Here is a 144,179-nt window from a genome sequence, read left to right on the forward strand (position 1 = left end):
TTACCCAGTAAGATATCAGATACTTTGTTGCCTTGCAAGTAGCCCCAGGTGACCCTTTGAGTTCATCTGCAGCTGGTGGTCCAGAAAGGTGTTGAACTGCAGCTCATGGGTGCTAACGTCAACTGCTTGGTTAAACGTAGTGTGATAACATGCAGAATGGCTTTGGTGATATACATTGGAGGAAACATTTCAATCTTCCACTGTCCTGTAAGGGCTGTGCTGTTGATGTGTGAAAGCTATGTTATAATTCTGTTATTGATGTACTGTATATCACAAAATAAATAAATGTCATTAGAAAATATTTTTTTTATAAATTCATTATATTTCATGGTAAGCAGATCACTCTAGTCACAGCAGTAGTTATGTTCATGGTTTTTATTAATCATAAAACACATGAATTTAATTCTACATTGTCTAAACAGTACAAAACGTAAAAAATATAAATACAGTTTCAGTTAAAATACATTGTAAGAGGCAGCAATAATCTGTTAATTCTTAAAACAGCTCATGTTACATATTCATTTAGCAAATGCTCTTATCCAAAGTGACCTACAGTTAATGCATACATTAACTAACAAAAAGTTAGGATCTCCAAAACTCAGTAGTAGTACAGCACATTCTACTCAGTTAATTAGTTAGCACAACAGTATGTCACCAGAATGTCCTTCTTTTACAAGGAATAAATCACAGTCAAGTAAAGTGCGTGTGCAGAAAAAATATATTTCCTACTTCTGTAAGAAAAATATTAAACGTTCAATTTAGTTTGTGCACTTCATTTCAGTAGTGACATATCTGGCAGGTCACATCCATTACCTTCCCGGTAGATATTTGTGCACTTGTCATTTCTTCCTCTTCTTTGCAAACATTTCAAGGTTCACAAGATACAGTGGCGCCACTCACCGGTGACAATATAATCGAATCAGTTTGTCGTGTGACGGTCTCTTCAAGGGTCGTTTCGTTTGCACAAGGCTCCTGATGTTCTGACGACAAAGAGGGCAAGTTCCAAATTCTTGCATCACTCTGGTGGAACACTGGAGACACAGGCATTTGTGGCCACACTGGAGACGGATACAGGCATCCTGGCTCAGACACACCGCACAGTCCTCCATGTTCTCGCAGTCCTCCATGTTCTCGCAGTCCTCCATGTTCTCGCAGTCCTCCATGTTCTCGCAGTCCTCCATGTTCTCGCAGTCTGCAATGAAAACAGTCACACTCAGGAACATGTCAAGTGACGTGGGCTTGGTATGGTTTGAAAGCTGAGCTGTTTAGTGGGGTGGGTGTCTGTAAGGTGTCTGTTAGCACTGGGAAAGCATTTCATGTATTTATTTTAATAACAGTTAATATATAATAGCATGTGATTAGGATGACTTGTGTTAATTGGATGTTTTATGCCCTGTAATGGAAGTCGTTGATGTGTGACATTATTGCAAAATGTCTAAAGTGTCTACAACAATCTACTTGTTTCCGATATTTCAGATCTTTTTAAACAAGATTGCTTTGATTGTTTTGTTGAGTTATTGGGATGCTTACCTGATGTCAGTGTTTTGGCTACACATGGTGAAATTCTTTTGTCATGGCCATCATCACGAATCCGGTTCACATTCACAAGGTTGTATGCATTGGACAAAGTTTGTCTCTGGCAAGTATGACAGGAGGTATTCCATTGAGGAGCAGGACAGGACTTTCGTTTCCAAAAAAAGCATTTCTTTTCGGAACCTAAAAGAGACAAACAGATGTGTCATTAGTCACTAACAGTTGGTCATCATTTAACAAATTGGTCAGATCCATAAGGCAGATTCTGTTGTTCATTCATACATGTGACACACATGCTACATTGATTTCTGAACTTACGTAGTAAGACCACAGTGCAGGTCTGCCCATATACATCAATCATGAACCACAGGGGCCGACTGAGGTCCACTCCCTCCAGCAGTCTTTGTTTTTGGCCATTGGCTGTTCTGAAATATACGTTACCACCACGGGAAACCCAGAACTCGAGCTCTGAGCCTGCCAGACAGCAAATCTCTGGCACAGGAGCAGCCCAGTGTCCAGGGGTGTCCGTGAGGTCTGGAATAGCCAGAGAAGGCAGGGATCTGCCCATTGGAGGCATAGTAGTGAAGCCTACACGCATGGCCCCTTGCCAGTTCAGAACACACCGCTCCACTCGCAGGATCACTCTCTCTTGGATTCGTACTGGGCGGCTGCTGAACACCAGCCCGTATCTGAAGGTGGTTGCAGTCCTGTCTGCCCTCCTGGCCCCCTGGTGCAAACTCACCAACTGCTCCCTTAGGCCTCCTTGTGAAAGGTCAAGGGACCTAGGCAACAGGGTCCACAGACATGTGTCGGCACAGACTCTAAAGGAGACGTACACAAAGAAACAAGGGTTCATCAAACGATAGCTGTTGTTGACAGACATGAAGATAACACAGATAAACCTGCAGAGAGATGATAAAGGTGACTGAGAATGAAACAGAAACCTATAATATGCCTTCCAGTGGAGTGGATCGGCACAATGCTCATTCAGCTAAATGTTACTTGAAAAATACAACATTAAATGTATGTTACTAGTCAACTGGCGCAGTGTAAGACGTTTTAGTTTTGCATTGACATTGTCACCAGGAAAACTCAGTTATGTTGATAGATAAGTACCAGAGAGTAACCCTGTTAACATTTGTCTTAAACCTGTTGCACAAGCTAAATGTTTCATTCACCTGAACTGAACATGTACTGATTACTCTCTGAACAAGACAATAATTTAGATAGCAGTTACCTTGTTAGGGGTAAAGTGGTCCACATAGTTAAGCCATGCATTTGTTAGGTCTTCATGAAAATGTAACATTAGGTTTTCCCTGTATAACAAGGACATCACAGCTGTCATCAGTAATCAGTAAGAAAACCTTCTTACCCAGGCTTCTGTTGATCTTCTTCATCCTCCCCTCAAACATGTTCCTTGGAGAGTTCTTTGTCATGTAATGCATCGCATGTACACCTACAGTAGGTTGGCTCGTTTTAAGGTAGAGGGGGATATATTTGCTGGCTTTATACTCCTCTGCACATGCTTGTATTGTGTACACCAAACATGTATCATCACAAGGGGAAAAAAGAGGGGTTGGGCTTAGGGGAGGGACAGCGCTCTGGAAAAGTACCTACATTTTAATGGAAGACAAATTCTTCACTGCTGGTTGTTGTTTGTTTTTTTTTGGTCTGGTGCCATCAGTTAACTCTTATTGACCCTGTTGTGTCAGTCCTGGGGCTATTTGGATTTGTTTTATCTATCATCATTTTACATTTTATCATTTAGAAATGTTGGAAAACAAAAAAAAAGGCTTTAGTTGAACTACTGATTTTATGGAATATCATACAGTACATGGTTTCACTTTCGTTTTACATCAATCAGATTTAAGTTCAAATTTCAGTTCTGTATAATACAACATTTCTCAATGGGTCATACAGCAATAAGGAATTCCCCAATGTCAACTAAATAAACATGTAGGACGGGTTATGCCTTAAATGCAAATGACTGGCATTGGTTTCAAGCTACATAACAGGCATTATGTGAGGTGCCTTCTGAAAGTCGTCAAACCACTTCACTTTTTTTAAATGATGTTGCATTACATTTAGGTTGATCTTATTGACTCCCTGTTGTGAAGCAGTATGGTCACTGCCTTGCACAACAGCTTTGTCATTGCAGCAAGAAGTTTGAATCATATTATTATTTCAGCTTTTTATTTTGTATTAATATAAAATGTGTTTCCACTTTGATTGTATCGGATATTGTGCGTAGATTAGTGAAACACAGCTCAATAAAATGAAGGCCTATAATAACATGTGGAAAAAGAACAGTGGAGTTAATACTTAACACATAAATAAACATTTACAATGGTAATAAGTGAAGAACATGGTCTATTCTCTAATGGGACTTATCACTGAGTTGACTCCATTGCAAAATAGGCTAATGGAATCAACTATCTGTCAACTGTATCTAATTGAATAACTGTGTTTTTCTGATTACTCAAAAATGTAGAATGTTAAAACAAAAATATTTTTGGATTTTATGTTTGTATCCCAAAAATGAAGATAGTTCAAAAAATATATTGTCATTCTTTTAACAATGATCTACGCGGAAGAAGATGAGATGAGAGATCCCAAAAATTTTAATAAATTAAACCAATGTTTTTCACACATTTGTCAATGGGGCAACTCATGTAGATAATGCCTATAATAAGTGTGAGGGCTGCCACAAGACAAAATAATGCCTTTCTTGAAGCAGTAGGGGGGCACATTAGGAGCCACTCTCACAGCCACAGGTCTCGCAATGAAGAAAACAGCAATTTACCATGGTGAGTTGTGAATAACCTATTGATCAACTAATTATATTGAGTCCTTATAGTACAATGTTATTTATAGAGCAGCATCCTGCAGTCGTTTTTAAAACCCTCTTGAACACAGCCATTGACCCATATAGGAATAAAGGTGAATATGGTGCCCTCTGCTGGAGGTTGTTGTATCAGCAGTAACAGCATCACATGACTGAAAACAGTCCATGTACTTCCCAAAACACACGTCACCTTTCTTGGAAAGTTACTGGACAGATCTACAGTATAATGAAGAGAAAGGAGTAAACAATAAAGGAAGCTAAAAAGTCACATGTCAGGTCTTCCCATCTTAGAAGCAAAAAAATTGCTGTTTTCTTGCAATGAAGAAAACAGCAATTTACCATGGTGAGTTGTGAATAACCTATTGATCAACTAATTATATTGAGTCCTTATAATACAATGTTATTTATAGAGCAGCATCCTGCAGTCTTTTAAACCCTCTTGAACACAACCATTGACCCATTTAGGAATAAAGGTGAATATAGTGCCCTCTGCTGGAGGTTGTTGTATCAGCAGTAACAGCATCACATGATTGAAAACAGTCCATGTACTTCCCAAAACCCACGTCACCTTTCTCGGAAAGTTACTGGACAGATCTACAGTATAATGAAGAGAAAGGAGTAACAAAAAAGGAGCTAAAATTCACATGTCAGGTCTTCCCATCTTAGAAGCGTTAGGACGACTTCATAGTCAGGGTTACAAATCAATGTGCAGTTCAGGCTGTAACACAACAACCTTCACAATATTCACTACATTTTTGTTTATGAAGAGGAAACACATTAACAGTTATTAATAGTTATTTACCAACCAAATGTATGTGATTCTACCTGGTCCTGTCACCGACATTTTAAACAACCAACTGTAACCAAACTGCTTGTCACACACCTCATACTTTTTTAGTTTGTATGGTAAATTGTGACCATGTTCAAGCAGATCAAAATCCGAATGTATCATGGGTCATTTGAGACTGACTGATTAATCTGCATATCATAGAGCCCTTATTTTTGATGCATTTTTATTTGTAGAAAGGTAGCCTGCAGTTGTGGCCAGTGACGTTGTTCAGAAAAAAAACGTGAATTTGAATGCCCTCTGCTGGAGGCTGGGCCATCAGAAGGATCAGCATCATGGTGACAGGAAATAGACCATTTACATCCAAAATCACGCCACCTTTCATGGAAAGTTACTGAACAGATCTATAGTCAAGAGAAAAGATTAACAAGAAAAGCCAATATATAGTATTTTTACTTAACTTAAAAGGGAAGATCCAAGATGCCTTAGGATAATTTAGGGATTACAATACAGAAACTCACAAACCCTTATATTTGTGAGTTTGGGAGAATTAAAATATCTGAAATCTCCTTGCATGGTAAATAAATTCATTATCATTTGTAGATCAGTCAGTCAGGCTAAATCCCAAATGGAGCCTTGCTGCCTCCACTCCACCCTCAGCCCTTCTTTAGCACATTCTTGCGTGACTCAGCTATTTGCATGAGTGTCCCAAAGCTGAGGAAATGAAAATGATCGAAGGTGTAGGGGCTAATTAGTCACTCTAGTAGCCCCATTCAGTAAATATCCAACAATACAGCCTGTACAAGTGACGTTTGGTGCACCATGGTGGTGCAATTTCACAGAAAACAATCGATAGGCGTGGCTTCATTATGGACACGTGTATTTCTGATCTCGAGACTTGACACATATGCGAAACATATATACAAATATTTTTTCATGAAATGTTTGTGTTAATTAGTTTAATGTAGTTTTATTTCCTCTTAAACAATGGGAGGGATTTGTAAATTAGAATTTCATGCTTATTTTATTAATTCAAAGTGGATTAAAAGTGGACTGTGAATTGTATCACTGAAAGTTTGTGTCCCAAAGTTTGTGTACTTCCTAAACGGTTAGTCACTCTTAGGACGTTACCCTTGGACTTTTGTCTTCTGTTACCCTTGGACTTTTGTCTTCTGTTACCCTTGGACTTTTGTCTTCTGTTACCCTTGGACTTTTGTCTTCTGTTACCCTTGGACTTTTGTCTTCTGTTACCCTTGGACTTTTGTCTTCTGTTACCCTTGGTCTTTTGTCTTCTGTTACCCTTGGACTTTTGTCTTCTGTTACCCTTGGACTTTTGTCTTCTGTTACCCTTGGACTTTTGTCTTCTGTTACCCTTGGAGCTTTGATCATGGTCATGATTGGGATTCATGGTGAGTCAGTCATGTTTGCCCCATGACACATATATTTTATATTCTCTCAGGCTCTTGTGTTAGTCCTTGTGTTAAACGATTCAAAATAATTTGTATTGGAAAACAGCAAGAGAAAAACAATATAAAGGTTTATAGGGGACATACATTGTTCTGCTGAGATAAGAAAACTTCTGATAACATGGAAGTGCAGTGATTAATCTTATGTTAAAAGTAGTGTCACATTAATTGCTATGACTTTTGAGCCATTATTCTGATTATTGATCCAACTCACTGGGATATCCAAAAACCTGCTTATTATTTTGTACCCTTTTCATAATATATGTGTTTTTATTTATATCTAACTCCTGGAGAATGCTCATTGGTCCTAATTTTCCTTCAGATTCACAGCCTTCTGGGTTTTTATCCTTGAATGGTTCACAGGTGGAGGCCTATGGTAAAGTGTCCTGTTCTGGTCATTTCTTTAATCTCTGTCAACTGGGAGCTTCCACAGCACACAAGGGTTAAATACTTCTGTAATAAACATATTCCAGGTAATTCTACCTTTCTAATAAATGTTTCTCAACATAAAACATGTCAACATCCAATAATTGAATTTTAAAAGTGTTTTAAAATTAAAAATGAAACAGAACAAAATGCTAATGTATCATTTGTAATTCAGAAGTATTTGATTTAAATTTGTCAGGGTTCTGAATACCTTTGCAAGACACTGCATCTCTTGATCTTAAACACTTGATCTTGACAAAACAAAATAAACATTGTTTTATCTATTTGTCCTCTTTGGACTTCTGTCACATTCACAAAAAAATATATTGCTGTTGTCTTGTTCATCTTGGAGCAGGGGGCACGTAACTTGTTTCAGGAAAAAAAAAGGTGAATTTGGCCGCCCTCTTCTGGAAGATTTGTCATCAGTCAAGTTCAGCATCATGTGACAGGAAACAGACCAATGCGTCACTGTTCCTTGTGAAACTAACCGAACATTTTGATAGAAAAAAAAAAGGTTTACAAGAATAGTGGGGTACAAGTCTCATTGGATTCTCTGCTCCTACCCATTATAATCAGGATTACAAAACTTGCTTTGAATCCTTCGACTGCTATCAATCTGGCCTGACAAGAGCAAACATCACCAGTGATATAAATGGTTAAGCATTTCTTATAATAATAAAATTGATACATCAGTCTGTATGTTACATTTATGTAATAAATATACTGTATGGTTTTACATTTGGATGCACATTTGGATTGGATCAAAAGAATTTATGTTTTCAATACTAAATAATTACTGAAATAGTGTTTTATTTTTGTTCCTCTGACTTCCTCAGACATGTCTACCGACCAATCCCAGTCAAAATTAGGTTTGGATGTGAAAAAAGGTTGTTTGTCTTCAAGGTTGTTTGTCTTCAAAACCAAAGGTGGGTCTTTCCACATGGAAGGATATTACAGCTAGATCATGGAGACTTATTTTTCCCTTTAAAAACATTACCATGAAGACAAAGAAAAACCTAAATGGAATAATGGTATCTGGGACATCAAAGGAATTCAGATGGATATAGAACAATGACATGATGTATCATATTTATAAACTTACATCAAAAGACACATAGCAATGATTCATTGAACAATATTATATATATATAACATATTTAACTACTATTCACAAATAGTAATGATAATATTGAGCTATTAAAATGTGACACATTTGATTCATTACAATATGCATGTCTTTCTTGTATTAGCCTTGATTAAACCAAGCTGTGAACTAAAATATAAGTGTAAACCTGTGTGTCTAAACGGCCTCTGCTGTTAGCCATGGCAAGTCATCAAAAAGCAACTTGTTCCCCACTCCACCTGTTCAAAACACTATTAATCTGCTGCCTTCCAATAGAAGGCTTGGCTTTGACCTGGGAGCGAATAGAACACATGAGAGCTCTGAGACCTGGACCAATCCAAGGCAGCATTCTAATGTGGCCTATCTTTATCAAGGAGCTACTCCACTTCAACATACTTCTTATTTAGGACCCCCGAGGAGGAGAGCAAGAAGGAGATATTTGTCTTAGAGGAGCAACTGTGAACATTGTTTCTCAAGTGACACCTGATGCTGAGTTTGGAATTACCATGTACATTACAATGGCACAAAGCAGGTGAAGAAAGAGTGAAGAGGTTTTATGCTGGCACCTGCCCTTTGCTATCACCAGGTAGAGAGACACCTTTGCAGATATCAGTGACCTGGAGTAATCTGGTCCTCACTCAGAGGACATTGGCATCAGCGTCATAGCTCTTCATTTGAACACCAATCGACTGGATTATGAATATAGGAACCCAATCAACAAACCCATATTCTCAGTCTTTGTGAAAAGGGCGACCGTGAGCGTTTGTGGGCCGCAGCGGGGTCTTTTTATGACTGGACATTGTTTGGTGAGTGGGTGAAATCTGGTGGTGGAGGCACTTCCCATGGATCCCAACATACCGGGGTCTTTCCTGTTCAACAACAGCCTGAACCAGTTCTCATCCGACCTAAAAGCACCTGTGTGTCAGTACTCAGTGCCCAACTCTTTCTATAAGCTTAACCCCGGCCTGAACAGCCAGCTGCAGGCAGCGGGCACACCCCACGGCATCAGTGACATTCTCAGCCGGTCCATGATGGGCGCTACCGGCCCCCACTAACCTGCTCTCAGGGATACTCCACCATGGGGGGGCTTCGGCACAGTGGCTGCCCCAGGGGTCTACTACAACCGTGCCGACTACAACCCCTCTCTGGGTGGCTTCACCAAGCCTGGCACCGAGTGCCATATTAAGGGTGGCAGTGGCAGCTGCTGGGCTGAGAGCGGGTACGAGTGGAGAGGAGGGAGGCAGCAGTGCAATAACAGTGAGTCTCAGTCAGTTTCAGATCACACGCCACTCACCAAATGACTGAGGCATGGTTCATCCGTGATATGTATAGAATTGTATTATTTGTCAGTTAATTATCCTGGTCAATCAAATGAATATATTTTATTGGTACGTGAAGACATTTTATTTAAAAAAATGTTTTACATTTAAACATTTGTCTCATTGCAATTTATAAAATACATTTCTTGGCTAAAGTAGAAAATATTTTTCTGTTGTATTGAGGGTAGGTTTTTGAAATACTCAATTTTCATTTTTGTATTAATGTTATTCCATGAGTCATTATTTAATCACAGGTTATCATGAACCATTCCAGTAAAGATAACATGTAGTGTCAGTAAAGATAACATGTACATTTAGTTTTGCTTATTCATTCACTTGTATATACAATAATTAGAATGTGCAGTTAATACATTTATAATAAGTGTCACATTAAAATATATGTAATATGGGAAACATTTATTAAGAAATGGATTGTCTCTGCTATCTGATTATGACAGTACAAATACATAAAATGCAGGACAAGGCTGGAGTCCTAAAATGTGTTTGTTAAGTAATTTTGAATATTTCAATATTACTGCTTAGCAGTTATACAATTAGGTTAGGTAATGTAAACGTATAGACAAACAAAATAACTGTAATTATTGATATAGGTTTTTTAATATTCATATATAAATGTATTTTATTTCCAGACAGTGGGCATCTAGGGGATTTGTCAGGGAGGAAGAAACACACCAGACCTACATTCAGTGGACATCAGATATTTGTACTAGAAAAAACCTTTGAACAGACCAAGTACTTGGCCGGGCCAGAGAGAGCTAGACTGGCTTACTCCCTGGGCATGACAGAGTCACAAGTCAAGGTAAAACAAAAGCAACCATACACATAAATACACTGACTCTACACTTCATCTGAATGAATGTTGTAGAACAATGTCTGAATTACAGTGATGTATAACTGAATTCATTTCCATTGTGAAATATGTTACAGCAATGTATAAGGACATGTACGGGGGTGGAGATAAGAAATCCCATTAAGTAAAACATTTATTTAATCAGGTGTGGTTCCAGAACCGCCGCACCAAGTGGAGGAAGAAGACTGCTTCTGAGCCCAGCTCCACCCAGGCCCTACGTGGCGAGCAGGGAGAAGAGGCGTCGGAGAACGAGGTGGAGGATGAGGAGTACAACAAGCCCCTGGATCCCGACTCAGATGATGAGAAGATACGACTGCTGCTGCGCAAACACCACCGAGCGTTCTCCGTACTACGCCTCGGTCCGCACCACGTCTGAGACCGCGCGCGCGCGCTCACACGCATGAAAACACACACGTACAAACATACACAACAAATCCTTAAACAAATCCTTTTGTAGTACAGACCAGGTATGTAATATTCAAGCATGTAAAACAAATGGCACATTTGTTTAAGGAGGAAAAAAAGGGGGCAATGTTTCACATAACGTGAGGCCTTAACATGCTTTCTTTGTAATTATATGATACAACAGAAAATAAAACATTTTGTGAGTTCAAATTTCAATTTAGCTCATTATTGTGTTTCAAAGTGGAAAAGGGTTAACTGTTATGTGAGGAGTCGGTCATGGTTATCCTCAGCTACACTTTTTTGATAGTTGCATCAAATGTGAAAGGAAATTGTATTTCTCATATGTACAAACACTAAAACTAAACACTAAAACAGGTGATGTGGAAAGCATGGACAGTGCAGTTTACAGTACCAGATTTACCTTTACAGAATAAATACTTTAGGTCAAATAATTTATTATGGTTTACATAATTCATTTGCTTCTTGTAATCCTAATGTTCTATGTTGATTTTAATTTGTTTACAGTCATTTGTTCTATGGTAACTTTGGTGGCAGTGCTGTTTTTAAATCTTAAAATAAGTATTTATATTTTCTTTTGAATAATGTCTTGGCTGTCATGCACACATGCAAGCTTTCATGTGAATCCCAATTAGGTAGCATAAGGACATTTTAAATTGATGATGCAATTTGAAAATGTACAATAAATTAATGACAATTATTTATTGAATATAATGTTACAATGCTTGTGTCATACTTTGTTTTTTTTTTTGTAAATGTTGTCGTATAAAAGACAAGATTCCCAAAACAAAATAATCCTGGAATGTATCAGACTTTAAAAAAAAGTAATCCTGGGGTCATTGAAAGTGACTAAGAGTTAAGAAGGATGAGTGGTAGACAAATACAACCATACAGTAGAATTCAAATTCTAGTCCCTATGTGATCTATGTTTGTTGTTATCGGGGTTAAATGCCAGTCCTGACTTGTAGTTCACAGAGTGCTGTGGCTGGACTGTTTGGTTCAGAACAAGACAAAGACACCAGGCCCATCAAGCCCCATCCATTCATCCATCCATCACAAAATCAATGCAACTATTATATTTCATTTACAATCCCCCAGCAGCTTGAGTGCTGTTTTTCAGTAGGTCAGATGGTAAGGGAGTGTGCTCTGCAGGAAGGAAATTCTTCTCATTAACAAGATGCACATTAGGTCAAATCAAAGCACAGCCAACATCACTGTTAGGGAATGTTAAGCACAGATCACCATGTGGACTACAATCTCTGAGAATTATCCTACCATGAATACATGCATGGCTATGCATTTCACAACCAGAAATGTTATATTAATCTTAAAAAAAAACATTTACTGGGTTTGTGTTTAAATAAGTTAAATAGCAAGTGGGGGGGGGGGGGGCAGTAAGATATGAGCAAAGGAAAAAAACAACTAAAAGTGTCACATTATCCCCTCCCCCCAACCAGAGAAGGACCCCTCCCTCCCTCTTTCTCCAAATCCCACAATCCTCCCAAAACACCCCCCACCTCTGTATAGGATTAACATTTGTCTTCTAAAATGCAATAATGGTGGGGATCAGATCCAGAGAAACTCACAATTTGTGTTGGCTTTTTCTTTCTGGAGCCTTAAAGGGTATTGATTGAAATATCCGGGCCAATTCCATCTGACATAGCCAGTCCATTCCACCTTCAGAGGGCAAGTTTAATTCCCCATCAATTTCATTATACGTAAACAGAATCACTTCTCTCTCCAACCAACGAGTTATGTTTCACGATGGGATTAATTCTAAAACCATAGAATATGATTAAATAACTTGGTATAAGTAAAAGGGTTTAAGGGCCAGATGGACAAATGAAAACTTTTCAACATAAATCCTCTACAGTTCCCACCAGTGATCTTTAAACAAATATGTTGGCCTGTTACAAAGGGACATTGCAATTGATTTCCAAAGAAAACTTTAAAAATTGAAAATGAATATCTTGGTTTGATTAGTATTCACACACCTGAGAAAATGCATGCTAGAAACAAACCAGGTTTCAAAAACAATTTCAAACAAATTACTGTGCTCGGAAAGTAGCATTTACAGAACTTTGTTCATAGTTTTGATTTCTTCACAAGTATTCAAGAATGTGGAAAATAGTCAAGCTAAAGAGATACCCTTGAATGAGTAGGTGCTTCCAAGGCTTTGACTGGTGCTATACAGAGGGTACTATACAAATTAAAGGAAACATCTGAATAAAGTGGAGGAACATCAATGCAAATACTTTGATAGAGGTGCACAGCATGATACAATTAAGCAAGTAACATCCAATCAAACTCTGCGGCATGTATAGATATGCTGAGCAGGCCCAGTTGACCTTGATTTTGGATCAAGATAGCAAGAGGAAAGGATCTAATAGACCTAGAAATAGGGCTCATTATTGGGTCTCTTCCAGGATGACAATGCCCTCATTGGCTGGGCACGAGGGATTACTGAATGGTTTGATGAGTATTCAAATCATGTAAATCAGATGCCATGGCCTTCACAGTCACCAGATCTCAACCCAGTTGAACACCTATGGTAGAGATTGGACCGACGTGTTGGGTTGCTGACCCAAGATAAGACTTAAGGCTCTCCATCTGAATGTACGTCCTGTAAAGTTCACACCAGTCACATGATCAACCATCTAAAATGTCACCTTGCAAATCTTCCCACCTGGAAAACTGCCTAACCAGATCTATCCTATTAACCAGGGAAATCAGCGCATCACACTCTAATCATTTGTCACACCTCTCCCAAACAAAAATGCAACTTCTCTCTTCTGATCCATGCAGCCAGGTTTAATGTAAGAACTGCGTTGATGGTTTGTTTGATTTACTTTGTAAAACTATGAGCTAGATGTGGCAAAGTTCACAGTGATAGACTGTGGTATGTATTTGTTTCAGAACTTTGCACAGCAACATTCCTGAGGTAGGCTGATATGTTTGCAGTGGATACCAACAGAAATACTGGAGATGGCTCAGATAAGGTGCAACCCTTGTCAGGAGATGACAAATTTGGTTACTAAATATTTATTTTATTTTTTCATAGTGATTAACTAAACATTTCAGGAAGCAAATGCTTGCTAAACTATGAAGTAGTTACTCATGTTTTTGATTCAAATAATCACTGTATTGTTTAATATTGTTTTAAATGCAAAAGTGGTAGGATGATAACATTTTTAATGCGAGATGAAAAGCAGAGATTCATCTTGATTTGACTTATTAAAGATTCTATTCATGCAATAATGCAGGAGGATTCAATGACATTCAGGACCATAAAATGCTACTTCTATGGAACTATTGGACCAATCTTCTTAACATTTTGTATGCTGAATCAATGTGCCCATGTCTTTCAAAATGTACAGCACAAAAAATACTGGATTGCTTCTCACTGGTATTCTCCACACTGTCTGTGTTAAAATATTTCTTGCACAAGCTATACTGTGCACACGTACCAAGATATCAGCTTGCTAGCTGCACATTTGCAACAACTTTGCTGCTCGCAAATCGTCTTGACTTTTCTCTTTGGGAGTATAATCTTGCTTGTATGAGCCAAAAATAAATAAAGTAACACAATTCAGTGATCAACATTTATTCACATATGTCAACTAGAGTAATTACAAGAATGTAGTGTTTTTTGGTGACCTACCAGAAAACCTGACAAACAACATTAGTTCACTCAATCTAAAAATACTTCTGCCCCCAGTTTCAAAATCCAAAGCTAAAACGTTCCCTGGTGCAAGAAAATTATGTTGACCACACCATTAATCAACTACTACAAGGATATTATTGACAAGTGGGCCTTGCACTTTCCACACAAGCACCAATACATATTATTGATTTGAACACAATTAAGCCCATTTTTGTAGTTCCAAATTAAAAGGATAATCTACACATTTGAATTAATGAATCCTTGTCATATCAGTATAAATCTTTTTTTACATAAAAGCAGATTGAGTTCAATTTTCAAGAAACCATACATTTTAAATGTTTACGGTCAATACATTTTCAGCTTTGGGATAGTGTTTAGTGTGCAGACAAGATAGCCAACACTAATCAAATAAAACAAGAGATAATAAAATAACTACAACTAAAATAACATATAGGCTTCAAGTTTAAAATGTTGTGACCTTTGTGTTTGTGTATAAGCATGTGTGTGGATGTGCTTATGTGTGCACGCCCTTGTGACTGGGTATGAGACATCCATGTCAGATACATTCATATTATATAAAAGGGGGGTAAAGTGAACACAATATTGTTGATTATGGCAAAACTAATAGCAGTAACAAACTGACAAGCAGTTGATGCATTATGAAACAATGGAAGAGAGCCCACATGCATAACAAAAGAAGAATATCATAAACAAGATACAGACCTATTAGCGCATTCATAAATTATTTCCAAAAAAAAAAAAGCACAGCAAGCATTTATGAAACTCGGAGCTACTTAAAATGACTCAGCCATACTTTGTGGAATAAAGATAACAACACATCTGTTTGTCACAGGCAATAAATAAATGCCAGCTTTCATGTTTTCTTAAATAAAGGAGTAAGAAATATCAAAATACATCAGTAACTGATCGGGCCAAGGTTGGTGTTTTTCTGAGGTGATATTGACTGTTGTTGAACATACATTTTTTTTCACATTTAACGGACTGTTAAAAGAAGCTGAAATAGGCATTAGCGACCAATGTCTTCTCTGGTGTCCGACTGATTAAAATAAACGTACAGTTTTACCATGTTTGCACAATGCATAGGCCAACCCCATAATGTCAATATACAACCCAGCAGAGATTTTACCCAGCAGACTGTGGTTTCAGGTAGGCAGAACTCAGTGATCATCAGCATTCATGTAGCTAGATGTTATATTTTAGAGTCTGAGAGAATCCAAGGCAGAAGTCCGATGGGAAGGGGCCACATTTCCATATTTCATACTGACCTGTTGGGTGCCTATCACGAATCTGTCCTCACCACTGGTCTTTTTTTAATATTTTATTGATTTAAGCTGAGTTATAACAACAGCACTGCAACAGAAGGTGGTTAGGAAAAATGAGCTCAACATGGCATTATGGGGAAAAAATCAAGCATTTTGTTGATTCAAGTCGATTTTTCAAATATGACCTGGGATAGATAGTATGTATGTAATGCTGAACCGTACATTATTAACAGATGACTATACAAGATAATGCAGAGAGAAATGTGTATTATGCTACGGTTTTATTCTGACAGTGCATTCAATTACTGTAGCAGCATTGGATTGTGTTTCTACATGTTTGCTTTTGGCATGCTTATACTGTATTTATAGTTGACAGCTAAACCGTTACAGTAAGAAATAAATAGGTAGTAAATGACAAAAATACAACTTAATAGCATGCATGCATATTCCATTTAGGAATGTCAGATGGAATGAAGGTCAATACTTCTTCGTAAACCCTTGACAATTGAAAACCATTTGATAAGCTGAAGTAAGAGTATTTTCTTTGCATGGTGTCTGTGTGTCCACCATAACATAACAATGGCCTAAGCATTTGTAGTCCAAGTTGGATGAAGTATATTTTCTTGAAGTTCATACTATTCCATCTAGCAATCCGCTACGGTTTCATCCTCACTGTCATCAGTTCATCACTGAACAAAGCCCTCTCAGAAAATACCTGTGCATCTTGGTGCACATTTTAGGGTCAGACATTTTAAGATAAATGGCCAAGCGCAGGCCAGAGCAAATCGTCCAGAGAGAAAATCCATAATGCTGATGATCAAATCTGTGGTGATGTCACCCAAGCCAAGGCAATCAATAACTTGGAGTAAGAGGAGCAGAATTGGTGAGAAACTTGGTTAGGTGGAAAATGACACGTTCCAGACTGGGTCCTATGGCCAGCCATGAACGGCTGTTTCTTCAGTGGTACAGACAGCGTAGTGGTTATGGTGTGTTATGGCGACCGCAGTGGGATTTACCTAAATGAAAAAGGGGAAAATGTCAATACTCTCTTTATCATCCACAAGGAACATCAGTAAATTATTGATAAATTATTTAAATCTGTAAATCAATTTTAAAAGATTGGATTCCTAAAAACCAGAAAAGGAACCAGGCAAGTCTAGATCAGCTGGCCCGCGATTAGAGGTTATGAATGATGTTGCCCTCACTTCATTTGTGAATCACATTGATACAATAACTATCAATATAGGCGACGATAACTGACTTTTTCGTCAAGTGAAAAGACAAGAGAATCATGGAAACTTACCCCAAAAAGCATGCACTGATGCGTACTTAAAAAATGCACCGGAAACAGTTGCAATATAATCGTGAACAGTTTTATTTTAGGCTTCCTATAACGTAGTTACACATACACATACACATACACATACACATACACATACACATACACATACACATACACATACACATACACATATATATATGGGACCTGAACAATAATCGCAGCTGAGAGAAACGCATTGTAATTGCTTTGGGATGCTGTCCCTCCCACTGAAAAGCTAATTGACAGCCTTAAGCCATTATGATTCATTAATCACTGTTGATTCCTCCTGATGAGAAATCATCAAAAAGGAGAGAACCGTCCCATGAAAAAGTCATAAAAGGGAGCAAAACAAAATCCAAGCCGTAAAAATGCCAATACACCACCGTTTACAATGAATGACTGTCTGGTCGGTGATCTGTCTGGTAATGAATGAACAGAGGGCCAACATTAGGCTTGGCGTAGCTGCAGTGAAAGAGGAGAGGATTCTAAAGACATAGATCAGCAGAGCTGCTGGTGGCCCAGCTACATTATTCACAAAAGGACCTAGTTTGTCCAGAGACACTTCGTCTTAGTTCACAAGCTCATACCACTACACTGGGCAAGCCATGGCTCACCTGGGAATAGGGGACGGGGAGCTGGACAAGATTACCACTTGTAATTGCTCTTTCTGACTCCCCCACTGAATCTGCTCAAATACAGCTAAAGAAATATATACTACACATTCACTGGCACATACACTACTTTCAAGAGTTTGCGGTTAATTAGACATTTCCTATTTTTTTTGAATGAAAAGCAATTCTGTTGCCCGTTAAAATAACATACCATTTATCAGAAATACAGGGTTGACATTGTTCATGTCGTAAATGACTATTGTAGCTGGAAACGGCAGATGTTTAATGGAATATCTACACAGGCGTACAGAGGCCCATTATCAGCTACCATCAGTCCTGTGTTCCAATGCCACATTGTGTTTGCTAATCCAAGTTTATCATTTTAAAAGGCTATTTGATCATTAGAAAACCCTTTTTCAATTATGTAAGAACAGCTGGAACTGTTGTGCTTATTGAAGAAGCAAAACTGCCCTTTAGACTAACTGAACATCTGGAGCGTCAGCAATTGTGGGTTTGATTACAGGCTCAAAATGGCCAGAAACAAATAACTTTCTTCTGAAACTCATCAGTCTATTCTTATTCTGATTAATTAAGGCTATTCCATGCAAGAAAGTGACAAGAAACTGAGTATTCTGTCTATAACGTGGCCAGCGCAGTCACCGGATCTCAACCCTACTGAGTTGTTGAGGGAGCAGCTTGCCCGTATGGTACGCACGAAGTGCCCATCGAGCCAATCCAACTTGTAGGAGGAAGCATGGGGTGAAATCTCTTCAGATTACCTCAACAAATTGACAACGAGAAAGTCAAGTCTGCAAGGCTGTAATTGATGTAAATGGAGGATTCTTTGACAAAAGAAAGTCTCAAGGACAAGTATTATTTCAATAAAAAAATCATAATGACAGTATCCCTATTCATTTCGATACAGTTAATTTCATATATGTTTTCATGGAGAACAAGGACATTTTTTGAATGGTAGTGTACACCCTTACCATTCAGAGGGATCCTTGTCAATGGCCATTTGTCTTCAGTGCAAAAGACAAGAACACAGGCTGGGGGAAAAAATGAATATAAAATGGTTCATGTAGGCCTATTTATTAAGGGCCATTTGTATTTAGGCCATTTAGCACACAGTCTTACTTCATGCGACAGTAGTGAGAACATACATTTTCATACTTGAAAATATTGCATTATCGAGAAACGGTTGTACCTTGTGGTCTCCCATGCAGACATTAGGGCCCAGTGCGTTGTAAACCACTCTGCTTTCTCCATCATTGCTCTGAAATCAATCACAATAATTGAATAGGCCTTTAAAACCTGTCTCAACGATTAGCAGGATCTAGTAGTCAGTAAGGGAGGAAGGCACAGTGTGTCCAGGGGCCTCACCCTGTGGATGACGTCTTTAGCCGTGTGGGACATCAGGATACGGTCACACCAGGAGGGGCAGCGAGTGTTCATGTACTGGGTGGGTTTAGTGTAGTCCTCACTGTAGGGGTAACTGACAGACAGACCCACATTAGGGCGGAATCAGCAGGGGTAGCAGGGAATTACACATTTTCAGGGGAGGATTTTATACAGGTGACACTCCTCAGACATAGAGTTTAGCAGCATTTTGACCAACAAACTAATCAGTACCACTCAGAAATAATATAATCTGCACTACACCTTGTCTGTTTTTTTTAGTATAGTTGGAGGGTGGGTTAAAGCAAAACATTTAAATCATGCAAGATCAGGTAAACACACTAAACAGGAAGCCACAGCTCACACGTCATTTTAATAAGCTATTTATTTCAGTTGTACTGTAGCGTCTTCTTTATATCATTTATTAGGATACAGCCTTGTTCAACATAACCTCACACAGAATTTTAAAACAAATTTATACAGGATCCCAATACATTTGCACTAAGATACCATTTAAAAACTACAGGGAAGAACTTAGTAGTAAGTTAGACACCAAAGTAGATGTGTCATTGTGTGAGTAATTAATTAATGCGCAATAATAAAAGAACAGGCAGAATACAATTTCAAATGAAACAACTGTCTTGTCAAATCAAAAGAAGCGATTACGTGGTTATAAATTAGACAGATTGACATTTTTACTTTAAAGATTAATGAGAACCAGTCATTTCACTTTGCACTGGTAATCATTATTTTTTCTGAAATAATAAAAGGAAAAAAAGGGCACTATAGAGAAAGGGGGCACGTGCTCTGCACACGTTGAGCCCTACGGTCCACTAGTGATGATGTGGGTTTTTATTACCCACAATTCCTAATTATCCATCGGCAACTGACTCGACTACATGAAAACAGTGAAATTCTGGAGCTCGCACCCGATCCTACACCCGCAAATACAGAAAAATATTGCAGTAAAGGTACATTTCACATGTGCATGGCCACATCGTTTTTTTCCCCAGATGAGCAAAACTGTTCTCTCCCGACACGAAATGTGCACAAATATAATTGCCATGTTGTCTAAATCACTATGTAAGCATGTCTGAGATAAATTACAATACCAGGCAAGTACTGGCTTAGCTCACAGCATAAATGATAATAGAAAAACAGATCTCCTCCAAAAAAGCTAAATATCTATAGCCTACGCAGCCCGATAGAAGAACCAAAAACAATAGATCACAAAGCTTGTTTTGGGACTGGGTAGAAAGAGTTAGCTTTGCCTTAAAATACATGAGTAATAGCCTACGTAGAGAACCAAGCATTGGAGGCAAGTAGTGCTGTTTTTAGATCAAGTGCTTCACACTGAGTGATAGAGTGGCGCGTGCTGGCAGCTGTTCTTACTCCAAGAGGTACTATTGCCTAGTTCTCTCAAAAGTAACAGATCAATACAAATGAAATTGTTAGGCCTAGCAATGTTAAGTAACATTAAACCTGCCTGCAACCCACCCACGCACCAATCTAAAAATATTATAAGACTTAACGCTGGTTTTGCAACCAAAGGTGTCCCAACAAAATATTATTGTGATGGGATTAAATCCGGGTGGGAGAACAAGTATTTGATTTTGCAGGTTTTCCTACTTACAAAGCATGTAGAGGTCTGTAATTGTTATCATTGGTACACTTCAACTGTGAGAGACGGAATCTAAAACAAAAATCTTAAGTATTTCATCACCTACCAACCAGTAAGAATTCCGGCTCTCACAGACCTCTTAGTTTTTCTTTAAGAAGCCCTCCTGTTCTCCACTCATTACCTGTATTAACTGCACCTGTTTGGACTCATTACCTGTATAAAAGACACCTGTCCACACACTCAAACAGACTCCAACCTCTCCACAATGGCCAAGACCAGAGAGCTGTGTAAGGACATTAGGGATGAAATTGTAGACCTGCACAAGGCTGGGATGGGCTACAGAACGATAGGCAAGCAGCTTGGTGAGAAGGCAACAACTGTTGGCGCAATTATTAGAAAATGGAAGAAGTTCAAGATGATGGCCAATCTCGCTCGGTCTGGGGCTCCATGCAAGATCTCACCTCGTGGGGCATCAATGATCATGAGGAAGGTGAGGGATCGGCCCAGAACTACACAGCAGGACCTGGTCAATGACTTGAAGAGAGCTGGGACCACAGTCTCAAACCATTAGTAACACACTACGCCGTCATGGATTAAAATCCTGCAGCGCACACAAGGTCCCCCTGCTCAAGCCAGCGCATGTCCAGGCTCGTCTGAAGTTTGCCAATGATCATCTGGATGATCCAGAGGAGGAATGGGAGAAGGTCATGTGGTCTGATGAGACAAAAATAGAGCTTTTTGGTCTAAACTCCACTCACCATGTTTGGAGGAAGAAGAAGGATGAGTACAACCCCAAGAACACCATCCCAACCGTGAAGCATGGAGGTGGAAACATCATTCTTGGGGGGATGCTTTTTCTGCAAAGGGGACAGGACGACCGCACCGTATTGAGGCGAGGATGGATGGGGCCATGTATCACGAGATCTTGGCCAACAACCTCCTTCCCTCAGTAAGAGCATTGAAGATGGGTCGTGGCTGGGTCTTCCAGCATGACAACGACCCGAAACACACAGCCAGGGTAACTAAGGAGTGGCTCCGTAAGAAGCATCTCAAGGTCCTGGAGTGACCTAGCCAGTCTCCAGACTTGAACCCAATAGAAAATCTTTGGAGGGAGCTGAAAGTCCGTATTGAAAAAATTACAGACTTCTACATGATTCGTAGGTGGGAAAACCTGCAAAATCGGCAGTGTATCAAATACTTGTACTCCCCACTGTACTTAAGTAGTTTCTTTTTCTATATATTTACCAACATAAAACCATAATGTTATTGATTTTTAGTTTCAGAGTTTTAAAATCAAATAAACAAAACATAATTACAATGCACCATTTGGAAATCAGTAATATGAGAGAAGTTTTCAGTAGTCTGAATACTTTGCAAGGCACTGTATATTCCATTATTTTTCCTGTTAAAATGAGTGTATTTCTCAATAGACAAACAAGATGAAGCCATTGTTGCGCAGCCATAACCAACATCAGTATTTGAACCAAGGGCCCATCCAAAGGATTTAAGCGACTGATGATGCGGGACAATGAATTAAAAAGGCAACCACAACCAATTGGGTGCAATTTGAGAATTTTATAACATTTTGTAAGAAATCTAGATTTTTATAAGAGATTTTTCTCCAGGAGGAGTGGCCATGGGGTCTGCAGAAGCCTGGCCCTGGGATGTTTACAGTCTAAGTATTGTAGCTGCCTACCAAGCTCATCAAATACATGCAGGTGCATCGAGACTTACCTGGGCGGAAACAGGATTTCCTCCTCTGTAATGACATCATGAAAGGCTGTGATCTCCTTGTCATACTTCAAAAGCTGAGGGATGTCAAAGGATTAAGGTTTACAGGATGTCCTAAAATTCAATCTGCAAAAGTACAAACAATAAACGTCTGCATAATGCGAATATTAGGTTTCACTTAGAATTACGGTATCTCTGTGGATTCAATTTATTGATATTAGTTATCGTCTGTGGTCCATTCTGTTTACAACATGTTGCCAAGGTGGTAATGACTGCTGTCATGGCAGCAAGTGGTAGTTGGAGATTAATATGGGTGGGGTGTAAATCAGTTGGTATGTACATTAGATAATGTTCTCACCGCTCTGCCATTGTCCTCTCTGAACACTGCCTGGTGCAGGTAGGCAAACATCTTGGTCTCAATATGGAGAAGAACCTTGTGATGTGAAGGACAGTACAGTAACCATGTGAATCAACACAACAGGGCGACAGTACAATGGAAGTGGTGGCCGGGGGAGGCTCACCTTGTGCTCATTGTCCTTCTCCTCACAGATTATTTTCTCCACATCATTACTGCAGTCCTTCATCACGGTCTGCACCTCTGCTGAAGTAGACAAATTCTGACACACACACAAAGAGAGAGAGAGAGGTTGCCAAAAAGAAAATCAGCTGGCCATTGGATTTGCATGCCATTTTTGAGGATGTAGGTCATGTAATACCTGGACCAGGCTAAGTGTGTCCAGACGGAAGTTGAAATCCCCAAACAGGAAGAAGGGAAGTGGGGTGTAGCTGCTGTCTGTTATCCTGGAAGAAAATGTAAGTGTCATGAGTAAAACTATTTAGATAATAAATGTCTATTGTATGACTAAATAAAATAGTAATATAGACACAGATTTAGTTGAAATTGCAAACTGTCTGGCAGTCAGCTATTTTGTATCTAAAGGTGGGCTCAGGGGAAAAGTCACATACTATATACAGAGACATCCAGCATTATTGGCACCCTCTGCAGATTAAATATTACCATTGTTTATCAGCTTGCCAAAAATCTTAGAGATGCATCCCACTGTATCAAATGGTGAGTGGGGTAAGTTGTGATAAATGGTCACTAACCTGTTTATGACATATCTGAGGGCCTTCTGGCGATTGGCCGAGTAGATGGAAGGGCTGGCATTACAGGCGATGAGGTTGGAGGCATCATGGAAAAGGTGTACGTTGATTAGGTCAAGACCCCTGCAGAAATCACACAGGCACGCACGCAAAGATGGGCAAATATTGCAGTGTACAATTAATAAACACCCCACACAGTCCACCCTTACAACCAGGAAATAGCAGCCATGTCTTCCCCATTTATCTGAAAACGTCGTGAATCAAACATTTGAACTGCCTTCTAAGCACCAACACTTCTAACTTAAGGCACTCCATGAGTGTGGAGAATGTTAGTCTAAGGCAGTTTTACCTAATAATGTTATCTAATAAGCCTGTGGTGTCCCAAGGACTAGCTGGTCTTGAGAACACATTTGATAACTGCAGGTTTTTCAGTTTATTTTAGAGACAATACGCAAGTTTCTACAGTACAGCTATCTATACAAACACTGACAATGTCTGGCTTTTCCCAGTCAAGCAAAATCTACAAACAACCAATGAAGTGTCCAAAGGTTTGCACCAGTAATAAAATCAAATGCTCCATTATAGACTTCCAATACTGAAATATAGGTTTCCAATACTGAAGTTGATGAATAAATATATAGTGCATCAGCATAATCAAGTACTGACATAAAATGGGTCTGTACAATTGTTTCTTGGCAGAGATGATAAACATGCCTTATATATATTTAAATAAAAAAAAAAAAACATCTTAGGAAAAAAATTTGACCACTCATAATTTTTCTTAAATCAGCATCACTACATGTATGGCAGCCATTCCATTCCAGTGTCTGTTAAATTCCAACACAGAGACCCCTCATTTTACTTAATGAGGTACGGATTCTGTGATTACCTGAACCAAATCAAATTTAAAGAGGAAAAGTACTGTATAAAAACCACTGCTGTGGTCATCACTATCCTCTTGCAATAATACCATCTGGATGGCAAAAACAGTGCAATTAGTACCTCAAAGGTAATTAGAATTTAAAAAAGAATATTCAGCATGACAAAATAGTTGAAAAGAAAAGCTTTGAGTGAGGAAATGAAGGGTTCAATTCTGGCTTTACTGGCAGAGGGATATAGTGAGTGTCATGTTGCTTCCATCCTGAAAATTTCAAAGACAGCGGTTCAAAAGAACAAGGTCAAGCAACAGACAATGGGGACAACAAAGATACAGACTGGCAGAGGGCAAAAACGACTGTCCACTGACCAAGATGAACGTCAACTAATTCAAATGTCACTCAACAACTGTAGAATGACATCACGTTACCTACAAAAAGAATGGCAAACAGCAGCTCAGGTAATGTGCACGGCGAGGACGGTCCGAAACAGGCTCCTAGGGGCAGGGCTGAAGTTGTGTAAAGCTAGAAAAAAAGCCCTTAATCAATGAGAAGCAAAGAAGAGCCAGGCTGAAGTTTGCAAAAGACCATAAGGATTGGACCGTAGAGGAATGGAGTATGGTCATCTTCTCTGACGAGTCAAATTTTCAGCTTTGCCCAACACCTGGTCATCTAATGGTTAGACGGAGACGTGGAGAGGCCTACAAGCCACAGTGTCTCGCACCCACTGTGAAATTTGGTGGAGGATCGGTGATGATTTGGGGATGCTTCGGCAAGATTGGAATCGGGCAGATTTGTCTGTGTGAAGGACGCATGAATCAAGGCAAGTACAAGGTTATCCAGGAAGAACACCAGCTTCCTTCTGCTCTGACAATGTCCCCAAACTCTGAAAACTGTTTTTTCCAGCAGGACAATGCTCCATGCCAATCAAGGTGTGGATGGAGGACCACCAGATAAAGACCCTGTCATGGCCAGCCCAACCTCCAGACCTGAACCCCATTGAAAACCTCTGGAATTTGATCAAGAGGAAGATGGATGGTCATAAGCCATCAAATAAAGCCAAGCAACTTGAATTTTATTTGCCAGGAGTGGCATAAAGTCAACCACCAATAATTTTGCAGTAGTCTCTTAATTTTTTTTCAGAGCTGTGTATATATTGATACTTTGATCTTTATGTTCTTCAACTAAGCAATTTGTAAATTTGATCATGTTTTCTAAAAGAAGCATCAAGGATAGTAATTCTGCCATCATGCAATTGTAGACTTTTAAAATGCAAATGACAGTTTCCCAGAGTTACGAATATCGTTTATATAAAAATAAAGGACCTAAAATCATCAAATGTTGAACTCCTTTCATTTTGACCTTTTACACCCATCTTCACCAATAATAATAGCCTGGAATATATTGCTGAGGTAATAAGGAAATATCATTTACAACCAATATAGTGGCTATAAAAGTACAGTTCCCAGGTCAGAAACCGAATTGATATGTTCAAAATGCTCGGGAAGAGACACAGGGAATGGACACAGTGCCAGTTTTCTTGGCACTGGAGGGCATTTATTAACAAAAAGTGGCAGAGCGAAGTTCAACGAAACATGTTTAGAACCCGTGGACTGGGTACTGCATTCAGATGTATAGTATTTTCTCTTCTTCCACAGCTACCCAGTGCTGCTTTTCTGGGGTCCTTTCATCCTTCCCCTGATGAGGCCTGATTAGGGGCATATGTGCCTCGTCAAGGGGTGGCAGCAGAGCTGCGTTTAAGAACCCCATTTTGCAGCCCCAGGCCAGTTGGTTCTCCCTGAGAAGTTGGCCCGATGCTGATACAAGAGAGGGTGCTTTCAAATCACAGTAGTGGCAGCACCTGAATGGTTTCCCAGAATTTAGGAATGATGCCAGATGTTAGATAAAAAGATAGACATCTGAAATGAAGTGGTAAAACAATGACAACAGTATTTATTTCAGTATTGAGTCAAGTGTCTTCACAGATTTGCCCAAAACCCTCACAAACATAAACAACCTAGAGGGGACATTTTGCCAGTCCCCAGAAGTTTAACATGCTAATATCAGCTCAGGTGTTAGGTTTAGAGTAAAAGTTACAATTTGTATTGATTCAGAATCAGGGTTATGGGTTATTATTTGGGTTTAGGACTTCATATGGAACATACTGTGTTCCCTCAAGACCAAAAATGTGTGTGAAATTCAGTGATGTCTGTTATGAAAACCTTACTTATTAGTGAGTGAACTCGAGGTAATGCTAGTCCACAAACAAACACATTTGTCTTCTGCGCAAAGCCTTCACTCCTTTTCTGCTGCTGCCACCTGAAAACAATTAATGTGCATCCAACAGGCAGGTTGTGTTGACTCACAGGGTGACCTTGTAGCTCTCTGGCCATGGACGGTGGTAGTGACACGGGAGAGCAAACACTGACCATTGTGTAGTGGAAACAGAGTGTTTACTGAGTTTCAGCTTTAACGGCAACAGCATTGTGCAACAGGGTGAAACAGTTGGATCAGCCGGTCTGCGGGTCCCTGTCGAATAGTGAGTAGACATTGAGTATAGTAGGCAATGGACTAGATTACGTACTGGTTGTGAATGATCCAACGGGTCCTCATGAAGCCCTTCCTAGACCATTTGAACTGAAAAACACAACATACACAGAAAGTTAAAACAGATGAATGTATTGTGCACCAAATGTTCACCAAATAGCACAATCTAGATAACTCTTCAGGGCCATGACGGTAATTATAGATTTTTTCAAACAGTGTATTTTGTCCTTGTCAGGTAGATCACAATCCACTCACATCAGGCCAGAAATTCTTGACAAATTTTTCTTTCTCCACTGTGGTTACCCCATCCAGGGAGCCCACATACTTGTGTCCAGACACTGCTTTAAAATCCTTAACTGTGAAGGGAGAGGCATGGAAGGGTGAAAGAGTGAGAAAACATGCAAACACCAATCAATAAAGTGATGTTAAGCTCATCACAGCAGCATACGTGATCAGAGGATCCATAATCAGGCCATTAGGCTGTTTGGTCGCTGTGCACCAATCTGACTGTAAACAGAGAACACAGCAGGCTAGGGATGTTTATGGCTCTTCCATAAGCCTTTTCTGAAGAGCTTCTTCATGCCTAACGTGACTGGACTATGCAACAAGAACATAACTCATCCCATTTTAAATTCAGATTCCCTGTTATGTCTAGCCAAAAGAGGTTTCCTACACAGTGTTCAAAAGAGCATCAGACTTATTGGACATATAAAGACAGGAATCTCTTGCCTCCTCCTGAACTTATTTGCACCAAATTATAACCACATTATAATTGCGATGTATTACTAAGGGCCAAGTTTGCACACCAGGACTGATACACGTTCTGAAATTATCGCTACGTGCTGGGCCTGAATGGAGGTGATCTATCATCTGGTGATAACAATGTGTCATTCATCTTTTGTTATTTAAAGTCAATAATGATTTCATACAGATATGATTGTAATGTTCTTACCATTAAAATCATATTGGTAGATGTTTTTCAATGACTTGTGGATGAAGTACATGCTTCCAAGGGCCTGTAAGAGCAAATAAAAAAAGCTTGTTTAGAGACTGGCAGTTTTCTGCTGTGATGACATACTGTAGTAGAGAGATCATCAATCTGTCTGATATTCCAATATGGCACCTATCAAGAAATATGTACCTAGCACATACATCCCTTTAAGTTAGCTTCCTAATGACTTAAATAAACTACTTAACATGAGTCATCAAACATGAACTGACTCCATAGTAATTACCTAATTACCACCACATTCTCCATTAGTTCTTGCCTCCTTCCACACACAGCCACACACCCAACTAGTCTCTTGAACCTTTCACCATTCTATACATTTAGCTCAACTGTTCTCCATAGAAACACATAGCCTTTCTGCAATAGCATGTACAGTAACCAAGCAAATGCACATACAGAGACAGACACACACAAACACACTTTAGCACCCAATCTTCCCTGACGTGGCCTGACAATTTTTAATGTACTAACTGCCTGCTCCACTGATCCGATTAATCATGCCCTATGAGATCAATAAAGACGGAAAATTAAAACAATTTAAAAAGTATTAAGCAGTAGGACTCGCTGTCTCTTACAGCTTTGGTTGCAACTAGGGAACAAAGACAGATCTGGTGACACCAAGAGGGTCTCTGGCCTGATGGACTGCTCTACACCCCCGCCCCCCAACCCCGTGACCAGGCATGAGAGATCTCTCCCTGAAGAGACCATTCATCATCACTGGCAGAGCAATACTCATTTAATGGGACAGACGTGCCCCTACTAAGACCAGCACAGGTGACTGGCGATTAGGGACAGACCTGTCGAAATCGAGGGAAGACAGTTAGCTGGGGGTTGAAGGTGAAGGGGTATGAAATACGTCTGGCTTAAATTTTACTTTGGTTTTCCTTGTATTTTTCTTTATTATTAGCTCAGTTCAGAAGAAAATAACATGGCGGGTTTCAAAAGAGTTAAACTTATAAACGCTGTTTAATGTCTAAATAGAATAAACATATCAATAGCATTGGTTCACTTTAGGATTCCTAAAAAAAAATTTAAAATTAAAATGTATGACTAAAGCCTGCTGCGGCTATTCACAAAAGCCTTAATGTCACATCCAGAGAAACCCTCTACTCCACATACTCTGCCAAGCACCGATAGTCATCAATCAGGTTTGTGCACAGTTTAATAAAAAAGCTATTGACTTACAAGTGATTATTTATCAAAACACAATTTGTACAGGGAATGCATGCGGGGGCCCCCCACCCCACACACACACACATATATACGCTCAGAACACAGAGACCCTCATACCCTCCTCCTCCCTAGCCTCTCACGGCCAGGGAGCTGATGATCCACAGCCGAGGGAAAACAAATTGAAAATCAATGCAGGTGGCACACACGAAATGAGAATAAGGCAACAGGGGCTGCAGCTTTTTTAGGGCAGAGTAGGGGAGGGTGCAGACGCCACAGCAAAAGGGAAACATGGGCCCAGCTGTCTGCCACTACCCTCAGCCCTTATTTATTGTTTACAAATGGGCTGGATCAATAGTTTTAATCTAGAGTTAAATTTATTGACTTTGGCCTGTCTCCCCACACCTGGCCATTGACTTTCCCCTCTACTTCACACACCTCGGAGTGTAGACAGATCCATTGACCCCCATGGTCAGGCCATCAGTGTTGGGGTCTCACCTGGGTGGGGTTCGGGTTAATACGGTGCCACTCCCCCCATGAAGGGGAGGGACCCTCCCTAGCAGAGTAGTGGGCGCTATGCACAAACATAGGCCGTATACACTGGGCACAGCATGCAATTCCCTTTAAATCCCAATATGTATCAATGTAGTGTGGTATACATCGAATCAATAAAACAGAGAAATCACAGGGTTTAACGCAAAGCATGCGTCATCTGGGCAAATACATTTGCATTCATTCACATGCCATTGTAACGTTTAAAAACTGAAATGGCACGGACCGGCTGGTCATTAAGTTTGTTGTTGTGCTTAAATGATATTTGCCTGCCAACTTGCCTGGAATGGAACCCTAATTCTCACACTTTAAATGACTAATAAAGCAAACATAAAAATAAACATTGAAATGTGTCAAAATGAATAAACATCTCAACAACAAGCAGGAGGAAAACCATGTTCCCTCCACTGCGGCATCCAGACGTGCTTGTGCTACCTGGATCTCCTCAGCAGATGACAGAGCTTTGCACAACTTAGTGCTTTTGCAAGCGGTGAGCACTTGTGCAATACAGGATCTTATGATGTGTGTCATATTAAAAGACATCGGCCAACACTGTTGCGGTTTGCAGCGCAACTGTAGCATTACAGTATAAGCAGTAATTTAACATTTTACAATATATTAATATAGCACATGCTCTTATCCGGACTGACTTAGTCATTGCATACATCTTAAGACAGCTATGTGGAACACACACACCTCAGTAGTAGTAAGCACATAATACTCAATGAAGTATCTGCCAGAAAGTCATTGCTAGGGAAACAAAAGTAGATTTTGGCGGGTTTCTGGTGTAGCAGGTAAAACGTCACATTGACATGATGCAGAAAGCAATACAATGCAAAGCGTGTAGTGGAGCTGAAGTCTAAGACAGCTCAGAACAAGCAAAATTGGAAAAAGCATTTTCCAGTACAGAATCTACTGGAGGAGTCTGAAGATGGATCTTGCAATATGACAAGTGTAAAGATTGAAACAGTGTCCATGACCCAGACAGTCCCCTGACAGCTAAATAAGTAATTGCCACACAGACACACAGCCTTGTATGCTGTAGTTACACAGAGTTAGCTGAGGGCCTAGAGGATTGATGGAGATGTAAGACATGGGGAGAGCCAAGAGGAAGTTTATTAACTACAGGTTACAATCGTATTCCGGGTTCTCTGAGCGCATGAGTGAGGTACTTCACTATGGGATACACCCCTAACATTTTTGTCAAAAGCTTTTATTACACTATGCCCTCCATGATTGGCTAGACATGTGCATGGAAGGAGGGACATCCTTCCGATTCCATTTTTAATAACTGGTCTGTATACTGAAATCTTCAAAAGTTTTCCTAACACCCACAAATTAAGGAGAATTAAGGGCCAAAGGAGGTTCAGGGAAATGCACTGTGAAATATATATTTTTAGGAATTAGTACCCTCCAGAAATATTACACCCACTTGGTAAAGATACGTACATGTGAAGATGTAACCTTAAAACACAAAGAAAAGTGGCATCCTTAACATTAAGAAAAATAAACAGAAAATCTAAAATGTTCCTCACAAAATCAGAGCTATCCCCACTAATGCTGTAACATTAGTAGGAAAAAACAAATGTCAGCAGGAGCTGCAACACAGAAACAATCCAATAGCAGCAGCAGGCAAGCTCTGTCACAGTGTGCATGATAAGAGAAAGAGAGTACATCTGGTAAACTCATGGCTTGTTATTAAGTCTCGTCGTTGTTCCTGCACCAAACTGAGAGGACCTAACTGGTATACACCAGGTTCGGCTTACGGAAAAAACTAAACTTAAACTGTGCGTTTTTCACTATTAGCCAAACTTGTTCGGTTCAAGTAGTCTACACTGTCTCCAACATTCAGGGATGAAAATCCTAAATATTTTATGGAATTGATTACATCATTTCAGAAAGAAAAGTGTGTTGGTAACAAGCCCAGCCCTTGCAAGCCATTAAGAGTCATTATTTCTTTTATCAGTCCTGCTAACTACCCAGACATATGATGTAGAACTTCATATTTGACTGAATTACATTTTACATTTTTTATTTAAAAAAACAGACTCAATCAATACTTTTAAGGTGACTGCTTGCATAAGTAATCAACCCCTAGACATAAAAGGAGTACTTCACCCTTGGGGGACCTTAGGCGGTGTGTATCATATCTGAGAGACTTCAGAGCAGTGGGATTTGTTCCAAAATAAATTTTTGCACACCACAAAGCCCACTGTATTATGTTAGTGTGGAATACAGGGCAGGGGAGAAATTAATAAGATTTGGTTTCATTTTGCAGAATCCATGTTGTGCCGATCACACTTAAAACATTTTTAGTCCCGGTTTTTCCATCATTCATAGAGCCATCTAATATATCTTTGAGCGATGTCCTGCAGATAAAATATCAGCAGACATTTTGAGAAAAGTGCAAGGTGTTTACTTTTTTCTTCTTCTTTCTAAAACACTACAAATCTTAATCCATTACTTCTTGTTCTGCTATGGTCTCTCCCGTCCACTCTGCAGAATATTTTAAACAAGATCTTGTGATAGCTTAACAATAAGCAACACAATGGCGTTTGCATGAATTGAAGGATTCATTTTTGTAAGTAATCTTTCATCATGATATTGAACCATACATGTTGGAAAGAGAGTAGGCAACTGTAGAATGGATTTGAAAGACATGTAGCTGGATATTACTGGTATTTTCCTGCCTGGTAAAAAACAGAATGCATTTACTAATAGTAGTTGGACCACAGTTTGCTAGGTTAAGAAGCAAACTATTGAGATCTGTGGCTTGTAATCTACTTAAAAATGTATAGCCTACTGTTTTTACATATTGGAAGTTACTGTTGTCTGGGTCAACACTGGAGGGTTTATACACAAAATGTAACATCAACTTTGATGGTTCACAGGGGAAGGCAAAGGGGAAGACAAAGGGGAAGTTAACGGTGTCCACATTAGCGCAATCTGTGTAATCATCTGTGTAATCTGGGAGCTTCCACAGCACATGGGTTGAATATTTTTGCAAGCAGGTATTTCAGTTTCCCAACATTTAACCAAAATCACCTTACAATTATTGCTTTTGAGTGTCATGTTTTAATATAAAAAAATTTTTTTATATAAAAGAAACAGAATGTAATCCAATTACAATAGTGATATGGGGTAATCTGAAAATTGTTTTACTGATTACAATTTTGGACAGGTAATTTACAACTTTAACAATATATTTAGAAAGTAGCTTAACTCCCAATCGGACAGTATTACAATACACAACAATGAAATGAAATTATTTTATTGGTAAACCAGAGTCCTAAAAAATAAATAAAATGAACATACATAAAACTATCCTTGGGTTGTTATTATTTGATGAACACTAACAAAAGTTTGTCTAAAAATTGTATCCCTTGTTTTTTTTCCCCCCTCACACATCTCAGGTCAGATAAGTAGTTAGGCATTAATTTGGACAAAATAAATTGAATGAACCCAACAGAACAGCCTGAATTGTTTTTTGCGCGTATGTGCAAATCATTGTCACACAAGGCAATAACACAGGAATATTAGTTGCCTTAGATTTGACACTACTTCATATGTCTATTTGGCATATTTACCACATAACCCCTTTGTTTCTCAGTCTAAAAATATCCAATAAGGGTTTAGATAGTTCCAATGTGGCGCAGGGCCCCACCGTGTGGTCACAGAGACACACTACGGTCTGAACAAATCATAGGAGATTTGGTCTTCTAAAGACTAAGACAATTGCAACCCTTGTAAGGTTGCATCACCATCATTTGTTCAGTGTTGGGAATTATATTGATGTCAGAAACTGAGCAAAATTAACCTAGAGACCTGGTATAGTGGTTTCAGATCATCTAAGTGTTCTGCTTTAGTCAGCTGATCAACGAAATCTTGTAGTACTCACTGTGAAGCTGTCTACATTCTTAAAGTGGTTGTCCACATAGACGCAGACCCTGTCAAAGTCTCTCATCTCCTCACTGGACTCAATGTTCCTGAAGACCAAAGGAGGATAGGCTAAACAACTCAAAATGTTATATACTGAAGTGTCTCTCACACAAAATACTTGTATTTAGATTATGTTTATCGGTGCAATATGACAAGTGTTCAGCGACGGTAGCATTTGGGGATACTTGTGAAAGTGGACATTGATTGGCACTGTATTGTCCTACCAGAAGAAGTTCTCTGCATGGCCCATATTGTCCATGTAGTCCTTTCCTCCAACCTCCTGGAAGTGTAGGGCGACGAAGCGTGGTTTATGAATTCGGACCGTCTGTGATTAGACAGAGACATCAGGCAGGACATTAATCTATCACAACTGTGTGCCGTAGTGGTTTAAAATATGAGAAACTGAATTCTAACAGTGTTATAATGAAAGTTTACAACAGGTAATCATATAACAGAAGTGATGTTTATTCACTTTTCTGAGAAATCAGCGCACATCCATGGTCTAATCCACCAAACCATAGCAATTAATACACTTCATCACCTCTGTAAAAAAGCATGTGGGTATCATCTCCCGATGCTTCTAGCCAAGCATTTTGCAACAACTGACATTTATACAAAGTTGGCAATGCATAACAGAGAAAAAAACCAAGCCACGGAGTCAAAGGGATTGTCTGTAGAGCTCCAAGGCAGGATTGTTCCGAGGCATAAATCTGGGTTAGGGTATAAAAACATTTCTACCTCACTCAACACAGTGGCTTCCATCATTCTTAAATGGAAGAAGTTTGGAAGCACCAACGCCAGTGCTTAATTTGAGCCGGATCCTGCCGGAACAAGATCCAGCACCTCTCAGATTTTCCTCAGTTTGTTTCAGCACCTACATTTCACAGATCCAGTCTGCTGCGCATTACTTTTTCCATCTCTGTGCTCGCTTTGCACTGTAAACATTCTACTAAAAGCGTTCAGAGTTCATAAAGTTGTCTTTTCCTGCAGCCTCGTGTAGCCTCAGCACTGCCTGACAAGATTGGGCAAGTTTTTACTTTTTGTTTTCCGCTGTTTGTGCTACCGATGTGCTGTAGCCTATTCACGTCGATTTGCCAAATGGATCCATGTCTGTCGTGGGCCCAATGTGATTTATACATTTATAAATGTTCGCCTGGCCAGACTGAGCCACCGAGGGAAAAGGGCCATGGTCAAGGAGATGAACACATCCCGGATGGCCACTTTGACAGATTTCCAGCATTCCTGAGTGACCATGAGAACCTGCCAGAACGACAACCATCTCTGCAGCACACCACCAATCAGGCATTTATGGTAGAGTGGCCAGACAGAAGCCACTACGCAGCACAAAGCAAATGACAGCCCACTTGGAGTTTGCCAAAAGGCACCTGAAGACCTCTGGACCTCTGGACAAGATTCTCTGGACTGATGAAACCAAGAATGAACTATTTGGCCTTAATGCCAAGTGTCACATCTAGAGAGCCCAAACTTGATGCCGATCAAACATCTCTCAAAAAGACATGAAAATGGCTGTGCAGCAATGTTCTTCATCCAACCAGACAGAGCTTGAGAGCATCTGCAGAGAAGAATGAAAGAAACTCCACAAATACAGGTGTGCAAAGTTTGCAGCATCACATCTCAGAAAAAAAAAAATCTGTTTATAAAGCAAGCTAGGGAAATATTTTTTTGTGGATCCATTTGATAGAGGACACAAGAAGGATCCCAAACTCACCCCAAATAATTCACGGAGCCAGTCACTCTCAATCTCAGCCACCTGTAGGTTTAAGAAAAAAATAGTTTTTACTTGCGATTCCAAACACCAAAAAGAATAAACAGAATGGTATATCAGGTTGGTTTACCAGGTGGTAAAGCCCATGTGTTCCAATCGACCTTCCAACACAACTTTCATATTCACTGACCAAAGGGCATATTAAATAATATATTAGCACTTGCTAGGGGAGGAATAAAACATGTATGCGGTATAAAAGCAAATAACATGACATAGTTGTAACAAATGTTTTGATCGAACAGAGAAAAGGCTAATGCAGATAAAACACTTATGCTTTACCTATGAAATTATAACACAAAATATCCCAATGGTAAAGGCTTGAACATGTTAATTTCTGCAATTAGATCAAATTGCAAATGATTACCTAAAGATAATAAAATTAGATTAGCATTGTATTCAGACAACGGCCATCCCCAGAAGTGTTCAAAACAATGCATTCAGAATCAAACTATAATTTGTAACATTATTAGCAATCAATGATGACTTTGTACAATGTATTTATGTGACCAATTATCCATACTGTGGGTTTTGGCATGTTCCTGAGTGCCAGGCTAGAATAGACTATGCAGTCTTCTCCAGAGCCAGCCAGAACGATGTCATCCTGCATGAAGTTCCTGCACAGCATTGAATTTGCATAGTGAATTTGCATGGCTGAAAAACTGCTGCTGCCCACCACGTACATTCACTTAATCTAACAGGAGATATCCATTATAAAGATGTCTGACACACCTGTATAATACGATAGTACCGTATTTTCCCAATGAACATCATCCACAAAAAAAAAAACATATGCTGAGACATCAATATTTCGCAACAACCTTTATTGGGGGATGGTTCATTAAAGTGCTGTATTTTACTTTCACCAGTCACTGAACAAAATGTAATAGGGAAAAATAAGAAAAAAAAGCTAAAAGGACCCACAGGGAAGTGAAAGTAACAGCCTAATGAAAATATCACTATTAAAAGTATTCTATAATTTGTCTTGTCCAATACTCATGTTCAAGAAAACGAGCGGAGAAGACAAAGAAACACATCAAAAAACATATTAAACAGTAACAGACATCTCAACATCAACTGTTCAGAGGAGACAGTGAATCAGGCCTTCATGGTCAAATTGCTGCAAAAAAATAAAATAAAACACTACTGAAGGACACCGATAAGAAGAAAATACTTGCTTGGTCCAAGAAACACGAGAAATTGATATTAGACTGGTAGAAATCTGTCCTTTGGTCTGATGAGTCCAAATATGAGATTTTTGGTTCCAACCACCATTTCTATGGGGTTGTTTAAGTTACACTACATTTTCCTTGACATAAAGAAGACTCAAGAAGCAATTGTTTCGTAAATGTATTACGTTTCTGTGCAGTGGCATGCATATCGCTCAATTGTGACCAAAATAACCGGTTGGTCATCTGCTGGCGGGAGAATAATACATGCCTCCATTCATAGACCAACTGTTTCCATCTCCTCTTAATCTGTTTATTTTTCTATGTAATATAAATCCCCAGGCGATGATGGATAGGCACTAAACAATCAGAGGTATTCTTTTGGGTCTCCGACTAGAAAAGTTACCTTTGAGGGATGGAACACAAAAGCTATAAACCTAGAAAGTACAGCACAAACTACAAAAGCCAATATAGTAGCTGTGATCGGTTTACTCAAGCATTGCGTTGTGTAACAAAATGTATGTTTTTCCCATGGCCTTTTATTGTTCCTGGCACAAGACCTAGTAAGACCTAACATTGGGCCAGTACAAAAAGACAGCACTGCCCAGTGCTTAATTTCCCCATTTAAATTCATAGTATAACCTTTGTCACTCTCCCCGCTTCAAATTTCACTTGTTCGTTCATTAAAATGTGTAGGTACCACTTATTTTCCTCCGTTGGTGTGGTAGAGGACTAGTCTCAAGTTTTTGACCAATAATATTCAATGGCTCGTCTGTTTTGACCAAGAGCTGGACCCAAACATGGCATCGTACGAGGCAAAGCAAATGGGCTGCTGATAACCTTGCGGCTGCACCAATGAACATCTGCCTGCTTCGAATGAACATGGTGGCGTGTAGACACATTCAAAAACGAATTACACCCGCCTACCAAGTTGTGAAGGAGAAACCATTCACAGACTATGGTCATGACATAACCCATGAATATGGGTAGAGAAATCATATGGACATGGTTTGTCGACAGTAAGTGTCATGTTAACAACACCTGCCTAGGCGCTTACTAGCAGTGACACACAAGAAGCATGCGAACCAACTAGTGGGACTGCCCCACCTGTTGGATTGAATGTGTATTGCACATTATTTATGTAACCATAAATATAACTAAATAATTTTATTATCAAGCTTTTGTCACATCAAATTCAAGTATCGTCACAAAGATGATAATGATATTAAAGGTAATATTTTGATATATATTGATTAAAAAAGTAATGTACATTGCATTATATGTAAACAGCAATTGCTTCGATCAGCTCTCATGTCTCACATGCAAAACGCTGGTGTGAAATCGATATAGTGATTATTTTGTTCTTAAATTCAGTTCGGGACAGTAAGTCAGTCTGGGCCAGTAGATTTCAGACCAAGTGGGCCAGTAGGGTCAGTGAGAAATATAGTTAGCATTGGACCCTGCTTTACATGTTGCTTACACAAAAACACTAGGGCAACTCTAAAGGATTTACAGTCTTCCACAGCTAAACGGAGGTAAACTGTGCATAATGCAACAGTATTTTTGTGAAGCCAGCAGCTTCACAAAATTGGCCTTTCTAGCAGAGTGCCAAAAAGAAAGCCATTGTTGAAAATAAAAAAATCGAATCAATCAAATATTGCCTATAATTTGCCAAAAGGCACATGGAAGAAAAGTACAAAGAAATCAAAAATTGAATTGAGAAACAATGTCCAAGAATGTAGACTTGACTGGTAAGCTACTCTAAGAGTTCCTGGTGCTTAGTTGAGGAAAACCGACCAGTAGCCAGATCAGATTCAGTCACCATCAGTTTCAGCCGTTTTCTGAACATTCTATCCCTTCCAGTATTTCAGCGGATTTACTAAATTATAATTGGTTCAAAGATGGTAAATCGCCAGTGTTGTCTAGGCCCATTGCTTTGGCAACTTCACACAATAACCAGTGAGTTGTTATTGTGCAGCAAAATTACTTAAAATGACATTCAATTGCATGCTGGCTATAGTACTGACCAGTAATGAAATATCCAGTAAAAAATATTATGCTGTCCTGTATGCACCATTGTATTTGTTGTTGTCACACAACAGGTTTTAGGTCAACTGTAGCTATTGAAAATGGATATGAATATGAATTGCCAACACATTAAATTTGAGTCTGTGCAGGGCCTTTCCTGACCCAAATCTGATTTAGATCCGTAACCCAGATCCTTGCCAGTACTGATCTGGCGCGGATATTTTTGCTATCCGAGTTGGCTTCAAATTAAACTATATCAAATCCTTGGTTTACACAGTTGCCGAGGCAGCACATTTGTTTAGTTTTAGCCTAACAAGTTGCCCTTCACCCTTTTGTAACAATAACGTTAAACACGTCCTTATTGCAATCTCAAAACGCTCTTTGATCTGAATCGGAAACTGTAGTTGGTTGACGGCCTAGCTACATTTTTCTTTCGGCGAATGAGTGGAGTACGCAAACACCTGAAGAGTCAAGCCGCAACAACTAGGAGTAAATACGGAGTGCGGATAACTATAGACAGAGGACTTTCAGTCGTATAGGCCCATCAAAGTGAAAACAATCACTTGAAAACAATCGTGGCGCAGAAACTGAAACAAAAAAGTTGCTTCAAAGTCTTGTTCCACATATCTATTGAGAAGAACGAATTTAGGAAACATTAAGCACGGCTGTCACGATTAACTTGAACAGTCTAAGGATCTAACGCACGATGTTGAAAACAACTCATTTTATTACGCCTACATCGGTAAGTGTTGCGTGCGTGAAACCAATCTCTATGAGTTTGACTTGTCTCCATTCGAATCTAGATATTATATTGTTGCAATATTACAGCCAAATCATTTTGTTTGTGAGTGTTCTCTTACAGGTTGAACGACTGAACTATAGGATACACGTTCATCTTGGAAAATTTGATTCACCATTCAAAGTGATAGGGTATAACTAGGTGAAATGTGTACTTACATTGTCGAATAATGATCCAACATTGGCGGTGACAAGTAGGACGTCTATGTACGTTTCCATAATGGTTAAATTCCAGAAATAGCGGGAAGATCTATTTTGTCTTGACGATGGTAAAAATATATAGGTGCAAAAAGTTGCAAATCCCTTAGCCTACTTATACATAACGTGTTATAGATAATAAATCGACAACAACCTACACGGAAGAGCTCGGTCGAATTTCATTTTATATTTAATTTATGCTATTCTAAATTTGCCCGCTTTTTTGTGGATGTCGTATCTCCAGCCGTCTAGACTCTATCCTTGAGCAAGAGTTATCTTCCATTTCTGCAAAGAACTATCTGCGCAACAGGCAGAAGAGGATTTATATCTCTACCCATGGTCATTTGAATTTGGTTCAATTTAAACCTGGAATACTGGCTCTGCTGCCAGCGCCAGAACAGTTCCTCCAACCACGCGCGACCTAATCAAGCTGTTGTTGTCAATGTTGTGTCATGAACCCCGGTGGCCCGCCCACGGCTCTCACGAGGACCTAAGGGTTCACAAACCGATCTGCAGAGGTTGGTGAGTTTTTATTGTTACTCACAGTGTTTGATTTGAGTTTGTCCATCAGAGGGAGGAAATTCGCAAACTTATAGTCAGGAGTGTATGCTATTATGATGCATTAGCCACATACGACATATCCAAAGGTACCTTATTGATATTTTAAACCGGTTACCAATGCAATTAGAACAGTAAAAAATAAAATGTCATCCTATCAGCATGCAATGTTCGAATAACCCGGAATATAATGTTTGATATACTATACCACAGCTTGCAGCCAATCACAATTGAGGACTCAAACTACCTTATTAATAATATAGAACAAACAGCATGATAAATTAGGTTGGCACTGACCGCATTTGAAAACTGGTACAGAATACTGTTCATTAAGCCAAGTATAATTAGTTAAGGCTTAACCTGTTTAGTGTTAATTCTTGGCTTATGTGTCCCTTCTAAACTTATAATGATCCCCATAAATAAATAACTTATTCAACCCTATTACCATTATCATCTTCACAAATAATGTATTTAACCCCATCAACCACTTGCAACAATAATTTTGAGACTGAATTAAACAGAAATGGCTTGAATGTGTAGTGAAGCATGCATCAATAAAACACCAGTGAAAAGCATCAGGCAACCATCAAAGTATTGAAATAAGGTACAAAATAAGATTCAAGTGTTTTACTTATGTCATAATCTGACGATCTCCAGAATGTCAACTTCATGGTTTTAATTTGGAAATCCTTGTGGGCTCCAGCGGTCACTAGTCAATTAGTCAAGTGTGCTTTCTTCTATATTAATGAGAGGTGTGGAAAATAATGGTGTGTGCAACCACATAGTAGTGTATTCTACATCAATTCAACGTGCCAAGTTTCATGTCTTCATTCTTGGGTTTTTATTGGTCAACATTGGCCACATTTGATCTAAATGTCTATACCCCAGATAATTTACTATAAAGGGATGAAAAACCCAAAGAAGATTTTTAGGAAGACGGGGGCCAGGGATTTAAACTAGGCTTGCACTGCAGCCAAGCAGGGAACCACTCTGAAAGCAGCTGCAATCTGTCCCACTCAGGCCCAATGGAAGAAGCTGCCAATGTACCATGGTATGGAAAAATAGTTGCCTAAAAACATGACTGCTAACTGTGGTCACTTTCTATTTGTCAAAAGGATTCCCACAGTGGACGAGGTTTCATGAAAATATGAATAGATTTAGCAGCTACGGAAAAGGCATATCTTTCACATCATGGCCTAGTCGCCGGATTGTCATGTTATAAATAAAACAATTCAAAGCACGCATTGCTGCTTAAACCGGCTAGCATGATGTGTTTGTGGCAGAAAGGCCCATCATTACACAGATCAGACAGTAGATACAGAGCCGATAACGATGGAAGGCAGTAAATTAATGATGCTGATGATGATGAAGGTTAGAGTTGCCGAGGTTGGATTATACTGCATTTCAAAAGGGCTTGTTTGCATTACCAGAGAATACAATTCTAGATAGACTTATTTTAGTTGATAGCCCAAGATAGACTTATTTTAGTTTGCATGATCATTTCCACAGCGTCTGAATTAACATTGGCGTGTTCGAGACGTGACACGCAGGATTGTGGCCACAGGGAAAATCAAGTGATATGCGTGTGCACTGCACGGAAACGTATTACAGTTCCGACGCAATTGTCTTCACACTTGCAAAACTCCGGGAGGGGGGGCGTCCACCTCAGGAGGTGTCTCAAACTAACGATATCTGCATGTTTACACAACAAAATAACTTAGCACCTTGAGTATTCTTCAGTGTGTCTCAGAAAGGAGAGTAATGTTAACAAGCCCGAAGACTGTCAGTCACTGTGAACGTATATTGTCCATGTCAAATTTTTAACAAGCTTTCACATTCCATGGAGAAATGAACAGAAACAAAAAAATCCAAAACTCAACTCCTGCTGTATATTTTACACATGTCAATACAATGCCTAAAATAAGGCTTTTTCCATCATAAAAACAAACACTTAAAAAGTATTAGAAACATGTTGAGAATAAGCCACATTCAGAACAAACTCTACAGTACCTCTCTGATAGCACTGCTACATCCTCTGTTTGTTCTTATAATACTACAATAATAATATTAATAATAAGAAAACAAAACAAACATTTAAATAAAAATAACAAACTACAATGAAGGACATAAATCCATAAGTTACTCAAAAGACAATTTTGCCATCATCATGGAAGACAACATATTATCTTAGTTATAACACATGGTTACTGAAGAGGCCAGTCCATTGTCAAATCATTATAAACACAAGGAAGAGAAAAGGCCCAGAATGAGCTGTAACAACGAGAACTTGATATGCCAAGCTGAGGCAGTGACTGAGGAAGCCAAGTGATATATTCCTGACACGAGGGTTGGAGTATTCCTGGTCAAAATGGCCATTAGGGTGCAGAAGAATGTCCATTCTGTGGTCCCCAAGTGGGTCTCTGATTATCACAACTTCCCTGCATTTAACTTCAAGAACGACTGCGGTCCTCTTGGGTGCCAACTAGCATTTTGCTGTATAACTTTTGTTGCTCCTCTTTGAAGGTATCTTTTACCTTTCCTCGCTTTAAACCTCCATCCCTACAAAGCAACAAAGACAATTCACAAATCCAATACAGTTTTCTATGAGGCTCATAAGTGGATTTAAAAAGTCTACACACCCCTGTTAAAATGACAGGTTTTTGTGATGTAAAATAATGAGACAAAGATAAATTGAGAACTTTTAATGAGACCAATAATGTGAACAATTCAATTAAAAACCTTATAATAACTGGGTTGCATAAGTGTGTACACCCTCATAACTGGGGATGTGGCTGTGTTCAGAATGAACCAATCACATTCAAACTCATGTTAAATAGAAGTCATTACACACCTGCCATCATTTAAAGTGACTCTGCTTGATCACAAATAAAGTTCAGCTGTTCTAGTAGGATTTTCCTGACATTTTCTTAGTTGCATCTCAGCGCAAAAGCCATGTTCAACAGAGAGATATCAGTCAGGAGAAGGGTACAAAATAATTTCCAAAGCAGAAAGAAGATATACCATTGAACACAGTGAAGACAGTCATCATCAAGTGGAAAAAATATGGCACAGAGACATTACTAAGAACTGGACGTCCCTCCAAAATTGATGAAAAGATGAGAAGAAAACTGGACAGGGAGGCTTCCAAGAGGCCTACAGCAACATTAAAGGAACTGCAGGAATTTCTGGCAAGTACTGGCTGTGTTCTATGGGGTAGGATGGCGAGACGGAAGCCTTTTCTTACAAAGAAAAACATCCAAGCCCGGCTGAAGTTTGCAAAAACAAACATCAAGTCCCCCAAATGTGTTATGGTCTGATGAAACCAAGGTTGAACATTTTGGCCATAATTCCAAAAGGTATGTTTGGCGCAAAAACAACACTGCACATCACCCAAAGAACACGATACCCACAGTGAAGCATGGTGATGGCAGCATCATGCTTTTCTTCAGCTGGAACAGGGGCCTTAGTCAGGGTGGAGCGAATTATGAACAGTTCCAAATAATTTTGCAAAGAAGAGAGGGCAAATATTGGCACGTCAAGATGTGCCATGCTAATAGACTCCAACCCAAAAAGACTGAGTGCTGTAATAAAACCAAAAGGTGCTTCAACAAAGTATTAGTTTAAAGGTGTGCACATGTATGCAACCAGGTTATTGTGAGTTTTTTATTTTTCCCCCTCAAAGATTTTCAATTGAATTGTTCACTTTATAGGTCACATTAAATGTGGAAAAAGGTCTGACATGATTTATCTTTGTCTCATTTCACATCACAAGAACCTGGCATTTTAACAGGGGTGTGTAGACTTTTTATATCCATTGTTCATCTATGTGTTCTGAGAGGTTTGCAAGGCATTACTCACCAAAGCAGGTCCACCAGCCCTCCTTGTCTTGCAATAGCTGCCTTGACCCGATTGGCAAACTGGACTGCATCCTCCCCTTCCTGTTCAGAAACAAAGACAAAGATCATAGATAAAGACCCGATTGACAAAAAAATGTACCTGGTCACCTGGGCCCAGTTTTTCATAAGTTATCCATCTAGATTTCACCTAGATCCAACACAAACACATAGAAACAGAATTAATAAAAAAACACTTACTATTGACTTCAATGGGAATTCCTGTTATTGTCAGTGTATTTCTACTTATGTATTTAATCTTAGTAGAAATAGGTTCGTTATCTTAAACTGGACCCTGAGCATCAGACATCCTAGAAATGGTATCCCAGTAGACTATTACATGATTATATTACCAACTGTAATCCTATAAATGGGCCAAAAGGGCATCTAGCATAGTTTCAAAAGAGCATGTATTATAGTTTTAAAAACATCACAGTAGATTTCACAGGACCTTCATCAGACGACTGAGAAGAATCTCTAAATATGGAGTGCTCTGATTTTGTTTGGTGCCATGTGGCCTTGATCTCGTAACAGATGGCTGCTCCAAGTCCTCGTTTTCCCTTCAAGCAGCAAGTGGAAAATTTGGTCAAAGGCCAAGACACCTCTTAAGACCCGTTGGGTCCAAGCCAACTGACTTCCTATTTTCTTCTATTTAGAGAAATAAAAACATCCCAACTGGGAAGGTTTTGCCCGCTGGGAAGGTTTTGCAGAGATAGCCACAGTCCAAAAGGAGCTAAAATAATGATACGATATCTTATTGCTGAAAGTTACAGATAAGGATAGGGATATACAATTACTTTGAAGGAATTACACATACAGTTGTGCTCATAAGTTTGCATACCATGGCTGAAATTTTGGAACTGATTTTGAAAATGACTGATGCAAAAATAATGTAACGATAGTGATCATATGAAGCCATTTATTATCACATATTTGTTTGGCTCCTTTTTAAATCATAATTGTAACAGAAATCACCCAAATGGCCCTGATCAAAAGTATACATACCCTTGAATGTTTGGCCTTGTTACAGACACTCAATGGTAATAAAGGTCAATTTCCCACACTTGTGGCTTTTTATTTTGCAATTAGTGTCTGTGTATAAATAGCCAGTTTTTTAGCTCTCACGTAGATGCACTGAGCTGGCTAGATACTGAGCCATGGGGAGCAGAAAAGAACTGTCAAAAGAGTAACAACGTAATGGAACTTTATTAAAATAAGGATATAAAAAGATATCCAAAGCCTTGCAAATGCCAGTCAGTACTGTTCAATCACTTATTATGAAGTGGAAAATTTGGGGAACTCTTGATAGCAAGCCAAGGTCAGGTAGGCCAAGACAGATTTCAGCCAAAACTGCCAGAAGACTCGTTCGGGATGCAAAAAAAAAAAAACAACCCACAGGTAACCTCAGGAGAAATACAGGCTGCTCTGGAAAAAGCCGGTGTGGTTATTTCAAGGGGGGGTGAGCTCTAAACGCACAGGGAATCTTTTGAAAATGGATGGCAAGATGAATGCAGAATGTTATCAGAAAATACTGGCAGACAATTTGCATTCTTCTGCACAAAAGCTGTGCATGGGACATTCTTGGACTTTCCAGCATGACAATGACCCTAAGCACAATGTCAAGTTGACACTCCAGTGGTTACAGCAGAAAAAGGTGAAGTTTCTGGAGTGGCCATCACATTCTCCTGACCTTAATATCATCGAGCCACTCTGGGGAGATTTCAAACGTGCGGTTCATGCAAGACGACCACAGACTGCATGACCTGGAGGCATTTTGCAAAGACAAATGGGCAGCTATAACACCTGCAAGAATTTGGGGCCTCATAAACAACTATTACAAAAGACTGCATGCTCTCATTGATGCTAAAGGGAGCAATACACAGTATTAAGAACTAGGGTATGCAGACTTTTGAACAGGTGTCAGTGCATGTTGTTCTTTGTTGCCATGTTTTGTTTTATGATTGTGCCATTCTGTTATGACCTACAGCATCCCCAAAAGATTGATTGAGACCTATCCAAACAGACTTACTAATGACTTACTACTATAGTCCAAGCAAAGGGGTGTGCACACATACGCAACAAAGGGATTGTATTAGTTTAAGGGATTTCTTTTTTTCCCGAGATATTCTGGATTTCTTTCACATAAATATTGTTGATTACAATATCTCATAAAAGTAAATAAAAAAATAAATATATTATTATTATTCCTCTTGTTTTCAGCCTATGCATATTCAGTAATTCAGTAATGGTCTTTAAACATATAATTGTATTAATTGTAGGTCTGTAGACTGACAAGACTACTTGGATTAATTCTGTTGTTATGATGTTTAAAATTAGTTTTAGGATTGTTTTGGTTTAGTTGCAATGCAACAACCCAGGTGATTATAAACTGGACAGGGCCACATGTTAAATGGCAGAACAGGCCCTGCTGTCAGGAGGATGGCTGCAGGGTAAAACCATTCACAGAACTACATCCTACTAAACCAGGCTATTACACTAGTTGAACTGGTTATAAGATTTTGTACAACAACAGTGCATTTCATAGACTTCTTTAGGAAAATTCTGGACTTGCTGTGCTATTGTGCTGCTATTGGTGCACCTAGTATTAAATATTGACAGAATTAATTTGACTGGGGCTAGAGTGTGCTAGTAAACATGTAATCTCCCACAAATGATAACTGTTTTGTGAAGATTGGTCAAGACGTGTGTTTACAGGGGGAGGGTTGTGACCTTGCAAAGTTAGTAGTTTCAATAACTTGTTATAACGGCACAATCAGGCCAACCAATGTAAAATAACTATTGATTCTCTTTGACAAGACACATCAGGCACTGATAATTTGTCAAATTAGACCAGTGGTGTCTGACATTGTGCGTGACAAATGAAGACCAATCCACATTCCTCCCCCGGTTTTACTGTGGGGGACAGAAATGCACCAGAGACAGTGAATTTCTCCAAAGGCTGAGGTTTGTGTGTTGAATCAATGTCACAGCTGTCCTCAAGGTTTTTAAGTGATGTTTCTGACATTAATTGATTTTTGCCCAGACTAACCTCTCTGCTCATGGGGGGAAGGTACCACACACTGCACACAATGGCCCAACTACTCATCATCCTCAGCAGGTAGCTGACCATCCCAAACTGGCTGCTGTTCCAGAAGGCATCTCCAAAGCGAGGGTCATACTGTCACAGCCATAGAGAAACGGACATGTGATTAATACTGTGACAAAGAGGGGAAACGCATACAAACACAGCAAAACACACACAGAGAGCTTCTCTCACCTTGATGGCCACAGGGTAGACTGTGGAGCCAATCTCAAAGCTGCCCTTTTTAAACATCATTACTGAAGTGTTGTTAATACAAGTGCCTAGGGGGTAAAAAAAAATATATAATAAAAAAAAAAGGCACAAAAGTTGACAACTGGGGTTATAGGAAATACTGTAAAATTAGATTTACATAGTAAAGTTCCTTGGTATTTCATTAAATTAATAGAACATTTCCAACAGAAGCATTTCATCATGAAATTCGATTACATTTACAAAACAACATTGTTCACTGCATATGTTAGTACTCCAGCATATTGTTTCCTGCAGGTTTAGTTGTGGTTCTATTTATAACTCATTTTCTCAAGTAAACCAAAAACCTCTTACCTTCAGGGAAAATTAGAATAGGTAGTTTAGTTTTATCTTCTACATGATCACTCAATCTGCAATGAAGGACAATTAGAAAGTTTACAGGGTATTTATACATACCACAGGGCTATCTACATATATACACAGACAAAAAAGTCTGTATTGTGTTAATCAAAGCATCATGGTCATAGTATACATTAAATCGAATTTTTTATTATCCATTCAAGTTCTTTACAGTGTCTCTGCTGGGGTTTTGATGGTAGAAAGGGAGAGCTGTGCTCCAAAGGCCTCAAAAGGAGGTTGTTGGTTGGTGCAATTTTGCTCAGAAATAGTGAGCTTTGATTGGTCTTAAAGACCCATCGAAGCAACCAGGAAAAGCCCAGCCCTCTTCATTATCAACGCATTATCCTGACAACATCTAACCACTTCCCCAGTCACTAAAGTCTGGAGGACGTTGACTTTGGTATCAGCTAGACTACAGCTAAAAAGCAGTGAAGTATAGATGTGCATTACTACCTTTTGGCCACCAGATGTCGGTCTTTGACTTCAGAGCGTTCAAACCAAATGTGTGGACAGGCTTTCACCATAGACTTCTGGATAACACCCATCAAACCACCATGGATCTGCCCAACCTGGAAGACAAGCAGACATACAGGTGTGGTTCAAACAAACTTGGATGATTCAAAATTCAATAATGTCACAAACTCAATAACAATCACACATAATTGCCTATCTTTAGTCTTTTTGTGTTACGGTATTAGCACACCAGTCATTTTCTAAATATGCCTCTGTTAAGTCTTAATGGTCGACAGCAGTGCTCTAGTAGGAAGCTTTGCTTCAGACCGCTGTGCCATTTACCATAGGTCTTACCATTGCATAGCAGCCATCGCTGGCTAGGATAATGACATCAATAGGTGAGGTATGGTTGGCCACACAGATTCCACCATTCTTGGGCTTGTTCTCACTGGAAGGATGGAGAGGAGGGGCCAGAATGAGTGTCAGGGGAAAAGTGATTCTAACAACCCAGTAAATAAGGAAAAATGTTTCCTCGCATGCTACCCCTCCCTTATAAACATGTACTAATTGGGAGGAGGTTAATGACGTTGGAGTTCAAAGCCTGACCCCCTGTGCTTGCTGGACTGGAGTAAGTGCCCAGATTTCAAGGAGATAGTGTTGCTGTTGTGTTAACAAAAGACAGAGCAAATCTGACAGAACTTTGGTATTTTTAGCCCCACCCAGACTAGAGTTACATGCTTTAACAGGCCTAGCAATGCATACACATAGTTTCCTTCAGGGTTAATAGAGAGCAAGATGTCACATTCAAACTTTAAAAACATTTACCCTGGGGACCAATTTCAAAGCCTAAAACTAGCCTGCTGTTCATGATTCATCTTCATTAAGAAAAAAGGATATCTTGAAAAGAGCCAATGGAAAGTTATTTAAATTAGAATCTGCGGTTACATCTGAGTGAGACATTTGTCTTTAGCAACATTTCCTGTTGTTTTCTTGGTTCATTTGACTAATTTTAATCAGTGTTTGGCTTATAAGGTCTTTGTGACCATAGTGGTTTGTAAATGAAAGACCTTGTCTGCTGCTACCAGCCATTATGGGCCATTTCAATTTCAGTTGGTAAACTAGCTATCAAGAAAGTTGAATCCTTTTACTATCTAGCAGCTTTACACAGAAGTTATTCAACGTCATCCACGGTTAGCAGATCACTTGTGTCAATGAAATGAATTGGCATCGTTCAAATGGGCGCCGCATTTAGACAGTCAAGCTCCTATTTTGTAGGTACATTGATTTAAGTTCCTATTTTTTGCGTTGACCAGGATCGTTGCTGGTAACATCTGAGGGCCAGATGAATAAGTTGAGAGGGTATTTGATGTTTTTGCGTATTGTAGGTTGGTGCTACTGAGGGAGAAAGCCGAATTGTTGCAAGGTCAGGACTGGCATGTTCCCAAATGTATGACTCCCGCAGCACTAACATATTTGCAGTAAAAAATTCAGGGTAATTTTATGGCTTGTACAATGGCTTTTTAGCTAATTAACAGACTCGGTCTCAACCTCTACGTTCTTACTGAAGACTCTACATTAAGGCCTGTTGAATGAAGTCTGGCCCACGGGTGTGAAGGTGAACAGCAAGGCACTGGACTGACAAATCATGATTGCCTGGCGGGCTCCTCTATGGAGTAATGAGCTGTAGCACTACACCACAGGACTATCTGGCTTGACAACTCTTAACTGTCCCAGTCCACCAGGCTGTGTTGCGGATATAGTTTTTGCTTGACAAATCTTGCTGTCACTGCCCAGATCCCACCTTGGTCATCCTTGTCTACCTAAAGACATTGAACTTAAGTTTGTTGACATGCTAGTCATCAGAATGTCCCATTATATTTGTGACCTTAAAATCCAATCTATTCTTATACTCTTAAAATGACTGGCCATCACTCAAAGTCCCGTCTAGGTTTATCTAGGCCCTACTAGAGTTTTGTCTTAGCCACTGTGCATCTATTTCTTGTTGTTTCTGGCTCTTTTGGGTTTTAGTGTGTATTAATGTGAGCACTTTGTGACAAAAGGCAATAAAAAAAAAAAACATTTATTGAGCTCATGCTATTTTTTATAATGGCGTCAGTATGTTATATCCATTTGTTTAGCATTATTATTCACTGTATTGTGTGCTGTTGCTTACCTGTCGTGGTAAGTGATGATGGCAGTGAGAGCTCTGACACAGATCCGGTAACACATCAAATGCACCTTTTCGCTAAGGAAATTCTTCGTCCTTCAGGAAAAACAAATAAAACAGTCTGATATCTATAATGAAGTTACAAACAAATACAACACATTTACTTGGCTGGTATTTTACTTGCAATATATCAGTTTTTAGAATGATGCCTGAATTTCCAATGGATGGAAACATAGCTACTGATGTGAAATTCGGTTTCCCTTACCTCCCATTTGGAAGAAACCCGATGATGGAGGTGAGGACCACTAGAAGGCCCACCCCGGTAAAGGCAAGAGTTACCCTGTCAGAGAACAAACAAGTACAACTCAACTTAAAGACAACAAGAAAAGGCAGCCCATTCCAGTGATACAATGTGTTTGAGCTTAACAACAAACATTGGCCTATTCAAGATGTCTAGACAGACAGCTGCAGCAGTGCAATTACCCTTACTAATGCTAGCCTAGTTCAGCTGGACCACAATAGAAAGTACCACCCTCTTGAGATTCGAACCCAGGTAACCCACGTGAAAGGCTGCGTCACTAACCACAAAACCACAGAGCTCTACGTTTGACGGGTGTCAGTATAGCCTCGTGTCTATGAATAAATCCTCTTTTTCCAGTGGCCATTTTAACAGTTAATTGGCCATTCGTGAATTATATTGATACAGTTAAACTGACTAACATTTCTTACTAAGTTTACCTCCACCATAAATAGCGTCTATGGACAGTTAGCTTTTGCCACTGGCCGCTTGAAAAGCTTATTAGCCAGTAATAGGCTTTATCAGTATCAACTAACTTACTGGAATAGTCATAGAAATTGAGCAATTGCTAGCAAGTCTGCCAAAGCTATTTCATTTCATGGCATAAGAACCAATTTTTTTCTTTCATGTCATAACAACATACTTTTTTCTTTCATTTGTGAATTATATTGATACAATAACTATCAAGAAAGGTGACGATAACTAACTTTTTAATCAAGTTTCACTACCTCCACCACAAATAGCGTATATTAACTGTTAGCTTCTGCCACTGGTCATTTGAACAGCTTATTAGCCAGTAATAGGCTTACTGGTATCTACTAACTTCTTAGGAATAATCATAAGAATTTTTTTCATAAGAGCAATTGCTAGCGAGACTGAAGATGAACTTTTCCATGCCAGAAACAGTCGCAATATAACCGTATACAATTTTAGTTAAGGTTCACTGTAACATAACTACGGTAGCCTATGTTGTAGCCAGCAAATGTGTTTGTCTATCCTGACCCAAAACGCATGCACTAAACAGTCGCACTATAACTGTGAACGGTTTCATTTCAGACTTACTATAATGTAGTTACTGGAGGTTTTAGCCAGCAAAGTTTTCGTCTATATAGAATAATTCATAATGCGTACTTCACTTCGCTTGCGAGGAGATATGAACTCGGGACCTATAGTTCGCAGGTCCGCTTCTCTAACCACTACACTATTTAACAAGGGGCAGTCAGTCAGTCAGTCACTTTTGCGGTCCGGCAAAAAAGTCTGGCGGACCCAAATTAAATCTACACTGAATTATATTAACCAAGTAATCATACACTTTTAGAAACCAGAAAAGGGACCAGACAAGCCTAGTTCAGCTGGTCCGGAATTGCCCTCACAGGAATCAAACCAACGTCTCCCACGTGAGAGGCTGCGTCTTTAACCACTACTCCACGGTGATATAGATTTGCCCAGCTAGACACCATTAAGCACTGTGTTAAACTAAACTAGACTAAAGGTTCTTACTAAGTTTACCTCCACCACAAATAGCATCTATGAACTGTACGGCTTTTGCCACTGGCCGTTTTAAAATCTTATTAGCCAGTAATAGGCTTACTAGTATCTACTAACTTACTACTTGGAATAGTCATAAGAAATGAGCAATTGCTAGCAAAACTGAAGATGTACTTTTCCCTGCCAAAGCCATTTCATTTCATGGCACAAAAACATTAGTTTTCATTTAATTTGTGAATGACATCGATACAATAACTATCAAAATAGGTGAAGATAACTGACTTTCTCGTCACGTGTAAAGACGAGAGAATCGTGGAAACCCCTACTCTTGTACTGCCCAAGGAGTTTTGATAAAGCCTATATTACCCCCAAAAGCATGCATGGATGCGTTCTTTGAAAATCCACCAGAAATAGTGGCAATACTTTATAAACATAAACACTTTTAGTTCATTGCTTACTACAACATAGCTACTGAATATGGTAGCCAGAAAAGGTTTTGTCTATTCGGAACAAATCCTGATGCATAATTTGTTATGACTGTGAAGAGATCTGAATGCAGGACCTATCGTTTGCAGGTCCGCTTCTCTAACCACTACGCTATTTAAGGGTGGGTGGGTTGGTCACTCACTCAGTCAGAGGCATTCGCTCTTCTTGGCCAGCTCCACTTACGTGGTCTGGCAAAAAGGGTTTGAAAATGGTTTGGTGTAGAAGGGTAGTACTCATCAAGAGGTGTTTATTTTGGCACATTTACAGAGTTTGGCAAATGTAGTTTCTGTCGGAGTTTTATGAGAGTGCCATTGTAATCTCCATAGCCATTGCCAAGTGATATTGAATGCATTTACTTTGTGCTGTTTAATTCAACCATTCAAACCATTTTCAAAAACAATTAAGATGTCCAGAGAAAGGATAAATGCAATTTGTTGAGCGATACGTTTCAGTTAAACAAAATTAAACCCATTGGTGTAACAGAACTCCAAACCACCAAAGTTAAGTGTCCAGTCATTCTGAACACAATTTGCTGATTATTAGATTTGTGATATCCTCATTCCGGCTGAAATTCACCAGAAATTTCAAATCACTATGTGAACATAATGTGAAATGCATGTCTGATGTGACCTAAAAAAATCAAGTGTTCCTTAATATCAATGTTAGTGTAAAAACTACGCCCTCAAAGAATAGCCTTAACAAACCGCAACCTTGCAACACATGCAAAATAATGATGCGGTTTTAAAGCCAATTCCCTGCAAGCATACACATTTTCCATGTCTTGGATCATATGCAATGCTCGTATGACTACACAATTTGATCCTCGAACCAGCCTCAGTCCACCTACTGAGTCGTGCTGCTCTATGAAAAGCATACGGGTCCAATATGGGTCCTGAGTAGCACCCAGGTCTGTCTCCATTTTCCCTGATCCCATATAACCATGAAGATGTAAGCTGACTGACTGGCACGTAGACAGACCGCATGGTTAATCCAGGTGAATCCCCCACTCCGCATGGCCGGGCTGGAGGAGTCGGTGCAGATATATAATTAGCCGAGCTCATCAGCTCATTATGGCATGTGAGCAACGGTGACAGCCAAGGCCAGGAGGTTACAGAAGCTAACACTCAGGGTGCTGAGAGAGTGCCTCTAGTGTCCCAGTCGTATAGTTTTAATTGATGTTACTGATTTGGGCTGTCGTTTAATCTGAACACCGTATCCTTAAAGACATACTGTATCTCTCGATCTGCCACCCCTTGCTGGCTCAACTCCAATTGTACACTCACAACATTCACACCACAAAAAGCTGTGGCAAAAAGTGTGGCAATGCCCCGACTGAAGTCTGTTCCGATTCTTGTGGAGGACAAGTGGCGTGTGTTGCAAAGCCTGTCACCTTTGCCTGAAGTGTTATACTCAATGTTAAGAAGTCACTTGACTTTGATCAGTTGTTCATATTCATGTATATCACATCAGAGTCTTTAAATCTACAGAAGGAAGTGGACTTGTCCTGAATAATCTTAACTTGGAAAATCCTCTTGAAAGTGTCGGTTTTTTATTAGCTTTGCTTTTATTCTCAAATGTACTCCTTCAGAATGTTCCTTCTGTGTATGCTTTCATTTTCTATTACGAAAGGGCACATCAATGGCGTTTTTTTGTTAACTCTTCTGTATTAGTCATTTTTTGCTATTTACCCACATAATACAAGTGCTGCATTCCCAAGGTCACATTCCCTTGATTATTTTGCCCTCAAGTTATGACATTCACTACACAGGTCTGTCTGCTCACAAGGACAAAATGTACCTCAAGAATTTATAAGTTCTGCAATTACTCTTTTATTATTTACTGTTGAAAATCTGGCACCGACTGATCTGCATGAAATGTAACCCTCTGCAGCGTTCCAAGTCCATGCCTTGCTAGGCGTTAGAATTATGGTCGCAGCATACAGACGCCTGTGTGGCCTCTACAGGGTGTTGCAATTTAGATCAGCGTTGCCCCAAGTGGAAAGGTGGGAGACTGACAGGGCTGCCTTGTCACATCACGCTCTAGTAACTCCTTGGGGTAGGACGGGCTTCTGCAATACCAATCATGTTTGTTAAACTGGGAAGGTTACCATCAAGCAATCGTCTACCAGCAATACACTTCATGGTTAGGCAAACAGTGTGACAAGAATCAAAATGGCTTGGCGAGGCTTGTTTAGTGTACCCATCTTGGTAGTTGACTACCTTTGTACCTTGCAAAATTTACTTTTTGGCTTACCAGCCAAAGTGGCTGGTATGAAAAAATTTACCAGCCAGATAGATTTTTTTTAAATATGAATTCAACTGTTTCTACACTAAACTGTAACACATTAGAATGAATAACTTCAGTGGTATTGGCCTTTAAATGCAAGAACAATTTACTGAACTTAATATATAAAATAATATCATAAATAACAATCACGGTGACATCTTGAGCTCTCGTGAAATAACATATTCTCCAGTTACGTGGTTGTGCTGTCAACAACAAAGGAAATGCCTCTGCGCTTCTCCTTTGCGTTGACAGGACACACACTGCCAAACATAACCCCCTCCTCAACCTCTTGGAACACCTTCTTTGTATCGCCATGTTACACAGAAGTTAATCGTTTTCAGTGGTTGAGATGACGAGGGGACGCTCGCATTAGCCATGGTAGGAGTGGTCTCAGCCTGAACAGTTTGTTTTTCTTTGTTGGGGGCTCCAACTCACGCAGTAAACCTCCACATGATGGCTGGGTTAGCTTAAACAGTGTGTCTGGCTTTACAGAATGGTGCCCAGGCTGGCTCATGGGTGGTTGGACTAATGCCAGACTGATTTAGACCTTAGTCACTGGCCCTTTGTCTCATCCAGCCATCTCGCTCACCCTAGCCCAGAGGGGATATCTCCATAGATATACTGGAAATGGATTTCTTCCTCAGCTAGAAGACTGTATAGGACAGTTATGGTATCCTCTCAGCTGACTGCACTGAGAGTAATCTATAATATACTGTTTTATTTTACCAATATACAATATCTTTTCAAGTTAAATTTAGGTTGAAATTGTATCCTAGAATTATTTAAGTACTGTCACAGCAAACGTGTTAAAACGCAATACATTTTAAATGCCTAAGGCAAATATTTCCTCTAAAATGAGGACGTGCTCAACTGCTGAGGTCTGCTGTGCTGAAGAAATGAATCTAGGCTCTCTCACTCAGTAGCGCACACCAACCTGCAGTACAGAAAAACAAACTACCCTCTCAAATTTATTTTGCTAACTTCATCAATGCCAATTAATTTGATTGACACAAAGAAACTGGATTACTTTCCAAGGAGATAGACAGTAAATTACTCAACTTTCAAGATAACTAGATAATCATTAAAAACAAAAATAGTGCATGAACCCTAAGAGCTGGAAGCAGCAAACAATGTCCTTCATTTACAACCTGATACCAATAGAAAGAAAAAGACATGAATCCTTTCCTGAACTGCATCAATCTATTTTGCGATGAAGGCTTTACTCTGTCATGGAATGTTTAGTCAAAGACAACCTATTTTTGAAAGCTCATATATGGGCACTCAGTTGTAGTTGTTGGATGGCAGACTAGGCATACCTGAGAGGCAGCAGGAAGCCATAGCGGATCACCACCCCAAGCCCCCACAGGACCGTCAATCTCAGGCTGATGTGCTGAAAGTTGTAGTTGCTACGGGTCAGCAGGTTCCATGACTCAAGCTCCTCGGCAGAAAACCTCTTGGTCACCTCGTCATCCATGATGCTCTCCACTCCTCGCCGGCAGAAGTAGAAGATGTCAGACATTTCAAACTCGGAGGCAGAGTCCAGGTCCCGGTTACTGCCGCTACGCCGGATCTCCTTGATCTCCTCCTCCAGGGAGGTGGGCTCCTTGGCAATGATGGCTGCGAAGTCCCAGGGACGAAGGGACATAATTATCACCAACTAACATACCAACCTGACACTCATCCAGAACAACATAACCCAATTCTACACAGAGCTATCACTCACCATTGGAGTAGGGCTTATGCAAGGGATGGTTCTTGTCTTTGGCTCCTCTTTCTATCCTACGTGTGGCCCACTATAAGGAAGGCAGATAACGAAAAAATGTATATAAAGAAATGCATTATACATAACATCACCAACATTTATTAGGGAAAAGATGTGGCCGTTTGCTTTGTGTTACCACTTTGAGAGATTTCTTATAGGCTCAGATTCATAGGCCCTCTGTATTTTATTTACAACACAGTTGAAATAGACGTGCAGTAAACTACTGAACAAAAGTCAATTTTAAATGGCTTTTGTTCAGTAGGGTTCTTTGACACCCTTCTCCTGACTGATATCTTTCAACAATGAGATCCCTCTGATGCTTTGGAAGCTCTCTGCAGACCATGGCTTTTGCTCTGAGATGCAACTAAGAAAATGTCAGGAAAATCCTACTAGAACAGCTGAACTTTATTTGTGATTAATCAGAGTCACTTTAAATTATGTGTAATGACTTCTATTTAACATGAGTTTGAATGTGATTGGTTCATTCTGAACACAGCCACATCCCCAGTTATAAGAGGGTTTACACACTTGTGCAACCAGGTTATTGTAAGTTTTTTATTTTTCATTTATCCCCCTCGAAGATTTCAGTTTTATTTCCAATTGAATTGTTCACATTATCGGTCACATTAAAAGTGGAAAAGGTTGTGACATGATTTATCTTTGTCTCCTTCTTTTACATCACAAAAAACTGACATTTTAGAAGGGGTGTGTAGACTTTTTATATCCACTGTACATACTCCTTGGTTGAGAGGGAGGAGCGAGGGTGTGAGAGTAGCTTACATACGCTGTCACAAGTGCAACTCACAAAACTGTAAAGAACAGCTAGAGATGTTGGCAGAACAAGAATGATTCACATTACCATTTCAGAAAATGACAAATAGTTCATTCTAGGATTTTTGCGAGGGTGAAGAGTTACCATTTTGTCATGAAAAAGGAAGAAACATTTATTTACCATTCTGTAAATCAGACAACATATGAACTGAAAGCAAAACAACATTACAACAATTTAGGCTCATGTGTTTTTCGACAGTAACTAGAAAAACCAAGTGAAAGGAGGCAAAATGGGACGATTTGGCCGCAGTCTGGAGCCCTGCATTGATTTTCAGCGTTCCCTATCTAGGAATGTGAACAAGCTAGGTAAACGTGCATAAACTTTAAAACCTTCTGATTGGTTCACCACAGTGAGCAACCTGCACATGGACCAGAAAGTCACAGCACACCTTAGAATAATGCAGAAAATATTTGGGGGGTTCCTGCTCATCCAACCAAGCTAGAGCTTGGTTGGATGAGATTAAAAATAATCCAATAAAAACGAAGATCTATCAGAAAGAACACAAATCACAAACAAGCAAGACCAAAAAAAAGGTTTTAAAAGGATCTGAAATAAATTACACAAAAACAATTAAACTTGAAGGGGTGTTATGGACATCACCCAGCTGCTTAATGAGACCCACCTCACATTCACCTCATATCTGGCTTAATCTGGACTTCTCCTTTGCAAAATAAGTATGCACCTTTCTTGACAACCTTCCAACAGGTTGAGACACCAAAAAGGTACCTCTTGAACGGCTCAGTTGGAGTAATGTTATTCTAATTGAGGAGTGAGAACTGTGCATTCTTAACTTGCACTAGCAACAACCGAGGTGAACTTGGTTTGATATTCGATATTCAAAACCCGACATCAGGTCCTGTTTTCCCAGACTCAGCCACACTGTAACCCTGTGTATCAAACAACGTATACAGCCGTGTGCTTATGGTTAGGGACCATCAATAAATGACATGCCTCAAGGTTATTTATGCAATAGCTTTTCAACCATATGGCTTAGAAACCCCAAACCACATTCAGATTGTTCAAAGAAAGGATTTTCCAAAGAAAGTTTTGAATTTGTTTTAATAAACTTTTTAAACTCAATATTTTTTCTGTTGAATGACTTAGTGTTTCTCAACCCTGCTCCTGGGCGCCCCCTTGCCCTGCCCTGCATGTTTTAGATGCCTCCCTGCCCTAACACACCTGACATAGCTCATAAAGGACTTGATAATGATCTGATCATTTGAATCAGGTGTGACAGAGCAGGAAGAGATCTAAAACATACAGGGCAGGGGGGTGCCTAGGAGCAGGGTTAAGAAACACTGACTTAGAAAATTCATCCAAAGGCTGTGCAACATGTCGGTGTCCTCGCTGAACAATCTGAAAGTGGTTTGAGGTTTCTAAGCCACATGGTTAAAAAGCAATTGAATTAATACATTTGAGGCATGTATTTTATTGACGGTCCCTAACCATAAGCAGACCGCTGTGTTCGTCATTTGATACACCGGGATATAGCGTGGCTGAGTCCAGGAAAACCAGACCTGATCTTGGGTTTCGAATACCCCTTGAATATCCACTCTTGAATATCAAACTAACTATACCTCGGTCTAGCAACAAGGCTAGGGCGTCTATCAGGACCATTATTATCTATGAATAATCTATTACTGATGTATAAATGTCTGATGTGATGTCTTCTCTGACCCAAAAATGATAAAAAAGCCCAGTGGTTTCCACTTACCTCAAAAATTTTCAGTAGAGTTTTCATGTACAGCTGCCGAATACCAAAGGACACGCCAAATATGGCGGGCACAATGATGAAGACCAGCAGCAGGGTGAACCACACAGTGAAGGAGATGCCCAAAAGAATGCACAACAGGTTATCAAAAGGGTTAAAGTCTAAAAACAGGACCATCTTGAGGCTTTTGGGGGGTAACGGGAAGATCCAAATAAACAGAATATAAAGGCTAGCCAACAGTAGTAGAGGACACTGCCTCACTTGTTAGCCTTTCAGGGCCTCAGTCCCTAGCAAGAACAGGGCCTTCATTAAGGCGTCCTCCTTACACTGGGCAGTGAGTCCATGTCTGTAGAGATTAGCATCTTGCTGCAACCTCTCACAGCTTTATAAATACGTTGTTGCAACTGGGCCTTCCAGTGTTTCCTTCCAGCTGTTTTCTTTAGTTGTCTATCATTCAAATATGTTGTGGGCCGTTGGTCAGCTATCAAAATAGTGTAAATAGTCCACACAAAATAAATCCATAATAATCCACGTTAAGGTTGTGTCATCAACAGAATAAACTGAGTTGTCTTCTGAACCTTGAAAGGGCTTCGGAATATTGTACGTTGATTGAATTCAAAAGCAACCAGCCTGCTCAGTTGAACATAAATTACCTGAAAGAGATGTGAACAAAAATGTTAGATTATATGTTTGTTGTTTCAAAGGTAAATGACTGGTTACAACCACTGAACACTGCCAGGTTTCTCAAAGGTTACCACAGCAGCAATGTGGAATTGCAGCTGATACTAAGAGTAAAAAGGTGGGAAAGTACATGTAGGCTATTTGATAATGCATTAATGCTTAGATATCCCTTAGAAAAATGTTAGGTTGTTCGGGTTCTCCCTTTCCCACTCCATTTAGTTATTAGTTGAATTATTTAAAGCATTCCCACCATTGTGGTACTGTTGCCCCTCCTCATTTGATTTTTTTTCCATCTTGCCTTGATTAGTCAGATATCTTATAAAACACAAATCAAAGAAAGGCAAAATATATTGAGTCTACTACTCGTTTAATGACATAAGATTTATTTTTCTTATTGTTTTAATGAAAACATGTAAAAAAGAAATTGCAGAACATTTTCCATTTGTCACATCCCTTCGTCAAGGATTTTGAACTGTATTTAAAGTGTTTAGGGGAGGTTTAGGGGAGGTGAAATTAGAAATCAGTCAACTATATATTTTTTAATGTGTGCATGCCTGATATCCTCAAGATATCCTCATGTATTCATATTCTGAATATATCCCATTGAAAGCATAAGGTATAGTTGGCTAGTAAAATGTTTCAAGCACCAAAAGCTTGCTAGGCACCAGGCAAGTGCCCACTCTGTCCACCATTTTTTTCATGTTGGTTAGAAGACAAATCAAATTCAAGCAAGCAGTTACTATATACCACAGTGAACGTTGCAACCTTGAAGTCAAAATGTCTCATCTGTGATATTTTCGTTTAAATACTCAGTCACTAAGGTTAAATTAAATTCAACAATATGCTTTGTAACTTCTTACTTGGAATACATTAATTATTTCAGAAACATTACAGAGCATATTCATTCATTATGTTTTTATTTACGGCCTTGGAATGCATCGGTGAGCTCCGCCAACGCAAATACTGCAGGTAGAGTGTGGCGGCCAATGGACCTTGCTCACTTGTCCTCACTGGTGAAGTATCTATTAAAATGTACAGAAACATGTTATCTGCTAAAGTACAGAAAAAATGCCTGAACAGCGATCTTCACACTAACCAAAACATACTGCCATAACTCTGGATTCGTTCAGGGTTAGCTGTAACCAATTGTGGGTAAGCACCATGATAGAATAGTAATGTTGTAGCTATATTTTGTAGCTATAATTGGAATCCAAACAAAATCATAAAGCATTGGAAAAACGACCGAAACGTTTAAAATGAATCGGTATTTTAAAGAGTCTTAATATGTCTCAGATGTGCAGTAGTCAAATAGCACACTCACTTCATGCTGAACATTTAACTAAATGATGAAATTAAGTGAAAACAAGTGCCAAGAAAAAGTGCAACACGTATTCCCTGGACATACAAGTAAGATACTTCAAAATAACACCGTTTGACGTGCTAATTTAAACTTAGGACTTAAAGTTTGTCAATATCTGGCATAGTGAGACTTGAGGAAATGGTATAATCTGAAAACAAACTATTTACGAGACTAAATATCTTAATCTCAATATTTCAACAGTGAAGTCCGTAGTAAAATGAAAAAAATATAAAACGGAGGAAGTTGTATCTATAGTTTCCGTATTTTGAAATGAAGCTAGCAGGCTAAGTAGACTGGCTGACTGTATGAGAATAATTGTATTATCTTATTCCAATAGGTGTAGAAGTACATGGCGTTTGCTATGTTGTATCATATTATAATCGAGAAAATAATACGTTACCTACATTTTTTAACACTAGAAATAATGTATTTAAGCCGGTTAACAAGGCAGGAAAAAATGAAGATGTGCATGCTCATGCTGTCACGATTCATAGCTACATCCATCCCATAACGTTAGCAAGCCTAGCGACAGCGCAGCTAAAAATCTAGGTTTGTATTAAGTTAAGCTACCGATCTGATTGCTGCTTTACCCAACCCTAGCTTTATTTCTTGCCTGGCGATGTTGAGACATGATACGATGTACATCAAACATTTTATTGAAACGTGTTAGTTTGTTTTAACGTTACTCACTGATACCAAAGGTTGTACGATAAGCAATGATGCCAGCCAGCCGTCTTTGTGTCGCCTACTAAAGGATCTCCACCCGATGGGTGGCTTACGGGCAGTCGGTGAGCGGTGTGGATGCAACGTGAAAAATGATGGTGCGCATCAGACGTTCCAGCGAGAATCTCGTTGGGGTCTCGTGTTTATCAGCAAGAAAAGTAATCACACATCGTCTCTAATCTGACATCTAGTGGTCGGTCGTGGAAACAGTGAAGCATTGCTGACTACAAAACATACATTGTTGAGGTGGCAGGGTAGCTTAGTCAGTGGTTAGAGTATCTGACCAATAACCAAAAGATTGCTAGATCGAATGATTCATGATGCACATTGATTAAACTTTAATGACCAATTTCACCGACACTGATTATACCTAGCCCCCCCCACCCCCCAATTTTTAAAAATCTATGTCTATCAAGACTTTCCATTGAGCTTTAATTTTTTGTCAAGAACTAGCTTTAATTTGTTGTAAATAGAACATCACAAAGCACAACAGACATTCTCTTTTGTCCTTTTATTTATATCTTACATCCAAGTAAAATTCAATCTTACGTTCAGTAATTAAAGTATGTGTTACAGGATACCACAGGAAATATTACTTTACCACATAATCCTCCCAAGTAGACCTTCATGCACATTCATGTAGCGCATATTCATGTACCTTCCAGAGGAAATTTGGTACACATTTTTTAGAATGTGTCAAAAGATGTTCACTTTCTACAGAGAAAAATAAATATTGAAACAAGCAGCTAGTAAAGTTGTCGATTTTTCAACATTTGTATACATTCTGAAAACTACAGGTACAAATAACCACAAATGACACCTGAAAAAACTCTGGGTTTAGGTGTCATATCTGCTTGCAATAACCCTGTCTTCATACAGACCCTACAGCACTACGTGGTCTGAGTGTCTTGTGTAGAAACTCTGGGTCTAATGGAATGTCATACTCTGTTTTCCAAAAGGGCTTCGAAGTCTGGTGAACAGACCAATTTGTGTTTGATGTGTCCTAGCACTGACAAGTCCCCAGTCTGACCCTCTCCTGTTCCAACTGATACCAGCTCCTAAAGGAAGACAAAGGACGTTCGTGAAAAACAAAAATAAAATGCAAGACAAACATAAAACTGTATTGTGCCTTTTGAAAAGTATTCAGACCCTTTTCAAAATCCAATTAATCTACGGCACCACCCAAACATCAAACTTGTGAAAACGGCAGGTTTTAGTGTTCAGCACTGAACGGAGCGGTTTCATGTGGCATCGGATGATTTAAACAACTACAAGCAGCGACGGTTGTTTATTTCTGACCTGGAGAAAGGCGCACGGTGTTCCCAGGGCCACATCCAGTGAAACATGTCCCAGAATGAGCTGCACTCGACCTGACTTCCGCACCAACAGCCGTCCCACCAGACCCTCCTGCAGGTCCCTCAGATGGCAACGGTTTTCCTCCTGCGCGTCCTCCTATTCCAGAGAAAGGACAGGCAAAACCTTTTTGCACACACACGGTGTAACAAAGCCTCTTTCTGAACCACATATTCCAGTACCTTAATACCTACTTGAGATTCTGTTTTCAATAGCCTGGATTGTCCATCCTCTGACTGCATCTCCGTCTTCACCGGCCTGACCTCCTGGGTGGGTGGCTGCCCTGGTAGAGAGTCAGGAAGCTGGATGAAGAACAGCTCCTCTTCCTTGCTCTGCCTCCAGCTCTCCAGCAGCTCAGGTAAAACCTTGGGTTCGGGGAGTGGAGGACGTCTAAATGTGGGTTCCATCTTCTTAACCTCTGGAGTATCTTCAGGCTCCTCTTTCACTAAAAAGGAATTGGGACATGGCCTTGAGATTTAGAACCCATTACTCAGCTTTTTTTACTGACACGAATGTTGGTTGATTTAAGAACCAGGTTACTGTTACCTTTCACCTCATTTGTGCCGTCCATGGCATCACTTTCCTCCTCTGTCTTGTCTGGTTTGGTGGAGGCAATCTCAGACATGTCAATTTCCTCCTTGAAACCCCACCCCGACACAGCCAGAGGCAGCTGAACAGGACAGCTTCTTACATCACTTCTTAAGTGAGGGTCATCCAGGAACTGGAGGAGATTTCAAATAGCATAAGTGGTCAAAGGGGCCTCCAGGTATTACTCTCTGGACTCAATACTAGAGGGTTTCACAGGTGGTTGTGACTAAAAGTTCCTTGCATCACACAGCTCATTACTATCCTGCTATCCCTTTGGGTGATTTGGGGTTGGGGGGGGGGGGGTGGCGGTAAATGCAAAGTAATTGTGGTTTTTAAGCCAGAGAGGATTATTCTCCTCTAGTTGGTCCTGGGCTAACTTCCCGGTTGAGCAAGCAGTATGGAAATAACCTGGGATAGTAAAATCTAATACATTTCAGAATATTAATGGTCATTTGTTAACAGTCCTGTCTTTGAGAATAATGTATATACTGTACTTGGCAGCATGGGTGAAGGCTGACCTATTCTGGAAAAGAAACCAAAGATTTTACATTGTATGTGGTCAGAGAAATCTTATTTAAACCAGGTTACATGTTCCTCTTAGAAACCTAGGTTGCTGAGTGTATTGGTAAGAATGAGATGGTTGACAGACTCAACAGCTTTTTCCATATCAATAAACAGCAGACCATTACAACTTTTGGTCTAAAGAAAGGATGATGCCATTCAGCACTTTTCTAGATGCTAAGATACATTAATGGCCAGTTCTGAAGACTGACTGAACTGCAGAAAGAAATGTGACTCCAGATGGAGGGTTAGCTGTTTGCTGACCTGGCTCATACATTTTGTATTGTGTTTATATCACAATTAAACTTAAAACTACCTGAAGGACTCACATTGTCTCGTTCTAGGGACCTCAAAATTTCTTTGGTCTCTTCCTCTGTCTCCCTCTTTTCCTTCTTGATGTTAATGATGGGTGAGGGACCCACACTTGGTGCATCTCGCTCACCTTCATAGCCACCTGCATAGACCACAGAAAAAAACTCAGGGATTACAATGTAAAATATACATCATTATTTTACACAAAATGTTACACCATATAGCACAATGTTATGGAATCCCAGCTGAATTAACACACCCTTACCTCTTTTCTTCATCATCATCTCTGCAGGTCCCTGCTCAAATATGGAGTGGGACTGGATGACCTCTGGCCGACCCCGGCCACGGCCACCCCTACCACCTCGCTCACGACCTCTTTCATTATCCCTCCTTTCCCTCCTTTGTCCACCCTCAACCTTCTGCCTATAGTCCAAGACAGTAAAACTCAGTCATCAACACATGGTCCTTACTTCCTGCTTTGAGCAACCTTAGTCACTAGTTGACATGAATTCACTTGCTGACAAAGATTCAGTCAGTATCAGAATGTTTGATTAACTACAAACTTGAGCTAAATCTCAACAGGTTATAAAGGGTAAAGCCATTCAGCAGGATGAAGAGTTGAAATGGTCAGTAGCCACATACACCTGGTACACAAGAAACACACTTATGAGTTAATAAATATTGTCTGCTTCAAGTTCTGTAGGCAAGCTGGGCTTGCCTGCCTCTCTCAACAAACAAGAAATGGTAAATACATTATTTGGTAACAAAAGTGCCATGTTTTAGCAATTATACAGCATTCTCTGCTGACTTTCAGGTCTGCCTCTCTGCCCAGATACTATAGCAGTACCTGGTGGATGGGAGTAATTTATCAACGTCGCGAATGAACCACACCAAAGGCACTCCCCACTTGTTTTCAAATTGAGAAACGGGCAGACCGAAAGTTTGTCCCAGCTCAAATTAGTTATTTAAATAAAATGTCAAATTACTGTCTACAACAGACACACATTTGCAAAGTGTTCGTTCTACCTAGTCAATGTTTGTTTTTGCCTTTTATTTGCTTCGTAATAATCAACCCTAGACAATCATTATTGTACATTTTATTTAACTTAAATCTCTGTCTTATTTTGGAACAGGACATCTGCTAAATTACAAATGTAAATTGGGCTTCTGGCAGCCCATTAATTATTTTGGCAACCATATTCTTAGATTAAGACTAAATACTGCTATTACCAAATGCAGCTAGGTCCTTTTTAAAGCACAAGAATGTTGGAAATCATTTCTGAATTATGAAATGATATGGTCATAAAAAGAACACTGGAACTTACTCTTCTTTAGCTTTGCGGCCAATAATGTTAGGAGTGAATGTTTTCTGAAAGATAAAACATGAGAGCAAAGATTGAGTTAGATAAACTGATATAGTGACGATAGAGCATTTCAATCAACACAATTCACTGAGCCTACCTTCTTTACTCCTCCCAGAGTGAGGTCTCTGGAGCGCATGGAGGGAAGGCGGCCAGGGGAGAGGGTGGCCGGTAGACGACGTCCAGTCACCATACCTCTGCCACCTCCTCCGGGTATTGTCGAAGGGCCACCAGGTTTGCTTGATCCTGGCTCAGCCATCCTGGACAAAGTATTTATCACAAAAAACTCTAGCTGGTGAGGTTAGAAATTACTTTGAAAGTGACCGTTTGTTTTGGCTTTATACGCATCACTTTGTATTTGAAATGATACAAAGACTGTAAAGGGTAGACAACATGATTTCACTTCCAACTAGTAAGGAGTTTTTTAGTCCAGGATTAGGTTTAGCTCGTGTCCCCGAAACCGACCATTAGTGTTTTTGTAGGATCTTGGCAATTTGGTGATCATGTGACCAGAGTGTATAATGTATACTTGATGCAATGACGAGGGATATTTGGTCGCTACAAAATGACATCGATCGTTTCCCCCTAATCGTTAACAGAAAATAAAAACGTGCCTCGGTTCATGTGAAAATGTAATTTATTCTCGCATGTGTTCAACTGAGATGGAATCCAAATAACGAAAAGCATGTCTTGCAACGTTTAAATTTAGATTATTTTGGTAAGAAACTAGCAAATATAATTACCTAGTCTCTAAAGTGGCTAGACCACTAGTATCAGTGGTGTCACTGACAAATTACGTTCTAGTTCTGAAACGTTTGTTTAATAGAAGAAAATCTGAACATACTGTAACAGTTTGGGATCTATGTGATTTTTGCACAATGTAAAATCTGTTTGCGAAACAGTTGCTCCCACTTTCGTCCTGTTTTGGTTATGCTGAAAAAACGTTTTGCCTTAAACGTTTTATTTTGGGCGAAATTAATACATCCAAGAAGTTACTGTCAACACACATGGCAGCAATCCATGCTCCTACATTAAATACAGTTGCGTTTTCGACATTCTTGCCTGATTAACATTACCTGAATCCTTCTTCAGATCTTCACAAAAGCAATACAATGGGATTTCATGCGATATCACTTCTTACATCAAACCCGTGGAGATTTCATCAACCAGATGTGTCAATAGGTGCTCTACTAAAAAGTTAGCATTATCTTCTGCACAGCGCCATCATGATTGCTTATTCTCCTTTGAAGTGTAATCATTGCGAGACACAACCAACGTTTCAGGTGCATACACTGCCACCTACCGAATAGGAGGATAAGGCCAACTATGGCCTTCTTGAGGTTGCTAACTGCACAGTACATTTAAAGGGGAAATATGTAAGATAACATTTTACATAACTGCTAGCATAAATAGAAGTATAAATGACTATAAGTACACGTCTGTCATCTCTCTCTGACCGGGTGAAGTCAGGTGTCTGTCAGCTCCGAGCTACCTATTACCCATTAAAGAGTACCAGATTTCGTTTTAGTAGTGGTAGTATATTGAACTATAATTTTTTTGTGAAGGTTCAAGCAACATTATGTATTTTTGCATTTTGATCAAACAACTTTCAACTACTGACATTGACCATTGACAACACACACCATTGATGTGATGGCTTGTTTTTGTGTCCAAGGAGAAAATCTAATAAATACAAAAAGTACACTGCTTTTCTCCAAATTCTCATTTTATATTTAGACATTTATCCAGATGCTGCTATACAGAGCAACCTCCAATTAGTGCCTACATCTTAAGATATCTAGGTGGGATAACCAAGCAACTTAATAGTAGGCCACCTTACTCAATGAGGTATCTATTAGCAAAGTTGGAGCTATAAGGAATGGAAAACAATACAAACACTTTGTGCCAACCAATCACTATGTCACACCTATAGACACAAAAAAAAGTTCTTAACAGTACCAAATATAGGCTCTTTGTACTTTTTGTATGTCCTTCTTTGCCCATGTTTATAAAGATGGAACTTGTATGGTTTCCTTAAAAAACGTTCCATACAAAAAGTGGGTTCTGCTGCAGTGTGTAGTATACAGTTAAAACTACAGTTGAGGACCCTTCTTCGTGGAGAATTGTTCTATAAAGAAAATTTTTCAATCCAAAAGGTTTTTTGTAGATCCTTTTGAAGAACTTTACAGATTTTTAGGATTTTTCTCTGCCATCCAATTAGGTAACGGTGAAAGCCTAAATGATCCTCCTGGCTATTGTCTTATTCCTGTGCTGAGCTGAATTGTCAGGATTTAGTGTGTCAGTTCTCACTGCTTCGGGTATAGAAGTGTCTGTTTTGTGGGCCCAGTGACTGTAACAATGTTTCAACTCTGTAGAGTAGGGAATAAGACATAAAAGCATGAGGTGTCAAAGAAAAATGGATGCAGTGTGACTTAGCGTTGTCTAATTGTTATCATGGTCTAGTTGCTATCCTCTTTGACAATTGACCTCTCAGCCCCTCTGGTCAGGTCTCTGTTATTGTCTTTGGCCAGGTCCACATCTCACCTTCAGGAAGGTTACCAGTTATCCTCACTCCCTGGCAGGCTGATAACTCCAAGTCTGAAACCATGTCACACCCTCAGCACAAAACACAAAGGAGGGCACAGAACAAGATGAAATAGGAATGAGTTAGAGTATATTGCTTCTACTCAATTATCTTAGAATTGTCATGAAGTGTGTAACAGTATGACAAAGGCAATTAATCACCAAAGCTAAATTAGAATTAGAACTTGTGGATGTAAAGGATGCATCTTATGTATGCATCTTTTGCATCCATATGAGAATTAAAGGAATAGAAAAATCTTTCTGTGAGTAACACATGCACCCCTCTTGTGCTTTCTTCACAGCTTAAGGGCAGCGCTCTGTATCTCTGCCTCTCACCCACTCAAATAAGAATTAGAAGGATTTTTTTAAATGATCAAACCCAAATTTAGAACGAAAGTCCCTTTTCAGTTCCAGTTAAAATACAGCAAGCAAAAACAAACATATCGAATGAATATTCACGTAGAACAAACATGCAGAAGACACATAGCAGACATAAACACTTCGTATGACCAGAAATGGTCACCCCTCTGGGTTACTGTATGGAGCAGGCTTTGATCATTTCGTCTTCAGCTTCATCACATTCCCTCCCCAACTCAATATCTCCAACCCTTATCGGTACATCTGAGCCTCGGTCTGCACGACTTCTTCTTTACCCTTTCCAAATGAAGGAATCTTGATGCGCCTGATTCTCAATACATCTGACTAACTGGTATGTCCAGACGGCACACCATCCCCCAAAATGCCTGAACCCTTTTGTGTTGGTGCATAAGAATACATTTCTTAATAGGAATCAGCCCATACTGTGTTCAATTGGTTTGTTTACTTATAAATGTAGTAAGTTAGGAATCATTTATGGTAAAGAAAATTAACTCAATTTGACATTTCCTGAGCGTTCCACTTCTGGCATCCGTTGAACGGTTAAAGGGAGGTCAGTGATGATGAAAAGGTCAGACAGGCTTCCAGAGTACGAGACACTTTATTGACAAACACAAGAGCAGATGACAGATGTCCAAGCAGGCAGAGAAGACAAATGTATAGGAGAATCCCTGAATCCACTGAAAGACAATGCTGCTTGCCAGGGTAGCAAACATGTTCAGCATTTGCCCATGGTGCTCCTTGCATGTTTTGCCATGGAGTGTGCATAGCCTGGTAGGATGCTACTGTAGCAACAATCATGAGTTTTTAAGACAATTGGTATAGAAATGCAGAAGGGAATTTGCACATACTTTTTATAAACTATTCATCAGGTACGTTATTTTTCCATAGTTTAAATTACTTGAAAACAATAATAGCCTAACAAATGTATCACAACATATACAGCGGGCTTATGCCTAGGTAACCACATATGAACCAATAAAGTGTTGTGAACGAGTGAATTAGGTGTCCATGCTATCCCATCCTCCATTTTGCCCTTGCATGACTGACAAGTCCAATGATTGCATTTTAATTACATTTAGATGGGATCAGTGAGCTGTGCCTGGCCAGCATGGCTGCCAGTTGATAACTGAATACAGCCTTATAGGAATTCACGGGTGTAACACACCAAGCATTCTAACACTTTGCCCTGAACAGGATCGGATTTTGTGAATGTACAGTAACAGTATAATTATTTTCTTATTTAAAAAAAAATGACATCAGGACCAAAGAATACATTTTATAATGCATAATCAAATCTGTAAAAAAATATAGTTATTTTTTGCAGGCATCCATTAGCCTAACAGGGCCTTTCTGCTTTATGAATAGGCAAGGGCAGAACTTCTGTGGATTAAGCCCATATGGTGTAACATTTGGTGTGTGCACTGGACTTCCATGCGCCCTCAGCACCACCAAGTATGGGAGCATAGTCCGTTGATCCACTGATGACATCCAGTAGGAGTGGAGTAGGATGCAGGATGATTTTCTTGACTGTCAGCTACGTACTGCTGCAGTCCCATTAAGAGCATGCTGGCCTTGTTCACGGATGTGTAACTGCGTTATCATTTGTCATTAGCTGCGCGAGTGGCATATCATGACCCTAAATGCTCATCACCTCATTTGTAAATCCAACTTTGGGTTTTCACTATCATCAGTGGCTCCACTTCAGGTGATGCGGCTTCACAAGTAAACATGGTCCTTAGCAACCAGCAAGAATAGCAGGAGGGGGAGGAGGGGGAGGAGGGGAATAGAGACAGCGTGATGTAGGCTCTAGAGCAAGAGCATGAGAGTGGGAGACAGATAGAGGGAGCATGTGAGGTACAGAAGAGTAAGGTAGAGAGGAAGCGAGAAGGAGAGAGAGTGTGTGTGTTCATTTCACTTCCTAATAGATTTTCAGGAGAATCTGTCCTCCACTGCAGATGAAAAGAGCTCTGAACAGATTTCTGCAGTCATTATCTCTGGTGAAGGACCTATTGCACTTTTTGCAAAAACACTTAACCACCTCACAAAGGTAAGGCTATATTTCCCTTGAATTTCCTTCCGGTCAGTCACCTCATGCATCTAGTGTTCAGAAGGTGAACAACATCTATTGTTTTCCCACAGCAAGGATAATTACTATATATGTGTTTCTATGCTGGAAATTGCATGCTCTCCTTCTCCATGCTTATCCCCAGAGCATTCCCCAGTTAATGTTTGGAACTACATTGATCCACTGATGATGAGTCTGGCCAGTATGTTTGTTTGAGTTTCTAATTATTGAGGTAGAAGACATTTTGCTAACAGATATACTATATCTTGAAATGTACATTTAGTTTTTTTGTGATTAGTATGTGTGCAATATAATGTAATCTATTAGTTTTCCTGTGTCAGCTCTGGTGAAGGAATTTCAATTTTTACGAAACAAGTTAAGCTCTTCGATTCACAATGCTGGTGTGACTATCATCAGCCTGATTATGCACATCTGACAATGGCTAACAGTGTCATTAATCACCTAGCTGAAATATGAACCAAAAATACCCAATCATAAACCCTTTAGAGACGATACAAGAACAACTTTGCGTAGATATGATGCTCTTTCTTGATGGCATAACAATTATCATAATGAACCCACAACCTTTACAACACAGTGAGACCGTGTAGGGTAGACCGTTATGGTGTGTGGACCAATAATGACTTGAGGTTATTGCTCCCTCTACCACTCGATTAGAGCAGAAAAAGCCTTCAGCTGCCTATCCGTTGCCTCACTCCCTCAAGGTTTGTCAGGGTGTCACATACTGTATGTGTGACCTTCCGCCTTATGGGACACATCTCATGACTTTATCAGCACCTAAAACCCACGAGTAGGAAAATGTCTTATAGCTATGAAGCTGCTTTCTGTTTGTACACTACACGTTCTATGGCGTATGCAGCATCGTTCATCAGAACACTGTCACTGTTTCACTGTTGTAATGTGCAGCATGTATTAGGATTCTACATCATTGGAGCATGAGTAATTAGGCGTTTGTAGTTATCTCCGTGAACACATTAGTTTCACGTAAACAAATATGTCAGCCCGACTGTAAAATGTGTTAATCCGACATTTTACAAGCAGTTGCTTTAACACCATTCAATAGATCTATGCAGTAGATTCACAGTGACTTGAATTTGTATCATTTCAGAGCGTAAGGAAGACTATTTACATGATGTAGGTTCACTTGTGTGTGAACTGTGTTCAGACATAGTCAATCTGAACGTGGAGCAAGCACTACAGGAAATGAAGAGGTTTTGATGTTTTGTCCTATGAGAAACTCCTCTTGCCCTAAATTCATTCTGTGTGAGAAGAGGGAGGGGATCAGGCGAGCAGCAGCTGTGTAACACAGGAGGAATATGGCGCCACAGCCAGCTCCCCATCCCCTCTGTAAACGAGCTAGCTTGCACGTTTGGCTGCTCTGTGGCTTTAATGAGCTGCTGCGGCATGTCTGTTACCAGGTGAACCAGAACACAACACCTCTCCAGGCCATAACGTGTGCAAAGCCACTACAGCACCACACATCCCAGTCACTCATGTGTGACACAGCCAGCCACACACAAACCATAAGCACTTCGTCTCACCATCATCCACTCATAAAAATCCACAGTCACCTATACACACTACAGCATAGGTACGGTATGTAGGCCTACTGCCTACTGTTTTCGCCAGCAGCACCCTGCTGGGCATCTAACTGTTACAGCATATGTTGTGTGTGTTTGGGCTTATAAAGGGGAAATTAGCCATATTATGTGAAGATGTTTGGCATTATTAAATAGGATACAAATAAGGCATCGAGGGGAAGGAAGAAAGGCACAGTTAAAATAGCTTTTCTCAGTTAAAAGCAATATTGATTCAAAACTTATATTTATAATAATGATTCTTCGCAGATATTACAGAGAACGCAATATCAAGCATCTAAGGAGAAGCTAGCAGTGTGGAGTAGTGAATTTGATGCCTCGCCTGCCTGTCATTCCTTTTCATCAGCCAAGGACAGGAAAATACTTGTTTTTCTCCTGGAAGGCACAGCAATGGTTTCATCAATTCAGAAGAGAGGTGACAGCTAATCAAACACAATAGGCTGACCAAGAGATTATAAGGTCTAGGTCTTCAAGGCTGTGTGCATCAGCCTGGATCACCAGTCTGTTATGGGCAAAAAAATAAATAAGACCATAGACCACACCATGATGACACTCAACAGTTTTTCTATTTTCAATTTCCTCCAACTCTTCAAATACCACAAAACTGGCAATGCATTGGCTTTGAGATGCTGTCCGGGTTGGGAAAGTGCAAAAATGCTTGAGAGGGATTCTGCGATCATTTCCAACTTGAGATTAATTGAGTTTCCCTTGGAAGTACTGTTTAACCATGATTAAACAAAATGAGATGATGTGTAGCTAGAGAATGAAAGTGAACACAGGAATTACTGGTTTTGGTGGGGTCAGTTGGTTTAGGGCGTAATCTAAGGTTGTCATTGAGATGAAAGAAATGCCAGTGGAGGATGAGGGAAAAGCAGAGGGGAAGAGATGTGACCATAGAGAGCCCCCCTGACTAACGGTTAATAGAATTTGGTGAGGCATGTTGTGTAGCTGGCAGTGTCATGTTAGTGGTTTTAGCAGACTATCTCGGCACTGTACACTCTCCCAAGAAGATCAGGGAGTAGAACATATCTAATGAAGCCCACAGCTGCGTGTCAGAATGAAACTCGCATGGATTGAATTTAAATTAGACATGGGAAAAATTGCAATGTTGCTATCTACCTGAAGGTTATTTTATTCTATAAAAACTGTCCAGTCCTGTTTATTAGTGTTCCAAATGTATCCCATTATATGACCCTATTTTTACTTCTTGTTCAGCAGCTAACAACCATGGAGACTGCCCTTTCCACTCCCCATAATATCCAGATAAGCGAAGTTTCCTGCGACTCCTTCCGTATCGCCTGGGACATGACTCCTGAGGATACTGCCAGGGCTACGCACTTCTTTATAGACCTAAGTCGCAAAGAGGGCAGGGACCCCAACCGCTTCAAACACAGGGTCTGTCTGACTGACTGTCACTGCTTTTCTCCCTTATAAACTGTCCCCAGACTCTCCTGCCTTTTCGCTCAATGAATATTACTCTTCCCTGGATCATGACTCTGATTCTAACTCTCACTGTCTATATCCACGTCCTTCACGTCTCATCAGTCCAAGCCCAGTTCTCCAGTAACAGACAGTTCCCTGCAATATGTCATGTAATATGTTTTCATTTAACCCAAGATGACAGTGTCTATGCAGGACCATAGTTCTATAGCTAAGCACATAAAACCCAGTGGTAATTGTAAGTGTATCTGACAATGCAGCAGTTACATCTCAGACAAAATTGGTAGTGCCCCTTTGGTCAATTCCAGTGCAGGAAAAAGAAACTTGCATGCTGCAAAACAGCTATGGGCAAGTGACTCATTAGCACATTCGTTTTTGCTTGAATAATCTCATTCCCAGACACTCTGTGGCAAATGTGAGGGTGGTCTGGGGGAATAATCCTTCAAGCTTTACCTTGATTAAATAATAGGAAAGTTGTGACAATGACCTTGTGAAATAGGCATTGGTTTAATTGGCTTAGTCTACCAATCAATCAGCTCTAACAATTCCTTCCCTCTTGTGTTTTGTGCAATGCCCGTCACCACAGACATTTTTCAAATAATCTTTCAAAGCTTTCTCATTGGCTAAAATGTTGGCATTAAATCAGGATCAACAGCACCAACGTAACAGTCTTGTTTTCTTCAATTTCCTACCTCACGTGGTACCTCAGGAACCAGCAACCCCCTGAACACAACAACAGTCAACCGCCAACAGTGGTTATCATCACCCCACAAAAGCATTGCTCCAAAACAGCTGCAGCCTTAGCAGTGGGACTACACACAGTTCACTTTGCCTACTAGAATATATCAATACATTGGTCCCTCAACCCCTATCGGGTGAGATTACATATGAGCTAACCTGTCACTAAGGACTGTTCCAAATGTTTTGTTGGATTATGTGCTTTGTAAACTCAGGAGAAAGTTCCAATCGTAAAGGGAAACATCTTGAATTTCTGCACACCCAAATTAATTTCTACTGCAAAAACTTCATTCACATGGCCAGCAGATCATGTTTCCCCGTTCCTTCTCCCTGACTTGATCGTTCAAGAAGGAGCTACCAACAAAATGTATCTCAGATGCTGATCAGGGGATGCTGACTCAATGCTTCAACACTGCTTCTGCAAAAAGTATTGGAATATGCCTTGGAATTAATCTAGTAACTAACTGCGCTGATAATGTTGTTCCCACAGTGACAATACAAATGTACACTAACCAAAAGCCTGGGAAGAATGCATAAGTCCAAGTCCTACTGTCGTTTAATATTCAGTCCTGATTGCGTTTTCTGTGTAATTAAACACCCCAATCCAACCTTAACAAAGCCACAGTAGAGATTTAAGTTCCTCGGCTTTCACACTTTTGATTATCATGATTTGTACCAACTCTATAGGATTGTCATTTTAGTTTTCATACTGGAAGATGTGTTCCTGTGAAAATCCTGAACTTAAAGGATTGGTACCCATAAAATTCCTGTGAGCAAATTCTCATATGAAACCTGCAGAAATATTGAATAAGAATCCAATGTAATGGTTATAAATCATGATAGGAGATAGTAAAGGATTTTTGTAGAGCATTTACTATATTCAATAGGACAGAATCAGATCACTCTTTGTCTCCTAAACCAATGATTTGTTTGCAAGGTGAAACTTTACCTTTAACACAATATATGATGTATCCATGTTTCACCCATCAGGATGTGCCTACCAAACTGGTTGCCAAGGCAGTGCCCTTACCCATGGCAGTGAGGGGTCATTGGTTCTTGAGTCCACGGACAGAATACTGCGTTGCTGTGCAGACTGCAGTGAGACAGGCAGATGGAGAGTACCTGGTGTCTGAATGGAGCCAGGTGGTGGAATTCTGCACAGGGGGTATGTCAAAGATGTGCATATACTATATTTTTATAGTGGATCATTGTAATGAAGGTTTTATGGCTGGCTCCTCAATATTTACCGTGGATATAAAAAGTCTACACACCCCTGTTAAAATGCCAGGTTTTTGTGATGTAAAAGAATGAGACAAAGACAAATCATGTAAGAACTTTTTCCACTTTTATAGTGACCTATATAGTGACCTCTGTTAGAAAGCCTTCAGCTTTCTAACAGATGCCTGAAGGTTTTGTGACAAAATTGCCTGGTATTTGGAACTGTTTGATTCCCTCCACCCTGACTATGGCCCCGGTTTCAGATGAAGATAAACAGCCCCATAACATGATGCTGCCACCACCATGCTTCACTGTGGTTATGGTGTTCTTTGGGTGATGTGCAGTGTTGTTTTTGCACCAAACATACGTTTTGGAATTATGGCCAAAATATTCAACCTTGGTTTCATCAGACCATAACACATTTTCCCATGTGCTTTTGGGAGACTTAATTTTGGGAGACTTGGGAGACTTCTGAGAATTATTTTCTACCATTCTCCTGACTGATATCTTTCAACAATGAGATCCCTCTGATGTTTTGGAAGCTCACTGTGGACCATGGCTTTTGCTCTGAGATGCAACTAAGAAAATGTCAGGAAAATCCTAGTAGAACAGCTGAACTTTATTTGTGATTAATCAGATTCACTTTAAATGATGGCAGGTGTGTAATGATTTCTATTTAACATGAGTTTGAATGTGATTTGTTCATTCTGAACACAGCCACATCCCCTGTTATAAGAGGGTGTGCACACTTATGCAACCAGATTATTGTAAGGTTTTTTTTTTCCCCCCTCGAAGATTTCAGTTTGTTTTTCAATTGAATTGTTCACATTATAGGTCACATTATGTCTCATTCTTTGACATAAAAAATAATTGGCATTTTAACAGGGGTGTGTAGACTTTTTATATCCACTGTGTTATTTCAAAATGGATCTGAACAAGGAAATTCACAACTGGCAGTTTTTGTATAACAGATTATGCCATGGACCACCTCAAGCAGCTCCTTGGTAAAGCGCAGGGTTCCGCAGGAAGATTGCTGAGGTTCTCTGTGTTCTATCGCAACCAGCACCCTGATTACTTCCACTATGTCAGGTTAGTACTATACCATTTGCTTGAAATACACGCAAGTATAGGGATGTACTTGGGAAGTTTAACAAAATAATGATTCTCTTCTATTCTTCTATTAGAATGGAATGTGGGGGACTGATGCGCCCAGCCCTGAAGGACAACAGTGGAAGCCACGGCTCACCTATCAATAGCAAACTGAAGGGAGTCTTCCTCAGCTGCAACACTGAGTTTGACACAGGTCTTCCTCCAAACGACTCCCCCTATGGCCCCCTGCGTTTCCAGATCCCAGCAGGGAACCTGCTGAATAACGACACCAATCTTTACTTTGCTGACTTCTACTGTATGTACACAGCCTATCACTACGTGGTGTTGGTGCTAGCCCCTGCTGGCTCAGATGGGGATAACTTCTGTCGTTGCAGTCTTCCCCTGCTGGACCTGACCGCCAACCCCTTTTTGACATACATCCCTCCCCAAAGGCCGGGGGAAGAGCCCCTGTTTTGTCACGCCAGTGACGTTATCCTGGAGGTGCTCTATACAGAGCCACTGCATCTGGAGCAGGGCACAGTGGTGGAGATCAGTGGCCACCACCAAATGAGCCAGACCACAGCCAATGCCAAGAAAGATCCCAGCTGCAAGGTGTGCAACATCAGTGTTGGCCGCTGAGCGGACAAGCTGGACTGACAGAGTGTAGGGACGATGGGTATTGGCACTGTTGCAAATAAAATGTATAGAAATGGGCTCAGCGATTTAACTCATTTAGTAGTGGTTACCCAAAAGGGACATTCCATCTTTTGGGACACGTGCATGCGGCTTCCCCCTTGGCTACTAGTATTCCAAATCCCCAGATATCTTCAGTTAACACATGGAAATGTTGATGGACTTACAACGTTATGCAAAGGGCCATAGGGTTCGGCCACCCACTACAATCTTCGGTTTCTAGCGGTTGGAGGACTAAATCGCCTCAAGCTTAAATGCACTGGAAAACAACAGAACGTTTTGTTTTTAAATATACCCTTTCAGGTAGCCCACCTCTCATTTTTATAAAAATGCATGGAGGTTAATTTTGTATTTATTTCAATAATGTCATGTGCTGTCCTGTATGGAAATTGTTTTAGACAAGTTGCAAATAGTGAAATTCAACTTCCACTACAATCCAGACATCATTTAATATTAAATTGTTCTTTTTTTTTTTTACTGGAAGGCAAGCAATGTAGCTAACTTTTCAAGTAAACACTTCACAGAAGACTGTCATTTTCAAAATAGAGCTTCAGATTTTTCATAATAACCGTTATCATTGCAGTCCGCAATTTTAAAAGACACCTGCTAGTTATCATGTTTATTACAAATTGGCTAATTTCCACAGAATTGACTTGACTGTGGGCCATTATGGCCTATGCTCATTAGGCTTTAATAAGTTACCCATGAATGTGTACTGTTCAAATATATGTGTACTGTTCAAAAATATCTCCAGTTAACATTGTTGCTAGCACCGCAAAATAAACTTCATAGAGCAAAAAAATTATAATGCTTAGGTCAACTTCACTGAATGGGATGTAATTGACGGAAATAGTTGAGTCATTCCCATGAAACCTAATTCCCATGAAACCTAATGGCAAAATGTGATGTCGGTTCGTTTTGCATTACACAATCAATTTATCCCATATGGAACTTTACAATTTCTTCATATAAGGTTGGTTCGTTAAGGCTTATCCCGGCTCTGTGTTTTCATAACCGTGTACATCAGGACAACATATTTGCTTCAAATAAATCTACAAAACATACATTTGCTTATAAACTTCAGACATGCCCTAACACTGTGGGGAATGCCTCTATAACAAAAATTATGGTCAAAAGAATATTAATGACCATAATTATTGTCTATATCTGTGGGGTTTATTGAGAGAGTAGAGTACATTCACTGTGTGCACCTACAACTTCTAATGCTTGTCAATGAAGGGGACAGTAGACCCCGCATTTAGCTAACGGCAAATCATACACTGTTGTCTCTTCAAGGTTTTGATGCCATCTTAACACATTGAGGGATTTTGAGCTACAACAAGAATCCCACAGAAAAACACACATTAGATAATGAACATAGATCACTATATAATTACTTCTTGTAATTTTGCTTTTAGAACTATTTTGATACATGACCACAGGGTAAATGATGCCTATACATCTCAGCCCTTTATTGTGTTGTACCTCCCAAACTTTTACTTCACATAACGACACCAAAAAGTGTCATTCTCACCACGGGTCTCTCACTTCTATCATATATGTATCTATCCAATGATCATGGCAATAAAAAGCTGTAAAAAAACAAACAAAAAAAATAACAAATAAAAAAGAGAACAAAAAACACGAGGGACAGTTGACCCACCCATATATATATATAAAAAAACAAAATACAATCCAGTTCTTGCTTAGGTCTTGGTAAACCACAGATAATGTCCATCCCTCCATCTGTCGATCACAGCAGTTCAGTCAAGGCAGTCTGTTCTTCCAGCCATCAACCATCAAAGCAGGAAACGATTAAGTGCACATGGGACCGAACCATCTACAACACAGCCCAAAAAGAGTAGTCAGGCTATTTTAGAAACATGGCTCTGCACATTTGCCCAAGAAACACTGCTGGAATTCGGTTTTGAATTGTGTAAATAAAGCTAGTGAACTGCAACAGAATCAGCAGTGTACTGTACATAATATATTCAAGCAAATATTCCACCACAAAAATTCAAACTTGATTAGTTACCCAAATACTGTGTATAGTGAAACTTGACTACATGTAAAATTACAGTACAAAACCATCTCATGTAAGATCTAAATAATGCAGAAAAACATACTGTTAGGTCCAGAGATAATTGGACACTGCCCCGTTTTATTTTGTATTTTGGCTGTTTACCAAGATATATTCAAGTTACAGTTAAATAATGATTATGGACTTAAAAGTGCAGTCTCTCAGCTTTACTTTCAGGGTATTCAGATCCAAATTGGAGGAAGGGTTAAGGAATTACAGCTCTTTAATATATAGCCCCCTCTTTCTCAAGGGACCCAAAAGTAATTGGACAATTGACTCAAAAGCTGTTTCATGGAGAGATGTGGTTTGTTCCTTCGTTATTTCTTCATCAATTAAGCAGGGAAAAGGTCTAGAGTTGATTCCAGGTGTGGCATTCGCATTTGGAAGCTGTTGCTGTGAACCCAAAACGTGGTAAAAGGAGCTCTCAATGCAAGTGAAACAGGGCATCCAGGCTGCAAAATAAAATCCATCAGAGAAATAACAGGAATATTAGGAGTGGCCAAATCAACAGTTTACTACATTCTGAGAAAAAAAATTATGCACGGGTGACCTCTGCAACACAAAAAGGCCTGGACGTCCACAGAAGACAACAGTAGTGGATGATCGTAGGATCCTTTCCATGGTAAAGAAAAATTCAAAACATCCAGCTATGTGAAGAACACTCTCCCGGAGGTAGGCATATCATTATCCAAGTATACCATAAAGAAGACTTCATGAGAGCAAATGCAGAGGGTTCACCACAAGGTGCAAACCGTTTATAAAGCCTCAAGGCCAGAATGAAACTTGGCCAAAAAAGCCAGGCCAGTTGTAGAACAGCATTCTTCAGACAGACGAAACTAAGATCAACCTGTGCCAGACTGATGGGGGCAGGGGGAGTAGTATGGAGGAGGATTGGAAAAGCTTGTGATCCAAATCATACCAGATCATCTGTAAAACACTATGGAGGCAGTCAGATGGTATGGCCATGCATGGCTTCCAATGGCACTGGGTCGCAAGTGTTTATTGCTGTGACCGAAGACAGAAGCAACCAGGTGAATTCTGAAGTGTATAGGGACATATTGTCTGCTCAAATTCAGTGAAGTTGATTGGACGGTGCTTCACTTTACAGATGGACAATGACCCAAAACATACTGAGAAAGCAACCCAAGAGTTTATGGCAAAGAAGTGGAATATTCAATTCACCTGATCTCAACCCAATCGAGCGTGCATTTCACTTGCTGAAGACAAAATTTAAGGCAGAAAGACCCACGAACAAACAACTGAAGACCACTTCAGAAAAGGCCTGGCAAAGCATCACAAAGGAGAAAACCCGGCATTTGGTGATGTCTATGTGTTCCAGACTTCAAGAAGTCATTGCCTACAAAGGATTATCGATAAAGTATTAAAAATGATTGCTTGTGTTAATTGGTCCAATTACATGAGCCCCTGAAATAAGGGGACTGTATATGGAAATGGTTGCAATTCCTAAATGTTCCATAGGATATTTTAGTTCCACCCTTTAAATTAAAGTTGAAAGTCTGCACTTCAATTGCATCTTGGTTGTTCCATATAAAACCCATTGTGGTGGCATACAGAGATAAAATTATGAAAATTGTACCAGTGTCCAAATATTTCCAGACCTTACAGTATATTAAACGGTGTCTGTATAGATTCAAATAATTGTGGGTGACTAATTCAGTACCTTGATAGTTAAATTAGCTGGACTGCTCCAGTTGAAACCAAAGGTGCTATAGTGCGATACCGCATGAGATGCTGAGAACCCTCTTCAAGATCCACAACATACTCTCTGAACGAAAACATTGGACAGAAAAATGGAGAGTAAGTTAAAAAACCATGCAATACCAAGTTTAGCCGGTATAACATTCTTGAAGCCACAGTACAAGCAGTCTACATTAGAACAGCATTTTCCTGCTCCAGTACAGTACATTTGTGTAACTGCTCATGAAACACTAAATTTGGATTAGTTCACAAGTTGATCCAGGTGTGCTTCGCCCGGGCTACTACAAGACATTTTACTGTTAGGGGTACGCAACACATCCAAGTTGAAAACCAGTGCATTTGAATGCTCATGCAATATGCACCTCTTCAGAACAGAAGTCAACATCGATCCTATCTTATCCTAAAAGAGAAATTATAATAGTTATAATCCATAGAAATACAATCATCATGTGATGCTGTACCTCTGCTCATCTGTCTCAGGCTCCACAAGGATGTTTTCCTGCCTCTCCCTCACACGCAAGAAAACAAAAGAGTCCAGACAGGGCTCTGGCACTGGGCAAACATCAATACACTTGTGTTAAACTTGCAGAAAGAGAAGGCACATCCATTAACAAGACCCATTATATCACCATGTTCTACAGACATCAGAATATTGGAAAATCTCATGTAAATAATATCCTGGCAGCCCTCACCTGCTTTCAGCATATCCACCGTCTGTAGATTAGGGGGCATGTGTTTTAGAGCTACTGATTTGAGATAGGTCTCGGTGTTGGTCAGATATCTTAATGAAAGAAGGCACATCAAATCAGTAATCCAGGAACAGTAATGGAAGTAAAAAAGACATTTAAATCTGACAAAATGTCCCCATAGCACTCACTCTTTAGTGAAGGCAAATTCCTCTGGAGAGAGGAATGAAGGATCTCCATCCGCTCTAGACTTCTCTTTCTCCAGGACATGAGGGAAATATTTCTCAATCTACACAGGCAATAGACCAGAAATAAAACTGTTAGTATGAGCATTTATGTGCAGTCCCTCTCAGAAGATAATGCTGTTTTTGGTATAACCTTCTGGAGACGAGAGCGGAGGTAGCTGCTAAGGACAAAGCGGATCCTGTCAATCTCCATGCGGTGGACACTGGCCTTCACGTCCCCTTTCCTAACTCGCTGCAGGTTGGCCTCCTGTCAACAGAGTCCCACCAAGGACCTATTATTAACACTGGTTCCTCACTGCCCACAGAGACATGGCTACAGCAACGGTCAGTTGACTGAGGAACCCCACAGAAACATGGCTACAGGAGTGGTAAGTTGTCTTAGGACCCCACAGAGACATGGTTACAGCAACAGACAGTTGTCTGACGACCCCCACAGAGACATGGCTATAGCAACGGTCAGTTGTCTGAGGAACCCCAACACTATTACCATGTGAGTCAGCTGCTCCATCACACACTCAACCATTTCTGACTTGTTCTCCAGCAACTCAGGAGAGAACTTCTCATTCAGCCAGGCCTGGGGACAGAGGAAAAAACACATTTACATAGCAAACTACATGATCAGTGAATTGCAAAACTCTCAAACTATAACCAAGACCCTTGGCTTTAAATAGAAAATAAAGCTACAACTCTATTGCATTCAAGTTTGGGCTGTTAAGGACAACTATAGTCGCTATTTTTATTTTATTAGTTAGGTTTGATATAACGTAAATGTGTTATACGTTTAGGTTAGCTAAAAGTAAGTGATCACTGAATCCATGCCCTTAACAGTAATACGTTTTGGAAAAGAGTGTTTGCTAAATTAATTAAATCTAAAAACCAGCTGCTGTCGAACTGAACTGACTAGAATTAGCTTGCCATTTTCCAATTAGGCATTCGTTTCATTATCCATCTAGTTAAGGCCGCAACCTAGCTTTATCCAGAATACTACTTATTGCCTTGTTTGTTGATTTGAAATTCTAGGTAGCTATAATGTTCAAGCAGTTAAAACACCGAACTGCTTAAACAGCGATGGGCTTATAACTAGCTGGCTAAATATTTTTTACAGTACACATTCATTAAATAGGTTGAATTTTATATAAATTGTCATCTGTAGGTGTTGCAAGGCAGGTTGGAATATTTGAGAAACTCCGATTTCAAGACATACTACTGTTGATAACGTCGTTATATACAGTACCAAGAAAAGATTAAACGTGTTTTTTTAAATAAAAGGCTTGGATTTGCAGCTACACATCTTCAAATGTGATTAACAGCAGGTGCCGTGGCTCCAGTAAAACATCAATGGAAGTCAAAAGGAAAACACAACCAAAGTACCAATTGTTAAGAACACTGAGGTATGGCTACATTAATTATAATGATTTTCATGACAATACCGCGATGTAGCGTGAATTACCGTTGACGAAACACTCCTTCAGATTTCGGCTTTACACAATGAAAGTTGGATAGGTAATTAAAGATGTAGTGTGTAGTACCTTTTGGTTTTAGATAATTGCGGTGAATTTATAATTTATTAATTAAAGTTCCATATTTCCAAAACTGCAGCTCATGTGAGGCTGCTCTCGTATGATCACAATTGAAACGGAAGGATTACAATGATTCGTTATATAGTCATGAAACGGCTATAGTGAAACGGGATAGTTACCTCTTCAAGTTTCCCAATCAATTCCGCTGGAGTCATTACATCCTCCTGGCCGTCATCTGCTTCGCTAATGTTACTGCCATCATCAGACAACGCATCCAACATGATCACTCCGTAAAGCTAATTTACTCGCCTATTATTGTTATTATTAATAATAACAATATTAATATTACAATGCTGGAGAGCAAAAGTCGGTACTTTTTTTAAATACACAGAAATGTCGCTTTCAACAACTGAAGTTGCAGCTTCGTGAAACTAACTATACGCGTCAAATCTACTGACACTCAGAACAGAAACAACAACAATCGCTCACTTCCGGTCAAAGTTCGCGCCAAATGGAGTTGGCTCGGGCTAAATCGCATACTGCATAATACGTACTTCGAATACTTCGCTGGTGACGATGAAGTACGCACTTGTTTAGTATATAGTGACCCAGTATGCCCTTATTGGGACGGATTTGGGACATAGTACTTCGTCATAAAATTGCGTCTCAACATTAGATCATTTTGTCGCGCATTAATAACACGCTGAGTTTGAATATTTAGCTGGATTCCGTTAATATTGTGTTTAACGTACTAAGTTTTCTTCTACCACAAATAGCGTCTATGAACGGTATGGTTTTTGCCACTGGCGGTTTTAATAACTTACATACTTGAAATCCAAAATGGAATCCAAAGTATTACCACTTGGAATAGTCCTAAGAATTGAGCCCGTGCTAGCGAGACTTAAGACAAACTTCATACTGCCAAGGATACTTCATTACATGACAGAACAACGTTCGATTTTCTTTCACAACGTGAATGACATTTGATGCAATAACTTTCAATATAGGTGTAGATAACTGACTTTTTCATGTAGCAATATGGATAGTATAACTAGCAACACTTTCCTGCATGTTTTAGATCTCTCCTTGCCCTAACACACCTGATGTAAAGCTAGCTTAAATAGCGGCATCGGCAGCTCGCAGTGGCATTTCTGGTGGCATGTTGAGATGCCACGGCATCTGCCCCGTTAGCAGTGGCATTTTTTTTGTGTGGCAGGTTGAGATGCCACGGCATCTTTCGCCGTTTATATGGTATTTCCGGTGGCAGCCTGAGATGCCACAAATTTACTAGACCGATTATGGGGTAGAACGGTGGCAAACAAGGGCTATGTCCGAAATCACCCACTACTCAACATATACAACCAAACCAGTAGCCTGTCGTACTGTAGAGGAAAGAGCTTATCCGACTGCAACTGCTGGTGTTTGTAGCATTTGCTAGTGAGATACCTTATAGTTTATAAATGTTAACATTTGCCAATATTAGACTTGGTAGCATTTTCATGACCCTATTTGTTTATTTTCTTTGATTATTTGTAATATTTTATTTTTATCAGTCTGTTATGCAGTGCTAAGGAAAGAAATTGGTGGTAGCCATGACAAAATACTTTACTCACTCAAATAAAAGACTGCAGTTTGAAGCATGATTACATTTGGGGAACAATATTTAGGATGGTGCCCCCTTTATTTTTTAAATCTTGACATATTTTTTTTTTCAGACTCTGATCAGCAGGACGACTATAGCTTTCTGAAGAGCGATTGTGAAGCTCCGACTGTCGCCATGCTAGCAGTAGCCTATCTCCCGGATAAAAGATGTGGACCGTCGGTGGAGCTGAGGCCGAATATAAAGCCTGTATAGCTGCGGCTAGCGGGGGAATCAACTATATATATATAAAAAAAAACTTTTACTGCTAGTGACAGCCGAAGATAGACCAGAAAGGGGCACAGAGAGAGAGGGGAAGACATGCAGCAAAGGGCCGCAGGTTGGATTCGAACCCCTCCCCGGGGGGGGAAATCAACTATAAAGACAAAAACTTTTTTTGTATAAGGCTGTAAACATCGTATTTCTTCTGTAAAGTTGGGCATGATTTAGAAAAAGATGATTCAGTTTGTTTTATTTTTCTTACAGGTTATATTCTAGTGTACTCAATATGCCCAAAAATAGGCTACCAAAGCAAATCTCTTAGCCTTCTTCTGTTAGCATTCATATTAAAACGTGCCTATATACTGTATTGTTTATGCTATCATTTTCACCTGTCACCAGCAGGCACATAAGCACAGACAGAAAACATAGGAGCATAGATAAAAGTAGATAGACATAGAACACATAAATCACATAAATCCAGCACATGAGCACCAAAATCAATGCATCATGTTTTATGCAATCGTTAGTTTTTATTATGTAGCCTAAAGCACAAAATGTTTATGAAAGGTTCCACATAGCATACATAAACTTCACTTTGCCTTATAATATTAATAATTTGAATACAGTTTGCTAAATTAAATTGAAAAAATATATATTATTACAATTACATTACAGTAAACAAGACATCTTTGTGTGGATGTGTAAAATGGTTGCCAGATTTGTGTTTGTCCTGCAAGAATATAAAAATCAGCCCTGATGGTTAACTACTTGCAATGCTTTATGTTGTTTGTAGGAACACTTGTTTTCTCTTAATGTATCCATTAAAACGTTACCCATTTAAAGTGTGCTGAGGCAACAGTTATGATAAGCACACTATATTTTCACAAGTGGCATGAGGTGATTGTCAAATTTGAAAATATAGTTTATGGACTTAAAGTAATCCGTAGTGCATGATATGTAGCCTAAGAACAGTATAACACATGCCGATGTATTGGAAACATGCATGTTTTGTAAATTATTTATGAAAATGAGGCAACAAGAGCTTCTTTGCTCTGGTGCCCAAATACTGGTATGTTGTCACTGACAAGGTGTCTGCAGGTTTGATTGATTGTGGTTTGTTACCACAATCAATCAATGTTTGTTGTATGACTGGAAGAATAAAATGGTCCTACTGTAAAAAAAAGATCTCTATATATATAGCTGTTGGAATTTAATTTAATTGAACAAGAGAGGAGGATAAATGAGTAAGTAAGTAATGAGTAAGTAATACATTAATAATTGTCCAAAATGTAGCCTTTCAAAGAAGGATTTCAAACAATTCACATATCAGGTAATTATAACTCCTTATAAGAAACATAATGTACATCTGAAGCTGCAATACTTAAATTACCTTCCATACCTGGCAACCCTGCAGGGCTTCATCTGAATAGTATAAAGGGGATCACTGCCCACCTTTTTCTCAGGGCAGCACTTGGGTGTTGTCAGTTGCTTGACCATACAATACAGCATCGCTTACTGTGACAGGAAGCTTTTTTGCTTTTTTTGATGTGTATTGAAGATGCTCTGGATACAGATTAGTTGCATGTACAATTAGGACAATTATGAATATATACTGACATTTAGTTTTGAGGGTTTTAGATGGAACCCACAGTGTTAATAAATACAGCATTTGTTGGTAATTTTTTTTTAACGTTTCTTTCAGATGTACTGTAAATGCTCTATAAGTCTGAAATCTTCACTTGGGAAAAACATAAATTATCAAGAACATGTTTTTTTTACTGCAGGAAAACTTTCTAATCCAACATAGTCTGGCTGCAGCTGACTGGTGTGATAAGGCAACATTCCGATGGAGGACTGAAACTCCCTGCTGTCCTTTCAATGGACAGAGAAGAAAAAAAAGAAGCCATCCAGGAGATGGACACCTGGGATGGGGAACTGGATAAGGATTCTCCAGCAGAACTTTTTACTTTTGTCTTTGCAAAAAAAGGACTATGACAACTTCTGGGAAGAACTTGTGGATGAAAACAATTACAGACTCTTTGCAAGATTTGAGGAACATTGATTGTTAAAATATTTTTATATTATGTTATATTAAAGAGTTTTGTTCCTAAATACAGCCTAGTAATTCATACCAAGACCTTTGTACAAGGTTTAAATTTTGAATCCTTTGATTCACAGATACATATAAATATCACTTTGTATAGTAAGCTATAAATGTTGAGGGTTTAAAGTCAATAATTTTGAATAGGTCATCTGTTAAAACATCTTGTTTAATTTACAATCAGAAAGGGACAGCTGCCACAGGGGGCCAGTGGCAGTTTCCACAAACATTGACAGGTGCTTTGCCAAGTGTAAGCCTATAGCCTAAATATTGTTCCCCTAATGTAATCATGCTTTAAACTGCAGTCTTTTATTTGAGTGAGTAAAGTATTTTGTCATTGCATTTCAAATAAAAAAAAAAACATAGGCTACCACCAATTTATTTCCTTAGCACTGCAACATAGACTGTAATACAAATAAAATATTATAAATAATCAAAGAAACGTTGAAAAAAATTAACAAATAGGGTCCCCATAATCGGTCAAATGTGACATGGCATCTTACGGTGAACCGGTGGCAACCCACACAAACAGCGGCAGGTGCCGCGGCAACCTAGATTGCCACCGGAAATACCATATAAACGGCGAAAGATGCCGTGGCATCTCAGGAAAAATCGTTGGCATCTCAACCTGCCACACAAAAAAATGCCACTGCTAACGGGGCAGATGCTGTGGCATCTCAACCTGCCACCGGAAATGCCACTGCGAGCTGCCGATGCCGCTATTAGAGCTAGCTGTCACTCCATCAAGGACGTGATAATGAGCTGATCATTTGAATCAGGTGTGATAGAGCAGGGAGAGATCTAAAACATGCAGGGCGGGGTGCCTCCAGGAGCAGGGTTGAAAAACACTCTAACCCACTCCATTGGCTCCAATTCAATACACTATAAGCCAAAGGGGCCTACGCAAATTACCTTGTTACAAAAAAAACTACGCTATGTGAAGTGGAACCTGGCATTCAAGAATTACTCACTCTGGTATGTAAAATCCATATCGAGTCATTTCACTGGGCAATATAGATGGTAGCTAGCAGCACTTTCTAACCTACCCACTCCACAGACTTCAATGCAACACACTAACTGAGAGTGGCTTATGCAAACTAAACTATGTGAAGTGGAAAATGGCATGAATAGTTGGTGTTTACGGCTTTTGAAATGGACATGTAAAAAGGCACCTTTAGCCCTTTTGCTAACGTCACTGTGACATTGTAGATCTGCTATACCAACCTTGCTGCACGTCTTCATAAAAAACATAAATGAGCACAAATTAGAAAATACAATTTCCATATACCCTAAAAACGAATACATAAAAAATCTAATACAAGAGAATACAAATATTGTTCTTACGTAAAAATATAATCATTTTCTGTTTGTAACGTAAATGCAAGGACCAACAATGCTCAACAAATTCCATATACAGCTTTGGAAAAAATTAAGAGACCACTGCACCTTTTTTCTTTCCTTTCCAAAAAAGTTGAAAAGGAAAGTTTTGAGTGAGGATCAGAAGCGTTAAATTTTCACTCAAAACCTTCCTTTTTGACTTTTTTTTCAGCAGGGGTGTGTGTGTGTGTGTGTGTGTGTGTGTGTGTGTGTGTGTGTGTGTGTGTGTGTGTGTGTGTGTGCGCGCGCGCGTGTGTGTGTGTATAATATATATGATGGTCGGTGATGAATCATATACACACACACACACACACACACACACACACACACAGATCAGCCATAACATTATGACCACCTGCCTAATATTGTGTAGGTCCCCCTTTTTCCGCCAAAACAGCCCTGACCCCTCCAGACATGGACTCTACTAGACCTCTAAAGGTGTGTTGTGGTATCTCTGGCACCAAGACATTAGCAGCAGATCCTTTAAGTCCTGTTAAGTTGCGAGGTGGGGCCTCCATGGATCAGAATTGTTTGTCTAGCACATCCCACAGATGCTCAATTGGATTGAGATCTGGGGAATTTGGAGGCCAAATCAACACTAAATTCGTGTTCCTCAAACCATTCCTGAACCATTTTTGCTTTGTGGCAGGGTGAATTATCCTGTTGAAAGAGGCCAATGCCATCAGGGAATACCGTTGCCATGAAAGGGAGCACATGGTCTGCAACAATGCTTAGGTGGGTGGTACGTGTCAAAGTAACATCCACATGAATGGCAGGACCCAAGGTTTCCCAGCAGAAAATTGCCCTTAAGGATTACCGCCAGCTTGCCTTCTTCCCATAGTGAATCCTGGTGCCAAGTTTTTTCAAAACTATTTAAATATAGAATGTTTTGGAAATATTGCACATTTGTAGGATAAATGAAAAACCATTCTACTTCCTGAAAGAGACACTCAGACAGGGTGGTTAAAAAAAAAACATATGCCCTCAAAGAATAGCATAGAATGTAGACCAGGAGAAGACATTAACCATTTGAATAATATTTTATTTTCAAATAAAAATAAAATACAAAAATGTATTTAAAATATTCTACAATTACTTCCATGTAAAATCAAATTTTACCAATAAAATACATAGAAAGCTGTAAACCTAAAGGCTACATTAGGCACTCACAGAACAACCACTGTATCTGTGCAGTTCTGTCATTTGCCACAGAGGGGAGCCCATCTCAGCGTAACAATCACAACACACAACGTTCTTGATAATTGGAATACAGCTGAGAGGCAAGTCAAGCATTCATAGCCTAGAATATGGGTAATACACACCAGTGTTGCTGTATCCAGAATTCCACATAGGAATGCGGTAAGGATAGGAGATTAGAGTTGGCTCATAAGGGGAAGCAAGAGTGGGTCCCATTGAGGCATGGCGGAACATAGGGTTTGTCTGGGACTGAGGCAGTCTTATGTAGGTAGGTAGAAATACAGGGTTTACAGGTGTTTTCTGCCCAGAGTCTCCCCTTGTCTTATCACAGGCTGGAACCAGGTAGGAAACTGGAATGCTTGCATTAGAGTGAAAAACTGGTGGTTGAGTTGGAAGTGGCTTGGGCAACACTGTCCTGGACTTCTCCTTTTTCTCTGTCTGATAATGTTCAGGAACCATGTGTAGTTTTTTCGTATATATCAGACTGTCATCATGTAACATGGATCTGTTTGGGTTTTGATGCAATGTGTAACCTGGCTGAAAGGGTATAGGCCGCAAAGGCTCCATAGATTTGGGATATACTTTGGTGAAACTGGAGGTAGATGGAATCAAGCAAGACCTAACTTTGCAGGACATTGGTGGGGGTATTTGGTGAGTTTGACGTCTGCTCGCGTTGCAGACAGGGCTCCATAAAGAGTTTTTACTCTGTCCTTTAATATAGACTGTGTCACTTTGTAGAGGGCTGACCTGAGAGAAATCCCTATGTCCTCCAGCTAAGTTAACATATTCCTTGACATCAGGGCTGCAGCTTTGCGGCTTGTGGACCCCACTGCGGGAAGGCATAGGGTTGATGGAAAAATTAAGGGGTATTTCTGGTTTTGGTACAGGGGGCCTGTCTTCAGTTAGTGCCTGACAGTCCTCAGAGGAGATGGAGTAGGGGGACGGGCTACGGGAAGAGGAGGAGGACGGAGGCTGAGGGGATCCCTCAGAGGTGGCGCGTGTCCGGCGTGGATGAAGCAGACCCGGGGAATCAGAGCACTGAATCACAGAGGGCCTGCCCTTACAGTCCTCCTGTTTGGGACTCTTGGAGTTCTTGGATTGGCTAAGGCTGGATTCCTGGGATTGGCTAAGGCTGGCCTGTGCCATACGTTTCTTCTTCTCTAGAGGGGATATTATGTCTGTGGCAGTGGAAGACTGAACATGAACTCCTCTCCAGGAGGACGAAGTAGGGCCCTGCGCTGGCTGGGACGAAGAGAATGCTGAGAGGTCATCACCGGCGGTGTTCTCACTGATTGGTGGAGGACAATCTGGGTGGAGCCTTTCAGATAGAGCGGTCCATGGAGACGATGATGTCGAATGTACCTGGCCCTATAACAAGACAACATATAGAAGTCACTTCCAGTCGGTACAGTTACTATATTATTAACATAGACTGGCATAACAGAAAACCGGAACCTCATTTGTCACGGCCATAGTAACATACAGTTGAAAATCTGGGTACCTCAGAGTCTGTCTCCTTTTCCAGGTGGGGTCTCTTCCTCTTACCCTCAGACTTGCTGCCCTTGCTCTCCGAGCTCCTCTTGTATTGCTTGCGTGGTTTGCTCGGAGGCAGAGGTTTGTCCTCCTCCCCCCGTAACTGTCTCTCAAAGGGTAGCACAAGCCTATATTGTACACAAGTAAATTGCACAATGAAAACATGTAGTGACGGAACGCGCTGACGACGGAAGAGGTTGAGCAGTGTCTTTTATCACCTCTCATAATGTCTGCGGGTGCAGGTGGCGGCGCTGGTGCTGCCTGGGCTGCCACCCAGCTCATCATACACATTCTTCCACAGTCGTCGTGCGGTCACCTGTTTGCAGACAAACCAAAGTGAGCAAATGCCACTCAGTCATTCATCCAGAATAGTTCTGCATTCATTTGACTTCGTGTAAGACCGTGTACGGGGTGGTCCGACGTTCTTGCCCACTGCCACCAGTATGCATGTGTTGTGGCAGCATGTGAACTAATGCTCTTTCAGTAATAACTCTATCTTTCTAACTTTCTGTTCTAATAAAACATACAATGCCTGAAAATATCTTTATAAGAATGTGTAATCTGACTTTTGAGATGACTTAACAGCATATGAATGGAAATTACTAAAATAGAGAATAAGGTCTTATTGGCTAAGCTTCTGTGAACTCTGACTCAAATGGCATTTCAGAGAAACTCTTAATCTCTCAACATATTGAGCATGTACACATGCCGCAGAGTGGAAACTTTATTCAGCCAGACAGAACAAAGCAGTAGAATGGTAGCCTAGACGGCCATGTCAGGTTCACAGCAAAGTGTGTCTCTAAATGTGGTAGGAACGGTCACATTTACATCCTGTTACCTATAGCTAATGTTCCACATGAGACGCTAAGCTGAATGGTCTGTTACAACTTGACAAAAAAAAAATATGGGTAGCTGCCACTATCATATCTGCAACAAAATTCAACAATCAGGTCAAATGTATTTTGAAAATAATAAAAGCAGTAACAACCTATAGTATGTCCGGTGAACGTAGTTATTCTGGACTATACTGGTTTACTTACAGAGTCGTAACCGCCAAGCTTCTCAACAGCTTTGTAGATTTTCCACAAATTAACTGAAAGAAAAATATTTCACAATTTAGTTCACTTGGTCTTTTTGCATCTTTACCTATGAAGTGTCAAACTACCCTTGAGATGCTCCAAGGAGCAGTGAAATTTGCCCTGTTTAATAATAATGTATATACGCAGATGATTTTATTACACTATGGTTATATCCTTTGAACATTACTTACTCTGCTTAAACCCCAGGTGTGGAATCCTCTCGATAGGCGTGCCTCTATCCTTCATGTAACAATGCAAGCGGGCTACGAATGACCTTTCCTCCATTGGGCTAGAGCTGGGCCTGTCTTCACATTCACTGGCAGAGTCAGAAATCTCCATCCCTGCAGAATTCTACAGCAGAAACCACCAGATTGACATGAGTGGAGAAAGGGAATCAGAAAATGTAAATCTGATTCCAAGGATGCATACCATTCCTGAACATATTTTGTCTTCAAACAGCAAGAAGGCAAATTAATGAACTGTACAAAATTAAATGGGAGTACCTTTTTTAAAGATTGCAACAAAGTCCTATTGTCTTTTCTTGGGCAATTAGAATTTCAAGCGAAACATCCATGACATGAGTTGGCTTTTACCACCACTTTCAGTAAGTAACCATACATCCTGTATAAAGGGAAACCAACAGACATATGGGGTTTTCGGTCTAGACCTGATCATCAGCTTGGTGACAAAGATGTCTACTTGAATAACAAATATGAAAGTATGAAGCACTGTTTTATACAGCATGAAATGGTCAGTTTATTCAAAAGCCATTTCAGTTCCATTTACATAAAGGTAAATTTAAATTACTAAGAGTAAACTAGCAAATAGTTGTAGTTCACATGATTAGACTGAACTAGAGAGACAAAACAACAATGAATTAGCCTGCCTGTGTAAACACAGTCGAAATGTGCCGGTTACCAAATGAGAAATGAAACAGAGGCATGCAGAAATTAACCGCAGACCTCAACATACATCCTCACATTCAATATAGTCATCGGCGTGAGAAATGTCTACAACCTTACAAACTAATCAAACCAGTAAAAGACGTTAACATTTTATGCATAGAGGAAAATGTAAGAATACTGTATATCAAAATAATATACTAGTCTGAATCACCAAATACAGATATTATTTTGTTTCTGTGTATACTTCGCTGTAGGTAACAGTTGAACAGAGTTTCATATTGAATCAGGTTCCTCTCTGTGGTTACTGGTTCCGAGAAGCGGGACCCGGTGGTGAGTAATAGTGAAGATGTATTCGGGATAGCCCTGACTGACTCACAGCTTTATACAGCTGTCCCATAGAAACAGTTACAGCGACAATACCCTATCTTTCATCAGTGCGTCTCCTCTAGCACCAGGCAATGCTTTCTCGCCTTCTTATTCCTACCTTGACTGGCCAGCTCTCTGTTGTGTAATGGACAGATTTCCATGACTTAAAAGACTTATTGCTAACGCCATAAAGTCATTTTTACATCTCATCGGACAGTCAATGAGATGACCGATACAACTTAAAGTTCTTAAGAATATAAAAATAGCATTCATGACTGGATAATGACTTAGTCATATAGAGCAATATTTCCAGAAATACTGAAATAATATTTCTTTCTTATGTAAAATGAGTTGCCTATGAATACTGAATAATGTTTAGAGAGAGGTTCACAGTAATACATTATGGATTTTTATATTATATTAAAAAGATGAAAGATGAAGCAGTCTATTCATAGCTGGACCACAAAACAGTGAGAAGTCGTCAGTGTCAGTCAGCTCCGTGACATTGGTTTCATACAGGAAATGAATGCACTCCGAGTCTAAAAGCCCACCATCACAATATATAGCAGTAAATACGACACCAAAAAGCATGAATATCAATGTGAAAGACTGTCAGTAAACAGCTTGTAAATTTCCACCACATTTAACTTTTGGAAAAGGGCGTAGGAGATGTTGATGTCAATGCCAGTGTCGATAAGACTCTCAGTATGATTGTTGGTGGCGTGCTGGGTTGATGCTATCAACAGGCCACTTGTCACCACAAAAGCCACCAGGCTTTCATCTCAGAGCAGTGTCTTGGAAATTTGATGCATCTCTGCAATAACTTTTATTTTCTCATCTTCAATTACCAGAACTGTGTCTGAGTGGAACTCCAACAGTTTCTGTTCATGTAGATAGTGTAACTAGAGGGAAATGTATATTCTTTCACATTTCATGACACCACCCACTACTCTAAAATAAAATTATCACTTTCCTCCTATTAGTCATTTGAGAAATAAGCTGTGATGATCAGATTTGTGATATTGCATTATTACACCTGCAATATTATTTCTTATAAGGACTTTTAAAGAGTGTTTAATACATTGAAAATATACAAATAGTAACATTCAAATAGTTATTATTAACAAACACTATTCTTTACATAGCTGTATACTGAATCAATAAGGCAGAGTAAAAAGCTGTGATGTCATACCCATGGCATACTGTCTAATAAACTGTAGATTGAATCCTAAATGCTGATTCAGTGATAGTCATGGGATATCAGACATACATTCAACATTACATTTAGCATTTTCATTCACATCTTGTAATGCTTTCACATCAGACACCACAGAGTGTAGCACAGGTATTACATCAGATCACTTTTTACTGCTCCAATTGATTCATAAACCCCCATATCTTAGGGGTATGTGATGAACTGCAATTATTCCACAGCTAGGGACTGTGTCTAGGCACTCCACAGTGCGTCATGTATAAGAACAGCTCTTAGCCATGAAATATTGGCTATATAGCACACCCTCATATTCTTCCTTACTTCCATATACCATGGCTTTCAGATACTCAGTATTCAAGATTCAAACCACTCAGTGCATAACTCCGATTCTATTTTTGATTTGTATAACTCTAACTTTTAAATGTACTTCTGTTCTCAAATTCTATGCCCACACATGAGCAGACATCAGAGAAAACCGAATGTGTACTGAAATTAAATGTGGTCATTTTATTTTCTGTAATATGGAAGAAACTATTTAGAAAATATAAATATTTCAAGAAACATTTGATACGCTAGTTTAAAGTTTGAATAAAATGTAGAACTGAAAGCATTGTGGGGAAATGAAACACAAATCACAAGAAATGAAGGATGTAAATATACTGGAAGTGAATGTGCTGGTAGAAAATTTAACTTTCTCTTTTAAACGTTCTTGTCAATTCGAAATTGATACAAAAAAAAAAGCCACTAAAGAGTCTCAAGCTGCTTGGATTTCTTATGAGTGATAAATGATGGGTGTCTGCTCTTACCCGGTTCAGTGTCCCCTCCACACCTCTCTCCTCCTCCCGGACTGGTTTCTCACCGGTGTCCCGTTCACCTTCAGGGTAAGAATATTGCCACAAGACAGGAAAGACAGTCACATCCAGAGTCTAGACCAGGTGAACAAAATGCTATAAAACCCTGAAAAGCCGAAGATTCACGTAAGGTTGCATTTCCAGTCCTGCGCTAGCTGTTGCTCTGGTGATCTACCTCTGAATATTGTATAAACGAACACACACTCCACTAACAACGAAAGAAAATGCAGTTCTAATATAAAACCACATGGTTACAACACCACTTCCTGTTTATGAGTCTAACCGCAGTTACAGTATGTGGTACCCTGTCTGATATGAAAGCATTACAACATGTGAATGAAAATGCTAAATGTAATGTAAAATTTATGTTTTAGTGAAGTATCAAATGATCATAATCCACACCCAAGGCCACATACAAACACAAGCACACATTACCTTCAAGGATAGCATATCTTCAGGTGCTTGAGAATTGCTTTAGTAGTCATCGAAATTTAGAAGGCCTAGTGGCCGACACTGAAAATGAATGAGTCTAAAATGTCCAACCACTATGAACACCCACACTCTAACCTCTTTAAAACAAAAGGAGTAGAAGTCTCTGCGACAGCCCACCAAACTGAAATGATATCACTTCCAGCTTGAAACTTAGAGCTTGAATCATGCTTTCTATAGAACTATTTCAATTGTTCAAATACATACAGGTGTCTCCCAAATTGACCCCCCTTGAACTTTTAGAAATATAATTGTGTTACAACATGAAATCCAAATGCATTTAATTAGGAGTTTTGCTACTGATCAACAGAAGTCTGTAATGTCAAAGTAAAAAATAGAATCTACAAATTGTTCTAAATTAATGACAAATACAAAACTACAGAAAATACAGAAAGTAATTGATTAAGTAGTCACCCCACCCCTAGTTAATATTTGGTATTATATTGCACATTTGGTATCAATTACAGCCATGAGTCTATTTAGATAAGTGTCAACTAACTTTGCACATCTGGACATAATTAGTGCCCATTCATTTTTGCAAAATTGCCCCAACTCCATCAAGTTGGATGGAGACCTTTGAGGAACAACAATATTCAACTCTTTCCACATAATTGGATTGCATTTCTCACCTACATGCTCAGTTTTTGAGTATGGCCTGCTCTACACAGATTCACAATTCCAAATTCTCTTAATTTCTTAATAACTGACTTGGAAATGTTTTTATATCCTACCCCTAATTGGTGTTCTTGTCTTATTTATTCTGTAGACTTGCCTAACTGTGTGTTTTCTAAACACTGTGTGGTTATAGTGAATTTTGAATAATTTGCTGAATTTATTTTTTACATTATGGACCATTTATGTTGACCTGTGGCAAAAACCTGATTTAATCCATTTTGATTTCATGTTGTAACACAACAAAATATGGAAAATCCAAGGGGGTGAATACTTTAACCCAAATTTTCAGATTTTCATGTTATTTGAAGACAAATTATACAGATATTGCACTAGAAGGATACAATGTATTTAGAACAACTATGATGGGTAAAGGTGGGGATGTTGCAATCTTTACAAAAAATAAATAAATCACCTGTCAGTATCTATGTTAAACTCTGTTATCTCCATTCCAAAGCAAGTTTTCTGCCTTACATTAGGAAATCGTTTCAATTGTAGGTGCAAATTGGCCACCAACTACTAAAGGTATATTTAACCAAATAACCATTTAAATAGCCTATTTTATAACATTGGAAATCATTATCCTTGGATATTTTAACTTGGACTGGGTAAAACTGGATGCAGATAGTATGAATTAGTTCTGTTTTGAGCTAAATCTTACCCAGCTAATCACTAAGCCAATATGGCCTAATCTAAAATAGCCTACAAAGTCAACATTGATTGACTATATATTGACAAATGTCCCTGATAGATATTTGGCAAGTGGTGTATTACCACTAGATATTAGTTACCACTGCTCTATTGTATGTATCAGAGATTCAGACTTCACAGGGCCAAACCTTGCGTTACGACAAACAAATTTCAGAAATGTTGATGTTTACCTAAGTAAGATTGATGGATTTTTGCTGTCCCAGGTACCTATATACAGTAGCGCTGGAGCAATTCACTAGTGTTCACTTCCATTCTAGATAGGCATGTCCCATATACAAGAGTTAGGGTGAAGAACAGATCCAACCCCTAGTCCAGTAATAATTTCTGATGCTACTCATAAAATATGGTAGGGCTCTGTAACAGAGTTCAACTGTGAAAGAAACATAGGTCTCCATCTGACTGTATAAATAAAACTGCTGTAGGGCTGGTGTCCAGTGGCATGGACATTGTCTAGGTTTATGCCACATGTAGCTTTCTGGCCAAAACTCAAAGCTCTATCTTGGTGTCATCTGACCAAAAAAAACCACATTGAGCTGAGTCACATTCATATTTGCTGAGACACTCCAGACGTGCTTTCAGAAGGTACTTTTTAATTAACAGCTTCTTTTTTTACATCCTCCCATACAAGCCAGTGTTATGCAGAGCTGATGATTTGGTTGACTGATGCAACATTACTCAAATCCCAGTCACTGAACTCTGTAGCTACTTTAAAGTGATTGTTTGCCTCTGTGTGGCTTCTCTCACAAGTCTTTTGTTTGAGCACCGTTTATTGAGGGACGACCTTTCTTGGTAACGAATGGGTGGTGTGATGCAGCTTATCCTTTTCCTAATTTATGCATTTGTATTACTTCATCTTAAAATTCTAGTCATTGGTCTTCATTTACCTTCAGATTAATAGATTAACCAATGATAATTTCTCAAATTTCCACTCTTGAATTATAATTCAGTGGTGGCAATTTGAGAAACAATCTCATCCTTAAAGAGCCACACCCTGGTCTGAATGGTTTCCACTGTGAATTTGTTGACCCCACTTGCATAAAATGTAAATCCAATGATGACAGGGAATAAAAACCTTAGCAAACACTGGCCAAGGAGCTTAGGACCCTGGTGGGAATACTAGTCTACAACTTTCCACACAGGAACTTGTTACTGAATCTTAGCTATCTCTTTGGTATAATGCGATGTATAATGTGATGTATAATGTCAGGTTACCTAATGCATAATATTTCTTGATAGTGAAAAATACTTTAACTAATACTTTAAACTCCATAAAAAGATGAGTTGTGTGCTCTTGAATAACCTTTAAGTCTAATACATGGTTAATATACCAAAATGTGATAAAGATCTAAATGATATTCTCCTCTGAAGTATCCCTATCTTAACTGGCTGGACCAGCTACAGTTGCTAGCAACGATAACTAGATAGCTCATGTTGTACCCATCATAGCATGCTAGTTTTCATAACTGTAAAAAGTAAAGATGCATTCTGGGATTTCTGGCCACTGGTTGTAGAAGTGGCAGTTTCAAGTCAATACGTGTCCCTTAAGTGTACTGTGTCATGCGAGTTCAGATATGTGGTTTATTTCATCAAATCCACTCACATTCTAACTTGAAATTGCATTGCTAGCTGAGGTATAATAGAGATTCTACTTATAGATAATGCACATAAAGATACAGTGTAAATATATATACATACAAACAGCTCCAGTAAAAATTAAGAGACCACTGCACCTTTTTCTTTCCTTTCCAATGAAGTCGAAAAGGAAGGTTTTGAGTGAAGAACAGAAGGGTTCAAATTAAGAGACCACTGCAAATTGAATGCTCCTGTTCCTCACTCAAAACCTTCCTTTTCAACTTTTTTGGAAAGGAAAGAAAAAGGTGCAGTGATCTCTTTAAGTTTTCCAGAGCTGTGTGTGTGTGTGTGTGTGTGTGTGTATAATAAAATGGGATTGAAATTGAAAGCAAGAAAATTTTATTAATCTACAAAAGAAGTCAAAAGATACATTAACTACTTTACCCACAATGCTCATTAAAGCATATATCATAACAGAAAATCCTGTGACTTGACCTCAATATATGAAGCATACAGACATGATGCAGAGGTTTAGTTCATGTTTGACCAAACATTAGAATGAGAAAGACATGATCTAAGCAACTTTAACCGTGATATTGTTGTTGGTGTCAGGTTGTTTCAGCATCTGAGAAACAGCTGACCTTCTGTGATTTTCACACACTAGAGAGATTTTAAAGAGAATGGTGCAATAAACAAAAAACATCCAGTGAGCATCAGTTCTGTTAAAGAGGTCAGAGGAGAATAACCAGACTCTTCAAGTTGACAGAAAGACAAAAATACTGAAATAACCACTATTTACAGCAGAGGTGTGCAGAAGGGCATCTCTGAATGCAACACATAAACCCTTGAAGCAAATGGGTTACAGCAGCAGAAGACCAAGCTGTGTTCCACTCCTGTCAGCTAAGACAAAGAAGATGAAAAACACTTGGCATGTGATAACCAAAACTGGAGTATATTACAAATTTTGGAAAGATTGGAAACCTTTTGGTTGGTCTCAATTCCTGCTGAAACATGCTGATAATAGGGTCAGAATTTGTCAGGATGGATTCATGTGCTTTCTGTCAACGGTACAGGTGGTACCCCTTGAAACAAATCTAAGCACCGTTTATATGACACAGCATACCTTAGCATTGGTACTAACTTCGGGTGTAATAGCACTGGGTGCAACAATGCACTGATATATATAAATGCACCGATTTGCAAGGCAAAAATTTATTCGTGTTGATGCTGAAATCCTACTCATAAAACACACCAATACTACACAGTCAATGAATTACTTTTTTTTTTATTTTGACACTCCTCAAATCACATCCCCAAACCGGGCTCGTTTTGTCACCCTTACATTGTCAAAGCACACTATGCAGTAAAATAAACCATTTTGAATTAAAGACACACATTTTTAGCTTAACAGCAAACAACATGTAATATGCTACCTAACAGGTTAACAGGTCTAAGCCAGGTCAAATTAAGTACAACACGTATGTGTGAGGCTGTGTATGCGTCACGTTATCTGTGACATTACTAATGAACAAAACATGTTTATTCCTCTTTTTTTTTTTGTAATGCCCCAATGACATGCAGATCATTATGATTGTATAGGGAGAAGAAAAGGTCCATAATAAGTAGAGGAGTATGACCAGGTGTTTGTCTAGCGTATGTTCCGGCTCTGTATCGAGGCATATCATATCGCAGCAACATTAGAGAAATGCCAATACACTGAGCAGTGATTCAGTGTATCTATATACTGTAGTATTGCTTCGCTTTCATGCTTTCCATGTGCATCCCTTTATGACCACAGTCTTCAAATGGACACTTCCAGCAGGACAATGCACTGTCAAAAAGCATGCATGATCTCAAGTTGTTTCCACAAAAGTGATTGTGACGTCAGTTTAATCTACTGGCCTGCATAGTTCCCAAAGCTCAATCCAACAGAGAGCCTGTGTGATGAGAAGGAACAGGAGGTTTGCTGTATGAATGTGTGGTCAAATAATCTGCAGGGACTTCATGATGCTATAGAGTCAGCATGGACCAAAATGTTTTCAGCACCTTGTAGAATCCAAGTCGAGAAGAATTCTGTCTGTCCTGGTGGCAAACATGGGTCCTACTCAATTAGGTAGGTGTAACTCATAAAATGGCCACTGGGTGTATGCCAGTAAAAATACGTATTTTTTATTTTTATTTAAATATATAACTACAACATAGCCACTGCATAAATATTCACCCCCTTTAAGGCAAGCCCACATTTCCTATGGAGTACAATTGGGTTTAACAAAGTGAAATAATAAGGATGTATATTTAGTTTGAAACACTTGCTCTTCTATCCCCCATGCAAACAACATTTGTGAAGTCCTTTAGTTAAGTATTACATTTCAAGCACAGGTTCAACTACTGTCTTTCAAAAAAATCTGAATCCAAAGATTCTGACAAGAGACCACAGAGGTGGTGGCTGTATGAAAAGGTACTTCAGATGTAAAAAATGGGCAGAGACTCTGCGATCCTAGCCTCCAGGGGGAAGAGGGTTCCACAATTAGGGTGCCAAGACGGAAAATAGTTCTGACTGCCCTCGATCAAGAACTGCTGACCCGAAAGGGCAGGAACGAAGATGCCAAGTAGGGATGTGAGGTTTGAGGATTTCCTGAAGGTAAGGAGTAATACCTCCTCTTGTTGCGCCATAGGCAAGCACCATGGCCTTGTATCAGGATGGATTTGGTGGCACATGCCGGGAGCCCTCATAAGAGTGTAATTATGCGGTGGTGGATGTAATAAGCCACCATGACACGTCAAAGATACATACACTTTCTGGCCTAAATGCAATGCCTAATATTTGGAAAGAATCACATTACTGAGGTAGTGCTTTCTTAGTTGATGGTGGCTGTATCATGGTATGGGTATGCTTTCCATCAGCAAAGACTGGGGAATTTCTCTGATGAAAAGAAACAGGATGCAGCTAAGCATAGGCAAAATCTTAGAGGAAAACCTACGTAAATCTGATAAACACTAGACACAGAAAGTGGAATTCACCTTTCAACACTATAAAAAACAACACATGACCAAATCTACAGAGTTGCCTACATATACATTTTACTCATTCACCTTAAGGTAGCCAGGAGGGATAACCAGTAATAGTAAGTAGTGTCCACCTTACTCAATGCAGAACATATCAGCAAAGTGTGTTTGAAAATATTAATGGGTACATATTGCACCATCCAGCATATATAGAGATTCTCTCAAAAAGACAAATTATTGTAATCGCTGTCAAAGGTGTTTCTAACATATTACATGTTTATCTAATCAATGCATTGTACAACTGAGCAATAGTAAAACGTTAGAATGGTTCTTCACTACAGAGAATGTTGTGAAAAAAAATACGCAACAACATTTGAGGTAGCCTAGTCCAAAGTGCTGGAACTTAATATTTAATTAATTAATTGTTACTCCATTGTAACAAAATACAGTAGAACATATAAAGAATCTTCTCTTCCCCCAGATCAATGTCCGTTCTTTATGCGTCTTTCAAAGCTTGGCTTGCCTCAGACATTAATTTAAAAAGCCCACCTAACTCAGCTGACCCACAAGTCCTCGTTATTTTCCATAATGTATACGTTACTGCATGATTAAAGTTACAATAAATACAAGTCTGCTGTCAAATTCCTAATAACATAATTAAAACGGGTCCTCCGTTCTAAATTAGGCTATTATAACTGCGCGCTTCTGCCAAAACATTTAGATTCCTCTCCAGCCAAATAATGAAAGCTGTTGGTGCTTAACCGCATTAACTACTAATTACTAACTTCCAAGCCGTTAAGAAAAACTACTCACTCATTGCAATAATCCTTTGACTCCCGACGATTGTTAACTTTGCTTCAGCCTTAGAGAAGAAGATTCTGTAATTTCGCACACCGCTCCAAGCAAGACGTTATCTCAACGTTATCATTGGGGCGTTCTATTAAGCTAGCATGTGTTGAAGCGGGCAATGACAGGTCACGTTGGTAGGCGTGTTTTCCACAAGGAGAAAGTTAATTGAATTCCGTTTCGAAGCGGGCTTCCTCCTGAGTGGTATTTCAGAAAAAAATGGCTGAAAGAATTCTGTTCCCGGGACATTTGCGGTTTCTCTAAAAGATAAGGAAGTAGTTGAGTTTTTGGTTGCATAATGGCTGGTTCTCGATGAAATAATTAGATTAAGTGAAGAGCAGCAGTGGCGCCCCCAGAAACTTTTCGACCTCCCAGCGTGAGTTTTTTTGTATGCGTGATTTCGGAGAATCTTACCAATTCCTGGAACAGCTGACACCCGGTCCAAGTCATTGTGTAAACATGTTACAGAAGTTACGTTACCCGTTTGTGGTTGCTGCACTATTTATTTATCAACCAATGTTAAAGAAAGGTGGCGAGTAATCCTGAGACCTCATGGTCATTTACATTTGCCCGTCTCGGATTTGCCAGACTGGGAATACTCATATTTGTCCCTCCCCAATATATCACTGTAAACATAACTATGTTATTTCGATAATAATAATTCAAGTTTCAAATAATTGTTTTCTTCAAAGTAAATGTGACTGACATGTTCCCAATTTAAACTTTCTTGCCGGTCCGTCTAACATTTTGCATTGACTTGTAACCTCGTTATACTGACTTTAAACACTAGCAGTACTATCTTTCCCACCCTGGACCAACTATAACTATACCATTACTGTTTGGAGGCAGGATTCTACACTGCCCCTTTAACATAATACACTGCACCTTCAGGGATATCAATCTGTCCAGTTAGGAAGCATAAGCGATTGTGAATCAATGTCACCTGTTTTGGTACAAATGAAAGTGACAAAAGGTGCAATGGTAATGCAACAGCAAGACAACCCTCAAAAAGGGAAGGTTTTGTTGGTGGTGGCCACAGACAACTGCTCTCTCCTTATCCTTCCTGACTGATTCTTCTTTAGTTTACTAGTGTCCTTGTCACTTCTGGTAGAATGAGGTGGTACCTGCAGCCCATTCAGGTTGCACAGGTAGTACAGCTCCTCTAGGATGGCAAATCCATACATGCTGTCGCAAGAAGGTTTGTTGTGTCTACTAGTACAGTCTCAAGAGCATGGAGGAGATACCAGGAGACAGGTCATTACACGAGGAGAGCTGGACAGGGCCATAGAAGGGAATCAACCCAGCAGCAGGACCGGGATCTGCTCCTTCTTTGTGATGAGGAACAAGAGGAGCACTGCCAGAGCCCTACAAAATGACCTCCAGCAGACTAGTGGTGTGCATGTTTTTGACCGAAGTGTCAGAAACAGACTCCTTGAGGGTGGCATGAGGGCCTGACATCCTTAGTGGAACCGGTGCTCACAGCCCATCACCATGCAGCTTGATTGGCATTCGCCCGAGAACACCAGAATTGGCAGGTCTGCCATTTGTGCTCTGTTCTCTTCACAGATAAGAGCAGGTTCACACTGAGCACATGTGAAAGACAAGAAACAGTCTGGAGATGCCATGGTGAACATTATGCTGCCTGCAACATCATCCAGCATGACCGGTTTGGTGGTGGGTCAGTGATGGTCTGGGGAGGCATTTCCTTGGAGGGTTGCACAAACCTCCATGTGCTAGCCTACGTTACCCTGCCTGCTGTTAGGTACCGGGATGAAATTATGCTTATGCTTGTGCAGTGGGCCCTGGGTTCCTCCTGGTGCAGGACAATGCCCGGACTCATGTGGCCAGAGTGTGTAGGCAGTTCTTGGGTGATGAAGGCATTGATGCCATTGACTAGCCCTCATTTTCCCCAGACCTGGAGCTCACTGATGCCCTGATCCAGGTCTGGGAGATGATCCCCAGGATACCATACACCGTCTCATCAGGAACATGCCCAGATGTTGTTGGGAGTGCATACAGGCACGTGGGGGCCATACACACTACTGAGTCACATTGAGTTGACGTGATTCAATTAATTATTATTACAATTATTAATTATTACAGTTTGTTAATATGTTCACTTGGCACAGCCAAAAGAGGACTGGTCACCCCTCTGAGCCTGTATGTTCCTCTCTAGGTTTCTTTCAAAATTTCGGCCTTATGGAGTTTTTCCTAGCCACTGAAATTCAATACTATTGTTGTTTGCACCTTGGCGTTTAAGGCCGGGTGTTTTGTAAAAGCACTTTGTGACACCTGCTGATGTAAAGTAAAATAAATTTTATTGATTGATTCACGCAAGTTGGAACAGCCTGTGATTTCAATTGTTTATTTTGATTTTCATATTTTGAGTTTGAATCTAGCCCTTGATGATTTTGGTTTCCACTGACCGTTGTTACGTCATTTTGTTCTCAATGAATTACACAGTACTGTAAAGATTTGGATCTTTAATATATTTCCTTCATCGAGACCCGATGTGTGATTTTATGTGTTCCCTTATTTCTTTTGAGCAATGTACAGTAAGTAATAGGTTTCGTTCACAGCATTGATTGCTATGGTTCACTTCCTGTATTCATCCTGGAGATTAAAACCCACAGTTAGCTCTGGTTTGACAGAATTTGCTAATGAAACCAGTTTTCTGGAATACCCCTCTGGGCATTAGTACAGCAAAAATAAATGATACGAATGAAATGAATGTCCAGATCTCTGTACTACCTCAGTGAGTGATTAGGCTATTTCAGAGAGATAATGGAATTGTCAGGCTTGGAACATAAATACCCCCAAAAATATGGGCACAGGTACTACCACTCAGACATTGCCCTAACTACTCAGATAATCAGAAGCCATCACTGGTTTCTTAATTATGCACCATGCTGCGTTGTTGACAGCTTGACAGATAGGCACAGACTACTGTTTGATTTAACAAAGGTGCTCAACCCAACCTAGCTTCATAGAACTCTCCATGGCTACTGCTCTGGAAAAATGTCAATTATTGTTTCAAGTCACAACTTGCCACACCCACATTGGGAGCAAACATACCTCGAAGTCTGTTCAGGAATGTACAAAATACACTGTACAAGGTTGTAGGAAGATGTTTGGTACAAATCCTTCAGCCAAGACAATACATTTCTTGCTTCTTTCAGAGTGTGAGTCTGGGGGTAATTTTTTAATCTCATAGATTTGTCAAATCAATGTCTCCTGTCGCAATAGAAACACGATCTGGATAATCCTATGGTTATACAAGAGTTGGTCTACACACATTTAGTTTTAAGCTGTTTGGAATTCTATTAAGTGTCGGAATTCAATAGATGATTTTCTTTAACAAAACTATATACTTTTTTCCAACAATGCTATTACACTGAAATGTCATCCATCCAGTTTTGCAAATAATATTCTTTATCTATGCTCAAACATTGAATTTTTCAAATATGATATTCAACCACCTAAATGAAATGCAACTGTTAACATTAGTGTAGTAAATGGCATGATCCAGCTTTGCTTTAGAGTTGTTTAACCTCAATAAAATGAAGAGGCTCTATTCTATTTGTTGCGGCTAGAGAATGAAATGTTGATTTGTTTAACCTTTAAATGTCAAAACTATCTGTTGGCTGGCTGGATCTTTTTTTTTTTTTTCTTGTTTGAAATAGCGATGGATGGAACATAGTTACCTTAATCCAAACTATTGCACTGATTCATCCATCATATATACTAATGATTTGGCCATGTGCTAAGTGATTTTACATAACTTGCTTACCTAGTATATGGCATGGATTGGTTAAAACCCTTTGTTCAATTGAGAAATTGTTAAAAATATTTGGTTCAGATTGTAATCGCACACTTTTGAGCTGATAAAAACATGCATTTTTAGCATGAAGTAAAAATATTTGTCACATCAGGATTATATGTCATTCTATAAAAATTCTTTACAAAATATATACAGAAATGGTTGAATTTATCAGTATCCTGAAACTAAAATCGTCTGGAATTTTAATTCAGATGTAATTATCATTCATGGCCCCTATTGAATTTAACGGCAATTTAAACTGAACATTGGCAATAGATGACGAATGTGATGTAAAGAAAAACCCCTTCTATTCATTTTATTCTTCCAGTGACAGAGGGGGTTGTGATGAGGTCAGCAGACTGTAAACTGGACCAGTTCAGAAGAAATGTTGTCATTCCAATCACATCAGTCTCTAGATTTGACTCACAATCCTGGGAACATAATCTAATGACATTTGAAGTCAGTTTTTACTACTTCAAAACCAATACAGGCCTTTCCATTTCTTTGTATTTTCTGTGACTTTAAGTTTTAATTGTGTTAATGTAATATATTTGTACTGGGGACTAGGCATGTTTTTTTTCAGTGGAAATTGAGATCTTATCTTACAGGATGGGGGATATGCTAAATCTTGCTGTTCTTGTGAAACTGAAAAGAAGGTAATAACAATAAAAATCCCCAGCCGTTACCTTTATGCTCTCATTCCAGGAAACTGCATATAGAACCAGCTGAGGTTTGAGTCGAAAAGTGATACTCCTAAGCCAACAATATCATAAAGGCTACTGCACTTTGAAAGTCCCCAAAGCTTTCACTCCAAACAGATTAAAGTATAATCAATGACAGATTGAAGTTCATTCTATTTGTCACCTACCTACTTAAATGAAATTATCGCCACCAAAACCAATATTTTTACAGAAGATAAAGACCCCCAAACATTTTAACATTTTATTATGACGAAAGAATGTGCATTACAATATACTCTTGACAAAACAAATACATGGAGAATGGATGCATTACGCACCTTGAAATTACTGAGACCCTTTATTCCAAATTATTCTTAAATAATTTCTCATTGAAGTGACAATGTTAAACCTGACCACAACTACTTAATTTAAAAAAAAATAAAAAAAAGCACTGCTGTTGCATTATGGTTACGGAGTTGACATGAGAGAAAGCACTTTCCAGCGGGCATCCTCATCACTCGGTTACCCTCCTTTGGCACTCTCATTTGATAACAGAATCTGATGACCGCTCTTAAGCCTGCTTAGTTAAGCCCATCACAGACCTGTATTTCATTGAAAGCTGGACCTGGTTGTGAACAGTAGAAGCAGAAAGGAGTACCAAAGACGCACATAATGACAAGACAGCAACAAGTGGTAATAAGACATATGCTTTGATTTTTGTAACTGGTCGCTGAAAGAGTTGGTCATTAACATTCTCTAGGAGCTGAGGAGAGCATGAGGACAAGCTCTTTAGCATAAACATACAAAATATAATTGTTTCACAAGGCAAACATGATTGGGCCAGTATTTTCCACCCTCCTTTCACTTGAGTTCAGATACCCAAATAGCACAGAAAATATAGAACCTTTCCTAATATTCAATTGAACTACAATACTAACTATGGTTTGAAATTCACACTGGATTGTTTTCAAGCTAACACGTTAAAGTCAAATGTTTACATAAAATATTTGACTAAAACAAAGGATCATTGTTGTTATTATTACATGAGCAATAAAGAAAACATTTACTATTGAAGGAATGTGAAGTGCTTGTTTATAATGTTATTTGGAATTGATACAGCAACAAAGCCTGATAAATGAGAATCATTAAAAGGTAAGAGATGCAGTTTGGGTATGGCCAGTTTGTAGGGTTTTCACCAAAGCCGCATCTTCCATTTAACAGCTTAAAACATCAACAACATAGCAGAATTTCCTTTTTCCACAGGGATGATTTGAGCAGCCCCTGGTCCTTGTTTACTGTTCATACGTTGGTCCATATTGTGGAGGACATGGTTTAGTGAGTTACTCCTGACCTGTCGTGTTCTGTTCTGGAGCCAACAGTATTACTGCCAAATTCTTCTGGGGAAATGTCCTCTTCTGCCTCCAATATTCTGATCTAGTGAATGTGCGAGGTATGGACTTAGACGAGCTCTACGTAATTGGCTGGAAACATTCCAAAATGCCCCCCAGGGCCATAGCCTCGCCACCAGCCCTCGTCAATCATCTCGATGCCAGTGATGATGTCATCCGGATCAAAGGAGATCTCAGTGTCATCAGCTGTGGAATGAAAAGAGAAATACCTCAGACCGTCATTTCCATATTGATTTACCGTGTATTTTTAAGGTGTCTATTCCCTCAAGGGACTATCAATTTCTATCCAGCAGTTCCACCTAAATCGATACACATTTTCCATACCAAAAACCAGTACAGTGGACAAACTAGCGTCAGTGAACTGCCAGTAGGCTGTAACTATTCTTACCAGCCTGGTAGTCGTAGAGGGCCCGGGCACATAGACCTCGGTCTGCAGGCTCCTCTGCAGCCACTTCATACAAGTTCTCTTCTACCTGTGGGAGCAACAAGGGATTCAATACCTCAGATGTTCATCAAGCATTCAAGAGAGTTTCATAGTTGGGTGAAATAACAGTTACCTTGGAGTTAACAATAATCCATTATTCAACTCTGGCCCAGCCTGGAATTAGCATTATTAGCATCGTCCAAATTCCTGAATTGAAACAGTGCATCCCGACCAACAACAGCTGCATTGCAAACAGAAACCTATTCCAAAACACCAATACTAGTGCTGTTGTTTAACTCAAGGAACCTGTCAATGTTGTATTCCTCAAGGTTTTCATTGTCATTATGTCAATCTTGTTTTCAATTGAACGGACACTTCCTATGTTTACCGGTCAGTTCTTTTCACAATGGTTTTGTTTACAGTGTGTTTTTCAAAGTTTTGATGTAACAACCAATTAGCATTTAGCCACCGATTAAATCATTGCTGAATAACGGAGGCTGTGTGGTGGCTACAGCTGGCATAGTGCCAGTTTAATAGTCACCAAATTCCACCAGTTGATTTGTCAGTACATTGTCCAAAAACCTTTTGAAAAATATTCTAGTGTGACCGATTATGAAATTTAATTTGAGGAGTTTAAGAGTTAGTTAGCACTTGCAATGCAGCTTTTGTTGCTTGAGACACGTTGTTGTATTTGGATAATACTAACAATGCTAAATCCAGGCTTGTGATAGAGGTGAATAATGGATTGTCATGAAAAATAACTCCACAGGCTTTCAAGAACAACAAGGATTACATTAAAAAAAAAAGTCATTTCACTCATGAATCTAGGGCAAACCATCCCTTTAAGTTCAGTGACATCACTTGACTTGAATTACACGGATTTCAAATTAGTGTAAATAGGGACTTGCTATTAATGAATACACTAGCTCAAATGGCCAAATACATGTTGACACCCCTTTAAATCAGTGGATTTGTCTGTTCCAGCCAAACCCATTGCTGACAGACAAATAAAAATGAGCACACAGCCATGCAAACTTTATAGACAAAAAGTGGCAGGATGCCACCTCTCCCAACAAGTCAGTTCTTCAAATGTCAGCCCTGATGTAGCTGCCCCGGATAACTGTAGGTGCTGTTAACGTGAAGGGGAAACGATAAAATTGTATAGGGAAAAACAACAGATCAGCTGCGAAATAGTAGGCCACACAAGCTCACAGAATAGGACTGAACACAGACAAATCTAGGTATAACAGATGCCGGGAGAACACTACCTGCCAGAAGTTAAACAAGAAAAAATGATGTTTGGTTCATTTGGTGAATGAAGTTTTTACAAAACAGCACTGGATGTTTTTGGAATGAGAAAGCTTGTGAGAACTGCTCCTTTGTGATTAAGTACAAAGTGTACACTGGTTATACTTAGACACAAATATTCATTAGCTGAATGACTTTGGCAGGTAGAAAATGTTAATGTTTATCCCTGAAGTCAGTGATGCATACACATAAATGGAGACTGTTATACTAGCCAAGGGGGAACCAATTCCATCATTTGGGAAGATGCTTGGGAGAGCAGGCATTAACAGTTTGGGCCATGAAGTTTAAATGAATTAATCTCACTGCTCATGTGCTACGACAAACATTTACCTGTGCAGGCTCTTCATAGAGGCTGTTCTGAGCTGGCTCTGGGGTGTGGTTGTGCTGCATGGGAGCTGCCGGTGCCTTCACTAAAAGAAAAAATAACCTTTAGTCTTGACCTGAAAATGTTTACCACTGTCCAATGACATGTGGCAGGAGGGATCCACACCAGAATAAAGTAACAGAAAGAGATGGTTATGATGTTTTTTTTTTTTTTAAATGTTCAGACTATGGTGTGTGTGGAGCAGGGCCCACCTTCATCATGCCACTGTTCCTCAGAGACTTCATCCTGAACAGGGGTTGCCTCCGGCTCATTAAAGCCCTGAGACTGGAATGGTTTATCCACACTGGAAGTGGACTTATCCACAACTGTCTCATCCACACTGGGTTCTTATTATGATACACACAAATGATGGGTCACAGAGGACAGGGACACTAATGCACTACCTTACACAAACATGCACTCATAAATATTCAGACACTAAATATTTGCATTACCATCTGAATACACATGAAAAACAGGCAGCACACTGCATTAGATTGAATATGTACAGCAATCTAATAATAGCCATGGTGGAATTTTATAAACAACTACTTATATGCAAGGACTCATTTCTAATTTATGAATTTAGAGCAACTGAATTAGCACTGAAAAAGACCTGATTCAATCAAAAGAGCAGAATGGTGGTCCTTGATCAGTTGACCATTAAGAAGACAACATGGCAGTTGTGTTAAAAAAGCAACTAGCAGTCCCTCTGCAATATTGAAAACCATTTTGTTTAAGAAACCTTGGGAGAACCCTGCATGAGGATAAGTTAGAGCATGAAGGGAGTAGCAACAGAAAAACCATTTGGACTTAAAGGGGCACACCATTCACAAGACAGTCACTGAAATTGCCAAGCTCCTCGAGATCACATCGTTTAACAAAAATGCACTGCTTCCCGTTTTAATAATTAACTTGTTTTGTTCATTGCAAGGTTGAACTTTTCAGCAGGAAAGTGATTTCATAAAGATGTGACTGGCGGGCACCTTTAATGATAATTAAAAAAAATGAAGTAGCAGCCAATAGTTATGTTTGTTATTTCTGTCAAATTGCTAAGTATTTGTGTGTGCACGTTTGTCTGAAAGGATCAGTTGATTTCCCGTACGTAGATGTTGCTATGTTTGTGTGCCATTTAATACGGTCATCGACTGACCAATCGCAATAACAGGATGTGGTCATTTCATATCTAAAAATCCCTAAGATGCTGTGGAGATGTGTCATGTGACAGCAAAGCCTGGGCTGAGGAACACGCCCCGGGTCAGTGATATGGGTGAGCTCAGACCTGCAACAGGGACAAGACAGGTAGAGGCTGCTGGCAGCGGGGAGGCTGGGCGCAGGGGCGGCTCGGGCTCACATGGTTGCTTAGACAGAAAAGGGCTGTGCAAACGCCCTGAGAAACACACACCAGAACAGACAGACCGGTTGGCCGGAGGAGTTGCCCATCAAAGCAAAGACAGGACAAAGCAGACGCAGTCAAGAGACAAGATGTGATGAAACATTCGGATAGGTTCGAGCGGACGATGGTACAGTACTGCAATGGGAATCTCCTTCAGTAATCATCTGAAGTTGTCTAGATTGGTAAATAGAACTTGGCATAGCCTACACAGAACAGTCGTATGGAGTAGGTGTCCTACCTGGCTGGGGATTGGCAGAGGCGTGGGCATCACTGTCTGTGGTGCTGTGGGCCATACCCATCTCTCTCTGTTTGAACATTTCTCTGGGGTTCATAGAGCGCTGGGAGATCAGAGAAGCCGCCTCCTTAAGTCAGACATGCACACAGGTTACTTTGAAGAACTGTTCCTGTTCATTTATTATTTATCAGCAGTGAGGACAGTAGACTAGACTGACCACGTCACCTCAACAAGCATGTTCTGAAGTTGCTTACTGCTCTTCAACCGTTTTACAACTAACTCATTGTAAAACGCATTTGACAATCCCCAAAAACTGCTGTAAATGGTTATAGCAATGTTCGGGGTCTCCCTGTCCCACAGCAGGCCAAATGAATGTCTGGCATCTTCACACAACCCCAATCACATCCCCAGGGCCAGACTTAACTCACATTGGCTTTCTCCACAGACTCCCCACGCCTCATCCCTTTCTTCTGAGCTGCCTGGAAGTCCTTCTCCTGCGCCTCCTGATGATGAGGCATCACACAATTCAACATCATCTTGACTTATGTCACTGTATTCTGTATAGCCTAGCCTTTGGTTATACTTAGTATTGTGACCTATAAAAAGAATCATTTAAGTGATGGGATCGATTGCACAGCCTGACCCCCCCCCACATGAAACACCAGATAAACAAAGGAACTGATCCTCCTCAGAAGACAGGCAGCCTCTGCGAGCCAGCAGACAACCCACCCATTGTTGTTGTTCAAGGTCTCGGCTCTCAGCTTCCTGCTGCTGCTGGTACTTCCTGTTCAAGAAATGTCAGTTTAAAGGCTGATGCAGATTTGCCATTAAGGCAACCAGGTTCGCATTGTCAGCTAACTAACCACTTTTTGACTCACTTCTGCTGGTCAATAACAGAGGCCCTCTCCTTGTCCCTCTTCTCTCTGAGACTTGCCTCCTTGGCCTCTCTGTCCTTCCTGTCCTTCTCTAGCTTCTGGCGCTCCTCATCTGCCTTGCAGCGCTCCTCCTGACGCCGCTTCTCCTCATCTTTCTGAGACAGAAAGGTATACCAGCTTAAAGCATTGTGAATGGTGTCATAACCGCCATACTCTACCAGTACATGGCGAGCGGCAGTACCATATGTTCGTGCATATCTGACCACTATGGTGTGGCTCAGTGAGTCCCTCTAGTGGGGGAAAGATGTTAGAGCCTGCTTACCTCTGCCTGAGCCCAGAAGTTGTCTTTATTGGTACGTTTTATTTCAGACATTGCGTTGGTCTTCTGATACACAGAGCCCTTTCACAACAAAATGCAAATGTTAGCTAATAAATCACTATCTACTAAACTTCTTACATCACAGTATTTAAGAAATATTTTTACACACACACACACACACACACACACACACACACACACACACACACACACACACACACACACACACACACACACACACACACACACACACACACACACACACACACACACACACACACACACACACACACACACACACACACACACACACACACACACACACACACACACACACACACACACACACACACACAAAATATCATCGTGTGTATCTTTTTTTTGTGTCATTTTTTTCATTCGTTTGCTGAGTCTGCACCAACAGCTTGTTTTCCATAAACAGAGCATGTTTGTTTTAATGGTCATGTACATGACTATTCTTCCCATGTCTTTTATCCCTCTGAAGCAGAACTTCGGCAAATGTCACAAAACTTAACACTCACACGGCACTTGAAGTGCAGAATGTCAAGAGTGTTAATAAAGATGTTCAACTACCTCTCCAGACATAACAATGATAAATTACTCTTTAGTTAGCTACATCTTATTTCCATAAAATGGCTCTTTGTCTACTTGATATTGTTTACGTGGCTAAAGAATAGCTATGTATTTATACCAATGTTTTTCCATTATTACTAACAGGAAAGTTTTCTGAGCAACAGCTTCTTTGAAGATAAAACATCAAAATATAAACGTAAAGGTTTAAAAATGATCCATGTCAAGACAATATCTTGGTCACAGGCAATTTCCAGTACGAACACAAACCAGACCAAAATCCCTTACTGACACAGCATGGTGAATGACTATGCTGAGCTTGCAAGCTTAAACCAGCCTGGCTTCTCCAGCTGCAGCCTTGGCCTGCCATCACGAACCTCAACTAAGCCAATGGATTCTACTGTAGATGAATCACTGTCAGCAACATTCAACACTGGAAACCAAACCACACTACAATGTATTGCACAAGGCTGTAGCTTTCTAAGCAAAATGTCCACAGGCAGAAACAAATTGTCTATGCAAGCATACTTGACGAAAGAACTTGTGCAAATGTATGACCTGCCTATAAGTAACAGTCTCATTTTTACATTATAATATATACATCTTAATTTATTACATACCACAGGTCCCTGTGGGCCAGCATCACGAAACTTGTTAGATTCTTTGTGGAAGCTGTAGTTGGCCCCTGAAGCCTTTGCAACCTTTTGCATAATAGCATCAGGTTCCACATCCTCCTCCGCACGTGCATTTATTGTGACATGAGCACCCTGGAATTAGAGTGGACATTTTAGCTACAAATATCATGTATCAAACATCACAGATATGGCCAACAAAAAGCTTTGTTTGGGTTATTAGACATCGTCAGGGCCATCACCGTTAGGATCTGTTGACATGCAGTTAGCAGGGTGACTATCAAGATAACAGACTACTTGAAGATGCAAAGACTACAACAACTACATGTACCCTGAAAACCATTTAACTGGAACTTAAATCTGAAAGAGAGTGTAGGCAGTTATTCTACTATTATTATACGATTAACTTTACTCAATCAGCAAACAAACGGTCTTAACCTTATAGCAGCTAGCACAGACATTTCCATACTGGTCCCCTGTGAAAAAACAACCTAATAACCCATCTGTTGCAAACACCATGCACAACCATCAAGACCTAATGTCAATGCTTGGAGTTCAGATCATTTCCGTTAGTGTATAACTAGCATAGAATTGCTGGAAGACAAATAGTTGGAAATGTAATGTAGCTGATGAATCCCCCCAAAAAGGGGGCGGGTTGTGATTTGTTTTAATGCTTTGGGGATGGCTGTGCATGTTTTTTTAAATTTTAACTGGGCACAGAAGGTGGTAGTGGATTTTTCCCTGGTCTACGTTCACCATTCTGGTTTCAGTCATCAATGTCTTCTATTGAACTCCATATATAAAATACTGTTTGGACAGCACAAGTAATTGTTACCATTTATTCGCGCGCGCGCACACACACACACACACACACACACACACACACACACACACACACACACACACACACACACACACACACACACACACACACACACACACACACACACACACACACACACACACACACACACACACACACACACACACACACACACACACACACACACACACACACACACACACACACACACACACACACACACACACACAATAACCAAGTCAATAAACTCCGGGGATATCGATCTGTCCAGTTAGGAGGCATAAGTGATTGTGAACCTGGAGATGCCATGGTGAACATTATGCTGCTTGCAACATCATCCAGCATGACCGGTTCGGTGGGGGGGGTCAGTGATAGTTTGGGGAGGCATATCCTTGGAGGGTCGCAGACATCCATGTGCTAGCCAACAATACCCTGACTGCTGTTAGGTACTGGGATGAAATCCTCTGGTGCAGTGGGCTCTGGGTTCCTCCTGGTGAAGGACAATGCCCTGCCTCATGTGGCCTGAGCGTGTAGGCTGTTCATGGATGAAGGCATTGATGCCATTGACTGGGCCTCCCATCCCCAGACCTGAATCCAACTGGAACCTCTGAAACGTTATGTATCGATGCATCCGACACCACCAAGTAACACCACAGACTGTCCTGGAGCTCACTGATGCCCTGATCCAGGTCTGGGAGGAGATCCCCAAGGACACCATCCGCCATCTCATCAGGAGCATGCAGATTTTGTCAGGAGGGAAAACAGGGACATGGGGGGGCCATACACACTACGGAGTCACATTATGAGTTGCCATGATGAAATTCACACAAGTTGGAACAGCCTTGATTTTCAGTATGCGTTTGAATCCAGCCCTCAATTGGTTGCTGATTTTGGTTTCCATTGACTGTTCTTACATACATTTCAGCTCAACGAACAACACAAGGTGCAGTGAAGATTTTGATCTTTAATATATTTCATTCAATGTGTGATTTAAGTGTTCCCTTAATTATTTTGAGCAGTGTATTTGAATATTAGATTGTGTTTATGAACAACAAAACAATTACTGTCCAGACAAAAACATAAAATAATTTTCTCAAGTGGTCCAAGTTTGTTGCACGGTACTCTACAAACAGTCCATTAGTTCATCAGACTACCTAAATCTTGAACTTACATTATCCTTTATAACACCAAAATGCTGTGGTGAACACTAAAATCGGCAGCTACTCCACTTCCTGAATTTGTTTTAACTAGTTATTCAAGGTCCTGTTGAGACAATCTTTGCAAGCGTACTAACAATTGATTGGATTTTCATTACTAGCTAAACGTCCTGTCAGTGTGTAGAGAATGTGTAGACCACTTAAAAGGAAATTACCTTGAGAAAATTAGCCATGGCACTGACATGATTGGCACATATTCCTTTTCTGGCATCTTTTACACCTTCTCCAGTCTGAAACAAAAAGCATTATTCAACTTGAACACTACACAATGACACATTTAGAAGAAACAGAGCATAGTTCAGCACTCACCCAGTTGATAAGGACATATTTGCACAGGCCAGAATTTGGGTCCTGGACACGACAGAAAGCGTACATAACTTTCCCACTGTTAAGTTCCTCCACCAGTTCCTCCAGTCCACCATCTAAAACACCCACAATCATAATGTTGTAAAAGATATGCAAAGTCAGTCATGTACATTAACTAAAAGGCAGAACAATTTTTACTTGTTCTGTTTTTGACAGTAACTGCTGTAAGAGTCCACCTTTATTAGCAAACAGTCAGTTTCTTCTACAAAACACTAAATCGAAACAAAACATCACTACTGGAACATTTAACATTTCTGCTTGAATCTTTCAATTCATCTTACTTTGCTTTGAAACAATACAGGCCTGTGAAAAACTTTAATTCCCATTTAACAACACATCTTGACCTTAAATGACACATCTAGTGAATGAGTGCAGATAGTGAATAAAGGGTCAATTTGCAACAACGACCAACAGTACATGAAAATGACATAACTAGTTAGTCATGATATACCAGGTAAGCCTACTTCGCAGTTATGAGGTTTTTCAAATTAGTATGATTACAATGATTGCCCATTCTGGCTATGCAAGGCAAGGAGCCATTACCCATTAAATCAAATTATAATACACAACTAGAAGCACACCTGTATCACACACTCACCTCCCTTCTCTGCCAATCTGATATCATTAGTATTCCCCTCATAGGTGAATAAGACCCTGCAGAAAAGAATGCCAGGGTATAGGGATCACACCACCATTTGAAAACATTTGTATCGTCTAATGGCAGCAAAGATCATTTCAACATCAGTGTCACGTACAGTACTCAACACTTACTCACAGCCGTTTGATAATAGCATTAAAAGGTAACCTGGCAAGGTGATTTACTCCGCTGAAACATGACATTAGCCATGGGAAGTTCTACTCTTAAATGATTCAGATCTGTTTGCAACAGAATGACAATATCACTCGTTCGATTCAATTTGGCATTGTGTTGAAATTGAATGAATCACCAAATCGTGAGTTGAACAAGTCAAAAAAAGAGGGTCGTTAGTAGAGTCGTTCAAAAACAGCTCTACATAACACATTGGTTGAACAGCATAACTTCGGAGCAGGCAATAAACCTAGATCACGTAATAATGCATGCATGTGGTGAGAAAGGGCTAAATATAAGATTCTGAATTTCCTCTTTCAGGGTTAGTTCCCATATTAGGCAAAAGGAAGCGTGCTTCGGCAAAAAAAAAAAGAGCACGCAAACCCTCTGGGGTTGATAAACCCCTTGAGAGCGAAAGCTAGTTAATTATTTCAGTTCTTCTTTAAACACTGCCACCAACAGGTTTAATTTGAAGCTTACCTAAAATAGTCATAGCATGAATTAATTTTCTGCATCAAGTAGTTTACTGAATGACTTTACACTAAGTACTGCATACGACTGAAATGTACGTGAGCAAAGGCACTCAACGAAAAAACTAAATACAAATACGCTCATTGCAAAGTACATTTACCATTAACGTTACATCGTAAACTAGCTACTAATACTATATCTACAGTACCTAGCTATCGAAGTTATACAGTACAGTAAATACTACTTGCTAGCTGTTAAATGTACTACAATAATAGCTACTGATTGCTAAGCATTATTAGTACTAGCGTTGCTACTTTGCTAACGTTATAGGTAAGCTAGGGAAATTGCCAAACTGGACGGGGTCATGCGATTTCTGAGAGAACATACATGGCAATGTTCATCCAACAGTATCTTTCAAACAAACATATTTAAGCAATTAGGATGTACAAGCTAGCAATCTACTGTACCGTATATCATGTAACTGCAAGGGAGAAATTAAATGCCAACGCCAGTTAACGCTAGCCTAACATATTAGCGGATGCAACTTTTATGGCGATGAAAACAGCTAACTAACGTTAGCTGTTCTGCTACCGTCCTTACCAGTTGGTGTTGGATTTTTCATCTACTACCTCTTTGTAGGCATTTGTCAGGGCAATGCCGTTTTTGCTTAGGTTCACTGCCATCGTTCCGTCGCTGAAACAGTTCTGTATTAACGAGATACGCCAACCCTATACCAAGGAGAGGCTGAATAATCAATTGAAATGACTTCTAAATGAGAGCTCAGCACACAGAAGGAAGCTGTATGCTAGGCTACATCATGAACAGAACATTCCACACCCACTTCACAACCGACGTATAAATAAATACATCATAGAGATGGTTAGAGGGCTTAACTGAGTGTTCCAACATGAACATAGCCATTAAAGACATGCAAATGTGGCACAAGTCCCTGGATGGCAACAAACATTGTAGGATAAAAGTGAATACATAAAAAAAGTACACATATGGTATCATGTAGCAACCAACAAAATGTTGAACATTTTTCAAAGAAGCCACCCTTTGCCTAGCCAGCTTTGAACACTATTTGCATTCTCCCAACCAGCTTCATGAGCTAGTCACCTGGAATGCTTTTCCAACAGTCCTGAAGGAGTTCCCACAAATGCCGAGCGCTTGTTGGCTGCTTTCCCTTCACTCTGAAGTCCAACTCATCCCAAACCATCTCAATTGGGTTGAGATAGGGTGATTATGGGTGTCATCTGATGCAGCACCATTTATCTCTTTCTTGGTCAAATAACCTTTAAACAGCCTGGAGGTGAGACAAATCAAACTAAGTAAAAACCTGTTTTCATTTATTTGGGCTGCAATCTGAGGGGCAGAAAATTGCCTATTTCTGAGACTGGTAACTCGAATTCCCTGCAGCAGAGGTAACTCTGGGTCTTCCTTTCCTTTCCGTTCTAATGACAGCCAGTTTCATTATAGCACTCAATGCTTTTTGCGATTGTGCTTGAAAAAAACGTTCAGGATTGGCTGACCTTCTTGCCTTCAAGTAATGATGGGCTGTTCTTTCTCTTTGCTTATCTGTGTAGTTCTTGCAAGAATATGGACAATTAAAGTACAGACATAATGACGGTCTTCTGTATACCAAACCTACCTTGTCACAACACAACTGGTTGGTTCAAAAGCATTAAGACAATCCACAAATGTACTTTTACAACGCACACCTGTTCATTGAAATGTATTCCAGGTGACTACCTCATGATGTTGGTTGAGAGAATGTAGAGACTTTGCAAAGATGTTGTCAAGGCGAAGGGATGTTTTGGTTCCCGCAATACGATTAGTCAAGCAGAATATGAAATTAATTTCAGAAAAATAAAACAAATGTTTAATTCAAAATGTCAAGCTATTTTCTGTCATGTGTATGCAAGGGGAGGCAACTGGTAATAGTGATAGGAAGTCTTAATCACATACAGATATCAAATTTGAGATGCATTTATTTAAGAAGGCTGGTCCTGAATTTCAAGTTAACAATGCTGTACAATTCAGAAACTAGTAGCCCCATTTACATTAGGAGTCTCTAGTGATTCAAATACTTTCCCTTTGGTGGGGAAAACAAGCCCTGATAGCAATTTACAGTATCTATATACATAGAATAATGGTTAAGGCTAAGATTTTTTCTGGTGTCAGGCAAATTAATTGTAAATGATCTGGTATCTGGCCAATGGCTGTGAACATTTTCTCTGGAGTGGAAAGCATGGCAAGATGTTCTTATTACCTTCATATTAATATCATAATTTAATCTAATAAACAGTTCATTCTTTTTATGTAACTCCAACATATATTTGGGATAATTTCCCTTCTTTGGCCCTTTTAATGGTCAGTCTGATTGTGTTGGCATTAGGAAACCAATTCCAAGATTTTTAAGTCACAGAACAGATGAGCTGACAGTCAAAACCCACTTTCTTTCCCATTGATCTATTATAATCATTTAAGCCTGTGACAAAAAGCAGTTTGCCAAAAGTTCTGTCTCACCCAAAACTGCTTTTACACAAAACTGCATTATCATATTAACAATTGTTAATTCAACCTTAGTGTGAAAATATTTATTAAAAATCTATCCAGAAGTTGACTGCACTGGTCCTTTAAATGCAGACATGAAAAATGGTCTTTATTCTGCCTCTTTCTAAAAACATATGAAAGGTGGTTTGATAACATCAATACATTATTTGCACTAGGAAGATACTTCTATAGGAGAGGGGTGTGCTGTCCACTGCCTACAGTACTCATTTGTCATTTTAACAGGATAATATTTAGGCCAGAAGCAGTACAGCTTGCTATGAAATGGTACTATTGTAGCCAATCCTCTTATTAATCCATTTGCTTTCAAGCATCAAGTTATCAGTTACAGTTTGAAGCTGTTATGTTTGCATTTTTGCCCATTGTAGGCCCTAAGCCTTTAAGAAACCCACTGGAGAAATGAGATGATTCTAGCTATTATCTCTTTGGATCAGACCAGAACAACATACTCTAAGGAACATTTGATGGATTGAGGCATAATGCATTCAAAACTGACAACTGGAAGACAAATTACAAATAAAAAAACAAACAAATAAAGAAAAATCATCAGGAAATAGGTTTTGTCCAGTGGCATTATTAAGTATTGATTTGGCAGTCAGATTCAGAGTAGATATTCAATACATTGCGGCTACAATGTTGAACAAGTATTTAGTGTCTAAACCATAGCCTAATAACCAATTCTAAATGTCAGTCATAAGGTAATTGTGTTGTGCTCCTAAATGAAACCACTCTACAGTACAGTGACGTGCAACCGGTTTTTGAATACCAAACAACCTAAATGGTCTAAATCCATCAAGGGCAGTCACCTCTAAAAATCAAGCATTTAAATGGCCACATTTTTTATACTTCCCTTTTCCCACCAATACGTTTTTTATTCCCTTTCCATGGCAACATCAGTTACTGTGTTAAAAATACTCTATAGCTCAAGACAAGCCGTCTAAATAATCCAGTACCTGCACTGTATGACTGACTTTGAATTTCATATTACAAATGGCAGATCAATCACAATGGCGGTCATTTGTGACATAAAAAAAAACATTAATTTGCAGTATAGCAAATGTATTGCCTATGTGTACTGTAGCAGACCTCAGAAGAAGTAGAGAGTAAAGTTCCAATCGATGAGAACAAAATCAAGACATCTGCTGAAACCAATATGCAGCTGCCATTACTCATAGTAAAACTTGTGTTAAAATGTTAAGATGTAAAAGGCATGGGAAATATGCGAGACATCTAGTAAACATCACAAAGCAAGATGAAAAGTACACCTCAAATTACTAATTTAAACAAAAAGAGAAGTTAATTCTTAGACCTGCAACCATGTGTCATAAATGCAAGTTGTTTCTATCTCCCACCTAAAGAAATAACTCCAGTTTTAACCAATGGCATATTCAATGTAATAGCATGTGCAGTGTCTATCCACAGCATGATCAAAACCTATTTGAAAACATTCACATTCACATCAGTGTTGTACAGTAAAACAATCTGTGATAATGGTAAGATGAAAAGGAAAAGCTAATTAGTGACCAATGTCAGATATCTCCAAAGACAACTTCTGTACATCTGGATTAAAGCAGCATCTCAGCATCTAACAAAGGTCTGGTAAATTTTCCACACACCAAAGGATACTACAGTGCCCTTTCACAGACAGGCTAGTTGGATATATACCTGAGCTACTGTAGTTAGAGGGTGGCACTCTAACTCAACGGTATGGCTGGGGAGTAGAGATGAGCTTTAACTAGAGTTCAAGTGCCACCTTACAGTATGATTGTATGGGGTAAGACACTTGCCCTGGATGGATTTAGGACAGGAAGCAAGGACACAGGCGACAGATAGAAGTGGTTGAGGTTTCAGAACCTTCTCCCTGGTCTCTCGCTCATGAGCACAGACACCAGTCCAATCCAGGGCTGCGCACCTTCATAGCACCGCTCTCCAGAATCTCCATGACCACCGGTCGCCACATTTGGGGAATTTCCAAATACACATAGGGTAAAAAATAATAATGAATTGGCTCAGGGGGAAACAGAATGACCGTCTGAATCATCTCACATTATGTCCAGGAGTGACAGTTTGTGTAGAACTATCTCCCAAGTCTTAGTGAGTCATGGAACCACATTGCTGGATACAGCCATGCACCATTGTGCTGAGCACTCCAACTCAATTGCACATCTAACATCTGAGGAGGTTATTACAATAACACAGCAAGGCCACTGAATACATGAACATACAGTTATACAAGACATCCAAAAGGGGCAACAAAAAGTACCTTTGATCGGAGGGAGAACCAAGCCACCCCCACTTCAGCATTCAGTAGAATAACACAACGATGTCATGATAAGAACAGTGATCATAATAATATGAATATGAAGAGTAACACTGATAATAATAGTCACAATAGTAGTAATAGTTTGTCTGGGTGTGGTGGTTTGGACCATGAGGTGGTTCCAGTATTCCATAGAGGAGGAGTGCTTTGAGGAGCTCCTCAGGCCTTGCTCAGCAGATCCATACAAGTCATGAAGAACAGCACATGGCAGCAGCTCAGCATTTAGCAGCCAGGTTGCACTGTCCCTTATTTTATCACCTCCTTCTCCAACCAGAGTGTGTAGTTATGTTTCCCCACTTGTTCATTTGCGTTACGTTAATATTAATCATTTGTTTTTTTCTTCTTTTAGTGTTTTCATTTTACACGCCTTCTCACATTGCATACTTCTGTGTCCATTCTCTTGCTAGTCTGTTGTACCTGCAAAACAAAATAGAAAATGTTGTAATGTACCTGCAAAACAGAATTAGAAAACTGATCTCCAAGACCTTGCGTCCATCTTCGCTATTAAAAAGTTACATTAACTGTGGAATAGGCATTATAGGCATTTCGAAAGCAAGAGAAACAAACATTATAGCACACTCACTTTTCCCTGTCGGCTTTGTAGGTGTGCGCAATCTCAGGAACAAGCGGGTCATCGGGGTTTGGATCACAAAGCAGAGAGCAGATGGACAAGAGAACTATAGAAATATAGACAAAAAGTCATTAGTTAGCTACAACTGAAACTCCCACTAGAGAGAAACTAAGTGACCAATAAAATGTACATCAATACTGTTATCCATAGCAGGCCTACTGCTTCTGTCATTGCTTTTAACATAGAACAAAGATCCTTTGAACATGTATTTGCAAGTTCAATCAAGTTGAATAAAATAAATGTAAAGACCTTTAGAATATCACTTGTGGCATTAACCAGACATGTCAAGGTCTGTGCATGCCGCAAATGCTAAAAAAACCTCCAAAAATAAACCCATATTGGCAAAAAGTACTTTTTATCGGATAAGTGCATTAAATAACGAGTAGGCTTTTTGATGCCCAAGACAGAACAAGACAAACCTTACTGGTCACCCATTCCCTAACCCAGACTGAGCTGGGCCAATTTGCAACACCGAAGTTGGACTTCAGGGAACAGCAGATATGGCACAGTCAGAAACATTAAGCTAGGTTACAGTATAGAGTGGACAGAAATGTTGCTGGTTTAAATCCCCAACCAGACAAGAATAATCTGTGTTTCCATCAGTAGAACATTTGTTGTGACAGAAATACCCAGAAAATAAGCATTTAGGTTTATTCATAATATTGTTTCATGTTGTTGTTTATACTGTAGTACTCAGTACACTGTTAATCGATACTGCTGGTTAGCAGAGTCCCTGCTCCTTTTCCAGAGACTGAAAAACCTACATTAAAAATATATCTAATTCCCAGTAGTTATGAGAAACTGTGCACCTACAATCAGATTAGTTTACATCTAGCATATTGCGGGATCAAAATTAAATTCCCAAACCGATAAAGCAAAAACATTGATGTTTTACACATCCACCAAGCTGTATGAGCGACAAAGGGAATTACCTTTTGATACAGTAAGTGCAGGTGACCATTGTGATCTTAATATATCAAGACAAATACTTCCATTGCTGTTGATATTAGGGTGGTAGATCTTTGTCGTGAAAGCAACCTGCAAATTAATTGAAACATTTTATATACCAGTTCCAAATGCATGCAATAAGAATTTTGTTTCCGAATGTCAACTGAGCTCATTTTACTTATTCTTACCTTCGGTGGTTTGAAGGGGTAATCTGTAGGGAAGTGAATAGTAAGGAAGAACACTCCGCCCTGATAAGGACTGTCATTCTAAAAGAAAAGAGCTAACATGAGTAATTCGTACAAGAGTTAACTTGCCCCAATTGCTATGTAATTAACAGTAATGGCTGTGATAAAGTTGCATTAGGAATAACATTAACTAAATGGTTGTTTTATATAAGAATAACAACATAAGACCTAGTAAAAAGTAACTACAGTGTCAAATCCACTGATAATACCAGTGTTGAAACCATCAAGGGGCATCAACATTGGATCACCTGTGGAATTGTTGACTGGGACCCAATGCATAATAAATTCACATTGGGACTTTCAGACCATTACATTTTTTTGTTATTATGACTTTACTGCTAGTTGCATAGTAATTAAGGCCACTTCATACAAAGTGCTACCAGAAGGGGTAAAAATATTTTTAGAAAGATAAAAATATACCTAAAGCTTTTGTTGCTAAGCTATATGGAAATTTGAGAAAATATAAATAAAATCACATACTGGACCCATTATTGTCGCCTGCCAGTGAAACACTGTAAAAGGAAATATAGGTTAAAAGCCCATCAAACGTTGCCTAACTTAATGCATTGTGGATGTGTGCTTTTCACATGACTAAATGTAAGACTACAGACTACAAAATGTAATGTAACAAATAATATCTAAAGAAAGCATATTATATACACATAGAAGGTAAAATAACTCAACATAAAATAACAGATTCAGTGAATAAGACAGAATTTGATTATGAAAATATTAATGAATAGCAACACTCAAATTGCATTTTGCTGTCATTTCACCTTACTTCATTTGTAGATTATTTCACAATAACAGAATATTTCTGATTATTACATAAAATAAATGGGGTGTTTGTCTTTAGCACATTGCTAAACAGTAAGATAAAAAATGGGTTTTAGGAAACACCCTATTTTTACGAAATAAAAGTGCTTTATTAAAAAAAGGAAACTGGTAAAACAAGTTGTTATTGTGAATTCGTAAACAAACACAATATGGTCAATGATTACACAATTATTGAAAATATGGTAAAATTAAAGTGCTGCAACTTATCTTTTCAAAATAATGTGCTGAAATTACATATTTAATATTCAGTTGTATGGCCACACACACACAATGCTATCAATATAAAGGATGCATCCCCTACTGTTACTGTACATACAATCATCTCCAACTGGTCCCGCTGAGCACTGCGCAGGTGGATCCCTCTGCAAATCTGTCAGCTCCTGAAAATATTAACAATAATACATAAAACATTTCTATTGTGATTACACACAGACAAATTCTAATCGTTTGTAAACAAAATTGGTCTTTTGATCAAATCACATCAACTATTTTAGAGAGGAATCTGTCAAAATAATTGGGCTGTCTGTGCTATTATTAGGGTTGGGCATTTTAAATTTCATAAGCATAGCAAATGCTTATGCAAATGACATCATAGCCCTCTCCCTCTGACGGAAATAAACTTGTAATTCTTCACAAAAGAATAATCAGAGAGAATCTCACATTAAATTTAAAAGAATTCCAGTAGCCATATTCAAAAGTTCGATAACGGGTCTGAAGGCGGCCGAACATACCGTACTGTATAGATAGATGTTAAATAAGATATAAATATCCTTTTGTACCTTTTATTTATAAAACAATTAATCACACATCGAAGGGAATATATTAAAGATCAAAATCAGTACATTGTGCAATTCGTTGAGAACAAAATGACATAACAACGATCAGTGGAAACCAAAATCACCAATTGATTGAGGGCTGTATGAAAACTCTCACCGAAAATCTAAGTAAACAATTGAAATCACAGGCTGTTCCAACCTGCCAACTCAATGTGACTCAGTAGTGTGTATGGCCCTCACAAGCCTATATGCACTCAGGACAATGTCTGGGCATGTTCCTGATGATATGGCAGATGGCGTCCTGGGGGATCTCCTCTCAGTCCAGTGAGCTCAGTGAGCTCCTGGACAGTCAGTGGCAGTGCTGGGTGGCATTGGACGCACCGCAACATAACATCCCAGAGGTTCTCAGTTGGATTCAGGTGTAAGGAATGCAAGAGCCAGTCAATTGAATCAATGCATTCGTCATCCAGGAACCTAAACACTCTGGCCACATGAAGCCAGGCATAGTCCTGCACTAGGAGGAACCCAGGGCCCACAGCACTAGCGGAAGGTCTGACGATGGGTCTTAAGAACCCAGTACTTAACAGCAGGCAGGGTAACGTAGGCTAGCACATGGAGGTCTGTCCGACCCTCCAAGGAAATGCCTCCCCAGACCATCACTGGCCCACTGCCAAACCAGTCATGCTGGATGATGATGTAGGCAGCATAATGTTCACCATGGCATCTCCAGACTCTTTCACATCTGTGAAGAGAATGGTACCTGCCAATTCTGGTGTTCTCTGGTGAATGCCAATCAAGCTGCACGGTGCTGGGATGTGAGAACTAAAGGACGTCCGGCCCTCATGGAGTCTGTTTCTAACAGTTTAGTCAGAAACATGCACACCAGTAGCCTGCTGGAGGTCATTCTGCAGGGCTCTGTCTGTGCCCCTCGCTCAACTCGCAAATCGCTCAATCTAGGTCGAGGTGTCGCTGAGCCTTCCCTGGCATGCACAGTGCCCACTTGGGCAGGGTCTATCTTCCAAATTTATGCCACCGACAACCAGTCAACCAGTATAGGGAAAACACCCATCTCTGTCAATATTAATAAGTATTTAGTATTTGCATTCCTCCACCACTAAAAATGTATTACGATGATGCCAATTGGTCAATGTTCAAATAGCAATTTACTGTGTTTTACGTTATGCATGTATCACTCACCCGTGAGCCCAATGATCTCTGAAAACGTCCATGCATCAATTTTTAGAATTATATCTCTGTATGAAGCCAGAGAAGCATCATAAATAATGGGGCAACCGGACACCGCAATTATAAGTTTCAGGCCAAATGTTTTTTTTTTCCTAGCGAGTAGAAAAGAAAAGGGACTTCAAGATGCAGAGAACATCTGCCCAGCCATTGGCAGTCACCGAACTCAGTCACTGTCCTATCGCTGGAAATCAGCATAAAGTGGAACGTTTCTCAACTCACAGCTGTCACTGGGAGATTTTGTCTCTGAGTGGAGCTCTGCCTGCTTTTGCCGCGATTTGCTGGCTCTTGGTGGAAAGTAATGGGAGGGTGCCTCTTTGTAGCGTTAGCGAGTGGACTGTGTGCACGTAGGGTAAGACTGTACTGGGAGACAGAGCAAACGTATGGATGTGCCATCCTGGAGGAGCTAGACCACCTGTGCAACCTGAATGAGCTGCAGGTACCGCCTCATGCTACCAGTAGTGACAAGGACACTGGCAAAATGCCAAACTAGAAAAGAATCAGTCAGGAAGGATAAGGAGAGAGAAGTTGTCTGTGGCCACCACTCGCAAAACAATTCCCTTTTGGGGGTTGTCTTGCGGTTGCCTCTCCAATGCACCTGTTGTCACTTTCATTTGCACCAAAACAGGTGACATTGATTCACTATCGCATATGCTTCCTATCATGACAGATTGGTATCCTTAGAGTTCTTTACTTGGTGTTATTCTGTGATAACTACGTGTTCCCATATTTTAGCCATACCATAAATAACAATAATATGATTTACACAATCATACACTGACAGACAAAACATACATTCAGCGCTTTCACAAATTAATTAGGCTACAACACACTTTTTGACAACAGTGACTTAGCAATTAGAAGAGGGGTGTACTAATTTCATGGAGTGCTTAGTGTCTGCTGTTTCTCCCCCCAATTTAGTGTCCAAATAAGAACAGGTGAGTGGACGTCCTAACCTTTTTGTGACCAGAAATAATCAAGGTAGAAGCATAAACCCAGAAACTCTGACCTGCATGGAATGTGTTGGACACCTGTAAATTCAAGCATCTGAGAAGTTACCAAAAAGGTTGCTAGACCAAAACCCCATGCCGACTAGGTAAAAAATATATATTTACATCAGCTGCAACAGTATTGGGGCTTCCAGCGTTAGGTTAGTGGGTTTTATTCTCATGACAACCCACATGTAAAAATACACCGTGCAGTCCATTCGTATTTGGAAAGTGACAAGTGTTGTTGTTTTCATTCCAGACTCCAGCACATTGAATCTGAAATTAAACAATGAATAAGAGGATATAGCGCATACTGACTGCGTTAATGAGGGTATTTACATCTGTATATGTTAATACACAAGTTAATATGTCTCATTTGTCAGCAATACCTTTCCTAGAATGGTATAGGGTCTTTCTGGTACATAGAGCATCCTGTTTTCAAGGCTAACTAGTGTTTTTGCACCTTGCAGTCCAGCCCCTGTAGATCGGCTGGCTAAGTCTTTGGCAAAATGGTAGTGGCTGACATCCACACCTACCTCCTGGACAGTGTTGCTAATCTGTCACACAGTTATTCACAGCTTTTTTCATCATTATAGTGAGAATTATTTGGTCATCCACTGTAGATGTCTTCCCAAGGCTAGCAGATAATTTGCCACTGCTGAGCTAACCAGTGCTTTTCATCCTAATGTACTAAACCATTGATTTTGGAAAGCCTAACGTTTTGGCTATGTGATCGAGTTTATCTGAATCATAATTGCCAGCTTGCACTGACACTTCTTTGGTCTTTGTGTTGTTAAACACCAGCACCCAAACTCAAATGTAAGGCTTACAACCATTGACAGCTTTCTTGTGCATGCAACGATAATGCATGTAAACAAACCTGCCTAACAGGAGACAGCTATGAAACCAATATTACAAATACCTTTGGTATCCTTAAATGAGGGGGCTACCTTCAAAATGTGCTGTTATTTATAAATGGTTCATCAGATATGGATAAAATTACCATACAATTAAATTATCTATGAATCGTTTTAAATCCTAAGTGTTGGAAATCAGAGCCAATACAACTTGTGTCACTGTCCACATACTTGACTTCGTTGTTCAAATGACTGCTGCTAAGTCAAGTTGGATACAAACATCGGCTAAAACGCTTATTATTTTAAAACTATGGTACCTACTAGCCATATACCAGTTAAGTTTACATGGCTGGACCTTCCTGTGATGTTGTACATTAATCAGTAGACATTTTTTAATCCAGTTCACGTTAGCTAACTGCAGTACAGATGTAAAAGCTTTCCATTTTGTTATAAATACACTTCCCTGCCCCAGTGCCCCATTTGCAATTCCATATATGGCAACATTGACATTGGGGTTCAGTATTTTGGCGACTTGCAAACAGCTGTCATGTCACGCGTGCGCATTAGTTTCCAGCACACTCATGATTGCAAAATGATAGCGAACGTTAATGCTTGCTAGCATTAGGAAGGTAGCGTCAAATTGTACTTTCATCCGATTTGTTGAACACGAATGACTCGATTTTTTTCTAAAACACGAAGATTTGTTGTCCAAAACCTAATTCACTTTAGGCAGAGAATTTAGCTAGCTGAGACATGTGTCACCTAGTTAGCAAAAAAGGCTGTCCACCTGCTAAGGCCCTGGTAAGGTTAGCTAGCTAACAACTGACGACAGCTACAGTACACTAGCTTGCTAACAACTAGCTAGCCACTATTTAAGATTATTACTGTAGCTAACGTCAATGCGTCAATCGCAAAAGGCCACCATTGGTTAATCGTCTATGATTATATCAGTAAGTAGTTGGGGATAACAGATATGTTCGGTAGATACATGAAGTGACCAACGATCGTAAAGAAATACATTAATTTAAGCATAATAATTTAGCTGACTAGCTTGTTGCAACGCGTTTGATAGAATAGATGAAGAAATGGCTACTTAGCGGACTATAGAAGTTAGCTAGCTAAGCAAACAATAACAAACACTCACCTTTTGAATTCTTTTCAACGCCATTGCTCGTTTAATAAGATATGGATCTAATACACTTGGTACGGAAATGTGAGTAAAATTACGATATTTTCAAAGCAGTCAGTTCGTGTGTAAATAAATAATGTATCTGTCGTGGGGTTTTTCGAGGAAAAAAACCCTGCTATTTTCACGGTACAATCTTGGCTAGCTAGTTCTTAGTCTAGGTTTTGCTAACTTCTGCTAGCCTTCTCACCACCAATCTCGTTCCACTGCTAGAGAACGATTCCAGAATATCGCGAGATGAGAACTAATTTGTCTAGCTAACAAAATTATTCTTTGCTGTTATTGACGGATCGAAACCAACTGAAAGGAGTCTTTACCGCCACCTACTTTATTGGAGAGAGACTGGTCAAGGACTCTGTTATCCTATACCTGTTCAAACATTGGATGCGCTCCAGTTACGGCATCGTTGTAAATAGGCATACTACGGCTTTTCAAATCCCGGTAGGAAAAAATATATATTTATGTAGGTATCTTTTTAAACAATATTACAATGTTTTAGTATTCTAAATACATAAATTGATAGCTACATATAACCCCCCCCAAAACATTACATTTTCAGTGTTACAAAAAATTTATTCAACAAAGTAAATTCATCCACTTAAGTGGAATATTCTTATAAAAACAGATCATAAGCTTTTAAAGATGCTACTACTCATTTTCTCGTTGTTAATACGGCTATTCAGGTTCAATTAAATAATAATTTAATTCAGACTGTAATCCGTTACCTGACACTTCTTTACGCTGCTGTTCCTTTCTCTTTTGCTGCAATGGTTTAAAATATTTCAACAAAATCATCTGAAGAAAGAAAAATCACATTGTTTCTCAATGTATCTTAATATAACTGGGGATACAATTGTGGCAACAATATTGATAGCTACATATAAATTAGGTGGGAATAATTTGTGTTTTAACTGAATAGTTAGCTAATTACGTTAGTTTACCAAACCGACGACTGGTACCTTATTCTCACTGAAAAGGCGCACGCGCTGAAATTAGTTGTTTCGCGCAAGGTGAGGACCTCTGTAGGCTACTTCTCGTTCAGCTCGTCTGCATGGAGCGTTATTGGTGGCTCTGAATACTATTAAAGTGCGATCTGTGTTTCTCAAATTGCAAGCGGAAAATAGCAGAACGAGCTAAATACTCATAAGAACGCTGTTGTACCAAGACAAAATACAAAAGACGTGATTAGTTTTTTTTTTCTTGCCGTGGCAACAAGGGTTTTGCCCTGTGGTAACTATCACTCTATTTTGTGGAGCTTAGCCCCATGGGGGAGCTCTGCTCCTATTGGTTTAGGGCGGAGGTACACACTGCTAAGATGTACTCCCTGACTTCCCTCTCATCCCCTAGGCAACACCAAGCACAGACTGGGTGAGAGGATCAGAGGACATGTCCACAAGATAATACTGGATAAAAGGGGAAGGTGTCGAACAAGACACCACCTCACAATGTCCTCTACCTCCAAGCTTCTAAAAAGAGCAGCAAAAGCAGCCATGCCATGAGTGGAATGCGCTCAGACTCCAAAGGCAAAGGACATCCTGTGACTTCATAAGCCAGCTCAACATTTTGCCCTATGTGCCACGTATCGTGCCAAGGCCCGCACCAGGCACAACCGATGGAGATGCTCCTCTCCTTCTCCCTCAAACGGACAAGGAGAATAAACCCACAACTCCTGAATGAGCTCTACACAATCTTCAGCAAGAAAGCCGAATTGGAATGTAACAAGGCCCTGCTCAATCCCAGAGATTGAGAGACAGTCCTTGTGTGTCGACAGAGAGTACATATCACTCACTCGCTTAGCAGATGACAGTGTACGGACCACAGGTCTCAGCCAACAAGTTTTCAAGAGGTAACACTTAACCAGTGAGGGCCCAAAAATGGGCACTGCCAATGTCCTCATGACAAGCCGAAACCGCCGACGCATACCCTTCACTAGTAGGAGAGTGCCGCTAATCAAACGTGTTGCAAAAGAACTCGAGAACCACATACACCTCACTGCACACCGGGTCCATAGAACGTCTCTCACACATTGTGAGAAAAAAAACATAATATTTCCCCTCATACACTTCAGGGGTAGAAACAGCTCAAGTGCCTTGGATTGTGCAGAAAATAGCAGCAGATAAAGCCCTGGCGCACCATCCTGCCCCTCCCATGAACCAAGTCCATAGAGGGTGGCTTAATACGGGCCATGCCCAATTGAGCCTCCTGTCTGCAACAGTATGTCGTCGTGCAGTGGCATGCGCCACAGCTCACGATCAGCAATTGAGGGATTTCTGCAACTACAGCACCTCTGGGCTGTTGTGGACTATCAAGTCAATGACAGCCTCTCTGATATGACTCTCACTAACAGAAAGAGAATGCACACTGCCGGAGGAAGGAAAACATGTAAAGGAGAGACTTGGGGCACAGACTGTGAGCAAAGGTGTATACCCCTGACAGCGGTTCGTCCCTCTCAGAGAGAAAACCAAGAAGACACTGATTGTTCACTCTGGACGCGAACAGGTCCGCCTCTGTTCTCCCGATCCAGCTCCACCTGTTCTCCCGAACCAGCTCCAAAGCCCGGGTGCTACATCCATTAAATGTCCTAAGAATCCCCTTATGGTATGCGCCCAACCTGAGGTGCCCCGGAATGTGCAAAGACACCCGCAAGCCCATCGCCACAATTCCCCTGCCAATCAATGGAGTACAGGAGAGCTGACTCTTCTGAAGCATTAGATAAAGGCAACCATCAGTTGTCTGATCACGCCAACACGACCCCATCATAGGGTCAGAGGTGCGCAGCTCTGGGCCGTTTATGTGTGTCTCCGACTAAGGACACACGGCCTGTTGCCTGCCTCTGGCACATCTCCCCCAACCAGACAGCGATGCATCCGTACACACTGGAATGTAAGAAGATACCCTGCCTAATGGGACTCTGTGCCACAGAGTGTGCTCATCTCTCCTGTGGGCAAGATTGTGTTTTTACGAAGGCCGAGGCGAACAACAGCCTTTGGCGATGATGGACCAAGTCCAGGCGAAGCTGAGCGAACCACCTTCGCATCCTGCGCATGTGCAGGAGCCCCAGAGGAACCATGGGATGTGCAACCTTAATGAGACCCAGAAGGGACATGCGCCAAATGCGCTGACACCGAGCAAGGTAGTCAAAAATGCAGAAGAGCGACCAGTAAGGTGTCTCTCCGTGCATCTGACATGCACGCCACCATGGAGACAGTGTCCAACTGGAGACCCAGATAGACTACTTGCCGACAAGGCCACGGGACGCTCTTTTTCCAATTCACTGCAAAACACCAGGCACGACAGGTGTGTAACCAGAGCTGCAGTGTGTCAAATGAAATAGAGAACACAGAATGTGAAAGAACACCCACAGCCATGCACCATAAAGGGGGCAGATTGTTAAACAGATTTAATGGAAATGGGCAGTAGTGAGCAAATAATGAGGACATTCCGTCTTTAGCATTAATAAAAAACAGACATCTCCTTCCCAATCCTGGGTTGGGGAGGGCAGTACTCACATGCTCTCTCCCCCTCCTCCAGTCAGTCCCATCTCCTTTTGGCTGCGAAAGGCCTGCTGCTGCTAACACCGAAGCAGAAGGCGACAAGGGAGGGTCTGTCTGTCCTCCTCTTCCTCCCCGAGGCGGGCAACGGCCTCAGACACAGCCGCTCCAAAAATCCCGGAGAGTGGGGCATAAGGAGGGTGATGCCCCTTCCTGTCCATCAGGGCCGGGAATTGGCTGTTAACGGGTGCTGGCGGTTCCCCTCAATCTCCGCAGGAAGGAGAGAGGAGTGGCCAGTGGGGAGCCAAATCAAAGATATCGTCAGAAGGCGACAGCTTGGATGCCCAAAAGATTCACCCTTTCCATTGGTGTCGGAGCAACAGTGCCAAAGACCAAGCACTGGCTCCAGGCACCAGGGAGAGAGCCAGAGGGGGCTCTAACCAAGGGTTTCCCTTGGACATGGCCCACTCTCTGCCCACAACTCTAGTGAAGTGCAGAAGTGTTTCACTGGGGCACACACCTGGAAATGGGGCACCATGAGCCCTGTACATAGCCCTCAAAGAAAGTGCATAGCAGGAGCTAGGGTGGCCCCTGTTGTTGGGTGTGATATCACTGCCTTCCCGCAGGTGCACTGCCCCCGCAGGGTGGAGACGGTAGGGTAGGAAAACCGCTAAGCACATTGCCAAATGCTGCACGGTTCCAGAAGAGCTGGAGCAAGGATGGGCCCATAGAGAGGGGGGAGAAGCCAAAGACCCTACTTTCTCCATACCACTGACACCAATTAGAGATGGCCCTCAAAGCTTCCGAAAAGAGGCCGTCAGGGAAGAAACGGGAGAAAAAAAACTACTGAGCTGTCTCTCGTCTTATCATCCAAAATAAACGCTCTGACTAGACTGCTCACTCACAGAAACCTCAAGTACGAGACCCTAAAATAGAGTGTGTCCTTGGCCAACGCCCCACAGTGAAAAAAGAAAGGAGCATGCAGACGGCAACTTCCAGGGGCTCTGTCAAAGGGCCCCTGGAAGGTGAAAACCCAACAGACCATGTAGTGGTTTTGGGTCTTGTAACCCAGTACAAGAGACTCACAACGGCAAGAGAAGGAAAATTCCATTTACATTCTTCATTCTTCAAAGGCAAGATCTTCAAAACACCGGAGTCTGCTGATGTATTCGGGAGGGCAAATGGTGGGATTGCTCTCCTAATATATATGCCACTCTCATTGGCTGATCCTAAGTGTGTACATTCTGCCCCTAGTGCAGATAGGGTAAACCACTAGGAGATGGGTTCCCCCTATGTGGTGGTGCTCAATGAAATAGAACTTCTCTGGAAATTATATCAATCCGCCACTCTACCTGCATTTCTACATCTTCATAGTCTGTAAAGAAATGTCTAGTCTGAAGCAGGACCAACATTTGTCACTTGGCAACCCGAACTGTCAATCAAATAATCTTGCGCTGCTTTTGAACTGTTGTAACATGACTTAACACTATGGGGCGGCTTTCGCAGACATGGATTAAGCCTAGTATTGAACTAAAAAATCTAGTTCTATAGAAAACTATTGATATCTGATGTGACACTCTTTTTGACTGTGAAATGTTATCAGGTTTCCATTAACCACCCTACTAATAATGGAAGCCAGTGGCGTAGCTATGGGGGGTGCAGGGAGTGCAGTGGCACCAGGGCCCGCGGTGGGTGGAGGGCCTGTGTTTGGTGACGAGTTAATGTCTGGCAGGATCCCATGAATGTTGTACAAAGTGTATATACCGCTGCGAAGAAATCTTGCATGGGGCCCTTTACAACAGCTTGCACCCCGGTACATGCTGTCACCACACTACGCCAGTGATGGAAGGATACAGGATACAAATCCTTCCATTATTTTTGTTATTTCTTTTTTCTCATACTAATGTGTTTTATTCAGATCAGGTGTGGGCATATTACCGTGGCTATAGCTGGATGAGGAACTAAAATGTACATTTTCAAATTATGCATCTTCTCATTAGCCTTAGACAATTCAAAGTTCTAAAAACTGTCTGATCAAAATGTGGATCTGGGTACAAAACTGAGTTCATTTTGATGGGTCCTTCAAACAAAATCATATTAAGCATTAATTTAAAGTAAAAATAATTAAGCATGTAGCAGCACAGACAGAACAACTCATGAACTACATGCGAGCCATGTCCACAAGATGTCCTCGCTGGACTTCAAGGTTAAGAACAGCACTGATTTAATGGGTCAGTAAACGCACACAACCGGGGGTGTATTCATTCTGCTAAAGAAAACACTTTAGAAAAAAGCTACATATTTCAATTTTAACAAATATTGCCCAACTAAAAACCAATGTCACCTAACTTTAATTGATTTTGAGTGTTAGTGTTTTAAAATAAAATATCAAACAAAACAATGTCAATGTAGGCCTAGTATTTGTAATTAATTCATGCATTTTTCAAGGGTTTGAATGCTTTTGCAAGGCAGTGTATATGTGTATGCATTTGGATTGTAGGCTAATGGGTAAGAAAAACCGTAACTGAAATGTAAACAGATAGTATCGAGAAAATAGGTAATTGGATTACTTGGATTACTTTTAATTTCAGAAAGGATGAGTGACAAAAATTAAACAATAACAGGGTGCATGTTTGATCAGGGTTCTGCCAAAAGCCTTTGATATTCCAATAAATGATTGTCTTCAAATTATTGAATCATAACCAAAAGTTTAGCACCTCATATGTTGAACAATGATCCGCATTAGTGACAACAAAGCACTTTCCTCTGATTTTGGCTGGTAAAAACAAAGTATTCCTATCTTTATATTAACCTATCCATAGCCAATACAGTTGCATAATATGCTACAAATGCATCTTTATCAGAATAATAATAAGCTATCTGCCCTGTATTTTAGTTATAATGTCAGATAGAACTTGAAATCTAATGCGTTACTGCACGAGTGTCATGTTTCACAGATATATGGCCTTCACCAAGCATAGGAATATTATGATTTGTGTTTCTGGGGTTGGATAACCCTTTAGTGAGGGCAGTGAGAAATGTGAAAACTACTCTAGAGAGTTCTTAAAAGGGGAAGGGGAGAAGAGGGCAAGCTGTCAGGCAGACAAACATCACCAGTTGAAGGATTTTATCTGGTGAAAGAGGGGAAAAGGATGTTAATATATAGGATAGTTCTGTGTATGTGAGACCCGTGGACTCAACAGGGAGAGTGAATGAGGTGCGGATGTTGTTGGCCTTCTCAAAGTGGTTGACGAAGTTTTCCACAGAGAAATGAGGGACGAGAGGAGATAGAGGACTTTGGAGAACAGAGACGGTGCCAAAGAGTTTTATAGGGTTAAAGGCAAAAGCTTGGAATTTGGAGTGATAGAAACCAGGTAGTGAGGAATAGTCTAATGAGGAGGGAGTTAGGATAATAGGTCGTCCAAAAGTTTTGTTTAGCTTCATTTTTTGCTCAACTGCCCGCAGACCTGTTCTGTGAGCTTCAGTAAGTAACAGAGCCACAAAACACAAGCATGGGCCAAGTAGCAAGGAAAGAGAGAGAACTAATTAATGAAAGCCTAAACGCCACCAATTTAGCTGTTGTAAATTAAATGCAGATGTTTTTCTATTGGAAAGTAATCCGAAAGGCACATATGCAACAAAGGCAATACATTTTGCAGAAAGTGAAGATTGCAATGGTTCATGACCTTTTGGATAGGTTTGGAGGAGGGAGAAAAGGAGACAGGGATTGATCAGGGGAATTTAACAAAGCTGAACATACACTTGGGCATCTCCACATCGAGAGGGGTCAGCTGAGGTGGCTTGGGCATCTTTTTCGGATGCCTCCGGAACGCCTTCCTGGGAAGGTGTTCCGGTCCCGTCCCACCGGGAGGAGACCCCGGGGAAGACCTAGGACACGCTGGAGGGACTATGTCTCCCGGCTGGCCTGGGAACGCCTCGGTGTCCCCCCGGAAGAGCTGGAGGAAGTGTCTGGGGAGAGGGAAGTCTGGGCATCCCTGCTTAGACTGCTGCCCCCGCGACCCGGCCCCGGATAAGCGGAAGAAGATGGTATGGTATGGTATGAACATACACTCACCTAAAGGATTATTAGGAACACCATACTAATATTGTGTTTGACCCCCTTTCGCCTTCAGAACTGCGTTAATTCTACGTGGCATTGATTCAACAAGGTGCTGAAAGCATTCTTTAGAAATATTGGCCCATATTGATAGGATAGCATCTTGCAGTTGATGGAGATTTGTGGGATGCACATCCAGGGCACGAAGCTCCCGTTCCACCACATCACAAAGATGCTCTATTGGGTTGAGATCTGGTGACTGTGGGGGCCATTTCAGTACAGTGAACTCATTGTCATGTTCAAGAAACCAATTTGAAATTATTCGAGCTTTGTGACATGGTGCATTATCCTGCTGGAAGTAGCCATCAGAGGATGGGTACATGGTGGTCATAAAGGGATGGACATGGTCAGAAACAATGCTCAGGTAGGCCGTGGCATTTAAACGATGCCCAATTGGCACTAAGGGGCCTAAAGTGTGCCAAGAAAACATCCCCCACACCATTACACCACCACCACCAGCCTGCACAGTGGTAACAAGGCATGATGGATCCATGTTCTCATTCTGTTTATGTCAAATTCTGACTCTACCATCTGAATGTCTCAACAGAAATCGAGATTCATCAGACCAAGCAACATTCTTCCAGTATTCAACTGTCCAATTTTGGTGAGCTTGTGCAAATTGTAGCCTCTTTTTCCTATTTTTAGTGGAGATGAGTGGTACCCGGTGGGGTCTTCTGCTGTTGTAGCCCATCCGCCTCAAGGTTGTGCGTGTTGTGGCTTCACAAATGCTTTGCTGCATACCTCGGTTGTAACGAGTGGTTATTTCAGTCAAAGTTGCTCTTCTATCAGCTTGAATCAGTCGGCCCATTCTCCTCTGACTTCTAGCATCAACAAGGCATTTTCGCCCACAGGACTGCCGCATACTGGATGTTTTTCCCTTTTCACACCATTCTTTGTAAACCCTAGAAATGGTTGTCCGTGAAAATCCCAGTAAATGAGCAGATTGTGAAATACTCAGACCAGCCCATCTGGCACCAACAACCATGCCACGCTCAAAATTGCTTAAATCACCTTTCTTTCCCATTCTGACATTCAGTTTGGAGTTCAGGAGATTGTCTTGACCAGGACCACACCCCTAAATGCATTGAAGCAACTGCCATGTGATTGGTTGATTAGATAATTGCATTAATGAGAAATTGAACAGGTGTTCATAATAATCCTTTAGGTGAGTGTATACCAGAGTTATGGCAAACACTTTCAAAACAGTTGGGTAGCTGGGTAGAGGGCAGCAGCTCCTCCTGGTGTTAAGATAGTTCAGCCATTTTTATTGGTTTATGATTGCAGGTGCCTTGCAGTGATTTTGGAGGTCCATTAACCTTATTGTTTTTTGGGGTCACATTACGTATTGGCTACACTTGTGTGAATGTGGTTTTGCTACTGAAATAGCAAGGTGCATTATTTGACAATGAATATAGTTTTATTGTTGCTTGCGGACTGATTCTTTCTAATTGTGTGGGCTTTCGTTAGAGGTCCTAGAAGACGTTGCGGTCTTTGCAGGGATTAGGTAGTTAGTGATCAGTAAAATAGAGGGTGTAGGTTTTGTTCTGTGATCCACTCATCTAACTTCGTATTTTAACCATATCTGGTTGTACATGTAGTTTTTCCTGTTTTTCTTTAGAATGTGCCATTAATGAAGCTTTCGTGTTTAACCCTATAGTTAGCTAACATAAATTATTTTCTTTAATGCTGGGGGGTGGCAACATGGACACAATCATTACACTTTCTAAATGACCATGTTCTTAAAACCTTTTTTTATAGAATGTTTACTTTTTCAACTTTGCTGCCACTCATATTTGGCGCCATCCATCTTCAACCTTCCCATGTTCTCCCAAAATGTTGCTCTTCTGCTCACTGCACTAGTTTGCATTTGAAACAAAGGCTTGCCTAAGAAGCATCAAGGGGAACTTCACCTCTGTACCCACAGACAAACCGTACATCTCTGCCTGGGCTCTTTGTTCAGCCACTTCTGGACTTGTTCGTAGCACCAGATCTGCCCTGTGAAAACTGTTCACTGTCATTGCACCCAAATGGATGAACCAGATTCAGCTTGAGGCTAGGAGGCTCATTTTCCCAAAAATATCTGAAACTTTACCTTTTCTAAGACTACCTAAATAACTCCACACCACCCCCTCTGTTGCGTTTGTTAACTAATGTTTGCTATGTTTATTATTTGCATTGTCTTTTTCCAGCACTGAATTTTGCTGATAACTAACTGAGTAGAATGTGCTTCCTACTACTCAGTTACATGGTTGTTCTACTTAGAATGTACATCTTAAAATGTATACACTAACTTTACGTCGCTCTAGATAAGAGTGTCTGCTAAATGACTAAAACGTACAGCAATTTAACATATGACTTTGTAACAGAATATAGCACTTATTTACAGTGTATGTATTTTTGTATGGTATTCTTGAGTAGAATGCTATCAGCTTTGCATGACCTGCATTGCATGTCTTCAGCAATATACAAAACAGCAGATTATGCAAGTTGACAGGGGCTGAAGACATTTACAAAAAATGTATCCAACAAAAGCTTAGTATACATAGTCACACATTCAATTGCAGAACCGTCTCAGTGTTTACATTTAATGTGATATGTGTTTTTCTATAGCTTTGTCAAGTACCATGGTGATAGACCAAAGGATTGTTCAGTCAATATTCAATCATTGTAAAGGCGTATTCATTTCTGAGTCAGCTGCATGCTCCAATTTCTGCACAGCCTTGTCTTGCAAAGCCTCATGAGTTTCCCTTTATATGTCTTAAACAAGGGTGAAAAAAGAGCTCTCATTATTTTAGTGAGTATCAATGAATGGGTGGCAGTGTTCATTCTTCTTAAATGGCTGATTCAATGTCAGGTTGAGGATCCTATCGTCAATGTGACACTGAGATGGACCATTTTCCTTTGGAAAGCTAGAGATTCCTTAAGATAATATCTTATTGTTTGCTCATCTCTGTGCTCTCAATGACCCGACTGTCCTCAGGGCCTGCCTGTAATCAGATTCAGCTAACCCAGTAGTAGAGATAGCAGTTCAGGCCTCAGCTAGCTTAATAGTAAAGTAGCTGTCCAGGCCTCTGCTAACCCAATAATACAGGTAGCTGTTCTGGTCTCAGCGAGCCCAATAGTAGAGGTAGCTGTTCTGGTCTCAGCGAGCCCAATAGTAGAGGTAGCTGCTCTGGTCTCAGTAAGCCCAATAGTAGAGGTAGCTGCTCTGGTCTCAGTAAGCCCAATAGTAGAGGTAGCTGTTCAGGCCTCTGCTAACCCAATAGTAAAGGTAGCTGCTCTTGTCTCAGTAAGCCCAATAGTAGAGGTAGCTGTTCTGGTCTCAGCCTGCCCAATAGTAGTGGTAGCTCTTCAGGCCATGTGTGCTGACTCTACCTACTTACTAATGAAATTCATCAATATACAGTTGTTTTCCCACACTCACTGTTAGGCTTAAGCATCAGTTAGAAATACTTTCTACAGTCCACCACTGTTGGCTTCCTTGAAATTACATTGTGTATTGACTGGCTACTGGGGGCTTTAAACTTTGACTGGGCAACTACAACTGCATTAGTAGCCATCCAGGACTGCCTGGCAGGGTAGAGAACAAACTTAAGGATAGAGAACAAATTTAGGTAGAGAGAAAAGGCCCTTAATTTTCTTTGCTAACTATTTACCAACAGCTAGGGAAACCCCCACCTATCCCCACAGTAGGGAGTTTATAGTTACATCTAAATTGTGTGTTTCTTAGTGCACATGCCCAGGGACAGGCATGATATGGGTGGGGTGTAAGTGTGGGGAGTTGGCAGTCCTCTCACATACTGAAGGACAATGGAATAGTGCTGTCATATAAGAGCATGGACAAGGCAACATGTTTCTTGCGACATGTCCCACAGTCAGAAAGGTTCTTGTTATTTGGTTCTTTTATATTTTCATTTATTTAAATGTTTAACCAGGTAAGTACTAAAAACATATTTTAATTTTAAGCAATCAAGGTCAGATTTTCTTAGCTAGGGATTTTTTTCAATCTAGTGAACAAGTTACTGATTCAATCTAACAAACTAGTTGCTGATCAGGAGCCTTATACAGTACCCTGCCACTTCAAAACCTAAGCTAAATTCTAGCATCTTCCTTTATTGACCCATCAACCAAAGGCAAAAGCTGCTGTTACAATGCACATAAACAAATCACAGTCATTTAAATGGGTCCTGCTGATGTCTGAATTGTCCAATAAAAGCT

The 144,179-nt window shown here is 40.0% G+C and overlaps 10 protein-coding genes across 16 annotated transcripts; 2 read left to right on the plus strand and 8 right to left on the minus strand.

Annotated features, from left to right (window-relative positions):
• Positions 1–360: 360 nt before the first annotated feature.
• LOC105014250 (E3 ubiquitin-protein ligase NEURL3) lies at positions 361–2,416 on the minus strand. Its single transcript, XM_034296503.1, has 3 exons — positions 1,852–2,416; positions 1,531–1,716; positions 361–1,192 (listed from the first exon to the last, which is right to left on the minus strand). The coding sequence occupies exons 1-3, from the start codon at positions 2,414–2,416 to the stop codon at positions 897–899; spliced, it is 1,047 nt and encodes a 348-aa protein (XP_034152394.1). The 3' UTR covers positions 361–896.
• Positions 2,417–8,496: 6,080 nt separating this feature from the next.
• Positions 8,497–10,870, plus strand: nkx6.3 (NK6 homeobox 3). The gene is given in 3 exon segments (XM_010876392.3): positions 8,497–9,437; positions 10,150–10,319; positions 10,516–10,870. Coding segments are annotated over 3 exon segments (816 nt in total). The 5' UTR covers positions 8,497–9,022; the 3' UTR covers positions 10,747–10,870.
• A 3,511-nt stretch (positions 10,871–14,381) lies between these two features.
• inpp5l (inositol polyphosphate-5-phosphatase L) lies at positions 14,382–40,059 on the minus strand. Its single transcript, XM_010876390.5, has 16 exons — positions 39,556–40,059; positions 35,348–35,389; positions 33,843–33,943; positions 33,578–33,665; positions 27,901–27,964; positions 27,204–27,304; positions 26,986–27,038; positions 23,530–23,649; positions 23,139–23,223; positions 22,944–23,039; positions 22,781–22,855; positions 22,426–22,499; positions 19,056–19,167; positions 18,880–18,948; positions 18,662–18,721; positions 14,382–16,756 (listed from the first exon to the last, which is right to left on the minus strand). The coding sequence occupies exons 1-15, from the start codon at positions 39,613–39,615 to the stop codon at positions 18,680–18,682; spliced, it is 1,182 nt and encodes a 393-aa protein (XP_010874692.1). The 5' UTR covers positions 39,616–40,059; the 3' UTR covers positions 14,382–16,756; positions 18,662–18,679.
• A 1,874-nt stretch (positions 40,060–41,933) lies between these two features.
• LOC105014247 (glycerol-3-phosphate acyltransferase 4) lies at positions 41,934–62,088 on the minus strand. The gene is made up of 13 exons (XM_010876389.3): positions 61,951–62,088; positions 59,223–59,872; positions 56,638–56,707; positions 56,231–56,531; positions 50,622–50,696; positions 50,363–50,452; positions 48,544–48,637; positions 48,190–48,305; positions 47,692–47,747; positions 47,323–47,408; positions 47,095–47,223; positions 44,011–44,090; positions 41,934–42,711 (listed from the first exon to the last, which is right to left on the minus strand). Exons 2-13 carry the CDS (start codon positions 59,394–59,396, stop codon positions 42,603–42,605), a joined length of 1,380 nt encoding a protein of 459 aa, XP_010874691.1. The 5' UTR covers positions 59,397–59,872; positions 61,951–62,088; the 3' UTR covers positions 41,934–42,602.
• Positions 62,089–62,475: 387 nt separating this feature from the next.
• Positions 62,476–67,422, minus strand: polr3d (polymerase (RNA) III (DNA directed) polypeptide D). The gene is made up of 9 exons (XM_010876388.4): positions 67,235–67,422; positions 66,259–66,418; positions 66,123–66,166; positions 65,063–65,220; positions 64,815–64,939; positions 63,883–64,057; positions 63,531–63,781; positions 63,283–63,435; positions 62,476–63,041 (listed from the first exon to the last, which is right to left on the minus strand). Exons 2-9 carry the CDS (start codon positions 66,415–66,417, stop codon positions 62,922–62,924), a joined length of 1,185 nt encoding a protein of 394 aa, XP_010874690.2. The 5' UTR covers position 66,418; positions 67,235–67,422; the 3' UTR covers positions 62,476–62,921.
• A 3,491-nt stretch (positions 67,423–70,913) lies between these two features.
• LOC105014244 (phytanoyl-CoA hydroxylase-interacting protein) lies at positions 70,914–78,458 on the plus strand. Of its 2 annotated transcripts, none has more exons than XM_010876385.4 (5): positions 70,914–71,166; positions 74,019–74,198; positions 75,972–76,146; positions 77,171–77,288; positions 77,384–78,458. In XM_010876385.4, exons 2-5 carry the CDS (start codon positions 74,031–74,033, stop codon positions 77,925–77,927), a joined length of 1,005 nt encoding a protein of 334 aa, XP_010874687.1. In that variant the 5' UTR covers positions 70,914–71,166; positions 74,019–74,030; the 3' UTR covers positions 77,928–78,458. The 2 variants fall into 2 exon arrangements, with proteins under 2 accessions (XP_010874687.1, XP_010874686.1); XM_010876384.4 differs by having other exon boundaries at positions 70,915–71,166; positions 74,022–74,198.
• Positions 78,459–79,425: 967 nt separating this feature from the next.
• gins4 (GINS complex subunit 4 (Sld5 homolog)) lies at positions 79,426–84,790 on the minus strand. Its single transcript, XM_010876387.4, has 8 exons — positions 84,411–84,790; positions 83,199–83,285; positions 82,845–82,958; positions 82,658–82,755; positions 82,473–82,561; positions 82,242–82,332; positions 81,743–81,847; positions 79,426–79,821 (listed from the first exon to the last, which is right to left on the minus strand). Exons 1-7 carry the CDS (start codon positions 84,510–84,512, stop codon positions 81,751–81,753), a joined length of 678 nt encoding a protein of 225 aa, XP_010874689.1. The 5' UTR covers positions 84,513–84,790; the 3' UTR covers positions 79,426–79,821; positions 81,743–81,750.
• A 5,877-nt stretch (positions 84,791–90,667) lies between these two features.
• Positions 90,668–104,120, minus strand: arid5a (AT rich interactive domain 5A (MRF1-like)). Of its 4 annotated transcripts, none has more exons than XM_010876381.5 (7): positions 103,978–104,120; positions 96,670–96,737; positions 93,571–93,730; positions 93,341–93,393; positions 92,519–92,616; positions 92,269–92,428; positions 90,668–92,135 (listed from the first exon to the last, which is right to left on the minus strand). In XM_010876381.5, exons 1-7 carry the CDS (start codon positions 103,979–103,981, stop codon positions 90,864–90,866), a joined length of 1,815 nt encoding a protein of 604 aa, XP_010874683.2. In that variant the 5' UTR covers positions 103,982–104,120; the 3' UTR covers positions 90,668–90,863. The 4 variants fall into 4 exon arrangements, with proteins under 4 accessions (XP_010874683.2, XP_034152179.1, XP_010874685.2 ...); XM_034296288.1 differs by lacking the exon at positions 103,978–104,120 and adding an exon at positions 97,150–97,271; XM_010876383.4 differs by lacking the exon at positions 96,670–96,737.
• Positions 104,121–108,758: 4,638 nt separating this feature from the next.
• Positions 108,759–120,591, minus strand: dbnlb (drebrin-like b). 3 transcript variants are annotated; one of them, XM_010876378.5, is made up of 15 exons: positions 120,349–120,591; positions 119,068–119,123; positions 118,413–118,525; positions 118,259–118,333; positions 116,052–116,198; positions 114,844–114,921; positions 114,525–114,676; positions 114,376–114,430; positions 114,075–114,149; positions 113,650–113,773; positions 113,298–113,405; positions 112,228–112,362; positions 111,982–112,061; positions 110,308–110,392; positions 108,759–110,105 (listed from the first exon to the last, which is right to left on the minus strand). In XM_010876378.5, the coding sequence occupies exons 1-15, from the start codon at positions 120,429–120,431 to the stop codon at positions 109,969–109,971; spliced, it is 1,503 nt and encodes a 500-aa protein (XP_010874680.2). In that variant the 5' UTR covers positions 120,432–120,591; the 3' UTR covers positions 108,759–109,968. The 3 variants fall into 3 exon arrangements, with proteins under 3 accessions (XP_010874680.2, XP_010874681.2, XP_010874682.2); XM_010876379.5 differs by lacking the exon at positions 113,298–113,405; XM_010876380.5 differs by lacking the exons at positions 112,228–112,362; positions 113,298–113,405.
• Positions 120,592–121,721: 1,130 nt separating this feature from the next.
• ube2d4 (ubiquitin-conjugating enzyme E2D 4 (putative)) lies at positions 121,722–132,579 on the minus strand. The gene is made up of 7 exons (XM_010876377.3): positions 132,312–132,579; positions 127,620–127,683; positions 126,947–126,978; positions 126,410–126,487; positions 126,206–126,311; positions 125,226–125,319; positions 121,722–125,059 (listed from the first exon to the last, which is right to left on the minus strand). Exons 1-7 carry the CDS (start codon positions 132,333–132,335, stop codon positions 125,014–125,016), a joined length of 444 nt encoding a protein of 147 aa, XP_010874679.1. The 5' UTR covers positions 132,336–132,579; the 3' UTR covers positions 121,722–125,013.
• Positions 132,580–144,179: the final 11,600 nt, after the last annotated feature.

The sequence above is a fragment of the Esox lucius genome, chromosome 13 (assembly GCF_011004845.1).
Source record: "Esox lucius isolate fEsoLuc1 chromosome 13, fEsoLuc1.pri, whole genome shotgun sequence".
NCBI lineage: Eukaryota > Metazoa > Chordata > Actinopteri > Esociformes > Esocidae > Esox > Esox lucius.

Bases quoted from the DNA above. Each gene is read 5' to 3' on its own strand.
- LOC105014250 (XM_034296503.1), bottom strand. From the start codon at position 2,416: ATGTCTGTCAACAACAGCTATCGTTTGATGAACCCTTGTTTCTTTGTG. The intron at 1,717-1,851 runs GTAAGTTCAGAA...TGTCTCTTTTAG, and splicing joins CTGCACTGTGGTCTTACTAC to GTTCCGAAAAGAAATGCTTT. The intron at 1,193-1,530 runs GTAAGCATCCCA...TTTTCATTGCAG, and splicing joins AGCCAAAACACTGACATCAG to ACTGCGAGAACATGGAGGAC.
- inpp5l (XM_010876390.5), bottom strand. From the start codon at position 39,615: ATGGAAACGTACATAGACGTCCTACTTGTCACCGCCAATGTTGGATCA. The intron at 27,305-27,900 runs GTAAGAACATTA...CTCCCTTCACAG, and splicing joins CTACCAATATGATTTTAATG to TTAAGGATTTTAAAGCAGTG. The intron at 23,040-23,138 runs GTATTACATGAC...TGTGTGTGTCAG, and splicing joins ACACACTTAGCCTGGTCCAG to AATTTGTCTACTTCAGCAGA.
- LOC105014247 (XM_010876389.3), bottom strand. From the start codon at position 59,396: ATGGTCCTGTTTTTAGACTTTAACCCTTTTGATAACCTGTTGTGCATT. The intron at 50,697-56,230 runs GTATGCCTAGTC...GTTCTCTGACAG, and splicing joins GGCTTCCTGCTGCCTCTCAG to GGTAACTCTTGCCTTTACCG. The intron at 50,453-50,621 runs GTAAGGGAAACC...TTTTTCCTGAAG, and splicing joins GGGTTTCTTCCAAATGGGAG to GACGAAGAATTTCCTTAGCG.
- polr3d (XM_010876388.4), bottom strand. From the start codon at position 66,417: ATGGCTGAGCCAGGATCAAGCAAACCTGGTGGCCCTTCGACAATACCC. The intron at 64,940-65,062 runs GTAAGGGTGTGT...TGGTCTATGCAG, and splicing joins GATGATGATGAAGAAAAGAG to GTGGCTATGAAGGTGAGCGA. The intron at 63,042-63,282 runs GTCAGAAATAAA...GTCTTCCTTTAG, and splicing joins CACCGTGCGCCTTTCTCCAG to GAGCTGGTATCAGTTGGAAC.
- LOC105014244 (XM_010876385.4), top strand. From the start codon at position 74,031: ATGGAGACTGCCCTTTCCACTCCCCATAATATCCAGATAAGCGAAGTT. The intron at 74,199-75,971 runs GTCTGTCTGACT...TTCACCCATCAG, and splicing joins CCAACCGCTTCAAACACAGG to GATGTGCCTACCAAACTGGT. The intron at 77,289-77,383 runs GTTAGTACTATA...TTCTTCTATTAG, and splicing joins GATTACTTCCACTATGTCAG to AATGGAATGTGGGGGACTGA.
- gins4 (XM_010876387.4), bottom strand. From the start codon at position 84,512: ATGTTGGATGCGTTGTCTGATGATGGCAGTAACATTAGCGAAGCAGAT. The intron at 82,756-82,844 runs GTTATACCAAAA...TTGCCTGTGTAG, and splicing joins TCCGCTCTCGTCTCCAGAAG to ATTGAGAAATATTTCCCTCA. The intron at 82,562-82,657 runs GTGAGTGCTATG...TCTTTCATTAAG, and splicing joins GAATTTGCCTTCACTAAAGA to ATATCTGACCAACACCGAGA.
- arid5a (XM_010876381.5), bottom strand. The intron at 93,731-96,669 runs GTAAGAGCAGAC...TTTCTGCTGTAG, and splicing joins TGGAGGGGACACTGAACCGG to AATTCTGCAGGGATGGAGAT. The intron at 93,394-93,570 runs GTAAGTAATGTT...TTTTTCTTTCAG, and splicing joins ACACCTGGGGTTTAAGCAGA to TTAATTTGTGGAAAATCTAC.
- dbnlb (XM_010876378.5), bottom strand. From the start codon at position 120,431: ATGGCAGTGAACCTAAGCAAAAACGGCATTGCCCTGACAAATGCCTAC. The intron at 118,526-119,067 runs GTGAGTGTGTGA...TGGGTGTTTTAG, and splicing joins CAGATTGGCAGAGAAGGGAG to ATGGTGGACTGGAGGAACTG. The intron at 114,431-114,524 runs GTGAGTCAAAAA...TTTCTTGAACAG, and splicing joins TCTGTTATTGACCAGCAGAA to GAAGTACCAGCAGCAGCAGG.
- ube2d4 (XM_010876377.3), bottom strand. From the start codon at position 132,335: ATGGCGTTGAAAAGAATTCAAAAG. The intron at 127,684-132,311 runs GTGAGTGTTTGT...TAATATTTTCAG, and splicing joins CGTTGAAAAGAATTCAAAAG to GAGCTGACAGATTTGCAGAG. The intron at 126,979-127,619 runs GTATGTACAGTA...TTCCTTTTACAG, and splicing joins GGGACCAGTTGGAGATGATT to TGTTTCACTGGCAGGCGACA.